This window comes from Rhinoderma darwinii (genome assembly GCF_050947455.1).
Source record: "Rhinoderma darwinii isolate aRhiDar2 chromosome 1 unlocalized genomic scaffold, aRhiDar2.hap1 SUPER_1_unloc_14, whole genome shotgun sequence".
Taxonomy (NCBI): domain Eukaryota; kingdom Metazoa; phylum Chordata; class Amphibia; order Anura; family Rhinodermatidae; genus Rhinoderma; species Rhinoderma darwinii.
The window spans coordinates 11,913-133,808 of NW_027461650.1; the positions used below are offsets into that span (position 1 = coordinate 11,913).

General features: G+C 41.8%; 1 protein-coding gene across 3 annotated transcripts; it reads right to left on the reverse strand.

Moving 5' to 3' along the window:
• Positions 1-44,782: 44,782 nt before the first annotated feature.
• Positions 44,783-117,259, reverse strand: LOC142669043 (oocyte zinc finger protein XlCOF7.1-like). Of its 3 annotated transcripts, none has more exons than XM_075847101.1 (7): positions 117,075-117,254; positions 116,436-116,609; positions 116,228-116,351; positions 114,389-114,486; positions 110,061-110,172; positions 109,173-109,265; positions 44,783-45,797 (listed from the first exon to the last, which is right to left on the reverse strand). In XM_075847101.1, the coding sequence occupies exons 1-7, from the start codon at positions 117,150-117,152 to the stop codon at positions 45,301-45,303; spliced, it is 1,176 nt and encodes a 391-aa protein (XP_075703216.1). In that variant the 5' UTR covers positions 117,153-117,254; the 3' UTR covers positions 44,783-45,300. The 3 variants fall into 3 exon arrangements, with proteins under 3 accessions (XP_075703216.1, XP_075703217.1, XP_075703218.1); XM_075847103.1 differs by lacking the exons at positions 44,783-45,797; positions 109,173-109,265 and adding exons at positions 95,019-95,228; positions 95,321-95,408 and having other exon boundaries at positions 117,075-117,259; XM_075847102.1 differs by lacking the exon at positions 109,173-109,265 and having other exon boundaries at positions 117,075-117,252.
• Positions 117,260-121,896: the final 4,637 nt, after the last annotated feature.

Below are 121,896 nucleotides of genomic sequence, written 5' to 3' on the forward strand. Positions count from 1 at the left end.
TATTTCCGTATCTGGGAGAAATTGCTTTATAAAAATTGGTTGTTTATTTCTCCTTTATCCCTTTTGAAAATGAGAAAATGCAACCTTTTAGTGGAAAAAAATTGTGATATTAATTCTCTCCGCCTAATTCTAATAAATTCTGCAAAAGACCCGTGGAGTCTAAATGCTCACTATACCCCTATAAAAATTCCTTGAGGGGTGTAGTTTCCAAAATGGGGTAACTTGAGGGGCTTCCACTGTTTTGGTCCCTCCAGGGTGTTGCAAAGGCGGCATGGCACCGAAAAACAATGCAGCAAAATCCGTGCTCCAAAATCCAAATGGCGCTACTTCCCTTCTGAGCGCTGCCATGGGTCCAATCAGCAGTTTATTACCACATATGGGGTATTGCCGTAATCAGGAGAAAATGCTTTACATATGTTGTGGTTCTTTATTCCTTGTAAAAATTAAAAATTTCTATGCTTTTTCAGAAAAAAAGTTGATTTTCATTTTCACTGCCTAATTCCACTAAATTCTGCAAAAAACCTGTGTGGTCAAAATGCTAACTATACCCCTAGATAAATTCCTTGAGAGGTGTAGTTTCCAAAATGGGGTCACTTTTGGAGGGTTTCCCCTTTTTTGGTCCCTCCAGGGTGTTGCAAACGCGACATGGAACCGAAAACCAATTCAGCAAAATCCATGCTCCAAAATCCAAATGGCGCTCCTTTTCTTCTGAGCCTTGCTGTGGGTCCAATCAGCAGTTTATTACCACATATGGGATATTGCCGTAATCGGGAGACAATGCTTTACAAATGTTGGGGTGCATTTTCTTTATTATCTCTTGTAAATATTAAAAATTTCTATGTTTTTTCAGAAAAAAGTCGATTTTCATTTTTACAGACTAATTCTGATAAATTTAGCGGAAAAACCTGTGCGGTCAAAATGCTAACTATACACCTAGATAAATTCCTTGAGGGGTGAAGTTTCCCAAATGGGGTAACTTTTGGGGTGTTTCCACTGTTTTGGCACCACAAGACCTCTTCAAACCTGACAAGGTGCCTAAAATATATTCTAAAAAAAAAAGGAGGCCCAAAATCCACTAGGTGCTCCTTTGCTTCTGAGGCCTGTGCTTCAGTCCTTTATCACACTAGGGCCACATGTGGGATATTTCTAAAAACTTCAGAATCTGGGCAATAAATATTGAGTTGCATTTCTCTGGTAAAACCTTCTGTGTTACAATTTTTTTTTTATTAGAAATGAATTTCGGCAAAAAAAATTAAATTTGTAAATTTCACCTCTACTTTGCTTTAATTCCTGTGAAACGCCTAAAGGGTTAAAACACTTTGTTGATGCTGATTCGAATACCTTGAGGGGTGCAGTTTTCAAAATGGGGTGACTTCTGGGGATTTTCTAATATATAAGGCCCTCAAAGCCACCTCAGAACTGAACTGGTTCCTGAAAAAATAGCCTTTTGAAATTTTCTTTAACCCCTTAATGACCGCCGATAAGCCTTTTCACGGCGGTCATTAATGGGCTTTATTCTACAGCGCCGCCATTCTATGTAGAATAAAGTAAACAGAGCAGGGAGCCGTCAAATCTCCCTGCTCTCAGCTGCCAGAGGCTTTGCCGGGTGAGATCGATATTCGTATCCATCTCACCCGTTTAACCCTTCAGATGCGGTGCACAATAGCGTGCACCGCATCTGAATGGTTTTGGAGAGAGGGAGGGAGCTCCCTCTCTCTCCCACCGACACCCGGCGATAAAATCGCCGAGTGTCAGTGTCTTCTATGGCAGCCGGGGGTCTAATAAAGGCCCCCAGGTCTGCCTGGAGCGAATGCCTGCTAGATAATGCCGCAGGCATGACCTAGCAGATGCCTGTCCGTTTTAAACGGACAGGCAGTAATACACTGCTTACAAAAGTATTGCAGTGTATTACAATAGCGATCGGAGGATAGTGAAGTCCCCTAGTGGGACTAGTATAAAAGTAAAAAAAGTTTAATAAAGTTAATTTTAAAAAAAAGTGAAAAAAAAAATGAAAAACCCACTTTTTCCCCTTACAAAATGCTTTACTATTAAAAAAAAATACAATAAAGCAAAAAAGTTAGACATATTTGGTATCGCCGCGTCCGTAACGACCCCGACTATAAAGCTGTTACATTATTTAACCCGCACTGTGAACGCCGTAAAAAATAAAATAAAAAACAATGGAAAAATTGCTGTTTTCTGTTAATCCTGACTAAAAAGTGATCAAAAGTCGCATCTACTCTCAAATGGTACCAATAAAAACTGCAAGTCGTCCCGCAAAAAACAAGACCTTATACAGCTATGCCGACGCAAAAATAAAAAAGTTACAGCTCTTCGAATGTGACAATGGAAAAATGTAAAAAATGGCTTGGACATTAGGGCCCAGAATGCAAGCAGGGGGAAGGGGTTAAAATATGAGAAATTGCTGCTAAAGTTCTAAGCCTTGTAACGGCCTAGAAAAATAAAAGGACGTTCAAAAAATGATGCCAATCTAAAGTAGACATATGGGGGGATGGTAATTAGTAACTATTTTGTGTGGTATTACTATCTGTTTTACAAGCAGATACGTTTAAATTTAGAAAAATGCTAATTTTTGGAAATTTTTTCTAAATTGTGGTGTTTTTCAGAAATAAATACCAAAATTATCGACAACATTTTTTCACTAACATAAAGTACAACATGTCACGAGAAAACAATCTCAGAATCGCTTGGATAGGTAAAAGCATTCCAATGTTATTACCACATAAAGTAACACATGTCAGATTTTAAAAAATTGGCTGGGTCCTGAAGGCCAAAACAGGCTGGGTCCTGAAGGGGTTAAGCGGTTTTTCATTGACTTTATAGAAAAACCGCTCCAAAAACTATTGTAAAAAACAGCGCCAAAAACGTGAGTTTGATTAAAAAATGGCTGAAAATCAGGAGTTGTTTTCCCTCTGTTTCGTAAGCGTGTGAACGTACCCTTAGCCTTTTGGTGTGTCCTATAGCTTCTGCCATTTGGACAATCACACCCAAAATGGCAGCCGGACACTGCTTAGCAATTTGAAGACACCTTTTCCTGGCTTGTATGAGAGGGGGTGAGATTCCCTCCCACATTTACGGCAGCTGTGAGTCAGGTTGCTTTGCCTTATTCACCTTGCTGTAATTCTGGGAAGTGCTCCCTCTGGTGGCCAACATAGGAAAACATGTCAAATTATTATTTAATTTTTAATACTTTCCACCATGTGGAAGAAAAAAAAAATACAGCAAAAAACGTAAAAAATATAATAGAAATAAGTAACTTACTTTAAAAAAAAAGGTTTAATTCGCGACACATTTCCATTAAGGGTTAACCTCTTCCCGACATCCGCCGTGTATATACAGTGCACATTGCATGGTGGAGTATGGAGCTCCATTGAACGAGCGTGTCGGCTGTATCTATCTCGAGCGCGATGTCGCTTGTTTAACGCCTTAAACGCCACGGTCATAGCGACCGCGGCATTTCAGAGGTTAGAAATAGGGGCGGCCCCCTGTAATGTGCATAATAATTAGGAACATCGTGTATGTAACCCGCAAGGTGAACGTTGAAAAAATGTAAGCGCCAGAATCGCTGTTTTTTTGGTCACTTCATCTCCCACAAAAAATGTAATAAAAAGTGATCAAAAAGTCTCATGTACCCCAAGGTGGTACTAATACAAAATAAGCCCAAAAGTTATGGATTTCCGAATATGGCGACAGATTTCATATTATATTTGTAACAATCAGTTTTTTCCTTGTAAAAGTAGTAAAACAAAAAAAACCGATATAAATACCATAAAACTATATAAATTTGGTGTCGCCGTAATCGTATTTACTGGTAGAATAAAGTAAACATTCCGCTTTTACCGCACGGTGTATGCCGTAAAAATGAAACCCCCCAAAAGATTGAGGAATTGCTGTTATTTTCCTATTCCACCCCGCAAATGCCAGTGAAATGGTGGTGTGAAAATCAAGCACTTGTCCTGCAATATACAAGCCATTGTACGGATATATTGATGGGAAAATAAAAAGGTTATGGGTTATGAAAGGTGGGGAGGAAAAAACCAAATCTGAAAAATGGCTGCAGCGGGAAGGGGTTAAATACCATATTATCAACCATTCCTTAATATATATATTCGAGGTCCTTTCGTTAACCCCTTCCCGCCGCAGCCCTTTTTCAGATTTTCATTTTGTTTTTTTCCTCTCCACATTCCAGATGCCATAACGCCTTTATTTATCCATCGATATAGTACTATAAGGGCTTGATTTTTGCGGGACGAGTTGTCGTTTTTTGTAGCACCATTTATTTTGCCATATAATGTACTAGGAAACGGGAAAAAAATGATTTGTGGGGTAGAAAATGAAAAAAACAGCGATTCCTTCATGGTTTATTGCCCGCCGTTTTTACGGAATTCACTGTGCAATTAAAGCAACATGATAACTTTATTCTGTGGGTCAATACGACTACAGCGATACCAAATATATATAGTTTTTTCTATATTTTACTACTTTTACAAGTAAAAACCTAAGTGTAAAAAAGAGAATTTATTTTGCGTCGCCAAATTCCGAGAGCCACAACTTTTTTATTTTAACGTCGATTAAGTGGTATGAGGGCTTATTTTTTGCGGGATAAGCTGTCATTTTTAATAATACCATTCAGTGTGTAAATGATCACTTTTTATTTCATTTTTTGTGGGAGATTAGGGGACCAAAAAATAGAGATTCTGGCGTTTTACAATTATTTATTTTTACGGCGTTCACCATGCGGGTTAAATAGAGATATATTGTAATATTTCAGACCTTTACGGACGCGGCGATAACAATTATGTTTATTTATTTCTTTACTATGCTCTAGGGGAAAAATGGGAAAAGGTTTTTTTTTTTACTTTTAATATACATATATTTTTTTTACATAAAAAAAAACCGGAGGCAGGTCTTAATAGGTGTACAAAGATGGCCGACCTGGGGGCCTTCATTAGGCCCCCAGGCAGCCGTAGCAACCATCGTCCTCCCATGATTGTGTTGCGGGGGCGCGATAAGCTGTTAGAGGGGGTCGCCCCCCTCTTTCTAACTATTTAAATGCTGCGGTCTCTGTTGAGCCCGCTCCATACTTCGCCTACCCGACTTTGGCGTATGGATACGTAAAATGTCGCAAAGGGGTTAATGCTCATCAGTGTTTGTAGTGCTAGAGCAGGTGTTTTCAGCAGAAAACTCCATTACATTCCGTTGTTGGTACGATTAAAGCCTAGTTTGGGCCTTTAGGCTCAGAGCCCATTTTTCAAATCTGACAAATTACAATTTATGTGGTAATAACGTCGGAATGCTTAAACCTATCCAATCGATTCTGAGACTGTTTTCTCGTGACACATTGGGCTTCATGTTAGTGGTAAAATTTGGTCGATATATTCAGTGTTTATTTGTGAAAAATTGCAAAATTTAGAGAAAATTTAGAAAAAAAAATTTTTTTCTGAATTTAAATGCATCTGCTTGTAAAACAGATGGTTATACCACCCAAAATAGTTACTTTTTTTTAAGGTACTTGCTCAGTTCCGAAGTGGCTTTGAGGGGCTTATGTATTAGAAACCCCCATAAAACACCCCATTTTACAAACTAGACCCCTCATTGTATTCAAAACAGCATTTAGAAGTTTTTTTTACCCTTTATGCATTTCACAGTAATTAAATCATAGTGGATGTGAAATTTGCAAATTTCATTTTTCTTGCTGAATTTCAATTTTATTAAAAAAAATTCTGTAACACAGAAGGTTTTACCAGAGAAACACTAATAAATATGTATTGTCCAGATTCTGCAGTTTTTAGAAATGTCCCACATGTGGCTCTAGTGCGCTCGTGGACTAAAACACAAGCCCCAGAAGCAAAGAAGCACCTAGTGCATTTTGGGGCCTCCTTTTTTATTAGAATATATTTTAGGCAGCATGCCAGGTTTGAAGAGGTGTTGAGGTGCCAAAACAGTAGGAATTTCCCAAAAGTGACCCCATTTTGGAAACTACACTCCTCAAGGAATTAATTTATGGTTGTTGTTCCGATTTTGATCCCACAGTTTTTACACAGCACGAATTGGGCTGTGAAATTTAAAAAATTAAATTTTTTCCAATAAAATGTCATTTTTCTTCAACATTTCTTATTTTCACAGGGAAGAAAATACCCCATTTTGTTGCCCAATTTCTCCTGAGTGCAGCAATACCCCATTTGTGGCTATAAACTTCCGTTTAGGCCCGTGGGAGGCCTCAGAAGGGAAGGAGTGCTGTGTGTTCTTTGGAGTGCAGATTTTGCTGGATTGGTTTTCGGTGCCATGTCGCATTTGCAGAGCCCCAGAGGTATCAAAGCAATGGAAACCCACCAGAAGTGACCCCATTTTGGAAACTACACCCCTCAAGGAATTCATTTATGAGTGTTGTGACAATTTAGACCACACCATTTTTTCACAGAATTTATTTGAATTGGGCTGTGAATTAACAAAAATGTAATTTTTTCCAATGATATGTCGTTTCGGCTAAAAATGTAAAATTTTCACAAGGAATAAAATACCCCATTTTGTTGCCCAATTTGTTCTGAGTGCGGCAATATCCCAGATGTGGTGATAAACTGCCGTTTGGCCCATCGGGGGCTCAGAAGGAAAGGACCACCATTTGGCCTACTGGGGATTTTCTGGTGCTAAGTCATGTATGCAGAAGCCCCTGAGGTACCAGTACAGTTGAAACCCCCAAGAAGTGACCCCGTTTTAAAAACTACACCCCTTAAGGCATTCATCTAGAGGTTTAGTGAGCATTTTGACCGGAAGCCTACACCCCATAAACTGTAATGTGGGTTCTCCTGGGTATGGCAATACCCTCAATGTGGCTGTTATCAGCTGCCTGGACACACAGCAGGGCCCAGAGGGGAAAGACGAGGGGGGATAAGATGTGCGGAGTTCATCAGGGTAAGTAAAACTGGGGTAGATTAAAAATCAAGGGATGTATGATACATTTTAAAACACTTTCATACAGAGCCCTGGTTTTTCGGGGCACTCGTCACATTGATATATTGTGTCCTTCCTTATCCCCCTCTTATATCAGACTTTGTACCTCTTGACTTTTTCCTTTCTTGCCAGTTTGGGGAACTTCTCCTGGAAAGTGTTGCCCTGGTACGATGCGTGTGGCCTCGCTTCCAGAAGTACTGGGTATCCCCCTTCTTGGTCCCTAAAGATTAGTTTCTTGATAACCACCTCTTGAAATTCCAGGAAATTTCCCGTCTGGCCTGCACATCGACGTAGCACGTACGCATTGTACAATGCCATCTGTATGATGTGCACGGCCAGCTTCTTATACCACACCGTATGGCGCTGTAGGGCTTCAGGACATGATCTGATAAGTCCACCCCTCCCAAGTACCTATTATAGTCCAGGATGTAGTCTGGTTTGGGGGTCTCTGTACTGGTACCTCGTACAGGTACATGGGTACTGGTGTGACATCTCTCTTGTCCTTGTACGTGACACAATATGTTGCTGCTAGATTGTGCCCTGCTCTCACCCCTTCTGAGTGTTTGCCCTGCAGAGTCTTAGGGAGGCCTCTTAGATTTCTTCTAGCAGTGCCGCATGCCGCAGTACTTCTGGAAGCGAGGCACTTGAAGAGTGGGACGCTGGTATAAAAATTATCCAGGTAGAGGTGGTAACCCTGGTCTAGCAGTGGGTACACCAAATCCCACACAATTTTTGTATTAACTCCCAGTAAGGGGGGGGGGGGCATTCTGGGGGCTGAATACTGGTGTCCTTCCCTTCATATATCCTAAATCTGTAGGTATACCCTGATGCACTCGCGCACAGCTTATACATCTTCACGCCATACCTTGCCCTCTTACCCGGCAGGTACTGGCGGAATTGAACCCTCCCTTTAAAATGTACCAAGGACTCCTCAATAGAAATACACTTCTTGGGGTGTATGCTTGGGAAAACCGGGCACTGAAATGGTCTAATAGGGGTCTCAGTTTATACAAACATTTAAAACTGGGGTCATCTCGGGGTGGGCACGGCTCATTATCAGTATAATGTAAGAAGCGAAGAATTGCCTAATTTATTTATTTTTTGGGGTTCCAGTTCAGTTCTGAAGTTGCTTTGAGGGGCCCATATATTAGAAACCCCTATCAAGCACCCCATTTTAGAAACTAGACCCCTCAAAGTATTCACAACAGCATTTAGAAAGTTTATGAACCCTTTAGGTGTTTCACAGGAATTTAGAGCAAAGTAGAGGTGAAATTTACATATTTATTTATTTTTGTCAGAAAATCCTTTTTATACGATTTTTTTCTAGAACACAAAAGGATTTACCAGAGAAACGCAACTCAATACTTATTGCCCAGATTCTGCCGTTTTGAGAAATATCCAATATGTGGCCCTCGGGCGGTAATGGACTGAAGCACCGGCCTCCGAAGCATAGGACCACCTAGTGGATTTTGAGGCCTCTTTTTTATTAGGCACCATGTCCGGTTTGAAGAGGTCTTGTGGTGCCAAAACAGTGGAAACCCCCAAAAAGTGACCCCATTTTTGAAACTAGACCCCTTGAGGAATCCATTGTAGTTTTCTTGGGGGGCATGCGACTTTTTGATCAGTTTTTGTTCTATTTTTAAGTGGCGTGGTGACTAAAAAACTGCAATTCTACTATTGTTTTTGTATTCTATTTTTTTTACAGCGTTCACCGTGCGCTATAAATGACATTCACTTTATTCTGCGGGGCGATACGATTACGGTGACACCAGATGTTTATAGGTTTTTTATGTCTTATGGCGTTTGCACAATAAAATACTTTTTATAAAAAATCATTCACTTTTTGTGTTACCTTATTCTAAGAGCCAGAACGTTTTTATTTTTCCATCAAGAAAGCCGTGCGAGGACTTATTTTTTGCGTAACGAACTGTAGTTTCGATCAGCACCATTTTTAGGTACATGCGACTTTTTGAACTAATTTTATTCCATTTTTTGGGAGGTGAAGTGACCAAACAATTATGATTCTGGTACGGTTTATTATTATTTTCTTTTATGGCGTTCACCGTGCGGGATAAATAACGAAATAATTTTGTAGTTCAGGCCGTTACGGATGCGGCGATACCAATTATGTATAGTTTATTTGTTTATTTATTTTAATAATAAAGGACTGATAAGAGAAAAGGGGGGATTTTTACTTTTATTACTCTTAAAACTTTTATTTTCTTATTTTTACACAACTTTTTTTTTACTTTTTTTTACTTTGTCCCACTAGGGGACTTGGGGGCAGGAGGCCCTGATCGCTATTCTAATACACTGCATTACATGCGTAGTGCAGTGTATTAGAGCTGTCAGCTACTCACTATGTCAGGACCTACTAGGCTTCCGTCGATGGCGTAGCCGGAGTCCATTGTTAGGACTCTGGTTGCCATAGCCACCATCGCTGGCCGCTATCATGTAGCGGGCCGTCGATGGCGGTTTAACCTCTAAGAAGCCGCGATCGCTATTGAACGCGGCTTCTGAGGGGTCAATCTGCGGGGACCACCGCGATTGGTCCCTGCACACTGAGCTGTGATAGCCTGCTGTCGGAAACAGCAGCTATCACAGCTCATAAACGCGCCCCGCGCGAACGGCACCATGTTTCATCCATGACATACTATTATGTCATGGAGCGGGAATGATGCACTTACCATGACATAATAGTACGTCCTGGAGCGTTAAGGGGTTAAGGTGAATTTGATGACCTTGCTGCTGCACGCCTCTTTTATTTGAGATGACCCCTATTATAAAACAAAGCATTCCATTAGGCGGTGTGTCGGACCCTTATTCAGATGACTGATGTCTCTGATTTGATTCTCAGTTAAACGGCTACAATATTTTTATTTGTTGGTCTTTGACGTTTTCTATTATTAATGCTTTTGCTTTTTCAGCATTTTTAGGCTTATATCTTGAAGAGAAAACTAGACTTTTTATTTGTGATCGTCATTATCTACCGTAAATGTAATTGTGTCAATGGCAATGATTGGGGTGGGGGGGGGGGGCTGATATGTGTGATTATCTATTTTTTTACCTTTTTATTTTAATGGCCTTTCCCTCAAAGGTAAGAAAAGACATTTGGGGAATTTTTATTACATTTTATTTTTATTACACTATACTTTTCCTCTGTAACTGGTTGTGCACAGAAGGGGAGATCAGCCGTGTTACACTGACTATGGTCACTGATAGGGCTGTGCTGGGTCTAGCTAGACCCTGCAGCAGGCTCCTACTACCCGCATCTCGGCAATCATGTGACCAGTCACATGACCACCGGGACCAATAGCGGAAGCAGCCTCTACTCTATAAATGTGTACATGAGTACAGAGAAGACAGAAGTGGTGAAAACCACCGGGATCTTCTCTCCGGGGTCCCTGGCAGTCTTTGACGGACGGGCACCCAAAATTCAGCTGCCCAATTGCTTGTGTAGGAAGCTTAAACCTGCACCGTGTGTGTATATATAATATATGTGTGTGTGTGTGTGTGTGTATATATATATATATATATATATAATCCCCCCCAAAAAGAAGAGGCAGCACTCCAAGAAAATTGGTGAGAAAAGGTGGTGTGTTTATTCACCCCAGGCAGGCAATGTTTCGATCCGTCGCTATGGGATCTTTGTCAAGCAATGACCAACAATCTTAACGGTATATATAAACCAGTGTGGTAATACAATCAGTGATTCAACCTGAGTTAACAAGTAGGAACAGGTGATACATTAGTGGTTACCGTGGTTACAACATAACAACCTCAGGGTATGTTCACCACACGCAGTGTTTTCAGATGTAATTCGGGCGTTTTACGCCTCGCATTACGCCTGAAAAAACGCCTACAATCATCTGCCCATTGCTTTCAATGGGTTTTACGGTGCTCTGTTCCCACGCGGTGTAATGTTACGCGTGGCTGTCAAAATACGGCGCTTAAAAAGACGCCCACGAAAAATAAATGCATGTCACTTCTTGGGATGCGAGTTGCTACAAAAACGTCTGAAAATCAGGAGCTGTTTTCGCCTGAAAACAGCTCAGTATTTTCAGACGTTTTTGGTCACTGCGTGTCAACATACCCTCAGTGAGCATGAGGCATCTGCGCAGAGAGCCCTCTGTTATAACAGTGTGTATAGCAGTACAGTGTATACAGTGTTTAACCCTTTCAAGACCGAGCTCATTTTGGCCTTCAGGACCAGCCCCATTTTTTCAAATCTGACGTGTCACTTTATGCGGTAATAACTCTGGAATGCTTTTGCCTATCCAAGCGATTCTGAGATTGTTTTCTCGTGACATATTGTACTTTATATTAGTGGAAAAATTAGGTCAATAAATTCATTGTTTATTTTTGAAAAACACAAATTTAGAGAAAATTTGCAAAAATTATGATTTTTCTCATTTTAAATGTATCTGCTTGTAAAACAGATAGTAATACCACACAAAATAGTTACTATTTCCCATATTCCATATGTCTACTTTATATTTGCATAGTTTTTTAAACATTATTTTATTTTTCTAGGACGTTACAAGGCTTAGAACTTTACCAGCAATTTCTCACATTTTCAAGAAAATTTCAAAAGGCTATTTTTCAAGGACCAGTTCAGTTCTGAAGTGGCTTTGAGGGCCTTTTGTATTAGATAGACCCAATAAATCACCCCATATTAAAAACTGCACCCCTCAAAGTATTCAAAACAGCATTCAGAAAGTTTCTTAACCCTTTAGGCGTTTCGCAGGAATTAAAGCAATGTAGAGGGGAAATTGACAAATTTTATTTTTTTTGCTGCAATTCATTTGTAATACATTTTTTTTCTGTAACACAGAAGGTTTTGCCAGAGAAACGCAACACAATATTTATTGCCCAGATTCTGCAGTTTTTAGAAATATCCCACATGTGGCCCAAGTGTGATAATGCACTGAAATACCGCCCTCAGAAGCAAAGGAGCACCTAGTGGATTTTGTGGCCTCCTTTTTTTAGAATATATTTTAGGCACCATGTCGGGTTTGAAGAGGTCTTGTAGTGCCAAAACAGTGGAAATCCCCCAAAAGTGACACGGTATTGGAAATTGCACACCTCAAGGAATTTATCTAGGGGTATAGTTAGCATCTTGACCCCACAGGTCTTCTGCTATATTTATTGGAGTTTGAATGTGAAAGTGAAAATTACTTTCTGAAAAAATATATAAAAAAAAAATATTTGCAAGGCATAAAGAATAAAAAGCACCCCAAAACTTGTAAAGCTACTTCTCCCAATTTTAGCAATACCCCATATGTGGTACTAAACTGCTGTTTGGACCCACGGCAGAGCTCAGAAGGGAAGGAGCGCCATTCGGATTGTGAAGCGCAGATTGTGCTGGATTGGTTTTCAGTGCCATGTCGCGTTTGCAACGCCCTGGAGGGAGCAGAACGGTGGAAACCCCCCAAAAGTGACCCCATTTTGTAGACTACACCCCTCAAGGAATTTTTCTAGGGGTATAGTTAGCATTTTGACCCCACAGTTTTTTTTGCTGAATTTAGTGGAATTAGGCCGTGAAATTGAAAATCTACTTTTTTCTAAAAAACATAGAAATTTTTAATTTTTACAATGAATAAAGGAGAAAAATCACCCTAAAATTTTTAAAGCAATTTGTCCTGATTACAGCAATACGCCAGATGTGGTAATAAACTGCTGTTTGGACCCACGGCAGGACTCAGAAGGGAAGGAACAATATTTGGCTTTTGGAGCTCAAATGTAGCTGGAATGGTTTTCGGGTGTCATGTCGCATTTGCAAAGCCCCTGAGGTACCAAAACAGTGGAAACCTCCCAAAAGTCCCTTTAGGGGACTGGAACGAGCGATCATTAGGTCGCTGGTACAATACACTGCAGTACTAATGTATTGCAGTATATCATCATTTATACAGACTCCTGTAACAGCGCGATCGCTGTTCCTGTCCATTAGTCCCGGGTGTCAGCTGTAATACACAGTGGACACCTGCAGAATATGGAGCGAGCGCAGCGCATGAGCCCGCTCCATATATAACCCCCCGCACCACAACATGCTATTAAGTCGTGGTGCGCGAAGGCGTTAATGCGCAGCGGATGGTGCAAAGTGAAAATTTAAATTTTCCACTGATATGCCATTTTAATGCACAATATCTTGTGCCCAGTTTGTGCCACTGAAGACAAATACCTCATACAATGTTGAGCGGGTTCTCCCGGATATAAAATATCATATATGTGGACGTAAACTGGTGTTTGGGCACGCTGTGGGGCTCAGAAGGGAGGGAGCGCCATTTGGCTTTCGGAGCGCAGAGTTTTCTTGGTAACTGTTCTGTTTTGGGTTTTGCTGGTATTTCAGTTTATGATGTGGGGGTATGTGCAAATTGGGCAGAGTACATCAAATAAATAAATAATAATCCGCAGATATGTGGCCAATGTCGCACTGATAAATGGCGCCCGATCTTATCTGCTTTTGGACACTGCACAATTTCTGTCGCTATATTCTGAGAGACAGAACTTTTTTTCTTCACCGGAGCCGTGCGAGGGCTTTTTTTATCACTTTTTATTAGATTTTTTTTGGCAATCAAAGTGACAAAAAAACAAATTCTGACAATGTTTTTTGTCTTTTTTTTTTTACACTTTTCACCGCGCGCTATAAATGACATTTTACTTTATTCTGCGGATTGATACGATTACGCCGATACCAGATGTATATAGTTTTTTTATGTTTTGTGGCATTTGCGCAATAAAATCACTTTTCGATAAAATTATTTTTTGTGTCGCCATATTCTGAGAGCCATAACTTTTTTATTTTTCAGTCAAAAAGCTGTGTAAGGGCTTGTTTTTTGCGGGACAGGTTGTCGTTTTTATTGGTACTATTTTAGGGTACATGCAAATTTTTGATCACTTTTTATTCTATATTTTTGGAGGGTTGATGACCAAAAAAATTGTGATTCTGACATTGTTTTTTAATTATTTTTTTGCGCTGTTCACTGTGCGGGAAAAATAACATTATAGTTTTATAGTTGGGGTCGTTGTGAACGCGGTGATACCAAATATGTGTACTTTTTTTTAACATTTTCATTTTTTTCCTATAATAAAAGTCTTCTTATAGGAAAAAAAAGCATTTTTTGTTTTGTAACTTTTATAACTTGTTTTTACACTTTTATAAAACATTTTTATTACTTTATTTTTTACTTCAAGCCTGGCAGCACTGATCGCTGCTATAATACATTACACTACCTAGGTAGTATAACGTATTATAAACTGTCAGTGTGACGCTGAGAGTCACACTGACAGGAAGCTTATGAGGACCGGCCTCCGGCTGGTTCTCATAAGCTGCTGTGCATGGCAGACCCGGGGGCTGTTGTATGGCCCCCGGTTTTGCCTTTTAACCGATTGCAGCACCTCCAATCGGTCCCCGGGAAAGTTTGTTGTAGCAACAAACTTTCCAGTTCGTTGCTACAACAAACTTTCCCTACGATCACATGACCAGGATCTGAACCAATTAGGTCCCGGTCATGTCTCCGGGACCAGAGGCAGGGGTTAACAGCGCGATCCAGGTGTCAGCGCTAGTCTGAGACACCCGGATCGTGCTTTTAACACCCACCGTGAATTATGAACCCCTTGAGGAAAAAGCTTATTTTGGCCTTCAGGACCAGACCCATTTTTTCAAATCTGATATGTGTCACTTTATGTGGTAATGACTTGGGAATGCTTTTACCTATCAAAGTGATTCTGAGATTGTTTTCTCGTGACTTATTGTACTTTATGATAGTGGAAAAATTTGGTCGATAAATTCGATATTTATTAATGAAAAACACCAAAATTTCGTGAAAAATGCCAAAAATTAGCATTTTTCTAAATTTAAATGTATCTGCTTGTAAGACAGGCCGTTATACCACACAAAATTGTTGCTAACTAACATCCCCCATATGTCTACTTTAGATTGGCATCGTTTTTTGAACATCCTTTTATTTTTCTATGACATCACAAGGCTTAGAACTTTAGCAGCAATTTCTCACATTTTCAAGAAAATTTCAAAAGGCTATTTTTACAGGGGCCAGTTCAGTTGTCAAGCGGCTTTTAGGGCTTTCTATATTAGAAACCCCCATAAATCACCCTATTTTAAAAACTTCACCCCTCAAAGTATTCAAAACAGCATTTAGAAAGTTTCTTAACCCTTTAAACGTTTCACAGGAATAAAAGAAACATAGAGGGGAAATGTTCAAATTTTTTTTTTGCAGAAATTCATTTTTAATCTATTTTTACTAGGTTTTACCAGACAAACGCAACTCAATATTTATTGCCCAGATTCTGCAGTTTTTAGAAATATCCCACATGTGGCCCTAGTGTGGTAATGGACTGAAGCACTGGCCTCAGAAGCAAAGGAGCACCTAGAGGATTTTGGGGCCTCCTTTTTATTAGAATATATTTTAGGCACAATGTCGGGTTTGAAGGGCTCTTGTGGTGCCAAAACAGTGGAAATCCACCAAAAGTGACCCCATTTGGGAAACTACACCCCTTGAGGAAATTATCTAGGGGTATAGTGAGCATTTTGACCCCGCAGGTTTTTTGCAGAAATTATTGAAAGTGGGCCATGAAAATCTACATTCTTTCAAAGAAAATGTAGGTTTAGCTAATTTTTTCTAATTTCCACAAGGACTAAATAAGAAAAAGCACAGCTACATTTGTAAAGCAGTTTCTCCCGAGTAAAACAATACCCCACATGTGGTAATAAACGGCTGTTTGGAGACACAACAGGGCTTAGAAGATAAAGAGCGCCATTTGGCTTTTGGAGCTCAAATTTAGCAGGAATGGTTTGCGGAGGCCAGGTCAGGGACCAAAACAGTGAAAACACCAAAAAAGTGACTCCATTGAGAAAACTACACACCTTGAGGAATCCATCTAGGGGTGTAGTGAGCATTTTGACCCCACAGGTGTTTCATAGATTTTATTAGAATTGGGCAGTGAAAATAAAAAAAATCCTTTTTCTTCAATAAGACGTAGTAGCTTTAGTTCCAAATTGTTCATTTTCTCAACAAATAAAAAAAAAAGAAAAGTACCCCAACATTTGTAAAGCAGCTTCTCTCGGCAATACCCCACACGTGGTCATAAACTGCTGTTTGGGCACATTTGCAATGTCCCTGTGGGACCAAAACAGTGGAAACCTCCCAGAAGTGACCCCATTGTGGAAACAACACCCTCAAGGTATTCACCTAGGGGTGTAGTAAGCATGTTAACCCCACAGGTGTTTTGCAGAAATTCGTGTGCACTCGATGTGGGATAGTGAAAATGGGAATTTTTCCTTAGATACGCCAATATGTGGTGCCCAGCTTGTGCCACCATAACAAGACAGCTCTATAATTATGCTGTGTTTCCCGGTTTTAGAAACGCCCTACATGTGGCCCTAATCTTTTGCCTGGACATTCGACAGGGCTCAGGAGTGAAAGCGTACCATGTAAAATTGAGGCCTAATTTGGCAACATATAAAGTATTGGTTCAAAATTGCAGAGGCTTTGATGTGAAATAATAAAAGAAACCCCTGACTAGTGACCCCATTTTGGAAACTGCACCCCTCAAGGCATTTATTAAGGGGCGTAGTGAGCATTTTCACCCCACGTGTCTTTTCCATAAATGATTGCGCTGCGGAAGGTGCAAATTACATTTTTTCCCTAGATATGCCAATTCCATGGCAAATATGTCGTGCCCAGCTTGTGCCACTGGGGACACACACCCAAAAATTGTTAAAAGGGTTCTCCCGGTTACGGCGATGCCATATATGTGGAAGTAAACAGCTGTTTGGGCACACTGTAGGGCTCAGATGGGTGGGAGCGCCATTTGGCTTTTGGAGCGTGGATTTTGCTTGGTAATAGTTTGTTTGGAGTTTTACTGGTGTTTCCGTTTATAATCTGGGGCATATGTGAGCTGGGCAGAGTATATCAGGGGCATAGTCAGGTAGTATAATAATAAGGTAAAAAAAAAAATTTTGCCGGGAAAGTGTTGTCCTGGTATAATACGTGCGCCCTCGCTTCCAGCGGATATGTTTGGGCCCTCCCCTTCCTGGTTCCCTAATTTTAGTGCCTTGATACATCGCCTTTTGAAACAGAAGAAATTTTCCCCTCGGGCTGCACAACTGGATATTTTTCTTTCCTGACTTATTGGAGCCTTAAATTATTTTATTTTTTCATAGACGTAGTGGTATGAGGGCTTTTTTTTTTTTGCGGAACGAGCTGTAGTTGTTATTGGTACCATATTGGGGTACATGAAACTTATTGGTCACTTGTTATCCTTTTTTTGGGAGGCAACGTGACAAAAAAAACAGCAATTCTGGCATCGTTTTTTAGGGTTTTTTTTATACAGTGTTCAACATGCGTTATAAACGACATGTTACCTTTATTCTGCGGGTCAGTATGATTCCGGCGATACCTAATTTATAGAACTTTTTTATAACTTTTTGCACAATAAAATTACTTTTGGAAAGAGTGTATTTTTTTCTGTCGCCATGTTGTGAGAGACATAACTTTAATTTTTTTGTATTTTTTTCTGCCATTATTTTTTAGTTGTTTTTTTTACGGCATTCACTGCGCTGGATAAATAACATAATATATTTATAGTTTAGGTCATTACGGTCGCAGCGATACCAAATATGTATTGTTTATTTATTTTTTTCAATAATAAATGACTTGATAAGGGAAAAAGGGGGAGATTGTGTTTTATTTTATTACTTGAAACTTTTATTGTATTTTTTACAACTTTTATTGAAACTTTTTTTTGTTACACTTTTCTTTAGTCCCACTAGAGGACTTGAAGGTCCAACTGTTTGTTTGATGTTCTAATACATTGCACTACCTATGTAGTGCAATGTATTGGAACTGTCAGTTGTTCACTGACAGCAAGCCAATCAGGCTCCGCCTCTGGGCGGGGCCTAATCAGCTTCCGTAATGGTAGACAGGAGGCCATTGTTACGGCTCCTGTTGCCATAGTAGCAGTCGCCAGCCTAGCGATCGCTTGGCAAGGCTGCCGATTTGTTACAAATCCCTAGGATGCAACGATCACAATGGATTGCTGCATCGAAGGGGTTAATGCCAGGAATCGGAGCTATCTCTAAGGGTCTAAGAGTATTCAGCCTGAATATCCATTCGAGTTCCCTTTTTTTTTTTAAAAAGCCACTTTGTCACCACCTCAACCTAGGGGTGGGATGTGGTCAATTATCCTGAATTTTAACTGTTTCTCCGTATGGTTCATTTCAGCGAAGTGCTTGGAGACAGGTAAGTCTAACTGTCACGAAGGGTCTGTGAACCCACTCGGCCGTACCGCCTTGGCAGTAAGGCAGCTGGCCAACAGAGAGCAGGTGAGAGTCTATAGGTCTATAGGTACCTGTGGCAGCTCAGACAGCAGCAGGGCAGGCTTGGCTGGGACTTAGGTAGCAGGCAGACGTCAGGAAAGGTGGAGCAGGTCAGACGTGGATGTAGCGCAGCATGACTTTGGCACGGCTCGGTGCTAAACCTGGAATGTATGGATTGCTAGGTACAGGAACTGGAAACAAGTATAGATACAGGGACAGGGACTGTTTAAGAGCGGGCACGAGCGTGCGCGCGCACCCTACGGGGTTCGGCAGATGTGAGTGGATCCGAGCACTGGCGTCTCCTGAGGAGGCTGGGGCCAGCACTTGCCGACTCGTGGCTGCGGCTGTCAAGGGGAGGTTGGAGCTGACAGCCCGCAGCCACGGACATAACAGTATCCCCCCTCTTATTGGGACCAGAGCGAGAGAGAAACTTCAGAAGAGTAGGGGCATTGAGGTTCTCCTCTGGCTCCCAGGACCTCTCTTCAGGACTAAACCCCCTCCAATCCACCAAATAAAAAGGGGAGTCTTGGAATAGCGGTTCAGGATCACAGGTTTCAGGAGGGAGACATGGAAGGAGTTGGGAATCCTGAGGGTAGGAGGCAGCCGGAGCTTGTAGGCGACAGGATTGATCTGCTGCAGAACCTCGAATGGTCCGAGGAACCTGGGGAAAATTTACATGACGGCACCCTCAGTCGGATATTCCTGGATGACAGCCAGACCTTAGTGCCAGGAAGAAACCGAGGAGGCTCTCTTCGCCTTGTGTCAGCCTTCTGTTTCATGCGGTTCCACTGCCATTAGGATGGAGGATCGAGTCTGCTGCCAGATCTTCAAAAAGTCTCTAAACGTGGAATCAGCTGCAGGTACCTTGGAAGTATCAGGCACCGGGAGAGGAATTCGTGGGTGTTGGTCGTAGACAATGCAGAACGGTGTATTCCTAGTAGACTCGCTGGTGTGGTTATTGTAGGAGAACTCCGCCCACGGGAGCAGCTTCACCGAGTCATCATGCTACTTGGAGATGAAGTGGTGTATGTAGTTCTCCAAAATCTGGTTGATCCTCTCGACCTGACAATTAGACTGAGGATGGTAGGCAGAAGAAAAGTCCAACTTCACGCCAAGAAGTCCGCAGAGGGCTCTCCAGAACCTCGAGGTGAACTGAACCCCCCGATCAGACACAATATGCTGCGGCAAGCCGTGCAGGCGGAAGATGTGTTGGATAAATAACTTGGCCAACTGAGGAGCAGAAGGAAGACCGGTAAGAGGAACAAAGTGGGCCATCTTCGAAAATCGGTCCACCACCAGCAGAGAGAGGCAGGTCCGTGATAAAGTCCATCGCTATATGCTGCCAGGGAGCATTGGGCACAGGCAATGGCTGGAGCAGGCCAGCAGCTCTGGAGTGGGTGGCCTTGTTGGCTGCACATACAGCACAGGAAGAAACGAAGTCCACAATATCTTTGGGCAGAGTGGACCACCAGAAATGACGAGCAATCAAATCCCGGGTCTTGCGTAACCCTGCATGACCTGCCAGTCTAGAGTGACCCCAGAGGAGGATTCTTCCACGATCAGCCAGGTGCACAAAAGTCCTCCCAGGAGGAATGTCCCCAATTTGCAGGGGGTTGACCGAGACAATGCAAGATGGATCGATAATGTTCTGTGGACTCTCAATGGTGTCTTCTGTCTCGAAAGACCTGGACAAGGCATCGGCCATCACATTATTGTCGGCCGGGCGATAATGAAGCTCAAACTGGAACCTTGCAAAGAACAGTGACCACCTGGCCTGACGAGGGTTCAACCGTTGGGCCGTCTGGAGGTAGGTCAGATTCTTGTGGTCCGTAAAAATCAAGATTGGATGAGCTGTGCACTCTAGTAGATGTCTCCACTCCTCCAGGGCCAATTTGATGCGAGTAGTTGCGTTCTGCGGAAGAGAAGAGCTTGGAAAAGTAACCACATACCATTTACTTGCCCTTGGGACCTCTCTGGAACAGGAGTGCACCAGCGCCTCTGCAATATGAGCAGTGTCTGAAACCATTCCCCCTGTCTCTTTTTAATCTTTGGGATAAAAGTCTTCGCTGCTTGTTTGCGAATTAAGGCCGTCATCATTTTATTCCCCTTGTCACCATGAGCATATTGCTTATATTTTGAAATTTGGATGAGGTGGGCGGATTTAACATTAAGAATGTCTTTCACCTTATCTCTAAGACTAGTCAATTCCGCTAATGAAGAGATGGCTACTGTCTTCTTGTGTACTCCCTCCAAAAGGGCAATCTGAGAAAATAAAGAATTTAGTACAGCATTGGTCTTTTTCTTTACATGCGTTCCCAGGGAAATAAGCTCACCTCTGATCACCGATTTATGAGCCTCCCACACAATCGGATTCGAAATAGAATCTGAAACATTATGAGTGAAATATTGAGATAAATGGTTTTCAATAATCTGGGCATTAGTCTTATCCGCTATAAGAGTGTCATTAAGTCTCCAACACCAATCTCCCTTAGGAATACCTACTAAACTTATAGACACTAAAATCGGGGCAAGGTCTCATAATAAAATATGGCCTATATCCGCAGAACGGACTAGTGAAGTATACTGCTGCGAAAGAAAAATATAATCTAATCTGTGATATGTATTGTGGGTGGGTGAGAAATAAGAATAATCCTTATCTAACGGATGCAGCAGTCTCCAGACATCTGTCAAGTGCAGGGAATTCAAAGCCTTGTTCAAGTGTGCTAGCGTCTTATACAAGGCATGCTGTGATCCCGTGGTGTCTAAAATCAGATTAAGGGGTAAATTCAGGTCTCCCCCACCACCAAAATCCCTTCAGAAAAATCACGTAACATGTTCAGAGTCCGAATAAGCCAACATTAGGAGAATATAGATTAGCGAAGGTATACATCACTGTATTTTAACGATATATATTGTGCTCCCACAAATATGAACATTTGAAAATTCACTGAAGTGATAAATGAGTAAAATGTATAATTGCGGACTTGGCGGATCAGATAACACAATGGCCTTCAGTCACGTTCCGTAGAGGTAAAAACATCAGGGATAGGGTGATGCAGAGTTGTTTTGATCCAATAATCCAAAAGGGTACTTGGTTAGACAGGCAGATACCGGGTACACACAGATGTGGTAGTTGTAGAGCCTGTGATTTCATTCAAAGTGGAAAAAAATTCAAAAGTGTTACCACCAAGGTTGAGTATGATATCCGAGATTTTGTGAACTGCAAAACGGCTGGAGTTGTCTATTTAATCACATGTCCGTGCCCACTGAATTACGTGGGCAAGACGATACGGCAGTTTCGGCGCCGGATTAGGGAACATGTTGGAGATGTTACAAATGAAAGAGATACTTCCATATCAAAACATGTGCATGCAAAACATCAAGGCAGGGCAGAATGTTTAAAATTTCAGGCAATTGAATTGGTACGTCCTCCCAAACGGGGAGGGGATTGGGATAACCTCATTCTGCGTAAAGAGGCCCAATGGATCTACAGACTGGCTTGCGTACATCCTGAAGGTTTAAACGAGCAAACAAATTATACCTGTTTTATTTAATACACAATCCATATCAAGTCATAGGGCTTTTTTGGTCCTCTGGGTGGGGGTATGGTAATGCATTCCTAGTCCCAGTGTAGTCACTTGAAATATATCAATCAATAAGTAGCAGGTATGGCAATTGAGTCCGGGAGTGTGTCAAATGTTTTAAGTGAGGTTTACAATTACGTCGTTCTTCTATCCATATATTATGTATTTTCAGGGTAGGTGCTCCTATCGTGGTAGTCCAATTGCGGCCCTGAGCTGATCCGCAACATATATCCAACCTTATAGTGTTATACTCCATCCTTGAATAGCATGAGGCTTTGTGTAGTAAATAGATACTTCTACAGCCTCCCATTGAGTCTGCATGCTCTGTGTTGTTTACATTGTTACTTCCGGGTATGTCAGCTGACAGCCGGGAGTCACATGGTTGAGCATCATGGATGTGCTGGGCCAGTGTGATTGGCTGTTTGATGTATGCTGCCGGAGCCAGGGGGCGGAGTATTCAGTTCATAGTGACTCAGAGTCCCAGAGTGAAGCATGCCGCTGACATCTATGCGTGCATGCTTCCGTGTTGTGCAGTAGAATATCTGCTGCTGAAGATATATCGCTGGCATCCTGGCCAGACTGACAGACCCCTGATGATAAGTATAGAAACGCGTAGGGTCGCGTGAAGTGAGGGAATTTTGCGTAGGGGGCAGTGGCATTGTTGTGCATCTGTACATTGGAAGAATCTGGTGCGGTTAACGCAGGCTCCTGTGTGAACGAGGGTCCAAACCACTGCTTTACCAATGTTATACGCTGATTCCATATTTTGATATCTCTGTTTACATACCCAGTCATTAAGGGTTCGCAAACGAACTAGGACTGGGAGTATTCTGTTTAATACGTTTTTAAATACACGGTTGGGCTTTTCACAGTGGTGATTGTACCCCTGTTTTTAGATAGCTATGAAATAAAAATTATACATTTTACTCATTTATCACTTCAGTGAATTTTCAAATGTTCATATTTGTGGGAGCACAATATATATCGTTAAAATACAGTGAATTATTACAAATTAGTACAGTTCATTATACAATTTAATATATCTGGGTATGGCAGCCTTTGCACTCTCTGACCTAAATACAGAAGGATGGATCAGTGAGGCAAAAAGCGTCTTCTCTGAGTGTGAACTGACGTATACAACGCAGGGTGTGTCCCTTAAATCCACTTTTAAAAACCTCACTAGATTACACAAGGATTATACAAGAAGTTGGTGGGAAATCCAGAGTCTAGAGAACTATCTTAAGAACAAAATAGTGCCTAGAGGCCTCAGAGTCCCTATTACCCCAGCCCCCAGATTAAAGACACCTAACATTAAAGAGAGGTGGGAGCAGGAGATTACAGGGAGTTCACTGAGATTTATGCAAATTTTGGTTGAGGAAGAGATTATTCAGTTTGATCACATCAGTGTGGAACTGAAAAAAGAGATTGAGACAGTCAAGACTCTGGTTGATACCCCAGGTTTTGATAAAAAGGATAAAACCTTGCAACAATCCTTAGAGAGGTTTACTTGTCATCTAAAAGAGCGTAAGCACTTCCAGTTCCAGAGTGATCTGCAGGAATTTAGGGAGAAAAAAGCTTATGATTTTGTTAATCAGCAGCAACAACAACATCAGCAGCAGGGAAATAGGGGTCAAAGAGAATCTGACCCCTCTACATCTGAGAGTGAAACAACAGACTCTGAAAGAGTAGGCCCATTCTCTGGGACTGGTGGTGGTAGACAAAAAGGTAGACAAAAATTTAGGGGAGGTGCCAGAGGTAGGAATAGAGGCCGAGCCAGAGCTTCTTCCAACAGTGGCAGTAATAATTTTTTATCCAACAATCCCCCCATTTCCCGCTACATGCTGAGGGGACAAAAGGATTTATAAAGGGAATAGGAACGGATAAGTTACAAATAATTAATTTATCGGAACATATTCTGAGTCCATCTGAGATCATGCTTTTAGAGAAGGGACTTTCATTTGTCCCCACAGTAAAATTTGGTTCATTTACCTGGATCAAGGATTTGAATTTGTTTGCTCGTAAATTAAAATGGATTAAGTTTTTCAAACATTACAACAGGAAAAAATGTCTGGAAATGGGTCTAGAGGAATCTGATTTAGAAGGACTAGAAGCACTGGAAGGGTTACTTGAAGAATCAAGTAGAACCCCAGGACTGGGTCCTTTTACTAATCTAAGAACTAGAAGTAGGAAGTTGCCGCCATTGGGAGATTTTACCAACGTAGATCTGTTCGTAGATTTGGTGGGTGAAGAGATCAAAGCTTTGAGTCAGGATATGAGGGGCATTGATAACAATCTGTCTTGGTCTGAACGTGTAGCTCTTACCACTTTGGAAAAAAGACGTAATATCATTCTAAAAGCATCCGATAAGGGTGGGAACATTGTGGTCATGAGTCGAGAAGACTATAAGAAAATGTGTGAGGACATTTTGCTCAATCCTGACTGTTACACCATTCTAAAAGATAACCCCACAGCAGTGTTCAAGAAGGAGCTTTTAGGTATCCTGCGGGATGCAAAGAGCAGGTCTTTGATCAGTGCTAGCGAATTCAACTTTCTATTTCCTCAATTTCCTATTATGGCATGCTTTTATAGCCTGCCAAAAATCCACAAGGGCTATCCTCCCCTACGTGGTAGACCCATTGTATCAGGTATTAATAATCTTACCCAGAATGTGAGTACATATATAGACCAGGTGCTGCGTCCGTTTGTGCTAGGTCTCACATCATATGTACGGGATACCATGGATGTTTTAAAACAAATTGAGGGTATCACTTTGGAACAAAATAAATTTCTGGCGAGTTTGGATGTGGAGGCTTTGTATTCCTCCATTCCACATAGACTTGGCTGTGAAGCAGTGGAATACTTTCTAAAATCTAGGGGCACTCAATATGTGGCTCATAACCAGCTTATTTTGCAATTATTACACTTTGTGTTAGAAAGGAATGTTTTTATCTTTGAAGACCGTATTTTTCATCAGCAACGTGGTACAGCAATGGGGAGTCCCACTGCTCCAACTTATGCAAACTTGTCTCTTGGTTGGTGGGAAGAGACAGTTGTCTTTGGGGATACATTTGTCAAATGGACTTCATCAATAGGTATCTGGATTAGATATATTGATGACGTGTTGTTGCTCTGGAATTCCACAGTGGAGGAATTCAATAATTTTCTGGCAGCCCTTAATACAAACGATCTAGGGCTCAGGTTCACATGTGAAATCAGTGATCAGGAATTATCTTTTTTAGATCTTAAGATAATTAAAACTAAGGAAGGCACAATACGTACTAAAGTACACCGAAAGGAGACCGCAACCAATAGTTTCCTACAATGGAACAGTTGTCACCCTTATCCCCTCAAACGTGGGATTCCCAGAGGCCAATTCATGAGAGTACGCCGAAATTGTAGTTCAATGGACGATTTTGAGTCACAGGCACATGACCTCACAAACAGATTGAAGGAGAGGGGATTCCCTAAGGGGGTAATTAGAAAGGCCTATGAGGGAGCGAGGGATGCAGATAGGCAGAGCCTTTTAGTCCCTAGACAACGTCAAGAGGAAAGGGTCACTAGGCTCATAGGTACTTTTGACTCCAAACAATCTGAGATCATGGAAATTCTCAAGAGGTATTGGCGTATCCTAGGAGCCGATGCAGACTTGGCGGATCAGATAACACAATGGCCTTCAGTCACGTTCCGTAGAGGTAAAAACATCAGGGATAGGGTGATGCAGAGTTGTTTTGATCCAATAATCCAAAAGGGTACTTGGTTAGACAGGCAGATACCGGGTACACACAGATGTGGTAGTTGTAGAGCCTGTGATTTCATTCAAAGTGGAAAAAAATTCAAAAGTGTTACCACCAAGGTTGAGTATGATATCCGAGATTTTGTGAACTGCAAAACGGCTGGAGTTGTCTATTTAATCACATGTCCGTGCCCACTGAATTACGTGGGCAAGACGATACGGCAGTTTCGGCGCCGGATTAGGGAACATGTTGGAGATGTTACAAATGAAAGAGATACTTCCATATCAAAACATGTGCATGCAAAACATCAAGGCAGGGAAGAATGTTTAAAATTTCAGGCAATTGAATTGGTACGTCCTCCCAAACGGGGAGGGGATTGGGATAACCTAATTCTGCGTAAAGAGGCCCAATGGATCTACAGACTGGCTTGCGTACATCCTGAAGGTTTAAACGAGCAAACAAATTATACCTGTTTTATTTAATACACAATCCATATCAAGTCATAGGGCTTTTTTGGTCCTCTGGGTGGGGGTATGGTAATGCATTCCTAGTCCCAGTGTAGTCACTTGAAATATATCAATCAATCAATAAGTAGCAGGTATGGCAATTGAGTCCAGGAGTGTGTCAAATGGTTTAAGTGAGGTTTACAATTACGTCGTTCTTCTATCCATATATTATGTATTTTCAGGGTAGGTGCTCCTATCGTGGTAGTCCAATTGCGGCCCTGAGCTGATCCGCAACATATATCCAACCTTATAGTGTTATACTCCATCCTTGAATAGCATGAGGCTTTGTGTAGTAAATAGATACTTCTACAGCCTCCCATTGAGTCTGCATGCTCTGTGTTGTTTACATTGTTACTTCCGGGTATGTCAGCTGACAGCCGGGAGTCACATGGTTGAGCATCATGGATGTGCTGGGCCAGTGTGATTGGCTGTTTGATGTATGCTGCCGGAGCCAGGGGGCGGAGTATTCAGTTCATAGTGACTCAGAGTCCCAGAGTGAAGCATGCCGCTGACATCTATGCGTGCATGCTTCCGTGTTGTGCAGTAGAATATCTGCTGCTGAAGATATATCGCTGGCATCCTGGCCAGACTGACAGACCCCTGATGATAAGTATAGAAACGCGTAGGGTCGGGTGAAGTGAGGGAATTTTGCGTAGGGGGCAGTGGCATTGTTGTGCATCTGTACATTGGAAGAATCTGGTGCGGTTAACGCAGGCTCCTGTGTGAACGAGGGTCCAAACCACTGCTTTACCAATGTTATACGCTGATTCCATATTTTGATATCTCTGTTTACATACCCAGTCATTAAGGGTTCGCAAACGAACTAGGACTGGGAGTATTCTGTTTAATACGTTTTTAAATACACGGTTGGGCTTTTCACAGTGGTGATTTTACCCCTGTTTTTAGATAGCTATGAAATAAAAATTATACGAAGGTATACATCATTACATATTTTCCCTTTTATAAATAAGTATCTAACATCCGAGTCTTCCAATTGCGTTAACAACGAAAATGGAATGCATTTATGTATAGCTATGCTAACACCTCGAGCTGCAGACTGATAAGGGCAATGGAACCATAAATTAAAATCTCTGGTAGGAAGAGTAGGGAGTTTTGTACGATTGAAATGGGTTTCTTGTAAGGGGACCACGTTTGCAGTCTGCTTTTTCAACATTCTAATAACTTGACTATGCTTCTGTGTATAACGGTTCTCACCTGTTTGTTCGTGGATCCTCTGTGTCGTCTGGGAGATGGTGCTTGGAACCCAGGCAACGCTTGGCACAGCGGGTAGAGGTGGTCGGATGGATAGGCAGAAGTCAGGACAGGCAGCAGACGTCATAACGGGTATGGCAGCAATAGGTCAAGGCAGGCGTCGTAACCGGTATGGATAGCAATAGGTCAAGGCAGGCGGCAGACAAGGATGGTGAAGTTCAGGCAGAGGTCAGTAACGGGAAATCCAGACAAAAAGGCAGAAGGGACGGAAACAGGGAACCAGGGCACAGGGAAAATCATGGGGAACTTCGTTCAACAAGCATGGATTCAGGGAAGGAGGAACCTTAAATAGGAAGTCTTAGGAATTAAGGCGCGCGCTGGCCCTTTAAGACAGGACAAGTCAGCGCGCGCGCCCTCTAGTGACTGCAGCCGCTCATTGAGGATGACGGCCGCGGAGGGAGGTAAGGGCTGCACTTACCTGACGCCATCCAGAGCCAGCAGAGCGTTTGGATCGGGTAAGTGGAGCTCGGGATGAGCATGTGGTAATGGAGGACGCCGGAGCAGAGGCCGTGGGGAAGGTGGGGAACGGTGCGGCAGCCATTACAGTACCCCCCATTTACGCCCCCTCTTTTTAGGCTTGCTTGGAAACCTTCGCTCAAAGACCTTGATAAGAGCTTGGGCGTTGATATTCTCCACGGGCTCCCATGACCTCTCCTCAGGACCATAATCTTTCCAGTCCACTAGGTACCATAATCTCCCCCGTGAACTTTTGACATCCAGGATCTCTTGAATTTCAAATTTGGCATTATCCTGCCAGCGGAGGATGGACAGGAATTTTCTTTGAAAAACGGTTGAGTATAGTGGGTTTCAGCAGAGAAATATGGAAGGAATTAGAGATTTTCAGAGACTGAGGAAGGCGAAGTCTGAAAGTTACTGGATTGATTTGTTTTGTTATTTCATAGGGGCCCAGAAACCGAGGAGCTAGATTGTAACAAGGGGTCTTCAGACGTATGTACCGGGTGGACAGCCAGACTTTATCCCTAGGAAGGAGCTGCGGCGGGAAACCTGCCTCTTTTATCCGTGTCTCTCTAAAACCTGGCTACGGCTTTCTGGATGGAGTCCTTGGCCTTTTGCCATATCCATACAAAGTCGCGGTGGACCGTGTTAGCAGCTGGAACCTCAGAAGGTGCAGAGACTGGTAGGGGAATTCCTGGATGCTGGCCAAACACCAAGAAGAAGGGAGAAGAGCGGATAGATTCCCCCGTATGGTTGTTGTAGGCAAATTCGGCCCATGGAAGCAGACTTGCCCAGTCGTCTTGTTGCGGAAACACGAAATTCCTGAGGAAACGTTCAAGTATTTGGTTTATCCGCTCTACTTGACCATTGGATTGAGGATGGTACGCGGAAGAGAAGTCTAGTTTGACCTCCAGCAGTTTTCACAAGGCTATCCAGAACTTTGATGTGAACTGAACTCCTCTGGCAGAAACAATATGCTTAGGAAGACCATGCAGGCGAAAGATGTGCTTGATAAACAGCGTTGCCAGTCGGGAAGATGACGGAAGGCCTGAGAGAGGTACGAAGTGCGCCATCTTAGAAAAGCGATCCACTACAAACCAGATCACTGTACACCCAGCAGAACTAGGCAGATTAGTGATGAAGTCCATGGCAATGTGCGACCAGGGAGAGTCAGGCACGGGCAGAGGGTGCAAAAGGCCAGCAGGTCTTGAATGGGAGACTTTATTTTGAGAGCAGGTGGAGCAGGCTGAAACAAAGTCTTTAGTGTCTTGGGACATGGAAGGCCACCAGTACTGACGGCCAATCAAATTGAGGCATGACCCCAATGAAGAACACAATCCCTTTGTTTAGGGGGTACGTAGGTCTTTAATCGAGGAATGTGTACCACTTCAGCTGGAGCAGCATTCACAATACGTTTAGGATCTATAATAAACTGTGGGCTGGGCTATTGGTCTGTGGGGTCAAAACATCGAGATAAAGCGTCAGCCTTGGTATTCTTTCCAGCGGGTCTGTAGTGAAGCTGAAAATCGAATCTGGAGAAGAATAATGCCAACCGAGCTTGACGAGAGTTTAGGCGTTGAGCAGTCTGTAAGTATAGGAGGTTCTTATGATCTGTGTAAATGATGATGGGATGCCGTGCACCCTCAAGCAAATGTCTCCATTCCTCCAGGGCCAATTTAATAGCTAAAAGTTCTTTATCTCCAATTCCATAATTTTTTTCAGCGGATGTGAACGATTTGGAGAAAAACGCAGGCCACCAGTCTCCCTCCACAAGTCTTTTGTGAAAGGATAGCTCCGACTCCCACAGATGAAGCATCGACCTTTAGAACAAAGGGTTTGGTGGAATCCGGTCTATGTAGGACTGAAGCAGAAGAGAAGGCAACTTTAAGAGCTTGGAATGCAGTTTCAGCCTCCGTGGTCCAGTCTTTAGCATTAACCCCTTTTTTGGTCAGAGCAGAAATAGGAGCTATCATAGAGGAGAAATGAGGAATAATCTGGTGGGGTAATAATTTGCAAATCCCAGCAGGCGTTGGACCGCTTTGAGTCCTTGTGGACGAGGCCAGTTGAGAATAGAAGATAGCTTGGCTGGATCCATTTGAAGTCCCTGGTCGGAAATGACATACCCCAAGAAAGGCAGGCTGGTTCTCTCGAAGAGGCATTTCTCTAGCTTGGCAAACAGAGTGTTCTCACGCAGCCGCTGTAACACTTGGCGCACATGCACACGATAAGTTTGAATATTGGGAGAAAAGATTAAAATGTCATCTAGGTATACCACCACACAGCTGTACAACAGATCTCGAAATATGTCATTAACAAAAGCCTGGAAAACTACAGGAGCATTACAAAGTCCAAAGGGCATGACAAGGTATTCAAAATGCCCATCACAAGTGTTGAAGGCGGTTTTCCATTCGTCACCCTCGCGGATGCGGATGAGGTTATAAGCTCCACAAAGGTCTAGTTTGGTGAAGATTTTCGCCCTCTGTAGGCGGTCAAAGAGTGCCGAGATCAATGGTAACGGGTACTTGTTCTTCAACGTGATATTATTCAATCCTCGGTAATCAATACAAGGACGCAAGGAGCCGTCTTTTTTTCCCTCAAAGAAAAACCCTGCGCCAGCAGGAGAGGAGGACTTACGGATGAATCCTCTCTCCAGATTTTCTTGGATATACAGAGACATGGTCTCCGTCTCGGGCAAAGACAGAGGGTAGACTCTGCCTCTGGGAGGCGTCGAGTTGGGGACCAGGTATATGGCCTGTGAGGAGGCAGCGATTTAGCTTGTTGTTTACAGAAAACATCCGAGAAGCTTTTGTATGGAGTAGGAAGTCCTGCTGAGTTAGGTTCTGTAGACTGAGGCATGGGTGGGCGAATAGATTGTAGACAATGTTGGTGATAGAAGTCACTCCAGCTGGTAATTTGACCTCCAGTCCAGTCAATAACAGGAGAGTGCTTCTGCAACCACGGTAGACCTAGTAGCAAAGAGTTTAGAGTTCTTTAAAACATAGAAGGAGATACGTTCCTGGTGCAGTGCCCCAGTTAACAGGAGAATGGGTTCGGTGACGAGATAGTTTCCTGTAGAAGCCTCCCATCTACAGAAGCAATGGACAACGGTTTTGTTAGTTTTTGCACTGGGATTTGGTAGCGATTTACCAAGGACTGGCACAGAAAATTCCCAGCGGATCCGGAATCTAGGAAGGCTTGAATGCAGAAAGTGGTTTCTGCAAAGGACCGCTTCGCTGGTATGGTCATCTTCTGAGAGGAAGGTTTTCCACCTAGTGTAGCCTCTCCTACTTGCCCTAGGCATTGGAGTTTTCCGGCCTCACTGGACAGTCTCTAAGGAAGTGCGTTTTACCACCACAATACAAACATAAATTCAACTTGCGTCTTTTCTGACGCTCCTCATGCTTGAGTCTTGTTCTCTCCACCTGCATGGGTTTGTCCGACCGATATGAAGATGAGGCCAGAAAAGGTCTTTGGAAGGTTGGTGCCAACCGTGATGTCCGATTGCTTCGAGCAGATTCTTGTTGTCTCTCACGGAAACGTATATCTATACGATTGGCAAGAGTAATCAAGTCATCCAAGGACAGTGGAAGGTCTCGGCCAGCAAGTTCATCCTCGATTCGGCCCGCCAGACCCTCCCAGAAGGTAGATACCAAAGCCTCATTATTCCACTGGAGTTCAGTAGCCAGGGTGCGAAACTGAATGGTGTATTGGTCTACAGTGGAGGTTCCTTGCCGGAGCTTGAGTAGAGAGGAAGCTGCAGAAGAGGCTCGACCTGGTTCTTCAAACACCCTTTTAAACGTGGAGAGAAAGTTCTGAATGTTGTACATGATGGGGTCGTTTCTCTCCCACAAGGGAAATGCCCAAGCCAGCGCTTCACCAGACAGCAGGGACAGGATGTAGGCCACCTTAGCCTGGTCTGAGGAAAAATGATGCGCCATGACTTCAAAGTGGATGGTGCACTGGTTAAAAAATCCCCTGCAGGTCTTGGGGTCTCCCTCATAGTGGGCAGGCGTAGGTAAATGTAGTCCCGGACTGTAGACAGTAGCTTGCGGTGGTGGTATCGGAGGCGCTAGTTCGTTCAAACGAGTGGACACATTCTGCAGTAGCTGAAACAGCTGATCTTGGCGGACTCGTTGTCTGGAAAGCTCCTGAGCCATATCAGCCGTGTCAATCAGGGCTGTGTCAAGGGGATCCATGGCTTGTTCAACCAATAGCGGTTCTCACCGGGTTGTTCGTGGCTCCTCGGTGTCGCCTGGGAGATGGTGTTTGGAACCCAGGCAACACTTGACACAGTGGGTAGAGGCGGTCGGATGGATAGGCAGAAGTTAGGACAGGCAGCAGACGTCGTAACGGGTATGGCAGCAATAGGTCAAGGCAGGCAGCAGACGTCGTAACGGGTATGGAAGCAATAGGTCAAGGCAGGCGGCAGACAAGGATGGTCAAGTTCAGGCAGAGGTCAGTAACGGGAAATCCAGACAAAAGGCAGAAGGGACGGAAACAGGGAACCAGGGCACAGGGAAACTCACGGGGAACTTGGTTGAACAAGCATGGATGCAGGGAAGGAGGAACCTTAAATAGGAAGTCTTATTAATTAAGGCGCGCGCTGACCCTTTATGACAGGACGAGTCAGCGCGCGCGCCCTCTAGTGACTGCAGCCGCACATCGAGGATGACGGCCGCGGAGGGAGGTAAGGGATGCACTTACCTGACGCTGTCCAGAGCCAGCAGAGCGTCCGGATCGGGTAAGTGGAGCTCGGGATGAGCATGTGGTAATCGAGGACGCCGGAACCGGAGCAGAGGCCGTGGGGAAGGCGGGGAACGTTACAATGTGGCACATTCAGACCCCTCACATTATGCGATACAATCTTAAGTTCCGCCATAGCCCCCAAAAATCCACCTCAATATCTTTTCAGACCACATGACATTACAAAAATAACAAAAAAGTAATAGAATAGTAAATAACCGTATTCCATAAAGGAATAAAACAAAAGCTATGGAAAAGGGTGTAATTCCAGCATCTAGAGGAACAAGCAGCATCACCCTAAAGAAAGGAGAAATACACATACAAGTTGGGGGGTCACTATAGAATACATGAGATTAACCTCAAGGCATAACAACCCAAACCCCACCCAAGCAGCTTTTTATATTTCAAGTGTAATACCAATAAGACACTTCAAGTACACTTATAATACATTATACAATCAAATGTGAGGACCATAAAACAATCAGTAGTCAACTTATAACAATGCAGTTATGACTATAAATCTCCCCAAAGCCCATACAGGAGTAAGGAAACTGAACGGGAAGTCATCAATTAGTGCAAGGAGTTATGTAGATATATATTTACTACGGAGCGACCAAGAGTCCTCAGGTCGAATCCACTCTTTGGGTCATGGGAGTGCTTTTCTTTCCTCACGGCGAGCGATGTCCAGACACCCTTGTCCAGGGATCAGTCTCACGTAGAGCAGGTATCCTCAGAGGTTGAGCTAAAGGAAGCCATGATGGAATGTCTATAGGTTGTAATCCAAGTAAATGCCAAGCAGCACGAAGATCCTCTGGTTTCCTAATCACAATTTGCTTATCCTGCTTAATGTTTGCCACTCCAAAAGAATACAGCCAATGAAACGGGATGTTGTTAGCCCGCAACATATCTAACAGCGGCTTCAATATGCTACGTTTGGCAAGAGTTGAGGACAGCAAATCTTGGAAAAGAAGAATAGGGGTTCCCTCATAACAAACTCCTTCTGAAGCCCTTGCTTGCTTCAGAAGTGCAGCTGTATCCACATAGCTAAGTAGACCACAGATTACATCTCGAGGTGGATCTTGCAAACGTGGTTTAGCTCTCAAGGCCCGATGTATATGTTCAATGTGAATTGATGCAGCTCTATCCTCTCCCAATATAGAAACAAAAATCTCCCGAGCAACTTTAGGCAAAACCTCATGTGAAATGGATTCCGGAAGGCCGCGAATCCTAATATTCTTGCGGCAACTTGTTTTCCCGATCTTCAGCTTGCAATAAAGCAATAAAGCCATGTTAATGTGGTCATGTTGTATATGTATAAGTCTTTTGTACAGCCTCTCCAAATTTGACCTCCTCCGTATGTGTGGACTCAAGCATGTGCACCCTGTCCCCTATATGTCGCAAGACTGCTTTTATATCTGCCAAATCTAAGGCTAAGGGGCCCAGGGCTTTAAAAATAACTCTTTTAATGAATCCTCTTGACACAGGGACATAAGTAGACTCACCCCCAGCCTCCGATTGATCTCCTGTGCTTCCGGCGCCATCTTGGATGTACGCGTCGGAGAGCGCTCTAGAGTTTTCTTCAAAAACTTGTCCAAATTGGCTTGGTTTTTCCCCGGTTTGGGGGTGATTGAGGGGTCTTTGCCCTTATCTTTGATGGTCCTCACCATACTGCCGTGTCCTATCTCGCTATGAGTTCGGGTAAGTCGGGTTGCAGCAGTAGCTCCGGATCAAGCCACCTTCTCTGCTCGCTGTCAAGCTCTGCCCCCTTCTCTTTAAATAAGTGTAACCACCCTACCATCAGCACGTTTTTTAACCCTACAATTGTTTTTGTGTCTTGTACTAAACAATATTTTTTTATTAGGTATCTGATGTACCATCTCTCTTCAGTCTGAGTGCCTGTATATAGGAAATATGAGCTTTGGACCCAGATGACCCCCTATAATACGGACTGAGAAAATGCCAATAAATTTCGTGTACAGTGACGTAGCTCAATATTGATACCCTGCTATGTCTTCCTCTTTTTTTTAGTTTCCTTTTGAGAAGTGTTTTATGTCACATGTTGTTGTTTTTTATGAAATGACCCTAACTGTGGTCTCTTTTGCATATTTCTTTGCCGTGGGATATATGTGTGATGTGTAATCACATCCACATCTATATTCCCCTAAATTTTACACAGTGACCTCACTAATTAGTGTAACCAAACTTGTCTCACGAGGTCTAATATAATTAATGTTGTATTATGTTCACTATATTTTCCCACTAGTCATCGAGTTGTATATAAGCATTCTCTGGGAGATTATTTCTCTCCCCCTCTTCTGAATGTCAACATTCACGCATCTATCACAATCCTTGGCAATACACGCAATACTCATTGGCTATCATTTGGTCCTTGGGGATATATTGAATGGGTGGGGTTTGCTACGTCATTAGTTTAGCAACATGTTACTTGCGATTCTCCTTGTCCCAGTTGTCCTATGAGGTGCGCACTCCAAGTGCACGTGACCGGGTGTGTTGCTTGCTCCGTTTCCACCTCCCATAGCGCAATGTGCATGTCTGGTATTCCTGGTACACGTCAGGAACCCGGATGTGCGCTACGGAGCTGGAGGCCGGAAGTGGGGCATGCCTCACTTCCGGTTGCGTCGGTGGACATGCGCCGCTATTCTATGGACGCTGAATAAACAGAAAACACCTGGGCATTGCACTATTTAAAACCAAGACTGCAACAAGACACTATACATCCCCTGAGGAAGCAGACATCGCGAAACGCGTGTTGGGTTTAATACTTGCTATCCAGCCTTCCAGGAATACTGACATGGGTAAGGTTCTCCATACCTATTTATGATATTCAAGCTCTCCCTTCTGAAAAACTGCCCCTAGGACTATTATGTATATTACTTTATGGGTGTTCACATGAGGGATTAGCTGTTTATAGGACAACACACCTCCCATCTCATATCTCCTCAGTGTAAGGAATACAGTGCAATATTTATTGCTATATACACGTGGATAGCCTGTTTACTTGTATTATACAATATTATAGAGTCTCTCCATTTCATTATGTACCTTTTTAAATGTTTGTTTTATATGTGTAAATAATACAATTTGTTATATTTTATATATACCTGGCTTCGTACTCTGATTTTTCTATATATAAATATCTATTATGGAGTTGCCTTTGCATTAAATGTGGGAGGGTGTCCGATAGTGACATTACCTAGCCCATTGCTATCATGCATTAGGAGTTTATAGAATTACAATCTTATAACGCGCTTGAAATTTTGAGAAACTATTGGGGCATCCTCGGCTTAGACCCAGATGTCAGTGAAAAAGTTATGAAATATCCTTCTGTCACATATCGTCGGGGGATGGATTTTAAGGGACAGGCTAGTTAAAAGTCATCTTTCAACACCTGCCGCATCAAACACATGGCTGGGTAAAACTAACATTCTTTTAAATGTGGAGGATGTAAAGCCTGCGAGTATCTCCACCCTAGCAAAAACTTCAATGGTGCAACCACAGTAACCTCATATGCGAATAGACTTTATTAATTGTATTGTATTAATATGGTAGTCTCTGAGACACATACTATATACACACAGAGACACACATTGTATATACACACATAGATACTCACCATCTCTCCTTGCTGACAGGATCACAGGCTTCGGACAGGATCACAGGCTTCGGACAGGATGGGCTCTGGGCGGAGCTTCCTCTGCTTCTTGGCTCTTATTTACGTGTATGTAACTAAGAGCAGAGCACAGAGTAGAGGCAGAGCCCAGTGGCACCCCCTACATGCTGGGAGGGTGCAGCGCCCTGTGCGCTCGCACATCCCTAAGGCCGGCCCTGCCTGCTGCCTATAGTATACATTTGTATGTGCGTCCTGAGGACGCACATACAAGTGAATGTGTCTGTCACTAGCACCGGTGCCCCCTCCAGTGCTCGCAATGTCACTGCATCAGCCCACCACCCGTGAGGCGGGCTTTAAAGTTTAGTGAGCGTGCAGATCGTGGAATGTGGGCAGCCGCGCACCTTATAGGGAACACTGGACCTGAGTCATCTGACCTCGTGTCACTGTGAGGTCAGGTGACTGGAGCGGTCCACTCCCGGGCCATCACAGACCACAGAACGGTGCCGCAGGAACTCCTGGCTCTTCCTAATGCTGATCGCTGCTGCAGGTGTGAGACATACAGGGCACATATCAAAGCAATTTCTCCAGAGTACGGAAATACCCCATATGTGGTCATAAACTGCTGTTTGGACACAGGGCGGGGCTCAGAAAGGCAGGAGCGCTATTTGGCATGCAGATTTTTGCTGGATTGGTTTTTGGGTGCCATGCTGCATTTGCAAAACCCTAAGGTACCAGAGTACAGTGGAAGCCCCCAAGAAGTGACCCCATTTTGGAAACTACACCCCTCAAGGCATTAAACATTTGCCTGGACATATGACAGAGCTCAGAAGTGAAGAGCAACATGCGCATTTGAGGTCCATTGTGGTGATTTTCACAGCATTGGCCCACAATTGCAGGGCTCTGAGGTCAAATAGTAAAACAAACGCCCAAGTAGTGACCCATATTTTGGAAACTGCACCCTTTAAGGCATTTTAAGGGGTGTAGTGAGCATTTTGCCCCCACAGGTGTTTTTCCATTAGTAATTAATGCGCAGCGGATGGTGAAAAGTGAAAATTGCAATTTTCCGCTGATATGCCATTTTAGTGAACAATATGTTGTGCCCAGTTTGTGCCACAGAAGACACACATCTCATAAACTGCTAAGCTGGTTACCCCAGGTATGGCGATGCCATATATGGCATGGGGCCTAAGTGGAACGTGCTTATGCGGCCGCAATGCCCCCTAAAATCCACGGGAGTCTTGCGGCACCATTAATTTCTATGGGCCCGTGCACATGACCGTGTTTTCCACGGTCCGTGCATGGCCCAGGAGACTGGACCGCAGAACACGGCTGTAATAAGATATGTCCGTTCTTTCTGCGGTCCAGGCTCCATGTCTTATTACAGCCGTGTTCTGCGGTCGAGGTTCATAGAAAATAATGGACGCGACCATGTACATGGCCACGATTTCCGGGCGGCTCGCGGGTGACAATATGCGGCCCAACGACCCGAAAATCATGGCCGTGCAAATGGCTACGGGCGTGTGCATAAGGGCCTTAGTCGAGGATGATAAAAATAAGCAGATGAGCAGGCCCGAGGGGAACTTTCCTTCTAATATTTGGGAACCAGGAAGAGAAGGGCCCAAACATATCTGCTGGAAGTGAGGTCGCCCGTATTATACCAGGACAACACTTTCCCAGCAAAATTCCCCAAACTACAGAGGTGCAAAGTGTCGACCAAAAGGGTGATCAGAAAGGACATTATTTATTAGTGTAAAACTGGCCTTTTCAGAAAGGATTGTTTTACAGCATAACACACATGTATGGATATGTATTATTTACCCCATTATTATACCCTCTTATTATACTACCCTGATGTACTCCGCACAGATTACATGTACCCTAATATACTCCGCACAGATTACATATACCCTAATGTTCTCCGCACAGCTTACATATACCCTGATGTAATCCTCACAGATTATATATATATCCTGATGTACTCCTCACAGATTACATATATCCTGATGTTTCCTCACACATTACATATACCCTAATGTACTCCTCACAGATTACCTATACCCTGATGTACTCCTCACAGATTACCTATACCCTGATGTACTCCTCACAGATTACATATATCCTGATGTACTCCTCAGATTACATATACCCTGATGTACTCCTCAGATTACATATACCCTGATGTACTCCTCACATATTACATATACCCTGATGTACTCCTCACAGATTACATATATTCTGATGTACTCCTCACAGATTACATATACCCTGATGTACTCCTCACATATTACATATACCCTGATGTACTCCTCACATATTACATATACCCTGATGTACTCCTCACAGATTACATATACCCTGATGTACTCTGCACATTTTACATATACCCTGATGTACTCCTCACATATTACATATACCCTGATGTACTCCTCACATATTACATATATCCTGATGTACTCCTCACAGATTACATATACCCTGATGTTCTCCTCACATATTACATATACCCTGATGTACTCTGCACATTTTACATATACCCTGATGTACTCCTCACATATTACATATACCCTGATGTACTCCTCAGATTACATATACCCTGATGTACTCCTCACATATTACACATACCCTGATGTACTACTCACATATTACATATACCCTGATGTACGCCTCAGAGATTACATATATCCTGATGTACTCCTCACAGATTACATATACCCTGATGTACTCCTCACATATTACATATACCCTGATGTACTCCTCACATATTACATATACCCTGATGTACTCCTCACAGAATACATATATCCTGATGTACTCCTCACAGATTACATATATCCTGATGTACTCCTCACAGATTACATATACCCTGATGTACTCCTCACATATTACATATACCCTGATGTACTCCTCACATATTACATATACCCTGATGTACTCCTCACAGATTACATATATCCTGATGTACTCCTCACAGATTACATATACCCTGATGTACTCCTCACAGATTACATATACCCTGATGTACTCCTCACATATTACATATACCCTGATGTACTCCGCACATTTTACATATACCCTGATGTACTCCTCACATTTTACATATACCCTGATGTACTCCTCACAGATTACATATATCCTGATGTACTCCTCACATATTACATATATCCTGATGTACTCCTCACATATTACATATACCCTGATGTACTCCTCACAGATTACATATACCCTGATGTACTCCTCAGATTACATATACCCTGATATACTCCTCACAGATTACATATATCCTGATGTACTCCTCACATTTTACATATACCCTGATGTACTCCTCACATATTACATATACCCTTATGTACTCCTCACATATTACATATACCCTGATGTACTCTTCACAGATTACATATATCCTGATGTACTCCTCACATATTACATATACCCTGATATACTCCTCACATATTACATATACCCTGATGTACTCCTCAGATTACATATATCCTGATGTACTCCTCACATATTACATATACCCTGATGTACTCCTCACAGATTACATATACCCTGATGTACTCCTCAGATTACATATACCCTGATATACTCCTCACAGATTACATATATCCTGATGTACTCCTCACATTTTACATATACCCTGATGTACTCTTCACATATTACATATACCCTGATGTACTCCTCACAGATTACATATACCCTGATGTACTCCTCACAGATTACATATACCCTGATGTACTCTTCACAGATTACATATATCCTGATGTACTCCTCACATATTACATATACCCTGATGTACTCCTCACAGATTACATATACCCTGATGTACTCCTCATCTTACATATACCCTGATATACTCCTCACAGATTACATATATCCTGATGTACTCCTCACAGATTACATATATCCTGATATACTCCTACATATTACATATACCCTGATGTACTCTTCACTGTGTAATAAAAATGGTTGCAATTCCTAAACGTTTCACAGGATATTTTTGTTCAACCCCTTGAATTAAACATGAAAGTCTACAGTTCAATTGCATCTCAGTTGTTTCATTTCAAATCCAATGTGGTGGCATGTAGAGCCCAAATTATGAGGATTGTGTCACTGGCCAAATAATTCTGGACCTAACTGTATGTCATCTGGGCCAAGGTAAAATCAGTTCTTCTCATTTGTCCATCTAAAAGGATCAGAAAACATGGTTGCAGACTTCCTCAGATGGAAACATCCAGATTTGAGTATCTGAGGATCTAGTATATGCCCATGCACAGCCACTTCTCCAATAATTCTCCGCCATGATGCAGCAGTCGACTCATCAGGCAGGTCAGGGGACCCCTATTTTCCACATAGGTGCGGGTACCACCTCCATCTACCAGCAATTTATGGCACATCCTGCGTTGGAAATACTCCTTTATTCTGCTCTATTCGCACATTGCAGCTTCCTGCTTCCCTATGATTATGAGGCGTGATGGCACCATGTCTTGTCTCCAAGGCAGCCAATCTTCACCATGTGATGTGACATCATTGCTTTGTAAACAGAGACAGACAGACAACCCTTTCTAGGTACATTGATGAAACCTAATTCAACAAACACGGAGAATAAAACAAGCACTTTATTAAAAAAAATAAAATTCTAACAACACGTTACACATAAGGTTTAGTGTCAGATGGGAGATCATTGCGGCTGTGTCAGAATAGGAACGGTAGTTCATGTAAAAACCTGCTCTGTGGATGGTAACACAACTACAAAGTTTTTTCAAGTGTAAGGTAAAACGCTAATGTCGTTTTGGGCTTACTCACAATCATCATACCCTTCACAAGTACACGTGTACGGAGCCTGCAGTGTCTCCGACTTCAGTCACGTAAGGACACCCCATGTAATCTTTTTTTCTTTACATATTTTGACATGTGCATCAATATTTAATGTTCATTCATACAGTATAAAAAGATTTAAAAAAATACCTCACAGATATGCCACTTCCTTCTATGGCTCAATTACCTGGTTCTGCCCCTTTATAAGGCCTCATTCACACTGTATTTTGGCTACCATTTGGCATCAGTATTTGTAAGCCAAAACTGGGGACGGAACTTAAGCAGAGAAAAGTATAATGGAAAGATTTGCATGTCTTCCATGCTTTGGACCTAGTACTAGTTATGCCTTACAAATACTGATGCAAAATACTGACCAAAATATGCAAATGTAAATGAGGCTTTACGGTTTAGTAGTCTCTTATATGGGAGATTTTGTTTCCTACTCTTTCATGGGGAGCATGCAAAACTAGTTTTCACCCCCCCCCCCCCCAGCATCTTGCTAACATTTAGAACTAGGCATTCACTTGGCCATTCAAGAATCCTCCATTTCTTTTTTTTTTGGCCAGTCCTTGGTGGGTTTACTTGTATTGCCATGATCCAAAGCCTACTTTAAAGGGTAACTAAATGTTCAACAAACTTCTGACATGTCATAAGTTTTGATTGGGGGGTCCGAGCACTTAGACCCCCACCAATCGCTAAAATGAAGTGGCAGAAGCGCTCGTGTGAGCGCTCAGCCGCTGCATTTCTGTTCCTCTTTTTCCGGAAAACAATGTATCTGAGTACGGGCTCAATAGAAAGTCTATGAGCTCGTACTCCGATACATCAGCTTTCCGGAAAAAGCCAAACAGAAACGAAGCAGCTGAGCGATCACACGAGCACTTCTGCCGCTTCGTTTTAAAGATTGGTAGGGGTCTCCATGCTCGGACCCCCACCAATAAAAACTTATGACATGTCATTATGACATGTTATAGAATAAGTATCTGCATTTGACCGGATACGTGGTTCAACAGTGTTCACTAAGCTCGATCTGCGAGGCGCTTACAATCTCATCCGCATCAAGCCTGGCGATGAATGGAAGATGGCCTTTAACACCAGGAATGGCCATTACGAGTACTTAGTCATGCCCTTCGGCCTGAGTAATGCACCCGCAGTGTTCCAGAGTTTAATAAATAAGATTTTCTGTGACATGCTGTACCACTTCATTGTCCTTTATCTGGACGACATCTTGATCTTTTCCCGTTCACTTTCGGATCACCGCAACCACGTTTGCCATGTCCTAACCCAACTGAGAGACAATCCGCTTTATTGTAAACTGGAGAAGTGTCTCTTCGAGCAATCCTCTGTTCCATTTCTGGGATACATTTAGTCGGGCACCAGACTCAAGATGGATCCAGTCAAGGTAGAGGCTATTCAAGACTGGCCGCAACCCAGTAGGCTAAAGGCCGTTCAGAGGTTGGCCAACTATTACCGGCGATTTATTCAGGGATTCTCCTCCTTGATAGCCCCGATTGCAGCCCTCACCCGTAAGTCGGCCGATCCCAAACTGTGGACTCCAGAGGCCAATCAAGGATTAAATCAGTTGACAGCAGAGTTCCTCTCTGCTCCAATCCTCAACCAGCCTGATTCGTCTCTTCCCTTCTTCCTGGAAGTGGATGCCTCCTCCTTCGCTGTGGGAGGTGTTCTGTCCCAACGGCAGGTCTCGGAAAGAATGCACTCCTGTGGGTTCTTTTCCAGAAGTTTCTCTCCCACGGAGAAGAATTATGGGATCGGGAACAAAGAACTCCTAGCCATCAAGCTTGTTTTAGAGGAATGGAGGCACCTACTGGAAGGAGCCTCACATCCTGTTACGAATTATACCGATCATAAGCATCTCCTGTACCTACACTCTAATCGACATCTGAACCCTCGTCAAGCCAGATGGTCGTGGTTATTCTCACAGTTCAATCTACCCATCACTTATTGCGCAGGTTCCAAGAACGTCAATGGATGTACATTATGAGCCAGAGTTTATAGTTGACCCCAAAAGGATTGTCCTGGCAGCTACATCAGTGATGCTGCCAAATCCTCCTCCTGGTAAAGCCATGGTGCCTTCTAAGCCCAGACTTTTCTCTTGGGCCCGCAGTTCCCAATTCATGACGCCTAACTATAGGACAGCCCATATATGCCTCTCTCTGAGCACCAACAGGTGCCAGAGTATCAGGTCATTTCTACCTAGCTCCAGCATTGTACTATACCTGATCTAACTTCCTGTGTTACGACTCTGCTTGTATCTCTGACCTCTGCATCTGTGCATGTGATCCTGACCACGCTATTATATCCTGATCATGAGCTGCATCTGTGGTAACATCTGCACGATTCAAGGCTACTTCTTTTAAGGCACCCAATTTGCAGATTCCCCGCAGAGAAGTCCAAACAGCCTTGCGTCGGTCCCTGATGAAAACCGGGGGGTCTGTTAGTATCGACGCCTCGGTGCTTTTAAGCGCCACTAAAAGCTGACAAAATGGAATCCCATCCTCCCAGCCAGGTTCGTGGCACTCTGCCAATGTAGAATTCATAGTGGATTCTAGGATGAGGAGCTGCCCAGGTCCTGATACGGTTTAGCAGTCCCAAACCATAACAAGTTGTATGTTATTTCGTTATTTTTCTGGTGAAATGCAGTCTATAATTTATGCCAAACATGTCTTCTGATACAGGGGACAAATACATTTTTGATTCTTCTTTCCATAGCAGACAGTTGCATGCTTTTTTCCAAGGGGTTCATGAGCAAACTTCACTCTTTCCCTGATGTTTTTTTCTGGATAGCTAAGGTTTTCTTTTGGCACACCCACATGTAGTTTTCTTTAAAGAAATTATGGGGTTCTCAGTAACTTATTTCAGCATCTTGTGTTCTGCTCTCAGGCTGATCTTACGGAGACAGACTGGCCTGGACCAATTGGCAGTTGTCTGAAATCTCCACATGTAGATGGTTTTCTGGACAGTGGAATGATTGACATCTAATATTTTGGCCATCTTCCCGTTCCTGAATTATAGACATCCATAACCTTTCTGAAGGCCTCAGAGCATTCTGGCATGGTGATACCACACATTTCAATAACAAAGGGCAAACCAAATGTCAAAGGTTTAAATGAGACACATTCCTCCTAGATCCTCTCTAAGGCTGTAATCACACTTGCAGCTTTTTTAGCCAAATCCAAGAGTGTATTAAAAAGACATGTAAAATATAAATGAAGGAATGAGTCAAACTCCAGGTCACAAATAGTAGTGTTTCAGAAATGTCTGCTGCTGTCCCATTTATTTGAATGGGGCTTTCTAGTATCCATGTGCATGCTGCAGAAACAACCCTGTATGGAATGGTTTTCAGTTTCACAAATTTCTGCTACAAATCTTTCCCAGAAGTGAATCTTACCTGAGGGTAAGAACAAATGAAATCGCCAGCCGCAACAATACTTACATAAGTGACGAATGTGTACACGATGTAGCAGGTAAATACTGTGGTATTACCAGAAAAATCATGTATCCATTCGCCACCGCATATGTGCGTGATTTCGTGCTCCACACCTGATTCTAATTGTAGGTGTTTAAGGTAGTGATAATACACTTCTGATATTTACAAAAAAAATAAAAAATCTTTTGCATTTTTTTTTTCTAACTGCAAAGTTAATTTGTTAGTGTTTTTTTGTTCAATTCCATCACCTATATCTTGTTATACTGTTTTAATGAAAGTCAAATATAAAAATGTCCATTTATTTTAAAAACAAAAACTCACATTGTCCTTACTGTCACTCTGGATTCTCCTGAACATCAAAACGACTTTTCCACTGTGTGACTTCTCTGATGAGCCCCAAGTTTGCCTATACTATTAAAACATTTCCCACATTCTGAACATGAACATGGCTTTTCCCCATGTGACTTCTCTCATGTTTAACAAGACGTGATTCATCTATAAAACATTTCCTGCATTCTGAACATGAATACGGTTTCTCTCCTGTGTGAATTCTCTCATGAATAACAAGACTTGATTTATCTGTATAACATTTCCCACATTCTGAACATGAATAAGGCTTCTCTCCTGTGTGAGTTCTCTGATGATCCCTAAGTTTGTCTTTAGTAGCAAAACATTTTCCACATTCTGAACATGAATGTGGCTTCTCTCCTGTGTGAATTCTTCCATGTCTAACAAGACTTGAACTATCTTTAAAACATTTCCCACATTCTGAACATGAATATGGCTTCTCTCCTGTGTGAATTCTCACATGTTTAGCAAGACTTGATTTTTGTGTAAAACATTTCCCACATTCTGAACATGAGTATGGCTTCTCCCCTGTGTGAATTCTCTCATGTCTAACAAGATCTGATATTTGTGAAAAACATTTCTCACATAGTGGACATGTAAAACAAGATGTGATTTATCTGTAAAAATTTTCCCACATTCTGAGCATGAATACAGCTTACCTCCCGCGTTAATTCTTCTGTTTGTAAAATGACGAGAACATTTTGTGAACGGTTTACAACATTGAAACCTTTTACCCACTCTTTGACCTGTACTTGTTGCAACTATCTGTGGTTGGTCAGGAGAAGATTCCTCATGATTAGTGGAATTATGTAACAGATCTGTACTTTGAAGTCCTGGCTGTACATTAAGGGTAATGAGGTTTTCTCCTGAAGACTGCTGCATGATCTCTTCATCTTCTACTTTATAATTAATCGATAACATGAAGTTTCCCTCAGAATTCGTACTGGGAATTTCTGTAAGGATTAAAAATGTATTGTGTGATTTTGTTACAAAACACAAAAGTTGACACAAAGTTGACACATGTATGACGTTCATATTAGGCTGGAAACACACATGCATTCTTTTGAGCCAAAGCCAGAAGTGGATCAAGCAGGAGGGAGAAGTTTAAGCAAAGACCTTTGAATCAATACCTGGCTTCAGTTAAAAAAACCTGCCTCAAAAGCTATATGTGTTGTGATGATGCATTTTGTGTGGTTTATTGTGAGCCCTCAGGGATGCATTTTGTAATCAGGTACCACAGGTCGCGCAGCCATAAGACATAAAGTGTCCTCATTGTCCAGTCCCCACAGGGGATCATCAGGAGGCACCACCATCACTCAGCTAGTGTGCAGAGCAGCAAACCAAGCAGATCCAATTACCTCCCCCACCTGTGTTCTCATCCTTGCTGTGGCAGACAATAGTTGGACAATACACATAATACGGTAGTACAAAAGACCACAACTCACATACAGACAGTAGAAATACAAACTAAAGTCATTATAACAAATGATGGTGACTAGAAACTGCCAAGATGTTCCTCCCCCTGAGGGGTATATAAGGGCTTGACGTGGGGAAGAGAGGGATCTCCTGGATGTAGACTTTAATGAGAGCTGAAGCTGATGCCAGCGCTCTGAGGAGTTTCCTGTATTTACCTGATTTTGTGGACTGTGTGCTGTCCCTGCGTGAAGGGCGACCTGGTCTGTCAGCATTGGATACAATAAATCCTGTTGGAGTTGCCCTGTCTTCACTGGCTCTGTTGATCGTATATTAACCTAACGAACCCCATGACAACTGGTGTCAGAAGCGGGATCAACAGAGCGCAGCCCCATGGAGAACCACCCAGCGAATGAGTTCCGTAACTGGACCGTCCTTAGTCTCCAAGAACGAGCCCGAGAACTTGGACTGAACTACCAGTGACTATCTAAAAAGCCATTAATTGATCTACTGGTGAGTGCTAGCCAGATCACCTCCTCCCAGGTGGCTAATGGACATGCTCCAGAGACAGGGGCTCTTACCACTAAGAGCCAATGGTTGGTGTGGTAAGAGGAGGAAATGGCAGATCTGGGACCAGTCGTTACTCCGGAGTAATAGTTGGAAGCTGCTCGCATGGCAAAAAACAGAGACAAGCTGCAATGGAGGCTGAAAGAGGCTAGAATATTACCTGGGGTGAGAACCAGAGAATCCAGGAACCTTTACGGGTCACCCAGAAGTACTTCAAGACATTTTATGAGGTAACTGGGGATGTGGAAGGGTTTTTCTAGGACTTTGAACATCAGAGCGCCCTGCTGGATGTACCCACCTCTGATTGGATGCGTTTTTTAGTGGGGCTCCTTGAAGGTGGAGCCGCAGAAGCATACCGGACCCTAGACGCACAGTGGAACCGGGACTAAAACATTGTGAAACAAACTATTTTGTATTACTATGTAGTCATGCCAGACTCACATCGGGCCCAATTCTGAGACCTTCCCTGTACTACTGGAGGATCTTTTAGGATGTATGCCCATAAAATGTCCCAGGCGTGTCGGAGATGGCTGGAAGTGGATTCACTGTGGAAGATATTCTGCATGGGTTCCAGTTTTAAGCCAAGTGCCCCCAGGAAATACGGAAATGGTTCCGGGAATGGGAGCCATCAACATTGAATAGAGCTGCAGCCCTGGCTGATGAGGCACTAACCATCAAACCTCAGTGGAGGAGTCTGCTGGACAATAAACCTCAGCCGAACCCAGCCCCCCGGGCACCTCCTGTCATATATGCCCCTCAACCCATCCGCAGGCCGATGACAACCAGGCCAAACAATCCGGGGACCCCACAATTCTGACCACGATATGGAAGGTTCTCAGAAAGTAAATGTTATAGGTGGGGTCAGCCGGGCCCTTTACAGTCCAGGTGCCCCTCAAGAAATCGAAGGGAGCTCCGATCTTTTCCCCCTCGCCCTCGGCATCTTGTGCACTCCATCCTGCCTGAGGAAGAGTTACCACCACCCCCACCAGAGTGGACTGCTGAACCCTGCACCATGGAGACACCCTCTGGCATGTATAGCATTCAACCCCTTACGCAAAGTTACCCAGAGCAAAGGCAGCGCCATCTGCAGGATGACACTGGGGCATTCCTGACCATTGCTGACCCCCGTGTTGTTCGGCCAGAGGCAATCGATCAAGGCCCAGGAATACCCATCGAACTTGTAGGGTGTACTCGCAAATATATCCAGAAGGCTGCTGTACATTTGAATTATGGTTACAGGGAAAGACTCTGGATTGGTGTTATGGGGGGACTCCTTGTGGATGTTCTCCTTGGGAATGACATTGGGGAATTACAGTGCCATTTTGTGGGAGCCGTCACCCGACACCAAGCTGCCCAAGCACAGAGAGTTTCGGAATTGACTGTGGAGCAGCCTCCAGGACCCCCAACCGAACTGGTAAGAGCTGCATCAACTGATTCTACATTGGGGGACTTTTGGGACCGAGAAGAGTTTAGGCAAGAAATAGAAGATGATCCGACCTTGGCAGCTATTAAACTAAGGGCAGAAACTGGGCAGGAGGGAAAGAATGGGGATAGGATCACCAGAGATAAGGGATTGTATTATCGTTTAGTAGAGGCCCGGGGTGGGATCATCCCTGAAGTGACTACCAAGCAACTCATTGTCCCTCAAAAGTATAGGCTGCAACTACTCCAACTGGCTCATGACATCCCCTTATTGAGACATAAAGGTAGGAAACGGACAGAGAAAAGACTCACCCACAACTTTTACTGGCCTGGCATTTCGCAATCGATAGTTCAATACTGCCGTACCTGTGATTTGTGCCAATGGATGCGACATCCAGGCGCCCGTCACAAGGTACCCATGCAACCCCTGCCAATCATTGAGGAGCCATTTCAGCTTTTAGCTGTAGATATAATAGGAACTCTAGTGCACCCCAGCAGAACAGGGAAACAGTATATCCTGACGGTGATGGATTATGCCACCGGTATCCTGAGGCCGTGGCTCTGTCCAGCATTACAGCCATAAAGGTAGCAGAGGCTCTTGTTACCGTCTTCACCCGAGTAGGATTTCCCAGTGAAATACTATCAGATCAAGGGATCCAGTTCACGTCAGACTTGGTCCAGTTCCTGCGGCGTCCGAGCCATTCGCACCACCCCATACCACCCCGAACCAATGGACTGTGTGACCATTTTAATGGAACCCTAAAAATTTGCTACGTGCCTTTGCAGACACTGAACGGGACTGGGAGCAATACCTGCCACATCTCCTGTTTGCCTACCCAAGAGTCAACTGGATTTTCCCCTTTCGAACTGCTCTATGGTCGAAGGGTCCGTGGGGTCCTCACCCTTCTAAAGGAATACTGGGAGGGAGATATCACCGACACTGGAGTACCTGTCATTCCTTATGTTCTGGAATTTTGAGAACGCCTTACCCGACTAGTGACCTTGGCTAAAGAACGCCTGCAAGGGGCCCAGTATAGCCAGAAGACCTGGTATGATCGGAAAGCAAGGACCCGTGAATTTATTGAAGGGCAACAAGTGCTCATGATTATCGCTGCCCCTGCCAACAAGCTTCAAGCAACATGGGATGGCCCTTACCGAGTTATCCGAAAATGTAATGACACTAATTACGTCATTGCCATGAACCCTAGTGGCCGGCGACAAGAGACTGTCCACATCAACATGCTGAAAGATTACCACGACCGGTCCCTACCTGTTTTGGCCATTTGCTATCCCCCTAGTGATAAGGAAGGAGATAACTCCCTCCCGGACTTTCTATATCTGGCTCGAGCTGGGGGTACTCTGGACCAAGTGCCCCTGGGACCCCATCTGTTGAATATCCAAAAGGGTGATATTCTCGGCTTGCTGGGACCGAGGGCTTCCGTGTTTTCCTCAGCGCCGGACGGACAACACTCACTAACCACCACGTGGAAACTCCAGGACAACGCCCGATCCAGCAGGCCCGCTACCGAGTTCCTGAGGCCGTTCGGGACATGATCAAGAATGAACTGGCGGACATGAAACAACTTGGGATTATTAGGCCATCTCAGAGCCCCTGGGCCTCCCCTCTGATACTGGTTCCCAAAAAGGATGGCACAACGCGATTCTGCGTAGATTACCGGAGCCTAAATGATGCCACCAAATGTGACGAGTACCCTATGCCCCAGATTGATGATCTGTTGGATCGGCTGGCCAGTGTTTAATTTGTAACTACATAAGACTTGAGCAAGGGGTACTGGCAGATACCCCTAAAAGAGGACACCCGGAAGCGATCTGCATTTATTACCCCCTTTGGACTCTTGAGTTCCTGGGAATGCCCTTTGGGATGAAAAATGCCCCAGCAACCTTCCAAAGATCGGTAGACCGGCTGTTAGAACAATGTCAGGACTTTGCCTGTGCATACTTGGATGATATTGCCATTTTCAGCACATCATGGGAGGAACATCTTAAACACTTAGGCATAGTGTTAGACCATGTTCTTGCAGCAGGACTGACAATTCGCCCTGATAAATGCCAGTTGGGTATGGCTGAGGTGCAATATCTGGGGCACAGAGTAGGAGGGGGAACCTAAGACCTGAGCCTGCCAAGGTGGAAGCCATTAGCAACTGGCCTACCTCTAAAAATAAGAAACAAGTACTGGCCTTTTTGAGGACCGCCAGTTACTACCGAAAATGAGTTTCCGATTTCAGTTCCCTGGCAATGCCCCTAAATGACCTGACCCGCAAAAACATGCCTAGTATGGTGAAGTGGACACCTGCCTGTGAGGAAGCCTTTATAGCATTAAAGACGGCTCTCACCACTGCCCCTGTCTTGGCCGCACCAGACTACAAGCACAGGTTCCTTGTGCAGACAGATGCATCCACCTACGGTATTGGAGCAGTTCTTAGCCAGATAAACGCGGCTGGGCTTGAACATCCAGTTGCTTTCATCAGTCGTAAACTACTAGATCGGGAAGTTGCCTGTGCCACTATTGAAAGACAGTGCCCTGCCATCGTATGGGCTCTCAAAATTACAGCCATACCTTTATGACAGAGACTTTACAATTGTAACGGATCACAATCCCCTCACATGGCTGAACCGAGGGTCAGGGGACAATGGACGATTACTGCGGTGGAGCCTGTCCTTACAACCTTACAGCTTCTCCATCCAATACAAACGGGGAAGCCAACACCAAAATGCTGATGGACTGTCCCTACAAGAAGAGCCATAGACCCCCCCCCCCCCCGTGCTGATCGAGGAACCCGGCAACTGTTGGGAATTATTTTGCGGTCGTACAATGAACTATCAAAAGTAGATCAGTGTGCACTACGAAAAAAACACCCCGATCACCTAATTATATATATACATACGTATATATATATATATATATATATATATATATATACATATATATATACAAACGAGGAAATAGACGCAGCACTCCAAAAGTAGTTGCAAAGATAGTGGTTTATTCACCCATGTACAGAAATAGCTACGTTTCAGTCCTCTCAGCAGGACCTTTGTCAAGCTTGACAAAGGTCCTGCTGAGAGGACTGAAACGTAGCTATTTCTGTACATGGGTGAATAAACCACTATATTTGCAACTACTTTTGGAGTGCTGCGTCTATTTCCTCGTTTGTGTATCCAATTCAGGACCGTGTGGATGACGGTCAAGAAGTGCAACTTTTTTCTACCTAATATATATATATATATATATATATATATATATATATATATATATATATATATATATATATATAATAGATTAAGGTTAGGATTTAGGGCTGTAATAGCAGTACTAGCTGTAAGGCTAGATCAGGGCTTTATTAGGGTTAGGGCTTTATTTTATTTTTACGTCTGTTATAAAAAACAAAAACGAAACAAGCAAAACAAAAAAAAAGAAAAAAAAAAGTTTTAAGCTGGGTACCCACAGGGGCGGATACGCTACGTAAAAATCACGCAGCGTGTCCAACCTAGAACCCGCAGTATATTTAGTCCCAAAATCGCACTACATTGTGGTGCAGTTTTTCTAACGGAATATTCGCTGCGGAAAAAAGCCGTTCATACTTACACCCTCCCTCCTCTGATGTCCGCTCCAGCCTCCCTGGATGACATTGCAAGAACTGTGATGCTGCAGCCTGTGATTGGCTGCAGGGGTCATATGGGACGCAACGTCATCCCAGGAGGAAGGAGGGCATTTTGGGTAAGTATGTTTTTTTTTTCCGGAAGTGCGATCTTTACGATTACGCCGCAAAACTTGGCTTTCTGTTGCGGGTTTTGAATCCTCATTGAATTGAATGGGAATACTCGCAATGGAAAATCAACAATAACTCAGAATAATTTGACATGCTGCGGAATTAAATTCTGCACCGCAGGTAAATTTATTGACGTTTACACTGCAGGTTTTTTTCCGCAGCGTGGGCATGAGATTTGGTAAATCTCACCTACTTTGCTGCTACTGAAAATGCTGCGGAATTTCCGCTACGTGTAGGAACTCGGCCTTAGTGTTATTCTTAGGCTTACTTTAGGTTATATTAGGACGTATAGAGCTTGTGTATGTACCCACACATAATGTCTCAGAGAATGTACCGTGCGGAGCAAGCCTCACTATGCTTCGACAGTTCTGAGAGACCGACACCGCTTCAGAAGCGGAACCTTTTTCCGACAGTGGCGATTCCAATTCTACCACTGGACCCCATAGCCCTATGGTGGTAGATACAGCCGTCGCTGTCGAGGTGTCAAGTGCAGGGCTGAGTGTTGCAGTCCCTCCTGCAATGTGGGATCCCGCACTATAGTTTTCTCCCCAAGTACCCCAAATGGAAGCGACTCCAGGAATTAATGTCGATGTTGCAAATATTACAGCCTATGATTTTTTTTATTTATACGTATGTGATACAGTCCTACAATTAATTGTCCAGCAGACTAATCTTTATGCTATTTAATTTGTTCTGCAAAAGTCTGCATCTATTTACTTAAGAATGTGGAATGGCACAAGTGTCCCAGAAATTAAAATATTTTTAGGCATTACTCTCAATTTGGGTTTGGTTAAAAAAACAAAAACATCTGTCCGGTCCTACTGGACTTCTAGTGCTGTCCACGCTATCCCTGTATTTGTAGCAGTGATGTCCAGAAACCGCTATGAAGCCCTAATGCGGTTCATGTATTTTACCAATAATTCCCAAGTCCCCCCAAGAAGTGACCCAGGCTGTGATTGGCTTAATAAATTAATGCCATTAATCGCCCTTCTAAGGGATTTATCTGTAGATGAATCACTTATGAGCTTTAAAGGCCGTATTTCTTTTTGTCAATTCATCCCCTCCAAACGAGCCAGATATGGGGTAAAAATGAAACAAATTTATTGGGGGTGTAGATCTTTCAGACCAGGTGCTTCAACCTTACCCGGTGAAGAAAAAATATGCCTAGTACAAAAAGGTGCCAATCTCCTTAATTCAGATTACTACGTATAACAGTTTTGTTCTTTTTAAAAAGGCCTAAGTAACGCTCACTTTTTTTCAGTACCAGGAGCAGGAGTTTTGATTCCACTATACCTGCGAGTCTGAATATGTGCGCAGACTTTCAGAGCGCCACTTTTTACACCCCGTCCCTTTCACCGAGACCCAAAAATATCTCCAAAAAAGGTGCCGGGTATGTAGTAAGCAGGGAAGGAGTAGGGATACCCGCTTTTACTCCCCATGTGTCTATCAAAACCAGGCCTTTGAAACTACCCCTCTTTCAAAACCAGATCACACAGATTACAATTACTAATATTAACACAAAAAAAAAAAAGGGGGTGTGGGTCTTTTTAGGGAGTCGATTTATTTATATTTTCTTTTTAGTTTGTGGGATTTCCAAGTAGGGAGGATTTCTTTTGGGAAAGGTCATAGAGCATATTTTTTCAGACCTTGAAACAAATTTTACTCTTTATGATTTTATTTATTTGTGGGTGATCAAGTCCTGGAATTACATTTTCCAGTACAAAATCCCACTGCTATCAATGGACCCCCAATGTCCCTGAACTAAATTTTTTGGGGGGAATTACATTATTAACCCCTTAAGGACGCATTTTTGAAATCTGACATATTTCACTTTATGTGGTAATAACGTCGGAATGCTTAAACCTATCCAAGCGATTCTGAGATTGTTTTCTCGTGACACATTGGGCTTTATGTTAGTGGCAAAATTTGGACGATATATTCAGTGTTTATTGGTGAAAAATTGCAAAATTTAGAGAAAATTTATAAAAAATAGCATTTTTCAAAATATAAATGCATCTGCTTGTAAAACAGACAGTTATACCACCCAAAATAGTTACTAGCTCACATTTCCCATATGTCTACTTTAGATTGGCATAGTTTTTTGAACATTCTTTTATTTTTCTTGGACGTTACAAGGCTTAGAACATAAACAGCAATTTCTCATATTTTTAAGAAAATTTCAAAAGCCCTTTTTTAAGGTACCTGTTCAGTTCCGAAGTGGCTTTGAGAGGCCTATGTATTAGAAACCCCCATAAAACACCCCATTTTGAAAACTAGACTCATCAAAGTATTCAAAACAGCATTTAGAAAGTTTATTTAACCCTTCAGGCATTTCACAGAAATTCAAGAAAAGTAGAGGTGAAATTTGCAAATTAAATTTTTCTTGCTGAATTTCAATTGTATAAAAAAAAATTCTGTAACACAGAAGGTTTTACCAGAAAAACAATACTAAATATGTTTTTGCCAGATTCTGCAGTTTTTAGAAATGTCCCACATGTGTCTCTAGTGCGCTCGTGGACTGAAACACAAGCCCCAGAAGCAAAGAAGCGCCTAGTGCATTTTGAGGCCTCTTTTTTATTAGAATATATTTTAGGCAGCATGCCAGGTTTGAAGAGGTGTTGAGGTGCCAAAACAGTAGGAATCCCAAAAAAGTGACCCCATTTCGGAAACTAAACCCCTCAAGGAATTCATTTATGGTTGTTGTTACCATTTTGACCCCACAGTTTTTACACAGCACGTATTTGAATTGGGCTATGAAATTAAAAAAATGTAATTTTTTCCAATAAGATGTCATTTTTTATCAAAATTTCTTATTTTCACAGGGAACAAAATACCCCATTTTGTTGCCCAATTTGTCCTGAGTGCAGCAATACCCCATTTGTGGTGATAAACTGCCGTTTGGGCCCATGGGTGGCCTTAGAAGGGAAGGAGCGCTGTGTGTTCTTTGGAGTGCAGATTTTGTTGGATTGGTTTTCGGGTGCCATGTCGCTTTTGCAGAGCCCCAGAGGTATCAAAGCAATGAAAACCCACCAGAAGTGACCCCATTTTGGAAACTACACCCCTCAAGGAATTAATTGATGGGTATTGTGACCATTAAGACCCCATAGTTTCTTCACAGAACTTATTTGAATTGGGCTGGGAATTTAAAAAAAATATATATTTTCCAATAATATGTAGTTTTAGCTAAAAATTTCTTATTTTCACAAGAAATAAAACACTCCATTTTGTTGCCCAATTTGTCCTGAGTGCAGCAATACCCCATTTGTGGTGCTAAACTGCCCTTTGGGCCCATAGGGGGGCTTAGAAGGAAAGGAGCACTATTTGTTCTTTGGAGTCCAGATTTTGCTGGATTGGTTTTCGGGTGCCATGTCGCATTTGCAGAGCCCCAGAGATATCAAAGCAATGAAAACCCACCAGAAGTGACCCCATTTCGGAAACTACACCCCTCAAGGAATTAATTTATGGTTGTTGTTACCATTTTGACCCCACAGTTTTTACACAGCACGTATTTGAATTGGGCTGTGAAATGAAAAAAAAATACATTTTTTCCAATAAGATGTCATTTTTCATCAACATTTCTTATTTTCACAAGGAACAAAATACCCCATTTTGTTGCCCAATTTGTCCTGAGTGCAGCAATAACCCATTTGTGGTGATAAACTGCCGTTTGGGCCCATGGGTGGCCTCAGAAGGGAAGGAGCGCTGTGTGTTCTTTGGAGTGCAGATTTTGCTGGATTGGTTTTCGGGTGCAATGTCGCATTTGCAGAGCCCCAGAGGTATCAAAGCAATGGAAACCCACCAGAAGTGACCCCATTTTGGAAACTACACCCCTCAAGGAATTAATTGATGGGTAATGTGACCATTTAGACCCCATAGTTTCTTCACAGAACTTATTTGAATTGGGCTGGGAATTTAAAAAAAATATATATTTTCCAATAATATGTAGTTTTAGCTAAAAATTTCTTATTTTCACAAGAAATAAAACACTCCATTTTGTTGCCCAATTTGTCCTGAGTGCAGCAATACCCCATTTGTGGTGCTAAACTGCCGTTTGGGCCCATAGGGGGGCTTAGAAGGAAAGGAGCACTATTTGTTCTTTGGAGTCCAGATTTTGCTGGATTGGTTTTCGGGTGCCATGTCGCATTTGCAGAGCCCCAGAGGTATCAAAGCAATGGAAACCCACCAGAAGTGACCCCATTTTGGAAACTACCCCCTCAAGGAATTCATTTATTGGGGTTGTGACCATTTTGACCCCATAGTTTTTTCACATAACTTATTTGAATTGGGCTGGGAATTCAAACAAAATTTATTTTTTCCAATAATATGTAGTTTTGGCTGAAAATTTCTTATTTTCACAAGAAATAAAATACCCCATTTTGTTGCCCAATTTGTCCTGAGTGCGGCAATGCCCAATTTGTGGTGATAAACTGACGTTTGGGACCATGGGAGGGCTCAGAAGGAAAGGACCACCATTTGGCCTACTGGGGATTTTCTGGTGCGAAGTCATGTATGCAGAAGCCCCTGAGGTAACAGTACAGTTGAAACCTCCAAGAAGTGACCCCATTTTAAAAACTACACCCCTTAAGGCATTCATTTAGAGGTGTAGTGAGCATTTTGACCGGAGACATACACCCTATAAACTGTAATGTGTGTTCCCACGGGTATGGCAATACCCTACATGTGGCTGTTATCAGCTGCCTGGGCATGCAGCAGGGCTCAGAGGGGAAAGGGGGGATAAGCTGTGCGGAGTGCATCAGGGTAAGTAAAACTGGGGTAGATTAAAAATCAAGGGATGTGTAATGACAAGGTAGGGAGACAGACAGGTGAGCCCTAATCTACCCGCCACTCAGTCCCTGCCTACTTGCAACGACCCGTCCTAAGCGACAGGGTACAACTGGGCGACGGTCCCTACGCTCAGTAAGTGCAAGACAGACAAAACAGACAGGGGTACACAGAAGATAGGGAAACGGGGCAGCTGCCCACGGAGACACCGTGAGCAACAAGAGTGGTGAACGAGCCGAGTCAAACAAGGAGTGAGCAAGGTACAAAACGCTGAGCAGGAGAGTTGTCAGAAAGCCAAGGTCAATAACAAGCAGAGGATCAGTAGTACAAGCAGCAGCAGCAGCAAGCCAGGAAACAAGCATAGAAGAATCACAGGCAAAGGAGGAACAGGAAAGGCAGCTATAAATAGACAGTGGGCGGGAACTAGCTCCGTCTGGCCAGGCTGTGATAGGCTCTCCCACTCCTAAGCCTGACATCCTGAGTGGTGGAAGATGGAGTCAGTCTCACAGACATAGGAGCAGGTGCAGACTGATTGCCCACGGGCGTCGACACAGAACCTGTGTCTGGCAAATCCTTTACAGGATGTATGATAAATTTTGAAGCACTCTTTCATATGGAGCCTTAGTTTTTCGGGACACGTGTCACATTGATATATTGTGTCCTTCCTTATCCCCCTCTTATAGCAGACTTTGTACCTATTTTCACTTTTTCCTTTCTTGCCAGTTTGGGGAACTTCTCCTGGAAAGTGTTGCCCTGGTATGATGCGTGTGGCCATGCTTCCAGAAGTACTGGGTGCCCCCCCCCTTCTTGGTCCCTAAAAATTAGTTTCTTGATAACCACCTCTTGAAATTTTAGGAAAGTTCCCCTCTGGCCTGTACATCGACGTAACACGTACACATTGTACAATGCCATCTGTATGATGTGCACGGCCAGCTTCTTATACCACACCGCATGGCGCTGTAGGGCTTCAGGGCTTGATCTAACAAGTCCACCCCTCCCATGTACCTACTGTAGTCCAGGATGCAGTCTGGTTTAGGGGTCTTTGTACTGGTACCTCGTACAGGTACATGGGTACTGGTGTGACATCTCTCTTGTCCTTGTACTTGACACACAATATGTTGCTGCTAGATTGTGCCCTGCTCTCACCCCCTCTGAGTGTTTGCCCAAGCAGAGTCTTAGGGAGGCCTCTCAGATTTCTTCTAGCGGTGCCGCATGACTTCTGGAAGCGAGGCAGTTGAAGAGAGGGACGCTGGTATAAAAATTATCCAGGTAGAGGTGGTAACCCTGGTCTAGCAGTGGGTGCACCAAATCCCACACAATTTTTGCATTAACTCCCAGTAAGGGGGGGGAGGGCATTCTGGGGGCTGAATACTGGTGTCCTTCCCTTCATATATCCTAAATTTGTAGGTATACCCTGATGCACTCTCGCACCGCTTATACATCTTCACGCCATACCTTGCCCTCTTACTCGGCAGGTACTCGCGGAATTGAAGCCTCCCTTTAAAATGTACCAAGGACTCCTCAATAGAAATACACTTCTCGGGGGTGTATGCTTGGGAAAACCGGACACTGACACGGTCTAATAGGGGTCTCCGTTTATACAAACGGGCAAAACTGGGTTCGTCTTGGAGTAGGCCATGCTCATCAGGAGAAGCAAATTATTGCCTTATTTTTTTTTTTTTTTTAGGTTCCACTTCATTTCTGAAGTTGCTTTGAGGGGCCCATATATTAGACACCCCTATGAAACACCCCATTTTAGAAACTAGACCCCTCAAAGTATTCACAACAGCATTTAGAAAGTTTATGAACCCTTTAGGTGTTTCACAGGAATTTAGAGCAAAGTAGAGGTGAAATTTACATATTTATTTTTGTCAGAAAATCCTTTTTATGCAATTTTTTTTCTATAACACAAAAGGTTTTACCAGAGAAACGCAACTCAAAATGTATTGCCCAGATTCTGCAGTTTTGAGAAATATCCCACATGTGGCTCTAGTGCGGTAATGGACTGAAGCACCGGCCTCAGAAGCAAAGGAAGACCTAGTGGATTTTGAGGCCTCCTTTTTATTAGGCACCATGTCCGGTTTGAAGAGGTCTTGTGGTGCCAAAACAGTGGAAACCCCCCAAAAGTGACCCCATTTTGGAAACTAGACCCCTTGAGGAATTCATTGCAGTTTTCATGGGGTGCATGCGGCTGTTTGATCAGTTTTTATTCTAATTTTTTTACAGCGTTCACCGTGCGCTATAAATGACACATTGACTTTATTCTGCGGGGCGATACGATTACGGTGACACCAGATGTTTATAGGTTTTTTATGTATTATGGCGTTTGCACAATAAAATACGTTTTGGAAAAAATCATTCCCTTTTTGTGTTACCTTATTCTAAGAGCCAGAACTTTTTTATTTTTCCATCAAGAAAGCCGTGCGAGGACTTATTTTTTGCGTAACGAACTGTAGTTTCGATCAGGAGCATTTTTAGGTACATGCGACTTTTTGATCTCTTTTTATTCCATTTTTTGGGATGTGAAGTGACCAAACAATTGTGATTGTGGTACGGTCTATTATTATTTTCATTTACGGCGTTCACCGCGCGCAATAAATAACTAAATAATTTTGTAGTTCAGGCCGTTACGGACGCGGCGATACCAATTATGTATAGTTTATTTGTTTGTTTATATATTTTTATTAATAATAAAGGACTGATAAGGGAAAAAGGGGGGATTTTTACTTTTAATACTTTTAAAACTTTTATTTTCTTATTTTTACACATCTTTTTTTTACTTTATTACTTTGTCCCACTAGGGGACTTGAGGGCAGGAGGCCCTGATCGCTATTCTAATACACTGCACTACATGCGTAGTGCAGTGTATTAGAACTGTCAGCTACTCACTGACAGCAAGCATAGTGGGTCCTGACTTCGTCAGGACCCACTAGGCTTCCGTCGATGGCATAGCCGGACGCCATTATAAGTGCCCTATCTCCTATATAAGTAAAGAGGCTCTGTCACCACATTATAAGTGTCCTATCTCCTATATAAGTAAAGAGGCTCTGTCACCACATTATAAGTGTCCTATCTCCTATATAAGTAAAGAGACTCTGTCACCACATTATAAGTGTCCTATCTCCTATATAAGTAAAGAGGCTCTGTCTCCACATTATAAGTGTCCTATCTCCTATATAAGTAAAGAGACTCTGTCACCACATTATAAGTGCCCTATCTCCCATATAAGTAAAGAGGCTCTGTCACCACATTATAAGTGTCCTATCTCCTATATAAGTAAAGAGGCTCTGTCACCACATTATAAGTGCCCTATCTCCTATATAAGTAAAGAGGCTCTGTCACCACATTATAAGTGTCCTATCTCCTATATAAGTAAAGAGACTCTGTCACCACATTATAAGTGTCCTATCTCCTATATAAGTAAAGAGACTCTGTCACCACATTATAAGTGTCCTATCTCCTATATAAGTAAAGAGGCTCTGTCACCACATTATAAGTGTCCTATCTCTTATATAAGTAAAGAGGCTCTGTCACCACATTATAAGTGTCCTATCTCCTATATAAGTAAAGAGGCTCTGTCACCACATTATAAGTGCCCTATCTCCTATATAAGTAAAGAGGCTCTGTCACCACATTATAAGTGTCCTATCTCCTATATAAGTAAAGAGGCTCTGTCACCACATTATAAGTGTCCTATCTCCTATATAAGTAAAGAGACTCTGTCACCACATTATAAGTGCCCTATCTCCCATATAAGTAAAGAGACTGTCACCACATTATAAGTGCCCTATCTCCTATATAGGTAAAGAGACTCTGTCACCACATTATAAGTGCCCTATCTCCTATATAAGTAAAGAGGCTCTGTCACCACATTATAAGTGTCCTATCTCCTATATAAGTAAAGAGGCTGTCACCACATTATAAGTGTCCTATCTCCTATATAAGTAAAGAGGCTCTGTCACCACATTATAAGTGCCCTATCTCCTATATAAGTAAAGAGGCTCTGTCACCACATTATAAGTGTCCTATCTCCTATATAAGTAAAGAGACTCTGTCACCACATTATAAGTGTCCTATCTCCTATATAAGTAAAGAGGCTCTGTCACCACATTATAAGTGCCCTATCTCCTATATAAGTAAAGAGGCTCTGTCACCACATTATAAGTGTCCTATCTCCTATATAAGTAAAGAGGCTCTGTCACCACATTATAAGTGCCCTATCTCCTATATAAGTAAAGAGACTCTGTCACCACATTATAAGTGTCCTATCTCCTATATAAGTAAAGAGGCTCTGTCACCACATTATAAGTGCGCTATCTCCTATATAAGTAAAGAGACTCTGTCACCACATTATAAGTGTCCTATCTCCTATATAAGTAAAGAGGCTCTGTCACCACATTATAAGTGCCCTATCTCCTATATAAGTAAAGAGGCTCTGTCACCACATTATAAGTGTCCTATCTCCTATATAAGTAAAGAGACTCTGTCACCACATTATAAGTGTCCTATCTCCTATATAAGTAAAGAGACTCTGTCACCACATTATAAGTGTCCTATCTCCTATATAAGTAAAGAGGCTCTGTCACCACATTATAAGTGTCCTATCTCCTATATAAGTAAAGAGGCTCTGTCACCACATTATAAGTGTCCTATCTCCTATATAAGTAAAGAGACTCTGTCACCACATTATAAGTGTCCTATCTCCCATATAAGTAAAGAGGCTCTGTCACCACATTATAAGTGCCCTATCTCCTATATAAGTAAAGAGGCTCTGTCACCACATTATAAGTGCTCTATCTCCTATATAAGTAAAGAGACTGTCACCACATTATAAGTGCCCTATCTCCTATATAAGTAAAGAGGCTCTGTCACCACATTATAAGTGTCCTATCTCCTATATAAGTAAAGAGACTGTCACCACATTATAAGTGCCCTATCTCCTATATAAGTAAAGAGGCTCTGTCACCACATTATAAGTGTCCTATCTCCTATATAAGTAAAGAGACTCTGTCACCACATTATAAGTGCCCTATCTCCTATATAAGTAAAGAGGCTGTCACCACATTATAAGTGTCCTATCTCCTATATAAGTAAAGAGGCTCTGTCACCACATTATAAGTGTCCTATCTCCTATATAAGTAAAGAGGCTCTGTCACCACATTATAAGTGCCCTATCTCCCATATAAGTAAAGAGGCTCTGTCACCACGTTATAAGTGTCCTATCTCCTATATAAGTAAAGAGGCTGTCACCACATTATAAGTGTCCTATCTCCTATATAAGTAAAGAGGCTCTGTCACCACATTATAAGTGCCCTATCTCCTATATAAGTAAAGAGGCTCTGTCTCCACATTATAAGTGTCCTATCTCCTATATAAGTAAAGAGGCTCTGTCTCCACATTATAAGTGTCCTATCTCCTATATAAGTAAAGAGGCTGTCACCACATTATAAGTGTCCCATCTCCTATATAAGTAAAGAGGCTCTGTCACCACATTATAAGTGTCCTATCTCCTATATAAGTAAAGAGGCTCTGTCACCACATTATAAGTGCCCTATCTCCTATATAAGTAAAGAGGCTCTGTCACCTCATTATAAGTGCCCTATCTCCTATATAAGTAAAGAGGCTCTGTCACCACATTATAAGTGTCCTATCTCCTATATAAGTAAAGAGGCTCTGTCTCCACATTATAAGTGTCCTATCTCCTATATAAGTAAAGAGGCTCTGTCACCACATTATAAGTGTCCTATCTCCTATATAAGTAAAGAGGCTCTGTCACCACATTATAAGTGTCCTATCTCCTATATAAGTAAAGAGGCTGTCACCACATTATAAGTGCCCTATCTCCTATATAAGTAAAGAGGCTCTGTCACCACATTATAAGTGCCCTATCTCCTATATAAGTAAAGAGGCTCTGTCACCACATTATAAGTGTCCTATCTCCTATATAAGTAAAGAGGCTCTGTCACCACATTATAAGTGCCCTATCTCCTATATAAGTAAAGAGGCTCTGTCACCACATTATACGCGTCCTATCTCCTATATAAGTAAAGAGACTCTGTCACCACATTATAAGTGTCCTATCTCCTATATAAGTAAAGAGACTCTGTCACCTCATTATAAGTGTCCTATCTCCTATATAAGTAAAGAGGCTCTGTCACCTCATTATAAGTGCCCTATCTCCTATATAAGTAAAGAGACTCTGTCACCACATTATAAGTGTCCTATCTCCTATATAAGTAAAGAAGCTCTGTCACCACATTATAAGTGCCCTATCTCCTATATAAGTAAAGAGGCTCTGTCTCCACATTATAAGTGCCCTATCTCCTATATAAGTAATGAGACTCTGTCACCACATTATAAGTGTCCTATCTCCTATATAAGTAAAGAGGCTCTGTCACCACATTATAAGTGTCCTATCTCCTATATAAGTAATGAGACTCTGTCACCACATTAGAAGTGTCCTATCTCCTATATCAGTAAAGAGGCTCTGTCACCACATTATAAGTGCCCTATCTCCTATATAAGTAAAGAGGCTCTGTCACCACATTATAAGTGTCCTATCTCCTATATAAGTAAAGAGGCTCTGTCACCACATTATAAGTGCCCTATCTCCTATATAAGTAAAGAGGCTCTGTCACCACATTATAAGTGCCCTATCTCCTATATAAGTAAAGAGGCTCTGTCACCACATTAGAAGTGTCCTATCTCCTATATAAGTAAAGAGGCTCTGTCACCACATTATAAGTGTCCTATCTCCTATATAAGTAAAGAGGCTCTGTCACCACATTATAAGTGTCCTATCTCCTATATAAGTAAAGAGGCTCTGTCACCACATTATAAGTGTCCTATCTCCTATATAAGTAAAGAGGCTGTCACCACATTATAAGTGTCCTATCTCCTATATAAGTAAAGAGGCTCTGTCACCACATTATAAGTGTCCTATCTCCTATATAAGTAATGAGAGTCTGTCACCACATTATAAGTGTCCTATCTCCTATATAAGTAATGAGACTCTGTCACCACATTATAAGTGTCCTAGCTCCTATATAAGTAAAGATGCTCTGTCACCACATTATAAGTGTCCTATCTCCTATATAAGTAATGAGAGTCTGTCACCACATTATAAGTGTCCTATCTCCTATATAAGTAATGAGACTCTGTCACCACATTATAAGTGCCCTATCTCCTATATAAGTAAAGAGACTCTGTCACCACATTATAAGTGCCCTATCTCCTATATAAGTAAAGAGGCTCTGTCACCACATTATAAGTGCCCTATCTTCTATATAAGTAAAGAGGCTCTGTCACCACATTATAAGTGTCCTATCTCCTATATAAGTAAAGAGACTCTGTCACCACATTATAAGTGTCCTATCTCCTATATAAGTAAAGAGGCTGTCACCACATTATAAGTGTCCTATCTCCTATATAAGTAAAGAGACTCTGTCACCACATTATAAGTGCCCTATCTCCTATATAAGTAAAGAGGCTCTGTCACCACATTATAAGTGCCCTATCTCCTATATAAGTAAAGAGGCTGTCACCACATTATAAGTGTCCTATCTCCTATATAAGTAAAGAGGCTCTGTCACCACATTATAAGTGTCCTATCTCCTATATAAGTAAAGAGACTCTGTCACCACATTATAAGTGTCCTATCTCCTATATAAGTAAAGAGGCTCTGTCACCACATTATAAGTGCCCTATCTCCTATATAAGTAAAGAGGCTCTGTCACCACATTATAAGTGCCCTATCTCCTATATAAGTAAAGAGGCTGTCACCACATTATAAGTGTCCTATCTCCTATATAAGTAAAGAGGCTCTGTCACCACATTATAAGTGTCCTATCTCCTATATAAGTAAAGAGGCTCTGTCACCACATTATAAGTGTCCTATCTCCTATATAAGTAAAGAGGCTCTGTCACCACATTATAAGTGTCCTATCTCCTATATAAGTAAAGAGGCTCTGTCACCACATTATAAGTGTCCTATCTCCCATATAAGTAAAGAGGCTCTGTCACCACATTATAACTGCCCTATCTCCTATATAAGTAAAGAGGCTCTGTCTCCACATTATAAGTGCCCTATCTCCTATATAAGTAAAGAGGCTCTGTCACCTCATTATAAGTGTCCTATCTCCTATATAAGTAAAGAGGCTCTGTCACCACATTATAAGTGCCCTATCTCCTATATAAGTAAAGAGGCTCTGTCACTACATTATAAGTGCCCTATCTCCTATATAAGTAAAGAGGCTCTGTCTCCACATTATAAGTGCCCTATCTCCTATATAAGTAAAGAGGCTCTGTCACTACATTATAAGTGCCCTATCTCCTATATAAGTAAAGAGGCTCTGTCTCCACATTATAAGTGCCCTATCTCCTATATAAGTAAAGAGGCTGTCACCACATTATAAATGTCCTATCTCCTATATAAGTAAAGAGACTCTGTCACCACATTATAAGTGTCCTATCTCCTATATAAGTAAAGAGGCTCTGTCACCACATTATAAGTGTCCTATCTCCTATATAAGTAAAGAGGCTCTGTCTCCACATTATAAGTGTCCTATCTCCTATATAAGTAAAGAGGCTCTGTCTCCACATTATAAGTGTCCTATCTCCTATATAAGTAAAGAGGCTCTGTCACTACATTATAAGTGCCCTATCTCCTATATAAGTAAAGAGGCTCTGTCTCCACATTATAAGTGCCCTATCTCCTATATAAGTAAAGAGCCTCTGTCACCACATTATAAGTGTCCTATCTCCTATATAAGTAAAGAGGCTCTGTCACCACATTATAAGTGTCCTATCTCCTATATAAGTAAAGAGGCTCTGTCACCACATTATAAGTGTCCTATCTCCTATATAAGTAAAGAGGCTCTGTCACCACATTATAAGTGTCCTATCTCCTATATAAGTAAAGAGGCTCTGTCACCACATTATAAGTGCCCTATCTCCTATATAAGTAAAGAGGCTCTGTCACCACATTATAAGTGTCCTATCTCCTATATAAGTAAAGAGGCTCTGTCACCACATTATAAGTGTCCTATCTCCTATATAAGTAAAGAGGCTCTGTCACCACATTATAAGTGTCCTATCTCCTATATAAGTAAAGAGACTCTGTCACCACATTATAAGTGCCCTATCTCCTATATAAGTAAAGAGGCTCTGTCACCACATTATAAGTGTCCTATCTCCTATATAAGTAAAGAGGCTCTGTCACCACATTATAAGTGCCCTATCTCCTATATAAGTAAAGAGGCTCTGTCACCACATTATAAGTGTCCTATCTCCTATATAAGTAAAGAGGCTCTGTCACCACATTATAAGTGTCCTATCTCCTATATAAGTAAAGAGGCTCTGTCACCACATTATAAGTGTCCTATCTCCTATATAAGTAAAGAGACTCTGTCACCACATTATAAGTGCCCTATCTCCTATATAAGTAAAGAGGCTCTGTCACCACATTATAAGTGTCCTATCTCCTATATAAGTAAAGAGGCTCTGTCACCACATTATAAGTGCCCTATCTCCTATATAAGTAAAGAGGCTCTGTCACCACGTTATAAGTGCCCTATCTCCTATATAAGTAAAGAGGCTGTCACCACACTATAAGTGCCCTATCTCCTATATAAGTAATGAGACTCTGTCACCACATTATAAGTGTCCTATCTCCTATATAAGTAAAGAGGCTGTCACCACATTATAAGTGCCCTATCTCCTATATAAGTAAAGAGGCTCTGTCACCACATTATAAGTGTCCTATCTCCTATATAAGTAAAGAGGCTCTGTCACCACATTATAAGTGTCCTGTTTCCTATATAAGTAAAGAGACTCTGTCACCACATTATAAGTGCCCTATCTCCTATATAAGTAAAGAGGCTCTGTCACCACGTTATAAGTGCCCTATCTCCTATATAAGTAAAGAGGCTGTCACCACATTATAAGTGTCCTATCTCCTATATAAGTAAAGAGACTCTGTCACCACATTATAAGTGCCCTATCTCCTATATAAGTAAAGAGGCTCTGTCACCACATTATAAGTGTCCTATCTCCTATATAAGTAAAGAGGCTCTGTCACCACATTATAAGTGCCCTATCTCCTATATAAGTAAAGAGGCTCTGTCACCACATTATAAGTGTCCTATCTCCTATATAAGTAAAGAGGCTCTGTCACCACACTATAAGTGTCCTATCTCCTATATAAGTAAAGAGACTTTGTCACCACATTATAAGTGCCCTATCTCCTATATAAGTAAAGAGGCTGTCACCACATTATAAGTGCCCTATCTCCTATATAAGTAAAGAGGCTCTGTCACCACATTATAAGTGTCCTATCTCCTATATAAGTAAAGAGACTCTGTCACCACATTATAAGTGCCCTATCTCCTATATAAGTAAAGAGACTCTGTCACCACATTATAAGTGTCCTATCTCCTATATAAGTAAAGAGGCTGTCACCACATTATAAGTGCCCTATCTCCTATATAAGTAAAGAGGCTCTGTCACCACATTATAAGTGCCCTATCTCCTATATAAGTAATGAGACTCTGTCACCACATTATAAGTGTCCTATCTCCTATATAAGTAAAGAGGCTCTGTCACCACATTATAAGTGTCCTATCTCCTATATAAGTAAAGAGACTCTGTCACCACATTATAAGTGCCCTATCTCCTATATAAGTAAAGAGACTCTGTCACCACATTATAAGTGTCCTATCTCCTATATAAGTAAAGAGGCTCTGTCACCACATTATAAGTGCCCTATCTCCTATATAAGTAAAGAGGCTCTGTCACCACATTATAAGTGTCCTATCTCCTATATAAGTAAAGAGGCTCTGTCACCACATTATAAGTGTCCTATCTCCTATATAAGTAAAGAGACTCTGTCACCACATTATAAGTGTCCTATCTCCCATATAAGTAAAGAGACTCTGTCACCACATTATAAGTGTCCTATCTCCTATATAAGTAAAGAGACTCTGTCACCACATTATAAGTGCCCTATCTCCTATATAAGTAAAGAGGCTCTGTCACCACATTATAAGTGCCCTATCTCCTATATAAGTAAAGAGACTCTGTCACCACATTATAAGTGTCCTATCTCCTATATAAGTAAAGAGGCTCTGTCACCACATTATAAGTGTCCTGTTTCCTATATAAGTAAAGAGACTCTGTCACCACCTTATAAGTGCCCTATCTCCTATATAAGTAAAGAGGCTCTGTCACCACATTATAAGTGTCCTATCTCCTATATAAGTAATTAGACTCTGTCACCACATTATAAGTGTCCTATCTCCTATATAAGTAAAGAGGCTCTGTCACCACATTATAAGTGCCCTGTCTCCTATATAAGTAAAGAGGCTCTGTCACCACATTATAAGTGTCCTATCTCCTATATAAGTAAAGAGGCTCTGTCACCACATTATAAGTGTCCTATCTCCTATATAAGTAAAGAGGCTGTCACCACATTATAAGTGTCCTATCTCCTATATAAGTAAAGAGGCTCTGTCACCACACTATAAGTGCCCTATCTCCTATATAAGTAAAGAGGCTCTGTCACCACATTATAAGTGTCCTATCTCCTATATAAGTAAAGAGGCTGTCACCACATTATAAGTGCCCTATCTCCTATATAAGTAATGAGGCTCTGTCACCACATTATAAGTGCCCTATCTCCTATATAAGTAAAGGGGCTCTGTCACCACACTATAAGTGCCCTATCTCCTATATAAGTAAAGAGGCTCTGTCACCACATTATAAGTGTCCTATCTCCTATATAAGTAAAGAGGCTGTCACCACATTATAAGTGCCCTATCTTCTATATAAGTAAAGAGGCTCTGTCACCACATTATAAGTGTCCTATCTCCTATATAAGTAATGAGGCTCTGTCACTACATTATAAGTGCCCTATCTCCTATATAAGTAAAGAGGCTCTGTCACCACATTATAAGTGCCCTATCTCCTATATAAGTAAAGAGACTCTGTCACCACATTATAAGTGTCCTATCTCCTATATAAGTAAAGAGGCTCTGTCACCACATTATAAGTGTCCTATCTCCTATATAAGTAAAGAGGCTGTCACCACATTATAAGTGTCCTATCTCTTATATAAGTAAAGAGACTCTGTCACCACATTATAAGTGCCCTATCTCCTATATAAGTAAAGAGACTGTCACCACATTATAAGTGCCCTATCTCCTATATAAGTAAAGAGGCTCTGTCACCACATTATAAGTGTCCTATCTCCTATATAAGTAAAGAGGCTCTGTCACCACATTATAAGTGTCCTATCTCCTATATAAGTAAAGAGACTCTGTCACCACATTATAAGTGCCCTATCTCCTATATAAGTAAAGAGGCTCTGTCACCACATTATAAGTGCCCTATCTCCTATATAAGTAAAGAGGCTCTGTCACCACATTATAAGTGTCCTATCTCCTATATAAGTAAAGAGGCTGTCACCACATTATAACTGCCCTATCTCCTATATAAGTAAAGAGGCTCTGTCACCACATTATAAGTGCCCTATCTCCTATATAAGTAAAGAGGCTCTGTCACCACATTATAAGTGTCCTATCTCCTATATAAGTAAAGAGGCTGTCACCACATTATAAGTGCCCTATCTCCTATATAAGTAATGAGACTCTGTCACCACATTATAAGTGTCCTATCTCCTATATAAGTAAAGAGGCTGTCACCACATTATAAGTGTCCTATCTCCTATATAAGTAAAGAGGCTCTGTCACCACATTATAAGTGTCCTATCTCCTATATAAGTAAAGAGGCTCTGTCACCACATTATAAGTGCCCTATCTCCTATATAAGTAAAGAGGCTCTGTCACCACATTATAAGTGTCCTATCTCCTATATAAGTAAAGAGGCTCTGTCACCACATTATAAGTGTCCTGTTTCCTATATAAGTAAAGAGACTCTGTCACCACATTATAAGTGCCCTATCTCCTATATAAGTAAAGAGGCTCTGTCACCACGTTATAAGTGCCCTATCTCCTATATAAGTAAAGAGGCTGTCACCACATTATAAGTGTCCTATCTCCTATATAAGTAAAGAGACTCTGTCACCACATTATAAGTGCCCTATCTCCTATATAAGTAAAGAGGCTCTGTCACCACATTATAAGTGTCCTATCTCCTATATAAGTAAAGAGGCTCTGTCACCACATTATAAGTGCCCTATCTCCTATATAAGTAAAGAGGCTCTGTCACCACATTATAAGTGTCCTATCTCCTATATAAGTAAAGAGGCTCTGTCACCACACTATAAGTGTCCTATCTCCTATATAAGTAAAGAGACTTTGTCACCACATTATAAGTGCCCTATCTCCTATATAAGTAAAGAGGCTGTCACCACATTATAAGTGCCCTATCTCCTATATAAGTAAAGAGGCTCTGTCACCACATTATAAGTGTCCTATCTCCTATATAAGTAAAGAGACTCTGTCACCACATTATAAGTGCCCTATCTCCTATATAAGTAAAGAGACTCTGTCACCACATTATAAGTGTCCTATCTCCTATATAAGTAAAGAGGCTGTCACCACATTATAAGTGCCCTATCTCCTATATAAGTAAAGAGGCTCTGTCACCACATTATAAGTGTCCTATCTCCTATATAAGTAAAGAGACTCTGTCACCACATTATAAGTGCCCTATCTCCTATATAAGTAAAGAGACTCTGTCACCACATTATAAGTGTCCTATCTCCTATATAAGTAAAGAGGCTCTGTCACCGCATTATAAGTGTCCTATCTCCTATATAAATAAAGAGGCTGTCACCACATTATAAGTGTCCTATCTCCTATATAAGTAAAGAGGCTCTGTCACCACATTATAAGTGCCCTATCTCCTATATAAGTAAAGAGGCTCTGTCACCACATTATAAGTGTCCTATCTCCTATATAAGTAAAGAGGCTCTGTCACCACATTATAAGTGTCCTATCTCCTATATAAGTAAAGAGACTCTGTCACCACATTATAAGTGTCCTATCTCCCATATAAGTAAAGAGACTCTGTCACCACATTATAAGTGTCCTATCTCCTATATAAGTAAAGAGACTCTGTCACCACATTATAAGTGCCCTATCTCCTATATAAGTAAAGAGGCTCTGTCACCACATTATAAGTGCCCTATCTCCTATATAAGTAAAGAGACTCTGTCACCACATTATAAGTGTCCTATCTCCTATATAAGTAAAGAGGCTCTGTCACCACATTATAAGTGTCCTGTTTCCTATATAAGTAAAGAGACTCTGTCACCACATTATAAGTGCCCTATCTCCTATATAAGTAAAGAGGCTCTGTCACCACATTATAAGTGTCCTATCTCCTATATAAGTAATTAGACTCTGTCACCACATTATAAGTGTCCTATCTCCTATATAAGTAAAGAGGCTCTGTCACCACATTATAAGTGCCCTGTCTCCTATATAAGTAAAGAGGCTCTGTCACCACATTATAAGTGTCCTATCTCCTATATAAGTAAAGAGGCTCTGTCACCACATTATAAGTGTCCTATCTCCTATATAAGTAAAGAGGCTGTCACCACATTATAAGTGTCCTATCTCCTATATAAGTAAAGAGGCTCTGTCACCACACTATAAGTGCCCTATCTCCTATATAAGTAAAGAGGCTCTGTCACCACATTATAAGTGTCCTATCTCCTATATAAGTAAAGAGGCTGTCTCCACATTATAAGTGCCCTATCTCCTATATAAGTAATGAGGCTCTGTCACCACATTATAAGTGCCCTATCTCCTATATAAGTAAAGGGGCTCTGTCACCACATTATAAGTGTCCTATCTCCTATATAAGTAAAGAGGCTCTGTCACCACACTATAAGTGCCCTATCTCCTATATAAGTAAAGAGGCTCTGTCACCACATTATAAGTGTCCTATCTCCTATATAAGTAAAGAGGCTGTCACCACATTATAAGTGCCCTATCTTCTATATAAGTAAAGAGGCTCTGTCACCACATTATAAGTGTCCTATCTCCTATATAAGTAATGAGGCTCTGTCACTACATTATAAGTGCCCTATCTCCTATATAAGTAAAGAGACTCTGTCACCACATTATAAGTGTCCTATCTCCTATATAAGTAAAGAGACTCTGTCACCACATTATAAGTGCCCTATCTCCTATATAAGTAATGAGACTCTGTCACCACATTATAAGTGTCCTATCTCCTATATAAGTAAAGAGGCTCTGTCACCACATTATAAGTGTCCTATCTCCTATATAAGTAAAGAGGCTCTGTCACCACATTATAAGTGTCCTATCTCCTATATAAGTAATGAGACTCTGTCACCACATTATAAGTGTCCTATCTCCTATATAAGTAAAGAGGCTCTGTCACCACATTATAAGTGTCCTATCTCCTATATAAGTAAAGAGGCTCTGTCACCACATTATAAGTGTCCTATCTCCTATATAAGTAATGAGACTCTGTCACCACATTATAAGTGCCCTATCTCCTATATAAGTAAAGAGACACTGTCACCACATTATAAGTGCCCTATCTCCTATATAAGTAAAGAGGCTCTGTCACCACATTATAAGTGTCCTATCTCCTATATAAGTAAAGAGACTCTGTCACCACATTATAAGTGCCCTATCTCCTATATAAGTAATGAGACTCTGTCACCACATTATAAGTGTCCTATCTCCTATATAAGTAAAGAGGCTCTGTCACCACATTATAAGTGTCCTATCTCCTATATAAGTAAAGAGGCTCTGTCACCACATTATAAGTGTCCTATCTCCTATATAAGTAATGAGACTCTGTCACCACATTATAAGTGCCCTATCTCCTATATAAGTAAAGAGACACTGTCACCACATTATAAGTGCCCTATCTCCTATATAAGTAAAGAGGCTCTGTCACCACGTTATAAGTGCCCTATCTCCTATATAAGTAAAGAGGCTGTCACCACACTATAAGTGCCCTATCTCCTATATAAGTAATGAGACTCTGTCACCACATTATAAGTGTCCTATCTCCTATATAAGTAAAGAGGCTGTCACCACATTATAAGTGCCCTATCTCCTATATAAGTAAAGAGGCTCTGTCACCACATTATAAGTGTCCTATCTCCTATATAAGTAAAGAGGCTCTGTCACCACATTATAAGTGTCCTGTTTCCTATATAAGTAAAGAGACTCTGTCACCACATTATACGTGCCCTATCTCCTATATAAGTAAAGAGGCTCTGTCACCACGTTATAAGTGCCCTATCTCCTATATAAGTAAAGAGGCTGTCACCACATTATAAGTGTCCTATCTCCTATATAAGTAAAGAGACTCTGTCACCACATTATAAGTGCCCTATCTCCTATATAAGTAAAGAGGCTCTGTCACCACATTATAAGTGTCCTATCTCCTATATAAGTAAAGAGGCTCTGTCACCACATTATAAGTGCCCTATCTCCTATATAAGTAAAGAGGCTCTGTCACCACATTATAAGTGTCCTATCTCCTATATAAGTAAAGAGGCTCTGTCACCACACTATAAGTGTCCTATCTCCTATATAAGTAAAGAGACTTTGTCACCACATTATAAGTGCCCTATCTCCTATATAAGTAAAGAGGCTGTCACCACATTATAAGTGCCCTATCTCCTATATAAGTAAAGAGGCTCTGTCACCACATTATAAGTGTCCTATCTCCTATATAAGTAAAGAGACTCTGTCACCACATTATAAGTGCCCTATCTCCTATATAAGTAAAGAGACTCTGTCACCACATTATAAGTGTCCTATCTCCTATATAAGTAAAGAGGCTGTCACCACATTATAAGTGCCCTATCTCCTATATAAGTAAAGAGGCTCTGTCACCACATTATAAGTGCCCTATCTCCTATATAAGTAAAGAGGCTCTGTCACCACATTATAAGTGTCCTATCTCCTATATAAGTAAAGAGACTCTGTCACCACATTATAAGTGCCCTATCTCCTATATAAGTAAAGAGACTCTGTCACCACATTATAAGTGTCCTATCTCCTATATAAGTAAAGAGGCTCTGTCACCGCATTATAAGTGTCCTATCTCCTATATAAATAAAGAGGCTGTCACCACATTATAAGTGTCCTATCTCCTATATAAGTAAAGAGGCTCTGTCACCACATTATAAGTGCCCTATCTCCTATATAAGTAAAGAGGCTCTGTCACCACATTATAAGTGTCCTATCTCCTATATAAGTAAAGAGGCTCTGTCACCACATTATAAGTGTCCTATCTCCTATATAAGTAAAGAGACTCTGTCACCACATTATAAGTGTCCTATCTCCCATATAAGTAAAGAGACTCTGTCACCACATTATAAGTGTCCTATCTCCTATATAAGTAAAGAGACTCTGTCACCACATTATAAGTGCCCTATCTCCTATATAAGTAAAGAGGCTCTGTCACCACATTATAAGTGCCCTATCTCCTATATAAGTAAAGAGACTCTGTCACCACATTATAAGTGTCCTATCTCCTATATAAGTAAAGAGGCTCTGTCACCACATTATAAGTGTCCTGTTTCCTATATAAGTAAAGAGACTCTGTCACCACATTATAAGTGCCCTATCTCCTATATAAGTAAAGAGGCTCTGTCACCACATTATAAGTGTCCTATCTCCTATATAAGTAATTAGACTCTGTCACCACATTATAAGTGTCCTATCTCCTATATAAGTAAAGAGGCTCTGTCACCACATTATAAGTGCCCTGTCTCCTATATAAGTAAAGAGGCTCTGTCACCACATTATAAGTGTCCTATCTCCTATATAAGTAAAGAGGCTCTGTCACCACATTATAAGTGTCCTATCTCCTATATAAGTAAAGAGGCTGTCACCACATTATAAGTGTCCTATCTCCTATATAAGTAAAGAGGCTCTGTCACCACACTATAAGTGCCCTATCTCCTATATAAGTAAAGAGGCTCTGTCACCACATTATAAGTGTCCTATCTCCTATATAAGTAAAGAGGCTGTCACCACATTATAAGTGCCCTATCTCCTATATAAGTAATGAGGCTCTGTCACCACATTATAAGTGCCCTATCTCCTATATAAGTAAAGGGGCTCTGTCACCACATTATAAGTGTCCTATCTCCTATATAAGTAAAGAGGCTCTGTCACCACACTATAAGTGCCCTATCTCCTATATAAGTAAAGAGGCTCTGTCACCACATTATAAGTGTCCTATCTCCTATATAAGTAAAGAGGCTGTCACCACATTATAAGTGCCCTATCTTCTATATAAGTAAAGAGGCTCTGTCACCACATTATAAGTGTCCTATCTCCTATATAAGTAATGAGGCTCTGTCACTACATTATAAGTGCCCTATCTCCTATATAAGTAAAGAGGCTCTGTCACCACATTATAAGTGCCCTATCTCCTATATAAGTAAAGAGACTCTGTCACCACATTATAAGTGTCCTATCTCCTATATAAGTAAAGAGGCTCTGTCACCACATTATAAGTGTCCTATCTCCTATATAAGTAAAGAGGCTGTCACCACATTATAAGTGTCCTATCTCTTATATAAGTAAAGAGACTCTGTCACCACATTATAAGTGCCCTATCTCCTATATAAGTAAAGAGACTGTCACCACATTATAAGTGCCCTATCTCCTATATAAGTAAAGAGGCTCTGTCACCACATTATAAGTGTCCTATCTCCTATATAAGTAAAGAGACTCTGTCACCACATTATAAGTGCCCTATCTCCTATATAAGTAAAGAGGCTCTGTCACCACATTATAAGTGTCCTATCTCCTATATAAGTAAAGAGGCTGTCACCACATTATAAGTGCCCTATCTCCTATATAAGTAAAGCGGCTGTCACCACATTATAAGTGTCCTATCTCCTATATAAGTAAAGAGGCTCTGTCACCACATTATAAGTGTCCTATCTCCTATATAAGTAATGAGACTCTGTCACCACATTATAAGTGCCCTATCTCCTATATAAGTAAAGAGACACTGTCACCACATTATAAGTGCCCTATCTCCTATATAAGTAAAGAGGCTCTGTCACCACATTATAAGTGTCCTATCTCCTATATAAGTAAAGAGACTCTGTCACCACATTATAAGTGCCCTATCTCCTATATAAGTAATGAGACTCTGTCACCACATTATAAGTGTCCTATCTCCTATATAAGTAAAGAGGCTCTGTCACCACATTATAAGTGTCCTATCTCCTATATAAGTAAAGAGGCTCTGTCACCACATTATAAGTGTCCTATCTCCTATATAAGTAATGAGACTCTGTCACCACATTATAAGTGCCCTATCTCCTATATAAGTAAAGAGACTCTGTCACCACATTATAACTGCCCTATCTCCTATATAAGTAAAGAGGCTCTGTCACCACATTATAAGTGCCCTATCTCCTATATAAGTAAAGAGGCTCTGTCACCACATTATAAGTGCCCTATCTCCTACATGATGTGATCGGCGCTGTAATGTCGGTGACAGTAATGCTTTTTATTTAGAAAACGTTCTATATTTACCACGTTAGGAGCGATTTTAGCTTTATGCTAATAAGTTTCTTAATGCCCAACTGGGCGTGTTTTTCCATTAGACCAAGTGGGCGTTGTAAAGAGGAGTGTATGACGCTGACCAATCAGCATCATGCACTTCTCTCCATTCATTTAGTCACCGCATAGTAAGGGTATGTTCACACAGCTTATTTACGGACGTAATTCGGGCGTTTTCCGCCTCGATTTACATCCGAAAATGCGGCTCGATAGCATCGGCAAACATCTGCCCATTGAAAGCAATGGGTTTTACGTTGGTCTATTCCCACGAGGCGTAAATTTACGCGTCGCTGTCAAAAGATGGCGCGTAAATAGACGCCCGCGTCAAAGAAGTGCCTGTCACTTCTTCAGACGTAAATGAAGCCGTTTTCCATTGACTCCATGGAAAAACAGCTTCATTTACGTCCGTAATTGACGCCGCGAAAAAGCGCCTCAACATGCCATGTCGGCTGAAATTACGGAGCTGTTTTCTCCTGAAAACAGCCCCGTAATTTCAGCCGTTACGGACACTGCCGTGTGAACATACCCTAACACTGCGTTGTTCACTATGTGCTGTCTTAGGCTATGTTCACACGGGGTATTTTGCAGAGTTTTTTTACGCAGAAACCGCGTCGCAAAACTCGGCAAAAACGGCCCGAGAACGCCTCCCATTGATTTCAATGGGAGGCGTCGACGTCTTTTTCCCGCGAGCAGTAAAACTGCCTCGCGGGAAAAAGAAGCGACATGCCCTATCTTCGGGCGCTTCCGCCTCTGACCTCCCATTGACTTCAATGGGAGGCAGGAGAAAGCGTATTTCTCGCTGTTTTATGCCCGCGGCGCTCAATGGCCGCGGGCGAAAAACGGCGCGATAATCGCCGCGAAAATCGGCGTGCAGGGAGAGGAATATCTGCCTCAAAGTTCCAAACGGAATTTTGAGGCAGATATTCCTCCCCCAAAATACTCCGTGTGATCATAGCCTGTTTAGACAGCCCAGCCAGGAAGGGATGTCTATTCACAATCCCGACACTTCGTTAACGTATCTGTGGTACTTACAGCAGAGCAAGCGTAATCTCCCTGTAACCTGTGATTTATAGCGAGATCTCGCTATTTAAGTAATAGTACGTCCTGGTAAAAACTGCCATTCCGCCCCCATCCCATCTGTGAGCAATGACAACTGCTGTCACAAACAGCAGTTGTCACATCTCCTTCCCCAGGGTCCCCGCCGATTAACTCCTTAGAAGCCGCGTTCAATAGCGTTTGCGGCTTCTAAGTGGTTAGAACACAATCGACGGCCCCGCAAAGTGATTACATATGCCCTGATGTACTCCGCATAGTTTACATATATCCTGATGTACTCCTCACAGATTACATATACCCTGATGTACCCCGCTCAGATTACATATACCCTGATGTACTCCTCACAGATTACATATACCCTGATGTACTCCTCACAGTTTACATATATCCTGATGTACTCCTCACATATTACATATACCCTGATGTACTCCTCACAGATTACATATACCCTGATGTACTCCTCACATATTCCATATACCCTGATGTACTCCTCACATATTACTTATACCCTGATGTACTCCTCACAGATTACATATACCCTGATGTACTCCTCACAGATTACATATACCCTGATGTACTCCTCACATATTACATATACCCTGATGTACTCCTCACATATTACATATATCCTGATGTACTCCTCACAGATTACATATACACTGATGTACTCCTCACAGATTACATATACCCTGATGTACTCCTCACAGATTACATATACCCTGATGTACTCCACACAGATTACATATATCCTGATGTACTCCTCATTGATTACATATACTCTGATGTACTCCTCACATATTACATATACCCTGATGTACTCCTCAGATTACATATACCCTGATGTACTCCTCACATATTACATACACCCTGATGTACTCCTCACAGATTACATATACCCTGATGTACTCCTCACATATTACATATACCCTGATGTACTCCTCACATATTACATATACCCTGATGTACTCCTCACATCTTACATATACCCTGATGTACTCCACACAAATTACATATACCCTGATGTACTCCTCACAGATTACATATACCCTGATGTACTCCTCACACCTTACATATACCCTGATGTACTCCTCACAGCTTACATATACCCTGATGTACTCCTCACAGCTTACATATACCCTGATGTACTCCTCACAGCTTACATATACCCTGATGTACTCAACCCAGTTTACATATACCCTGATGTACTCCTCACAGATTACATATATCCTGATGTACTCCTCACAGATTACATATATCCTGATGTACTCCTCACAGTTTACATATACCCTGATGTACTCCTCACAGATTACATATACCCTGATGTACTCTTCACAGATTACATATACCCTGATGTACTACTCAAAGATTACATATACCCTGATGTACTCCTCACAATTTACATATACCCTGATGTACTCATCACAGCTTACATATACCCTGATGTACTCCTCACATATTACATATACCCTGATGTACTCCTCACATATTACATATACCCTGATGTACTCCTCACAGATTACATATACCCTGATGTACTCCTCACATATTACATATACCCTGATGTACTCCTCACAGATTACATATACACTGATGTACTCCTCACATATTACATATACCCTGATGTACTCCTCACATATTACATATATCCTGATGTACTCCTCACAGATTACATATACCTTGATGTACTCCTCACATATTACATATACCCTGATGTACTCCTCACATATTACATATACCTTGATGTACTCCTCACATATTACATATACCCTGATGTACTCCTCACATATTACATATACCCTGATGTACTCCTCACATATTACATATATCCTGATGTACTCCTCACAGATTACATATATCCTGATGTACTCCTCACAGTTTACATATACCCTGATGTACTCCTCACAGATTACATATACCCTGATGTACTCCTCACAGATTACATATACCCTGATGTACTACTCACAGATTACATATACCCTGATGTACTCCTCACAATTTACATATACCCTGATGTACTCCTCCCAGCTTACATATACCCTGATGTACTCCTCACAGATTACATATATCCTGATGTACTACTCACAGATTGCATATATCCTGATGTACTCCTTACATATACCCTGATGTACTCCTCACATATTACATATACCCTGATGTACTCCTCACAGATTACATATACACTGATGTACTCCTCACAGATTACATATACCCTGATGTACTCCTCACAGATTACATATACCCTGATGTACTCCACACAGATTACATATATCCTGATGTACTCCTCATTGATTACATATACTCTGATGTACTCCTCACATATTACATATACCCTGATGTACTCCTCAGATTACATATACCCTGATGTACTCCTCACATATTACATATACCCTGATGTACTCCTCACAGATTACATATACCCTGATGTACTCCTCACATATTACATATACCCTGATGTACTCCTCACATCTTACATATACCCTGATGTACTCCACACAAATTACATATACCCTGATGTACTCCTCACAGATTACATATACCCTGATGTACTCCTCACAGATTACATATACCCTGATGTTCTCCTCACATCTTACATATATCCTGATGTACTCCTCACAATTTACATATACCCTGATGTACTCCTCACAGATTACATATACCCTGATGTACTCCGCACAGATTACATATATCCTGATGTACTCCTCACAGATTGCATATATCCTGATGTACTCCTTACATATACCCTGATTTACTCCTCACATATTACATATACCCTGATGTACTCCTCACAGATTACATATACACTGATGTACTCCTCACAGATTACATATACCCTGATGTACTCCTCACAGATTACATATACCCAGATGTACTCCACACAGATTACATATATCCTGATGTACTCCTCACAGATTACATATACCCTGATGTACTACTCACAGATTACATATACCCTGATGTACTCCTCACAATTTACATATACCCTAATGTACTCCTCACAGTTTACATATACCCTGATGTACTCCTCACAGATTACATATATCCTGAAGTACTCCTCACAGATTGCATATATCCTGATGTACTCCTTACATATACCCTGATGTACTCCTCACATATTACATAAACCCTGATGTACTCCTCACAGATTACATATACACTGATGTACTCCTCACAGATTACATATACCCTGATGTACTCCTCACAGATTACATATACCCTGATGTACTCCACACAGATTACATATATCTTGATGTACTCCTCATTGATTACATATACTCTGATGTACTCCTCACATATTACATATACCCTGATGTACTCCTCAGATTACATATACCCTGATGTACTCCTCACATATTACATATACCCTGATGTACTCCTCACAGATTACATATACCCTGATGTACTCCTCACATATTACATATACCCTGATGTACTCCTCACATCTTACATATACCCTGATGTACTCCACACAAATTACATATACACTGATGTACTACTCACATATTACATATACCCTGATGTTCTCCTCACATTTTACATATATCCTGATGTACTACTCACAGATTACATATACCCTGATGTACTACTCACAGATTACATATATCCTGATGTACTCCTCACATATTACATATATCCTGATGTACTCCTCACATATTACATATACCCTGATGTACCCCTCACATATTACATATACCCTGATGTACTCCTCACAGATTACATATACCCTGATGTACTCCTCACATATTACATATACCCTGATGTACTCCTCACAGATTACATATACCCTGATGTACACCTCACATATTACATATACCCTGATGTACTCCTCACATTTTACATATAACCTGATATACTCCTCACAGATTACATATACCCAGATGTACTCCTCACATATTACATATACCCTGATGTACTCCTCACATCTTACATATACCCTGATGTACTACTAACAGATTACATATACCCTGATGTACTCCTCACAGATTACACATACCCTGATGTACTCCTCACAGATTACATATACCCTGATGTACTCCTCAGATTACATATATCCTGATGTACTCCTCACATATTACATATACCCTGATGTACTCCTCACACCTTACATATACCCTGATGTACTCCTCACAGCTTACATATACCCTGATGTACTCCTCACAGCTTATATATACCCTGATGTACTCAACCCAGTTTACATATACCCTGATGTACTCCTCACATATTACATATATCCTGATGTACTCCTCACAGATTACATATATCCTGATGTACTCCTCACAGTTTACATATACCCTGATGTACTCCTCACAGATTACATATACCCTGATGTACTCCTCACAGATTACATATACCCTGATGTACTACTCACAGATTACATATACCCTGATGTACTCCTCACAATTTACAAATACCCTGATGTAATCCTCATAGATAACATATATCCTGATGTACTCCTCACAGTTTACATATACCCTGATGTACTTGTCACAGATTACATTTACCCTGATGTACTCCTCACATACTACATATACCCTGATATACTCCGCACAGCTTACATATACCCTGATGTACTCCTCACAGTTTACATATACCCTGATGTACTCCTCACAGATTACATATATCCTGATGTACTCCGCCCATCTTACATATACCCTGATGTACTCCGCACAGCTTACATATACCCTGATGTACTCTGTCCAGCTTACATATACCCTGATGTACTCCGCTCAGATTACATATACTCTAATGTACTACGCAGATTACATATCCTGATGTACTCCGCCCAGTTTACATATACCCTGATGTACTCAGCACAGATTACATATATCCTGATGTACTCCTCACAGTTTACATATACTCTGATGTACTCCGTCCTGCTTACATATACCCTGATGTACTCCGCTCAGATTACATATACCCTGATGTACTCCTCACGGCTTACATATACCCTGATGTACTCAACCCAGCTTACATATACCCTGATGTACTCCTCACGTATTACATATATCCTGATGTACTCCTCACAGATTACATATATCCTGATGTACTCCTCACAGATTACATATATCCTGATGTACTCCTCACAATTTACAAATACCCTGATGTACTTTTCACAGATTACATATACCCGGATGTAATCCTCATAGATAACATATCTCCTGATGTACTCCTCACAGTTTACATATACCCTGATGTACTCGTCACAGATTACATATACCCTGATGTACTCCTCATAGATAACATATATCCTGATGTACTCCTCACATATTACATATACCCTGATATACTCCGCACAGCTTACATATACCCTGATGTACTCCACACAGTTTACATATACCCTGATGTACTCCTCACAGATTACATATATCCTGATGTACTCCGCCCATTTTACATATACCCTGATGTACTCCGCACAGTTTACATATACCCTGCTGTACTCCGCTCAGATTACATATACCCTAATGTACTACGCAGATTACATATCCTGATGTACTCCGCCCAGTTTACATATACCCTGATGTACTCAGCACAGATTACATATAGCCTGATGGGCTCCTCACATATTACATATACCCTGATGTACTCCTCACATATTACATATACCCTGATGTACTCCTCACAGATTACATATATCCTGATGTACTCCTCACAGATTACATATACCCTAATGTACTCCTCACATATTACATATACCCTGATATACTCCTCACATCTTACATATAGCCTGATGTACTCCTCACATATTACATATACCCTGATGTACTCCTCACAGATTACATATTCCCTGATATACTCCTCACATATTACATATACCCTGATGTGCTCCTCACATATTACATATACCCTGATGTACTCCTCCCATATTACATATACCCTGATGTACTCCTCACATATTACATATACCCTGATGTACTCCTCACATATTACATATACCCTGATGTACTCCTCACAGATTACATATACCCTGATGTACTCCTCACAGATTACATATACCCTGATGTACTCCTCACATATTACATATACCCTGATGTACTCCTCACATATTACATATACCCTGATGTATTCCTCACAGATTACATATACCCTGATGTACTCCTCACATATTACATATATCCTGATGTACTCCTCACATATTACATATAACCTGATGTACTCCTCACAGATTACATATACCCTGATGTGCTCCTCACATATTACATATATCCTGATGTACTCCTCACATATTACATATATCCTGATGTACTCCTCACATCTTACATATACCCTGATGTACTCCTTACATATTACATATACCCTGATGTGCTCCTCACATCGTACTCCTCACATATTACATATATCCTGATGTACTCCTCACAGATTACATATACCCTGATGTACTCCTCACATATTACATATACCCTGATGTACTCCTCACAGATTACATATACCCTGATGTACTCCTCACATATTACATATACCCTGATGTACTCCTCACATATTACATATACCCTGATGTACTCCTCATATATTACATATACACTGATGTACTCCTCACAGATTACATATACCCTAAAGTACTCCTCACAGATAACATATACCCTAATGTACTCCTCCCATTTTACATATATCCTGATGTACTCCTCACATATTACATATACCCTGATGTACTCCTCACAGATTACATATATCCTGATGTACTCCTCACATATTACATATACCCTGATGTATTCCTCACATATTACATATATCCTGATGTACTCCTCACATATTACATATACCCTGATGTATTCCTCACATATTACATATATCCTGATGTACTCCTCACAGATTACATATTCCCTGATATACTCCTCACATATTACATATACCCTGATGTGCTCCTCACATATTACATATACCCTGATGTACTCCTCACAGATTACATATACCCTGATGTACTCCTCACATATTACATATACCCTGATGTACTCCTCACAGATTACATATACACTGATGTACTCCTCACATATTACATATACCCTGATGTACTCCTCACATATTACATATATCCTGATGTACTCCTCACAGATTACATATACCTTGATGTACTCCTCACATATTACATATACCCTGATGTACTCCTCACATATTACATATACCTTGATGTACTCCTCACATATTACATATACCCTGATGTACTCCTCACATATTACATATACCCTGATGTACTCCTCACATATTACATATATCCTGATGTACTCCTCACAGATTACATATATCCTGATGTACTCCTCACAGTTTACATATACCCTGATGTACTCCTCACAGATTACATATACCCTGATGTACTCCTCACAGATTACATATACCCTGATGTACTACTCACAGATTACATATACCCTGATGTACTCCTCACAATTTACATATACCCTGATGTACTCCTCCCAGCTTACATATACCCTGATGTACTCCTCACAGATTACATATATCCTGATGTACTACTCACAGATTGCATATATCCTGATGTACTCCTTACATATACCCTGATGTACTCCTCACATATTACATATACCCTGATGTACTCCTCACAGATTACATATACACTGATGTACTCCTCACAGATTACATATACCCTGATGTACTCCTCACAGATTACATATACCCTGATGTACTCCACACAGATTACATATATCCTGATGTACTCCTCATTGATTACATATACTCTGATGTACTCCTCACATATTACATATACCCTGATGTACTCCTCAGATTACATATACCCTGATGTACTCCTCACATATTACATATACCCTGATGTACTCCTCACAGATTACATATACCCTGATGTACTCCTCACATATTACATATACCCTGATGTACTCCTCACATCTTACATATACCCTGATGTACTCCACACAAATTACATATACCCTGATGTACTCCTCACAGATTACATATACCCTGATGTACTCCTCACAGATTACATATACCCTGATGTTCTCCTCACATCTTACATATATCCTGATGTACTCCTCACAATTTACATATACCCTGATGTACTCCTCACAGATTACATATACCCTGATGTACTCCGCACAGATTACATATATCCTGATGTACTCCTCACAGATTGCATATATCCTGATGTACTCCTTACATATACCCTGATTTACTCCTCACATATTACATATACCCTGATGTACTCCTCACAGATTACATATACACTGATGTACTCCTCACAGATTACATATACCCTGATGTACTCCTCACAGATTACATATACCCTGATGTACTCCACACAGATTACATATATCCTGATGTACTCCTCACAGATTACATATACCCTGATGTACTACTCACAGATTACATATACCCTGATGTACTCCTCACAATTTACATATACCCTAATGTACTCCTCACAGTTTACATATACCCTGATGTACTCCTCACAGATTACATATATCCTGAAGTACTCCTCACAGATTGCATATATCCTGATGTACTCCTTACATATACCCTGATGTACTCCTCACATATTACATAAACCCTGATGTACTCCTCACAGATTACATATACACTGATGTACTCCTCACAGATTACATATACCCTGATGTACTCCTCACAGATTACATATACCCTGATGTACTCCACACAGATTACATATATCTTGATGTACTCCTCATTGATTACATATACTCTGATGTACTCCTCACATATTACATATACCCTGATGTACTCCTCAGATTACATATACCCTGATGTACTCCTCACATATTACATATACCCTGATGTACTCCTCACAGATTACATATACCCTGATGTACTCCTCACATATTACATATACCCTGATGTACTCCTCACATCTTACATATACCCTGATGTACTCCACACAAATTACATATACACTGATGTACTACTCACATATTACATATACCCTGATGTTCTCCTCACATTTTACATATATCCTGATGTACTACTCACAGATTACATATACCCTGATGTACTACTCACAGATTACATATATCCTGATGTACTCCTCACATATTACATATATCCTGATGTACTCCTCACATATTACATATACCCTGATGTACCCCTCACATATTACATATACCCTGATGTACCCCTCACATATTACATATACCCTGATGTACTCCTCACAGATTACATATACCCTGATGTACTCCTCACATATTACATATACCCTGATGTACTCCTCACATATTACATATACCCTGATGTACTCCTCACAGATTACATATACCCTGATGTACACCTCACATATTACATATACCCTGATGTACTCCTCACATTTTACATATAACCTGATATACTCCTCACAGATTACATATACCCAGATGTACTCCTCACATATTACATATACCCTGATGTACTCCTCACATCTTACATATACCCTGATGTACTACTAACAGATTACATATACCCTGATGTACTCCTCACAGATTACACATACCCTGATGTACTCCTCACAGATTACATATACCCTGATGTACTCCTCAGATTACATATATCCTGATGTACTCCTCACATATTACATATACCCTGATGTACTCCTCACACCTTACATATACCCTGATGTACTCCTCACAGCTTACATATACCCTGATGTACTCCTCACAGCTTATATATACCCTGATGTACTCAACCCAGTTTACATATACCCTGATGTACTCCTCACATATTACATATATCCTGATGTACTCCTCACAGATTACATATATCCTGATGTACTCCTCACAGTTTACATATACCCTGATGTACTCCTCACAGATTACATATACCCTGATGTACTCCTCACAGATTACATATACCCTGATGTACTACTCACAGATTACATATACCCTGATGTACTCCTCACAATTTACAAATACCCTGATGTAATCCTCATAGATAACATATATCCTGATGTACTCCTCACAGTTTACATATACCCTGATGTACTTGTCACAGATTACATTTACCCTGATGTACTCCTCACATACTACATATACCCTGATATACTCCGCACAGCTTACATATACCCTGATGTACTCCTCACAGTTTACATATACCCTGATGTACTCCTCACAGATTACATATATCCTGATGTACTCCGCCCATCTTACATATACCCTGATGTACTCCGCACAGCTTACATATACCCTGATGTACTCTGTCCAGCTTACATATACCCTGATGTACTCCGCTCAGATTACATATACTCTAATGTACTACGCAGATTACATATCCTGATGTACTCCGCCCAGTTTACATATACCCTGATGTACTCAGCACAGATTACATATATCCTGATGTACTCCTCACAGTTTACATATACTCTGATGTACTCCGTCCTGCTTACATATACCCTGATGTACTCCGCTCAGATTACATATACCCTGATGTACTCCTCACGGCTTACATATACCCTGATGTACTCAACCCAGCTTACATATACCCTGATGTACTCCTCACGTATTACATATATCCTGATGTACTCCTCACAGATTACATATATCCTGATGTACTCCTCACAGATTACATATATCCTGATGTACTCCTCACAATTTACAAATACCCTGATGTACTTTTCACAGATTACATATACCCGGATGTAATCCTCATAGATAACATATCTCCTGATGTACTCCTCACAGTTTACATATACCCTGATGTACTCGTCACAGATTACATATACCCTGATGTACTCCTCATAGATAACATATATCCTGATGTACTCCTCACATATTACATATACCCTGATATACTCCGCACAGCTTACATATACCCTGATGTACTCCACACAGTTTACATATACCCTGATGTACTCCTCACAGATTACATATATCCTGATGTACTCCGCCCATTTTACATATACCCTGATGTACTCCGCACAGTTTACATATACCCTGATGTACTCCGCTCAGATTACATATACCCTAATGTACTACGCAGATTACATATCCTGATGTACTCCGCCCAGTTTACATATACCCTGATGTACTCAGCACAGATTACATATAGCCTGATGGGCTCCTCACATATTACATATACCCTGATGTACTCCTCACATATTACATATACCCTGATGTACTCCTCACAGATTACATATATCCTGATGTACTCCTCACAGATTACATATACCCTAATGTACTCCTCACATATTACATATACCCTGATATACTCCTCACATCTTACATATAGCCTGATGTACTCCTCACATATTACATATACCCTGATGTACTCCTCACAGATTACATATTCCCTGATATACTCCTCACATATTACATATACCCTGATGTGCTCCTCACATATTACATATACCCTGATGTACTCCTCCCATATTACATATACCCTGATGTACTCCTCACATATTACATATACCCTGATGTACTCCTCACATATTACATATACCCTGATGTACTCCTCACAGATTACATATACCCTGATGTACTCCTCACAGATTACATATACCCTGATGTACTCCTCACATATTACATATACCCTGATGTACTCCTCACATATTACATATACCCTGATGTATTCCTCACAGATTACATATACCCTGATGTACTCCTCACATATTACATATATCCTGATGTACTCCTCACATATTACATATAACCTGATGTACTCCTCACAGATTACATATACCCTGATGTGCTCCTCACATATTACATATATCCTGATGTACTCCTCACATATTACATATATCCTGATGTACTCCTCACATCTTACATATACCCTGATGTACTCCTTACATATTACATATACCCTGATGTGCTCCTCACATCGTACTCCTCACATATTACATATATCCTGATGTACTCCTCACAGATTACATATACCCTGATGTACTCCTCACATATTACATATACCCTGATGTACTCCTCACAGATTACATATACCCTGATGTACTCCTCACATATTACATATACCCTGATGTACTCCTCACATATTACATATACCCTGATGTACTCCTCATATATTACATATACACTGATGTACTCCTCACAGATTACATATACCCTAAAGTACTCCTCACAGATAACATATACCCTAATGTACTCCTCCCATTTTACATATATCCTGATGTACTCCTCACATATTACATATACCCTGATGTACTCCTCACAGATTACATATATCCTGATGTACTCCTCACATATTACATATACCCTGATGTATTCCTCACATATTACATATATCCTGATGTACTCCTCACATATTACATATACCCTGATGTATTCCTCACATATTACATATATCCTGATGTACTCCTCACAGATTACATATTCCCTGATATACTCCTCACATATTACATATACCCTGATGTGCTCCTCACATATTACATATACCCTGATGTACTCCTCACAGCTTACATATACCCTGATGTACTCCTCACATATTACATATACCCTGATGTACTCCTCACATATTACATATACCCTGATGTACTCCTCACATCTTACATATACCCTGATGTACTCCGCACAGCTTACATATACCCTGATGTACTCCTCACATATTACATATACCCTGATGTACTCCTCACATATTACATATACCCTGATGTACTCCTCCCATATTACATATACCCTGATGTACTCCTCACATATTACATATACCCTGATGTACTCCTCACAGATTACATATACCCTGATGTACTCCTCACAGATTACATATACCCTGATGTACTCCTCACAGATTACATATACCCTGATGTACTCCTCACAGATTACATATACCCTGATGTACTCCTCACAGATTACATATATCCTGATGTACTCCTCACATATTACATATACCCTGATGTACTCCTCACATATTACATATACCCTGATGTACTCCTCACAGATTACATATACCCTGATGTATTCCTCACATATTACATATACCCTGATGTACTCCTCACAGATTACATATACCCTGATGTACTCCTCACAGATTACATATACCCTGATGTACTCCTCACAGATTACATATACCCTGATGTACTCCTTGTTATCGTTTCTTTCTTTTTAAATATAAATAAATTTTGAGCTAAAACGACTTTATTTCCACTGCTCAATTCTAATACAATCGATGTAACACCTGTGGTGTCAAAATGCTCACTGCAGCCCTAAATGCTCGCCCTGAGGGGTGTAGAATCCAAAATGGGGTCATTTGGGGAGGGTCTCCATACCTCCGAACACTCCCAGATTCCAGGTGGTGTCCCGATCGGCCGCTGGCATGTCCCGGTGTCAACTGCATCTACGTTCTCAGGACACAGACCAGGGCCAGCGTCCACACATGGTCGAATCGGGCAAATGCCGGGGCCCCCTGCTCTTATAGGGGGGTCCACTCAGCTGACGGCTGCTTTATGCTGCCCAGCTCAATTTCACTTTGCACAAACTGGGGGTCTTTCATATTTGTTCTCCCGTTTCTGCCGCCGCGTGAGTTGCTCCGCAAAGAGTCCAATAAGTCACATGGCACACTAGGGCCACATATGTCATATCACTAAACACTGCAGAATCGGGGTAATAAATATTGAGCTGTGATTCTCTGTTATCATCTGCTGTGTTAGTGAAATAAAGGAATAAAATGATATCTGCAGAATAAGAGAAACATTCGGACATTTCACCCCCACTTTTTATGGGGGGGGGGGTAATATATTGTCCTTTGTTGGCATTACTTTATCTGTCCTTCTGTTTTATGTCGTTAGAAAATGTATAAATTTACCAGCAATTGTTTATATTTTCAAGAAAAATTCCAAAAAGCCTCCAGACAGATACAGAGTGATATATTCTGCAGATTATTACACCACTGACCTCTCTACAGATCTGCAGAACATTGCTCTGTCCTCTCCACCTCCTGACAGATACAGAGTGATATATTCTGCAGATTATTACACCACTGACCTCTCTAGAGACCTGCAGAACATTGCTCTGTCCTCTCCACCTCCTGACAGATACAGAGTGATATATTCTGCAGATTATTACACCACTGACCTCTCTACAGATCTGCAGAACATTGCTCTGTCCTCTACTGATAGATACAGAGTGATATATTCTGCAGATTATTACACCACTGACCTCTCTACAGATCTGCAGAACATTGCTCTGTCCTCTACTGACAGATACATAGTGATATATTCTGCAGATTATTACACCACTGACCTCTCTACAGATCTGCAGAACATTGCTCTGTCCTCTACTGACAGATACATAGTGATATATTCTGCAGATTATTACACCACTGACCTCTCTAGAGATCTGCAGAACATTGCTCTGTCCTCTACTGACAGATACATAGTGATATATTCTGCAGAGTATTACACCACTGACCTCTCTACAGATCTGCAGAACATTGCTCTGTCCTCTACTGACAGATACAGAGTGATATATTCTGCAGATTATTACACCACTGACCTCTCTACAGATCTGCAGAACATTGCTCTGTCCTCTCCACCTCCTGACAGATACAGAGTGATATATTCTGCAGATTATTACACCACTGACCTGTCTACAGATCTGCAGAACATTGCTCTGTCCTCTACTGACAGATACAGAGTGATATATTCTGCAGATTATTACACCACTGACCTCTCTACAGATCTGCAGAACATTGCTCTGTCCTCTACTGACAGATACAGAGTGATATATTCTGCAGATTATTACACCACTGACCTCTCTACAGATCTGCAGAACATTGCTCTGTCCTCTACTGACAGATACAGAGTGATATATTCTGCAGATTATTACACCACTGACCTCTCTGCAGATCTGCAGAACATTGCTCTGTCCTCTACTGACAGATACATAGTGATATATTCTGCAGATTATTACACCACTGACCTCTCTAGAGATCTGCAGAACATTGCTCTGTCCTCTACTGACAGATACATAGTGATATATTCTGCAGAGTATTACACCACTGACCTCTCTACAGATCTGCAGAACATTGCTCTGTCCTCTACTGACAGATACAGAGTGATATATTCTGCAGATTATTACACCACTGACCTCTCTACAGATCTGCAGAACATTGCTCTGTCCTCTCCACCTCCTGACAGATACAGAGTGATATATTCTGCAGATTATTACACCACTGACCTGTCTACAGATCTGCAGAACATTGCTCTGTCCTCTACTGACAGATACAGAGTGATATATTCTGCAGATTATTACACCACTGACCTCTCTACAGATCTGCAGAACATTGCTCTGTCCTCTACTGACAGATACAGAGTGATATATTCTGCAGATTATTACACCACTGACCTCTCTACAGATCTGCAGAACATTGCTCTGTCCTCTACTGACAGATACAGAGTGATATATTCTGCAGATTATTACACCACTGACCTCTCTACAGATCTGCAGAACATTGCTCTGTCCTCTACTGACAGATACATAGTGATATATTCTGCAGATTATTACACCACTGACCTCTCTAGAGATCTGCAGAACATTGCTCTGTCCTCTACTGACAGATACATAGTGATATATTCTGCAGAGTATTACACCACTGACCTCTCTAGAGATCTGCAGAACATTGCTCTGTCCTCTACTGACAGATACATAGTGATATATTCTGCAGAGTATTACACCACTGACCTCTCTACAGATCTGCAGAACATTGCTCTGTCCTCTACTGACAGATACAGAGTGATATATTCTGCAGATTATTACACCACTGACCTCTCTACAGATCTGCAGAACATTGCTCTGTCCTCTCCACCTCCTGACAGATACAGAGTGATATATTCTGCAGATTATTACACCACTGACCTGTCTACAGATCTGCAGAACATTGCTCTGTCCTCTACTGACAGATACAGAGTGATATATTCTGCAGATTATTACACCACTGACCTCTCTACAGATCTGCAGAACATTGCTCTGTCCTCTACTGACAGATACAGAGTGATATATTCTGCAGATTATTACACCACTGACCTCTCTACAGATCTGCAGAACATTGCTCTGTCCTCTCCACCTCCTGACAGATACAGAGTGATATATTCTGCAGATTATTACACCACTGACCTGTCTACAGATCTGCAGAACATTGCTCTGTCCTCTACTGACAGATACAGAGTGATATATTCTGCAGATTATTACACCACTGACCTCTCTACAGATCTGCAGAACATTGCTCTGTCCTCTACTGACAGATACAGAGTGATATATTCTGCAGATTATTACACCACTGACCTCTCTACAGATCTGCAGAACATTGCTCTGTCCTCTCCACCTCCTGACAGATACAGAGTGATATATTCTGCAGATTATTACACCACTGACCTCTCTAGAGATCTGCAGAACATTGCTCTGTCCTCTACTGACAGATAGAGTGATATATTCTGCAGATTATTACACCACTGACCTCTCTAGAGATCTGCAGAACATTGCTCTGTCCTCTACTGACAGATACAGAGTGATATATTCTGCAGATTATTACACCACTGACCTCTCTAGAGATCTGCAGAACATTGCTCTGTCCTCTACTGACAGATAGAGTGATATATTCTGCAGATTATTACACCACTGACCTCTCTACAGATCTGCAGAACATTGCTCTGTCCTCTACTGACAGATACAGAGTGATATATTCTGCAGATTATTACACCACTGACCTGTCTACAGATCTGCAGAACATTGCTCTGTCCTCTACTGACAGATACATAGTGATATATTCTGCAGATTATTACACCACTGACCTGTCTAGATATCTGCAGAACATTGCTCTGTCCTCTACTGACAGATACAGTGATATATTCTGCAGATTATTACACCACTGACCTCTCTACAGATCTGCAGAACATTGCTCTGTCCTCTCCACCTCCTGACAGATACATAGTGATATATTCTGCAGATTATTACACCACTGACCTGTCTACAGATCTGCAGAACATTGCTCTGTCCTCTACTGACAGATACAGAGTGATATATTCTGCAGATTATTACACCACTGACCTCTCTACAGATCTGCAGAACATCGCTCCTCTACCTCCTGACAGATACAGAGTGATATATTCTGCAGATTATTACACCACTGACCTCTCTACAGATCTGCAGAACATTGCTCTGTCCTCTCCACCTCCTGACAGATACAGAGTGATATATTCTGCAGATTATTACACCACTGACCTCTCTACAGATCTGCAGAACATTGCTCTGTCCTCTACTGACAGATACAGAGTGATATATTCTGCAGATTATTACACCACTGACCTCTCTACAGATCTGCAGAACATTGCTCTGTCCTCTCCACCTCCTGACAGATACATAGTGATATATTCTGCAGAGTATTACACCACTGACCTCTCTAGAGATCTGCAGAACATTGCTCTGTCCTCTCCACCTCCTGACAGATACAGAGTGATATATTCTGCAGATTATTACATCACTGACCTGTCTAGAGATCTGCAGAACATTGCTCTGTCCTCTACTGACAGATACAGTGTGATATATTCTGCAGATTATTACACCACTGACCTCTCTACAGATCTGCAGAACATTGCTCTGTCCTCTCCACCTCCTGACAGATACATAGTGATATATTCTGCAGAGTATTACACCTATAACCTTCGGATCCCCATAGAACACAGGTTCCCTGGATAAATTCCCCAATCTAGAAATGAAAACACTAAAAATGGTAAAAATAAATCTGTTTATTATAGAATCTGGTAGAATTTCTGTGCGGTTTTCTGTGGCTCCGGCCCTTTAACATGCGATGATCGGTGAGATGAAGAGGGGGAGGGTCCTTCTTCACCCGTGGATATGGCCGCCAGTCCACCCTTACACAGCTCGATCCTGGATCAGAAGAAACCGGAAACGTTTTTCATATTTTTCAAAGTCGGATCCTAGAAAAGGAAAAAATACAAATAAGCAAAAAAATTCACAAAACCTTCACCACAAGGAGAAGATGAAGACGAGCGGAAGACGTCAGACTTACCGGATCTCACGTCTGCTCATCACTGGAGGAGTCTTCATGGGAATTTCTGATGGTTTAGGTGGTAAAGACCACAATATTGGGGTGACAACTGCAAAACAAACCAGAAATTCAGTGTCCAGGCGGCTGTAGAAGAGTCGTGAGGTGAGAAGATCATCAGTGGACGGCACTTACCTCACCTAAAGATGGTAAATGGGCCCCGAGCGGCAGATGGAAATAAGATGGCCGCTATCTCTCCCGGGGGTTGGGGGCCCTGATGGTAAATGGGCCCCAAGTGGCAGATGTTACTAAAATGGCCACTTTCTCTTTCGGGGGTTGGAGGCCCTGATGTTAACCGTAGCCCCCGAAAGGTCGTCCATCTCCACATCAGGAGCTGGAAATTGGCGTCCGCCAACCTCCATCTTCCCATCCTCCATCTCCACGTCCTCTGGAAACTGGCGTCCGCCAGCCTCCATCTTCTCATCCTCCTCCTCCATCTCCACGTCCTCTGGAAACTGGCGTCCGCCAGCCTCCATCTTCTCATCCTCCTCCTCCATCTCCACGTCCTCCGGAAATTGGCGTCCGCCAACCTCCATCTTCTCTACAACACTCATCATTGGAAACATCACCATCCTCCTCTTCTTCATATGAGACACGTCCATGATGAGAGCCAGCAAGAGAAACTGACACCGCGGTCAATGTGTGACCCCAATTTATAAACTTGATGATGTCACAACCTGAGGGCCATTATGTGCAAACGGAACACATGCAGATCACAGGCCCCGCCCTTCACATGACATCACGCTCAGATTCTCTAGAGGACGTCACGCTCAGAGAAATAGAATCTGCCCACATTCTAGATGACATCACAAGAAGCGTATCCCAGTGAACCGTTACAACAGAGCGGCCATTTATAACGTAATATGGTAGAAGAATACAGACAGTCGGGGGTTTTAAATAAAACATTTTTACACCGTTCACTGTGTGAGTCAAATAATGCCATGTTGTAATAGTTCCGGACTTTTACAGATGCAGCGATACCAATTTTATTATTATTTTTTTATTTTTACATTGTGCTTGGGGAAAATGGGAAATGTTTTTTTTTAACTTTAGATTATTTTTTTTTACACACATTTTATTAGTTCCCCTAGGGGACTTGAACCAGTGATCATTAGATCGCTGGTACAATACACTGCAATACATGGATGAGTTACGGAAACAGCGTAACTCGCTGAGCTACGCTGTTTCCGGAACTCCCATAGTAGTGAATGTCAGTTATAGAAGCAGCGTAGCGTGCTACTCTGTAGCCGTAACTACTATTCAGTTCTATGGGAGTTGCGGAAACTGCGTAGCTCAGAGAGTTACGCTGTTTGCGTACCTCGAACATGTAACCAGGAAGTGAAGTGGCCGGAAGACCGCGGAGCCGGGTAAGATGGAATGGGGCTTAGGGGGCCCCGTTCTAGAGATATTACACCTGTGGATATGTCATAAATGTCCTTCGTAGGAAAACCAATATAAATGCTGCGGTCGCTATTGACCACAGTATTTAACTAGTTAAACAGCGCCATCTCTGTTCCTAGCCGGTAGTGCAGCGTGTCAGAAGCTGACACCTGCAGTGTATGGGGCAGGCTCAGCGCGTGAGCCCGCTCCATACATCATCCCCTCCCCCGCCTGATGATGTGCTGGCACATCACGGGTCGGGAAGGGGTTAAGTAAGGAGCGGTCAGGGGGCCCGGCACTGCCGACTATAACACGCAGGGACTTGTTAGCAAGATTTATTCTTGCTAAAAACTGCGCCTTATAGTCCGAAAAATACTTTATATATATATTGATTGTAGATTTTGTCAATTGTATTTTCGGTACATAATTAACCCTTTCATGACCAGGGGTCATTGATGCCCCTGCGTCCAGGTCACATTTTCCGTTTCTGATTTGCACTTCTTTAGACGATAATAACTTTGCAACCGCTTTGAATATCACAACTATTTTAACTTTGATTTTTACAAGACTTATGAGGCTTTCATTTTCTAGATTAGTTTAATTAATTCCATATTTTACAATTTTATTATGAGCAGAAAAATCACAAAAAAAATTGAAAAATAAACAATTTTGTAATTTTTTAAAATAGATTTACCCGTTATTTATGTGTGTGTGTGTGCGTATGTTATATATATATATAAATATATACACATATATATATACACACATACATATATACACATACATACACACATACATATATACACATACATACACACATACATATATACACATACATACACACATACATGCACACATACATATATACACATACATACATACACATACATACACATACATACATACACATATATACACATACATACACACATACATATATACACACACACACACACATACATACATACACATACATATATACACACACATACATACATATATACACATACATACACACACATACATATATCCACATACATACACACACATACACATACATACATATATACACATACATATATACACACTGTTGCAGTTCTTTAACCCCTTAACGCTCCATGACCTACTATTAGGTCATGCTAACTGTAGCGTTCGTGCTCAGTGACCTAATAGTAGGTCATGGAGTAAACACGGCGCCGTTCACGCGGGGCGCGTTCATGAGCTGTGATAGCTGCTGTTTCCGACAGCAGACTATCACTGCTCAATGTGCCGGGACCGATCGCGAAGCTTCCCCGCCGATTAACCCCTCAGAAGCCGCGTTCAATAACGATCGCGGCTTCTTAGGGGTTAATCCGCCATCGCCGGCCTGCTACACGATAGCGGCCGGCGATGGTGACTATGGCAACCGGACACCAAACAATGGCGTCCGGCTATGCCATAGACGGAAGCCTAGTGGTTCCTGACAACGTCAGGACCCACTATGCTTGCTGTCAGTGAGTAGCTGACAGTTCTAATACACTGCACTACGCATGTAGTGCAGTGTATTAGAATTGCGATCAGGGCCTCCTGCCCTCAAGTCCCCTAGTGGGACAAAGTAATAAAGTTAAAAAATAGTTAAAAAAAGATGTGTAAAAATAAGAAAATAAAAGTTTTAAAAAGTATTAAAAGTAAAAATCCCCCTTTTTCCCTTATCAGTCATTTATTATTAATAAAAATATATAAACAAACAAACTATACATAATTGGTATCGCCGCGTCCGTAACGGCCTGAACTACAAAATGATTTCGTTATTTATCCCGCACGGTGAACGCCGTAAAATAAAATAATAATAGACCGTACCACAATCACAATTGTTTGGTCACTTCACCTCGCAAAAAATTGAAGAAAAAGAGATCAAAAAGTCGCATGTACCGAAAAATGGTCCTGATCGAAACTACAGTTCGTTACGCAAAAAATAAGTCCTCGCACGGCTTTATTGATGGAAAAATAAAGAAGTTCTGGCTCTTAGAATAAGGTAACACAAAAAGTGAGTGATTTATTACAAAACGTATTTTATTGTGCAAACGCCATAAGACATAAAAAAAACTATAAACATCCGGTATCGCCGTAATCGTATCGCCCCGCAGAATAAAGTGAATGTCATTTATAGCGCACGGTGAACGCTGTAAAAAAAAAAGAATGAAAAAACAATAGTAGAATTGCTGTTTTTAGTCACCACGCCACCTAAAAATAGAATAAAAACTGATCAAAAAGCCGCATGCACCCCAAGAAAACTACAATGGATTCCTCAAGGGGTCTAGTTTCAAAATTGGGGTCACTTTTGGGGGGTTTCCACTGTTTTGGCACCACAAGACCTCTTCAAACCGGACATGGTGCCTAATAAAAAAGAGGCCTCAAAATCCACTAGGTCTTCCTTTGCTTCGGAGGCCGGTGCTTCAGTACATTACCGCACTAGGGCCACATGTGGGATATTTCTCAAAACTGCAGAATCTGGGCAATACATTTTGAGTTGCGTTTCTCTGGTAAATCCTTTTGTGTTATAGAAAAAAAATTGCATAAAAAGGATTTTCTGTCAAAAATAAATATGTAAATTTCACCTCTACTTTGCTCTAAATTCCTGTGAAACACCTAAAGGGTTCATAAACTTTCTAAATGCTGTTGTGAATACTTTGAGGGGTCTAGTTTCTAAAATGGGGTGTTTGATGGGGGTTTCTAATATATGGGCCCCTCAAAGCAACTTCAGAACTGAACTGGAACCTAAAAAAATAAATAAATGAGGCAATACTTTGCTTCTTACATTATACTGATAATGAGCCGTGCCCACCCCGAGATGACCCCAGTTTTGACCGTTTGTATAAACGGAGACCCCTATTAGACCGTGCCAGTGCCCGGTTTTCCCAGCATTCACCCCCGAGAATTGTATTTCTATTGATGAGTCCCTGGTACATTTTAAAGGGAGGGTTCAATTCCGCGAGTACCTGCCGGATAAGAGGGCAAGGTATGGCGTGAAGATGTATGAGCTGCGAGAGTGAATCAGGGTATACCTACAGATTTAGGATACATGAAGGAAAGGCCACCCCCAAACCAGACTGCATCCTGGACTACAGTAGGTACTTGGGAGGGATGGACTTGTCAAATCAAGTCCTGAAGCCCTACAGCGCCATGCGGTGTGGTATAAGAAGCTGGCCGGGCACATCATACAGATGGCATTGTACAATGCGTTACGTGCTACGTCGATGTACAGGCCAGACGGGAACTTTCCTGGAATTTCAAGAGGTGGTTATCAAGAAACTAATCTTTAGGGACCAGGAAGGGGGGGCACCCAGTACTTCTGGAAGCGGGGCCACACGCATCGTACCAGGGCAACACTTTCCAGGAGAAGTTCCAAAACCGGTGGAAAGGGAAAGAGTCAAAAGGGGTGCAGAGTCTGCTATAAGAGGGGGATAAGGAGGGACACAATATACCAATGTGACACGTGTCCTGAAAAACCAGAGCTCTGTATAAAAGATTGTTTTAAAATTGATCATACATCCCTTGATTTTTAATCTACCCCAGTTTTACTTACCCTGATGCACTCCGCACAGCTTATCCCCCCTCGTCTTTCCCTTCTGAGCCCTGCTGTGTGCCCAGGCAGCTGATAACAGCCACATGTAGGGTATTGCCGTACCCAGGAGAACCCACATTACATCTTATGGGGTGTATATCTCCGGTGGCGCATGCTGGGCACACTATATCGGACACTGACATGCCATATATATATATATAAAATTGCAAATCTCACTCTGCACCATCTGCTGCGCATTATCTTTTACACAGTACCTGTGGGGTCAAAATGCTCACTACACCTCTAGTCTTAAGGGGTGTCGTTTTTAAAATGGGGTCACTTCTCGGGGGTTTCAACTGTACTGGTGCCTCAGGGGCTTCTGCATACATGACTTAGCACCAGAAAAGCTTCAGTAGGCCAAATGGTGGTCCTTTCCTTCTGATGCCTCACATGGGCCCAAACGTCAGTTTATCACCACAAATTGGGCATTGCCGCACTCAGGACAAATTGGGCAACAAAATGGGGTATTTTATTTCTTGTGAAAATAAGACATTTTCACCCAAAACTACATATTATTGGAAAAAATTAATTTTGTTTGAATTCCCAGTCCAATTCAAATAAGTTCTGTGAAAAAACTATGGGGTCAAAATGGTCACAACACCCATAAATGAATTCCTTGAGGGGTGTAGTTTCCAAAATGGGGTCACTTCTGGTGGGTTTCCATTGCTTTGATACCTCTGGGGCTCTGCAAATGCGACATGGCACCCGAAAACCAATCCAGCAAAATCTGCACTCCAAAGAACACACAGCACTCCTTCCCTTCTGAGGCCTCCCATGGGCCCAAACGGCAGTTTATCACCACAAATGGGGTATTGCTGCATTCAGGACAAATTGGGCAACAAAATGGGGTATTTTGTTCCCTGTGAAAATAAGAAATTTTTATCAAAAATGACATCTTATTGGAAAAAATTTCATTTTTTTAATTTCACAGCCCAATTCAAATATGTGCTGTGTAAAAACTGTGCGGTCAAAATGGTAACAACAACCATAAATTAATTCCTTGAGGGGTGTAGTTTCCGAAATGGGGTCACTTTTTGGGGATTCCTACTGTTTTGGCACCTCAACACCTCTCCAAACCTGGCATGCTGCCTAAAATATATTCTAATAAAAAAGAGGCCTCAAAATGCACTAGGTGCTTCTTTGCTTCTGGGGCTTGTGTTTTAGTCCACGAGCGCACTAGAGACACATGTGGGACATTTCTAAAAACTGCAGAATCTGGACAATACATATTTAGTAGTGTTTCTCTGGTAAAACCTTCTTTGTTACAGAAAAAAATTGAATAAAATTGAAATTCAGCTGAAAAAATTAAATTTGCAAATTTCATTTCCACTTTGCTTTAATTCCTGTGAAATGCCTGAAGGGTTAAAAAACTTCTAAATGCTGATTTGAATACTTTGAAGGGTCTAGTTTTTAAAATGGGGTGTTTTATGGGGGTTTCTAATACATAGGCCCCTCAAATCCACTTCAGCACTGAACTGGTACCTTCAAAAAAAGGCTTTTGAAATTTTCTTAAGAATATGAGAAATTGCTGTTTATGTTCTAAGCCTTGTAACGTCCAAGAAAAATAAAAGAATGTTCAAAAAACGATGCCAATCTAAAGTAGACATATGGGAAATGTGAACTAGTAACTATTTTGGGTGGTATAACCGTCTGTTTTACAAGCAGATGCATTTAAATTCTGACAAATGCTATTTCTTGTAAATTTTCTCAAAATTTTGCAATTTTTCACAAATGAAGACTGAATATATCGTCCAAATTTTACCACGAACATAAAGCCCAATGTGTCACAAGAAAACAATCTCAGAATCGCTTGGGTAGGTTTAAGCATTCCGACGTTATTACCACATAAAATGAAATATGTCAGATTTGAAAAATCTAGGCTGCGTCCTTAAGGTGTCACGGAAAATTTTATTTTTTATATAATATTGCTTTTAGTAGGTCATTAAAATAAATTGTATTTATTTGTGTTGTACTTTTTATTTTTTTCTTTCTTTTTCTTCTCTATGGGGGCTACCATTTTTTTTTTCATCTCTGTATGTGTTGATTAACGACACATACAGAGATGGAATACGGCAGCTACAATGCATAGGAGTCAATGAACGGCTCCCGTCCATTGTATCTGCTCTCTGGCTCTGTACTGCGCAGACGCAGGTCAGAGTCACACAGCAGAGCAGCTGTTTGCAGGGAGAGAGCAGGCGCCATCATGAAGACCAGCTGCACTGCATGTAAGATGTGTGTGTCTGTCCCACTCTCTATCTCACAGACCCCCGCTCTCGTGACCCCCCCCACACCCGACGGCCCCCCTGTAGTCGTGCAGGAGACTCTGTATAAAGGACACATGATGTAACTGTCCTGGGAATGCTGGGTGATAATATGCCCGGTGTTAGTGTGGTCACCCAGCTTTCCCAGACCCCTGTCACATTCCCAAACAGTCTCAGCACAACTAGAGAGATTTACCGTTCAGGGGTCTGGGAAAGCTGGGTGACGACAATTACCCCTCCTACTGGAGTATGTTTGGGGATGTGACTAATGAACCTCTCACACTCCAGTAGGAGGGGTAATGGTGGTCACCCAGCTTTCCCAGAAGCAGATATAACCAGGAAAGGGCTGGATTGATGGGCTGAGGGTTCACAGGGTTTTTGGTGATCCCCCTCTGTCATGTGATCGGACCTAGGTTACCGGTTCATCAGACGGGGTTCACGTGACTATAAATCTGTCCATAACAAGAGACAGTGCCCTGCCCTCATGCCGTAGTTGTGGTTCTGTCTGCAGTGATGGCGGTGGGTGGCTCTGACACCCTCCTCCCCCGTCGGGTCATCTCAGGACAGAAGGGATGTCCGGATTGGAGACACAGCGCCGCACCTGTCCTCAGGTTGTGTCTGGTATTGCAGTTCACCTCCATTGAAGTGAATAGGACAGAGCTGTAATACCACACCCGACCTGAGGACAGGTGCGGCGCCATGTTTTACTGGACGATCCCTTTAACACTTTTCTCGTGCCTGCAGAGCTGTGTGTGGGGCAGAGCGGAGTGTTAACGCGCGCCGCTGATACTTCATAGCCGCTTATCAGCTCTTTTGAAGAATCAGCGGCAAGCACCCCCCCCCCCCCCACACACACACACACACAAACACGCAAAATCAAGTGTAATCAAGAGGTTTTTGATGTGGTTTTTATAGCAAAAAAGGGAAAGGGAGACCCCGCTGGCTGGCAGGCACAACACTGTAACAAAGTGAAACTAATCTGCGGTTAGGCAAAATAGAGAAGGGTTGCCCTTGTTTCCAGCCAGATACAGGAGTATTCAATAAGATAAAATATAACTTTTATTGGGTATGATTAAATAAGTAAATGATCAAAGACAAAACGACACTCGTTTAAAAACGAGCCAATGCTCACTGGCAGTAGAAGATCTGCGTGCTGAGATGCAAACAGTCAGTCCAGTGTAATGGGTCAGTGTTTAGACAGCGTCTGCAGTACGCTGAAATTGCAAAACAAGATCATAGCAGCGGCTGACAGTCAGTGAGACATTGCGTATAAAACATAGCGAGAAGCCCCCCCGACATGTTTCGCTACGAACGTAGCGTCCTCAGGGGTTCATATGGGGCTACTGACGGCGTATTGTGGATCCACACCCTTTTAAAGCCTCGGTCCGCCATGACAGTGGGCGTCGGTCCGCAGGGACCCAATGAAAAGAGGCTAAACAGACCGGCCGTCAATAGTGAGACGAGCGGGTCGTAAGGCCAATCAGAATGGCCAATGGACTGCACCAATCAGAAATCCAGGAGGGCGCGCCTGCGCACAAAAAGTCGGCGCACATCCTTAAAGGGTGGGAAGACCTTCTAACCGATAATTCTCTACGCATGCTTCACTACCCCTTGGACTTTGAAAAAAGTGCCTTTGATCAAATTAACCTCCAGTTGCAAAAGGAAATTGAGGATATTAAAATCTTCAGTACCACATCCGAATAAAACAACTGTGAAATCAAACTACAAAGAAATATGGAAAGCCTGCAAAGAGAAATGAAGGAACGCAACACCGTAAATATATACGAGACCGCAAAGACTTTGAAACGGGACAAGCGTATTCATTCCGTAAACACACACACCCTGTTATCCATCGTGAAATTAGATCTACTGACTACTCTGAATCTGATATCTCCGGTACAGATGACCCTAGGCCATCCCTTGAGGATAAGAGACTGGGGACAAAGCGAAAAACCAATAACAGGAGATATAATCCTCCAAAAAGAACCTTTTTACCTCTTAAAGTAAATAAACAAATATGCCCTATACAACCTGGCCAAGAAAATCCATCCAGAGTACCCATGTCGGCTCCCTCTTCTTCCTCCTCCTATGCTTTACCCACTATGTTCACGACCAATACGGTTACCACCCCCTTCACAGCGGGGAAGAACACTGGACCATTGGGAGCAAGCATTACAGTGTCAAGTGGCACTGGGAAGAGTCCATCTACTCTAAATACTCTGTTTCCTTTTTTAGGACCACCCAATTTGGGTTGGAATCAGGTGAGTTGAGGGACTTGAAGTCAGGGGACCTGATGACTAAAAATGACAGAATGCAGATATATAATTTATCTTCTTTCCAACTGAACCCATATCAGATGGCGCTTCTACAGAAAGGCCTTTCATACCCTCCCACCCCTGGCTATGACGAATTCACTTGGACCAAAGATCTACATTTATTTGCACGGAAGTTAGCTCTACTTAAACATTTTAAAGTTAACCCTTCTCCGAACACTCCAAATACTCCCAATGAATTGAGGACTCTTACTGACCTCGAAGCACTTCTTAATGAAAATGAATTTGGAGCTACTATGGCCACGGGTCCTTTCTCGTCTTTGCGACCAAAGTCACACATGAAACCACCGTTCTCCCAATATGGCCACATCGACATATTTGTCAGGATTGTCAGTGCAGATCTACGAGGGTTAAAATACGCTAAATCCAAAGTCTTTGGTAACCTCAGTCATATGGAGCAGGTTGCATTGGATGAACTCTCTAAGAATGAATCCATCATTGTTAAGGCAGGTAAAGGCAAAGGGCTGAGTCCAGCGATAAGAAGATAAAATGGAAACTAATTCCGAGTTTACTAGAGTTTCAATTTAAAAGGTCCATGTCAAAAGGATATGTCAAAAACAGCCATGATTAAGGACGTGCTCAACGTCTGAAACGCGTAGGCCCCAAGACTGGACCGTCATATCCTTCTATTTGCACACCAGGACTCCAAACTATTGGACCTTTTAAATTGAAACTCTAGTAAACTCGGAATTAGTTTCCATTTTATCTTCTTATCGCTGGACTCAGCCCTTTGCCTTTACCTGCCTATACCCAACGTGTGCCGACACGAGAGCCCGTGCGATGACTACGACACACACATCAAGTGTCAGGTGAGCTGGAGGACCTCTTCCACATACTTTCTTTCATCATTGTTAAGCCATCTGACAAGGGGGGTAACACTGTCGTTATGGATAGGGATGATTACACATCTATGGTCCACAGACTTTTAGATCATGTGTCCACTTATACCATTCTTGCAAAAAATCCTACCGAACAGTTCACTAGTGAATTACATTCCTTACTTTCGGAGGCAAAATCACAGTTTCTCATCACACAGGATGAGTTTAAAAGAATGTTTAATCCTAATCCAACCCTTTCAACATTCTACGCCTTGCCTAAGGTTCATAAAACATCTCGTCCAATACCAGGCAGACCTATCGTTTCGGGGAACGATAACCTCACGCAAGGGATTAGTTATAAGTAGATAAGATGCTCTCATCCTTTGTCACAGCCTTGCCCCCTATCTTAGAGATACTAAGGACACTGTCACCAGGATCCAGGGGATTTCTGTTACAGCCACCACCTTAATAGCCAGCATTGATGTTGAATCTCTATACACTAACATTAGACACGATCTTGGTTTAACTGCTGTTCAATATTTTTTGAGCACGAAGGGCACTCAGTTCCAAGCACACAATGGATTCATTATTTGACTACTTAAAATTATTTTATCCCACAATAATTTTATGTTCGATGGCGAATTTTACCATCAAATAAAAGGCAGTGCCACGGGCACAGTTTGTGCACCCACATATGCTAATCTTTTTTTACGGTGGTGGGAAGATAGTTTTGTTTTCACGGATGATTTATGTTTTTTTACCTGTCACATTTTATTCTGGGGTCGATACATTGATGATATTCTTATTTTTTGGGATGGGGACAAATCACTTTTCTTGGACTTTATGGAGATTCTCAACATCAATGACATAGGCATGAAATTCACTTACGAAATACACGAGAAAGAAATTAATTTCCTGGATCTCAAAATCTCGCTGGACCCTGGTGGCAGTGTGCACACCGACATCTATCAGAAGACTACTGCTACCAACAATTTCCTACATTGGGAAAGTTTCCACCCTCCGGCCCTGAAAAAGGGTATTCCCATAGGACAGTATCTCAGAGCGAAAAGAAACTGCTCCGATGAGAAGTCCTTCCAATCTGAATGTGACAAACTTTGACAAATTTTGCGCACGTGGGTACCCTAAAAAGTCCCTACATAGAGCTTATGCCAGAGCTAGAGCCATCACTAGAGGTGAGTTACTTTATGGAAGAGGGAAGATAAATGCTCCATTATCACCCCAAATTAGATGCATAGGCAATTTTGATATATGCTCTCCTCAGATTTTCTAAATACTGCAAAAACATTGGCCTATTCTTCAAGCTGAGACAACCTAAACAAAACCTCACACCAAAAAATGGTGTATGCTGGGGTCCCTTATTGCAAGTAGACAACCTAGAAGCGAACCATGAAGGGACATAGCCCTTAAAGAAATAGTATACTGAATGATATACAAAAGTACAAAAAATCTTTATTAAATATAATCACCAATAACATATAATGGAATAAAAGATGGGATACATCATACACGGAGATATATACAGCAGGGTCAGATGGCATAGACCATAGACAAACAGAGTCAACCATACAAGGATGACCAAACCACGCTCAGATAGTTCATATGACAGAATTATAAACCCATGGGTATAAGGTAATAAGGCCCACACGTAGTATAGAGCTACCAGCTGATTATGACAATATGCAGAGATAGACAATAAGGTCTATCATTGCCTACAAAATATATAGCAATACATGAAAAGTGAAGCTAGAAGCATCCAAAGACAACATATAGGCTCAAATGGCCAGAAAGATATAACTCTGACGAAGCCGGTCTACAGGGCGAAACGCGCGTCGAGGCGTTCATTCATCCATCCACTTTTTTGATCTCCTGCACTCCTTATCATGTCCCAGGGTATGTGCTAGCTTTTTCAGCCTCTACATGATTGTACTATTGCGTCCAGCTATTGTCAGTTATATCTTTCTGGCCGTTTTAGCCTATATGTTGTCTAACACAGGGCTGTGTTGGGTGAATAAATTCACATTTTTTGCTGAGTGCTGCTTCTAGTCTCTTTTCTTGGATATATGTATGAGGAGTACGTCACTCCTTAATTTTTGAAGCTAGCACCAACCGTTTCTTGGCTATCTACACAGTGCCGCTCCTATACCCTGTTCTATAGTATATATATATATATATATATATATATATATATATATATATATATATAGGTGTAACCTGTCAGTGTAACCCTGCCTGTAATGATAATGAGATGGTACATTATGAATGGTGGATCCTGTGTTATCTATATATACACGTTACCTGTCAGTGTAATCCTGCCTGTGATGATAATGAGAGGTGTGATGAGAAGTGATCTATACAGAACAGGAAGGGTCAGTCCATTATGAATTGTGGATTCTGTATTATCTATATATAGATGTTACCTGTCAGTGTAATCCTGCCTGTGATGATAATGAGATGAGTGCTGAGAAATGATCTCTACAGAACAGGAAGGGTCAGTCTATTATGAATGGTGGATTCTTTGTTATCTACATATATAGATGTTACCTGTCAGTGTAATCCTGCCTGTGATGATAATGAGAGGTGTGATGAGAAGTGATCTATACAGAACAGGAAGGGTCAGTCCATTATGAATGGTGGATTCTGTATTATCTATATATAGATGTTACCTGTCAGTGTAATCCTGTCTGTGACGATAATGAGATGAGTGCTGAGAAATGTTCTCTACAGAACAGGGAGGATCAGTCTATTATGAATGGTGGATTCTGTATTATCTATATATAGATGTTACTTGTCAGTGTAATCCTGCCTGTGATGATAATGAGATGACTGCTGAGAAATGATCTATACAGAACAGGAAGGATCAGTCCATTATGAATGGTGGATTCTGTATTATCTATATATAGATGTTACCTGTCAGTGTAATCCTGCCTGTGATGATAATGAGATGAGTGCTGAGAAATGATCTCTACAGAACAGGAAGGGTCAGTCTATTATGAATGGTGGATTCTTTGTTATCTACATATATAGATGTTACCTGTCAGTGTAATCCTGCCTGTGATGATAATGAGAGGTGTGATGAGAAGTGATCTATACAGAACAGGAAGGGTCAGTCCATTATGAATGGTGGATTCTGTATTATCTATATATAGATGTTACCTGTCAGTGTAATCCTGCCTGTGATGATAATGAGATGACTGCTGAGAAATGATCTCTACAGAACAGGAAGGGTCAGTCCATTATGAATGGTGGATTCTGTATTATCTATATATAGATGTTACCTGTCAGTGTAATCCTGCCTGTGATGATAAGGAGATGAGTGCTGAGAAATGATCTCTACAGAACAGGAAGGGTCAGTCTATTATGAATGGTGGATTCTTTGTTATCTACATATATAGATGTTACCTGTCAGTGTAATCCTGCCTGTGATGATAATGAGATGACTGCTGAGAACTGTAAGGAGCAGTCTACTATGAGACTCATTGGCCAGAGGGCAAACTGCAAGATTAGATAAAGACAAAAAAATAATATAAAAAAAACGCACCAAAAAATCATAAAAAATATGTTTAAACGAAAATTGATTTAAACAATAGATCATTTTCTGATGACACATTCTCTGTAAGTGGTTGAACTGAGCTTTCCTAGATCTCGGCCTAGAGTGCAGCTGTTAATCGCAGCCGCTGCCCCCCAAAATCTGATGCTAAGCCTAGTGCATGACCGGATTCATAGAACACCTTGTAGAGAACTTCTATGTGCAGTCACAGCTCCCTCAGGTCCTGCACTATGTAGAACACATTGCCTGACGTGTTACTGTAATGTAGAACTAAGGAGGAACCCCACCTTAAAGAGAACAGAAAGGAGAAGACCTTTTCTCTCCTCAGTAGATGTTGACTCGCTCATTGCTGTGACGCTATCTAATCATAGTGGACAGCCTCACAGCGATGCAAAAGACCTGCAGGAAATTTCACAAAATCAGCAGGTTTTCTGCATCGCTGTGAAGCGGTCCGCTCTGATTGGACAGCGTCACAACAAAAAGTGAGGCAACGCCTACTGAGGAGAGATGGTGTCTCCTCTTTGTACCTTTAATTACAACACGCATATGTTAGGTGCAAAACGGAGTAAGGGCTGTAGTGGAACAACATGGAGGGGGGCAAAAAAGAAAATGACAGCGTTGGAATCTGGAGGACGCCAAGTATAAGGGGAGGAATGTGGTTAAAAAAACAACAACAAATAACACAGCAGGTCCTGCTTAATAAACCACGGAGTTCACTTTCTAAATTCATTATTACTGACCTCTGGTAACACCTCCTGGAATTTCCTCCTCCGGTTCACTCTTACACGGTTGATCGACCCTCACTCGCTCTTCTTCTTCATCCTCTGTTTTAATAATAGTCAGATCTTCCCCCTGATTTCACATATGTAACAATTCAGTACAATACAGCAGAGAGTGCGAAGAATCTAACAGATCAACATAAGAAACCACCAAAATCTATGACCACATCTATGACCGTTAGGGATGCACGATGCCTCGAAACTTCCATACTGTTTAGATACCGTTATGTCATGTATTTCGATACTTAGCTCTGCGGCCGCACAGCTCAGTATAGTAACACATGAATGTATGAGAGCGGGGCTGCGGCTGTGTGATAGTCATTGCCCCGCTCCTGAGTCATGACGAGTGCGCGGGGTCAGGATGATGCGTTGCGGCCAGCGCTGCACTAATGATTGCCGGCACTGAAGACAGAACATGGCGGGCGCGCTGCAAAACACCCCCATGTTCTGTCTTCAGTGCCTGCACCGCCGCTTATTATAGTGCAGCGCCGGCCGCATCACCTCATGCTGACCGCGCTCTCACTTATGTCAGGAGCGGGGCAATGGTTGTATTACGCATCCGCAGCCCCGCTCTATAACGGCGGAGATCAGAGAAACCTCTCATCTCCGCCGCTATTCCCCTGAATGCTGCGATCACAGCGGACTGCAGCATTCAGGAGAAAGGGAGATGCCCCTTGGATCGCATCGCAGGAATCCCTGTGACGCGATTGAGGGACATACCATATATGGGCAGACAGCCCAGGGTCCATTGAAGGACCCCAGGGCTGTCCTACCATATTTCCTGTTGTTAGGGCATATTGAGGTATGTCCTAACAGCTGCCTGTGTACTATCAGTGCACAGGCTAATATACTGGTATGTATATATATGCCTGTGTACTATCAGTATATAGATATCTGCCTGTGTACTATCAGTATATAGATATATGCCTGTGTACTATCAGTATATAGATATATGCCTGTGTACTATCAGTTTATAGATATATGCCTGTGTACTATCAGTATATAGATATATGCCTGTGTACTATCAGTATATAGATATATGCCTGTGTACTATCAGTATATAGATATATGCCTGTGTACTATCAGTATATAGATATATGCCTGTGTACTATCAGTATATACATGTATGCCTGTGTACTATCAGTATATACATGTATGCCTGTGTACTATCAGTATATAGATATATGCCTGTGTACTATCAGTATATAGATATAAGCCTGTGTACTATCAGTATATAGATATAAGCCTGTGTATTATCAGTGTATAGATATATGCCTGTGTGCTATCAGTATATAGATATATGCCTGTGTACTATCAGTATATAGATATAAGCCTGTGTATTATCAGTGTATAGATATATGCCTGTGTACTATCAGTATATAGATATATGCCTGTGTACTATCAGTATATAGATATATGCCTGTGTGCTATCAGTATATAGATATAGGCCTGTGTACTATCAGTGTATAGATATATGCCTGTGTACTATCAGTATATAGATATATGCCTCTGTACTATCAGTATATAGATATATGCCTGTGTACTATCAGTATATAGATATATGCCTGTGTACTATCAGTATATAGATATATGCCTGTGTACTATCAGTATATAGATATATGCCTGTGTACTATCAGTATATAGATATATGCCTGTGTACTATCAGTATATAGATATATGGCTGTGTGCTATCAGTGTATAGATATATGCCTGTGTGCTATCAGTGTATAGATATATGCCTGTGTACTATCAGTATATAGATATATGCCTGTGTACTATCAGTATATAGATATATGGCTGTGTGCTATCAGTGTATAGATATATGCCTGTGTGCTATCAGTGTATAGATATATGCCTGTGTACTATCAGTATATAGATATATGCCTGTGTACTATCAGTATATAGATATATGCCTGTGTACTATCAGTATATAGATATATGCCTGTGTACTATCAGTATATAGATATATGCCTGTGTACTATCAGTATATAGATATATGCCTGTGTACTATCAGTATATAGATATATGCCTGTGTATTATCAGTATATAGATATATGCCTGTGTACTATCAGTATATAGATATATGGCTGTGTACTATCAGTATATAGATATATGCCTGTGTACTATCAGTATATAGATATATGCCTGTGTACTATCAGTATATAGATATATGCCTGTGTACTATCAGTATATAGATATATGCCTGTGTACTATCAGTATATAGATATATGCCTGTGTACTATCAGTATATAGATATATGCCTGTGTGCTATCAGTGTATAGATATATGCCTGTGTGCTATCAGTGTATAGATATATGCCTGTGTACTATCAGTATATAGATATATGCCTGTGTACTATCAGTATATAGATATATGCCTGTGTACTATCAGTATATAGATATATGCCTGTGTACTATCAGTATATAGATATATGCCTGTGTACTATCAGTATATAGATATATGCCTGTGTACTATCTGTATATAGATATATGCCTGTGTACTATCAGTATATAGATATATGCCTGTGTACTATCAGTATATAGATATATGCCTGTGTATTATCAGTATATAGATATATGCCTGTGTGCTATCAGTATGTAGATATATGCCTGTGTACTATCAGTGTATAGATATATGCCTGTGTATTATCAGTATATAGATATATGCCTGTGTACTATCAGTATATAGATATATGCCTGTGTATTATCAGTATATAGATATATGCCTGTGTACTATCAGTATATAGATATATGCCTGTGTACTATCAGTATATAGATATATGCCTGTGTACTATCAGTATATAGATATATGCCTGTGTACTATCAGTGTATAGATATATGCCTGTGTACTATCAGTATATAGATATATGCCTGTGTTCTATCAGTATATAGATATATGCCTGTGTACTATCAGTATATAGATATATGCCTGTGTGCTATCAGTATATAGATATAGGCCTGTGTACTATCAGTGTATAGATATATGCCTGTGTACTATCAGTATATAGATATATGCCTGTGTACTATCAGTATATAGATATATGCCTGTGTACTATCAGTATATAGATATATGCCTGTGTACTATCAGTATATAGATATATGCCTGTGTGCTATCAGTATATAGATATATGCCAGTGTACTATCAGTATATAGATATATGCCTGTGTGCTATCAGTATATAGATATATGCCTGTGTACTATCAGTATATAGATATATGCCTGTGTACTATCAGTATATAGATATATGCCTGTGTGCTATCAGTATATAGATATATGCCTGTGTACTATCAGTATATAGATATATGCCTGTGTGCTATCAGTATATAGATATATGCCTGTGTACTATCAGTATATAGATATATGCCTGTGTGCTATCAGTATATAGATATATGCCTGTGTACTATCAGTATATAGATATATGCCTGTGTGCTATCAGTGTATAGATATATGCCTGTGTACTATCAGTATATAGATATATGCCTGTGTACTATCAGTATATAGATATATGCCTGTGTACTATCAGTATATAGATATATGCCTGTGTACTATTAGTATATAGATATATGCCTCTGTACTATCAGTATATAGATATATGCCTGTGTACTATCAGTATATAGATATAGGCCTGTGTACTATCAGTGTATAGATATATGCCTGTGTACTATCAGTATATAGATATACGCCTGTGTACTATCAGTATATAGATATATGCCTGTGTACTATCAGTATATAGATATATGCCTGTGTACTATCAGTATATAGATATATGCCTGTGTGCTATCAGTATATAGATATATGCCTGTGTACTATCAGTATATAGATATATGCCTGTGTACTATCAGTATATAGATATATGCCTGTGTACTATCAGTGTATAGATATATGCCTGTGTACTATCAGTATATATTTCTATCACTTATTGTGAGGCACGAGGCGTGATGATGAATTTAACCTCCATGTACCTCAGTAATAGTAATTAACCCCATCATGTACCTCACACATTAACCCATTATGACTGAGAAACATGATGGGGTTAATTACTATTAATGAGGTACATGGAGGTTACATTCATCATCACGCCTCGCGTCTCACATCAGAAAACGGAAGAACTTTTTTATTATTTTTTTATTACTGCTGGTAAAGTATCGTTTTGATATCGAAATCGCAATACTACACGAAGTATCGGTATCGGAGTCCAAATTCTGGTATCGTGACATCCCTAATGACCGCAGGACCGAAAAGCTCCGCACCCCCCTATATAGATCTGGTATACGGCTCAGCTTCATCTACCTGATGATTCTCTGGGACATTGGGATTTTCCTCTGGACAGTCCTGGGAATACAGAGGACTGGGACATCTCTCTGGTGGATTTCTCCTACTGGATCCATCTGTAGGAAACACACAGGGACTGAATACATGACTACTGTATATCTGTCTATAGATCAGACACTTCTCTCTACACTTCTATGTTTACTGATCAGAGCCGGAATTACAATGTTGAGGTCCTCACTACCGGTGTCGATGTTCCTGCACCTTGTAAGCCGCCGGCCTAAAGGAGACTGTGCCCTACCAGAGCGAACGGCGGGGCGTAACTGGCTCCCTGCTCCACCATAGTATTTACCTGTATCTGCCCTCTGTGGACGCGGATACACATGAAAGTGGCGGGACACAGGACGCCTCTATTTAGTTACCTGCAACCAAAAATGGTCTGGGTGTCACTTGCTTATTAGCCTCTTAAAGGCTGTGTACACCTCTGTAGGCAATATTTTCTATACATATTAATTAACCCCTTCACGACATGGCTATATACTTTCCAACTCCTGATGCCCTGGGCAGGTGTCACATAAATAAATATTGGCAGAATGGAACAGGGTTGTACTTTCCTGTCCGCCGGCTCTCTCCACAAGTGCCGGCACATCTCCCCCTTAGTTTAATCAAACTTATGCCAAACCCCTGCAGATAGCACCTCATCCCCTGTAGATAGCGCCACTGAAGCTCCCTCTAGGAGCGGAATCATTTGCCAGAGCGTTGCCGTCAACTTGGCTGGAAATTGTGCTTCTAGAGGGAGCCCCTGACGTCTCTGTCCATATATGGACAGTGATGTCAGGGACTCCTCTGGGAGTGGAATCCATGGCCTATTTTTGACCTGTTTAAGAGAACCATTTCTCAAATCTGACGTGTTACTTTAAGGGTATGTGCACACGGGGCTGATAAGATGCAGATTTTCTGCAAAGTATTTAATTGCGAGAAAATCTGCAGCGTATTACAGTAGTAGCAATGAGGATGAGATTTTAACAAATCTCATCTACACGTCGCGCCAAAAATGAGTTTTGGACGTTCCGCCGTGTTTACGCCATGTGGAGACGTATCATAAGTGGGAATAAGATTTTACTTATCCAAGACATTGTGAGATTGTTTTTTCAGAACACGTTGTACTTTATATTCGTGGTAAATTTAGCTTCATACATTCTGTGTTACAGTTACTAAGGATGAAAAAAGACACAAGTCCATCAAGACCAACCTATAATCCGACCGTGTTGATCCAGAGGAAGATAAACCCCCATGAGGTGGATGACAATTGTCTCATTAGGGGAAAACTCCTCCCCGACTCCAAATCTGGAAATCAGAATAAATCCCTGGATCACCGTCCCATCTCCAGAATCTAGTGCCCATAACTTGTAATATTAAAGAGAACCTCCGATTATACTGACATTATATAGGAAACTATTATACTGCCGGAGTGTGCCGATAATCGTCTTTCTACATGACTTGTATTACCAGGTTTACTTCTGACTACAGCACGACTGCCCATAGTCCACCCTGCCGGCTGCCCATAACTCTGCATTAGGAGACAGCGCGTCCTGCTCGTCTTCATGGCTCCTGTATCCAGAACGGCCGCCAGCGCTGTACAATGTAATGTGACCTGTAATGCAGAGTTATGAGCAGCCGGCAGCACGAAACACAGGGATCTAATGTGATGTAAAAGGAGCCGAAATTGTGGAGCTCCTACATTACATGTCATTGTACACACGTGTATATGTACTGCACATGACGCTATTAAGGCCTCAACATGACCGCCAGTCCAGCCTGTGCCCACAGTAATGCCAATATATATCTGTCTCTTCTCACCTTGTGATGTGCGGGGCCGGTAGTCCTCCATCATGACCTCCTCGTACAGATCCTTGTGTCCTTCTAGATACTCCCACTCCTCCATGGAGAGATAGACAGTGACATCCTGACTCCTTATAGGAACCTGACACACACAATGATACAGTCATTACCCAGACACCTCCAGTGCTGTTACTGGAGAATTTCCCAGCATTCCCAGCAGTGTCACCTCTCCAGTCAGCAGCTCCGTCATCTTGTAGATCAGTTCTAAGATCTTCTTCTCATGTATCCGGGAGTGAGGGGGAGGCTCTGTGATGGGGCTCTGACTACTGCTCCATCCTCCTGACTCATGGATGATGGGAGTCGTACAGTCACCCGATGTCTTCTTCACTATTGTGTACTCCTGTGTATGGAGAGAGACACTTAGAGAACTGAACACAGTATTCCCCCCTCAGTAGAAAGAGGGAGATTGTGACCCCGCTGTATAGAGCTCTAGTGACCCCACATCTGTAATACTGGAGACCTCACCTACAAAAAGACATTGAGAAAATAGAACGAGGCCAAAACTAAAAAGGAAATAATATTGGGGGACTAGATGGACCATGTGCTCTCCTCCTGCCGTCATCTCCTATGTTTCTATATAGATGTCATCCTGATCCTCCTGGTTCCTGGTCATTCTCATTGCTCTACAACATTACTATTGCTGCATTGGTGACATGACACATAACTGACCATATTGGTGGCTGATCTTCAGCTTCTTGACGTCACTTGGAAGATCTGGACGCTGTTATACAGGACACTGGATTATTCCTATTATGTATTGTCCCTTCCCTATGTGGGACTTGTTCTATAATGTAGAAAAGTTTACCTCTCCGCTCAACAGGTAGATGATCTCCAAGGTGAAGTCTAATATTCTTCTGCTCATCTCATTCCTGTGCTTGTCCATCCTTGGTGGGTCATTCAGGAGAAGGAACGTTGTGGAGGAGAAGATGAGAAAACTGGAGGAACTGGAGGATCTAGTACTGCAGACGTCTTTAGGAAGAAAGGAGAAGATGAGAAAACTGGAGGATCTGGAGGATCTAGTACTGCAGACGTCTTTATGAAGAAAGGAGAAGATGGAGATCATACAGGGGACATCATGTGTGACATACAGAACCTCACTTATTGATCATTGAGAGAAACATCTTCTCAGAGCCGTCACCACATGGAATAAAGGGGTATTCCCAACACGGACAACTCTCCCCAGGATATGCCAGAAATGTCTGATAGATGCGGCTCCACCTCTGGGTGGCCTTGTTAGGCGGTTTCCGTAGCTCCTATAGAAGTGAATGGAGAGACACAATCTGCTCAGGTCCTCCTGCTATATAATTTGCTGCCAACAGATCAGACTGGTGGTCAATGTGACAGATGCCCTTTATGAATGAATACACCCCTAATATAAGTTTTTACAGATATTAGAAGTTACCTCAGAGATCCTGGATCTTCAGAGACATCTAAAATTCTTAATTATTATAGTATTCCCCTTTTCCTTGTAGATTATTTTACCGGATAGTAACTTTATTCACATCTGAAAGACAGATACTAACCATGGTTAATGGGAACCAGCGGTCACGTGTGAATGTGCAGAAGGTCCCGCCAGTCCTGCGAGCATGTGCGGAAGGTCCCGCCAGTCCTGCGAGCATGTGCGGAAGGTCCAGCCAGACCAGTGGGCAGGAGCGGAAGGTCCCGCCAGACCAGTGGGCAGGCGCGGAAGGTCCCGCCAGACCAGTGGGCAGGCGCGGAAGGTCCCGCCAGACCAGTGCGCAGGCGCGGATGGTCCCGCCAGACCAGTGCGCAGGCGCGGAAGGTCCCGCCAGACCAGTGTGCATGCGCAGAACATCCCACCAATACAGTGTGTATGTCCTGGTAGTTTAGTGTGAGGTAGCAGCATGTATTGTGCTGGGTGTGCAGGATCTCTGCATTATCTTATCACTTAGCAGTCACATCTTACACACAGACTTCTGTAAAGCGTGACCTGTCCTCCATCGTCCACATTACTTGGTGCTTTTCCTTTTAAACCTGTTCCCCCACTTCTTCATTATTCTGTGCTCCTTCTAGACCTGTCCTCTGCTTCTACATTACTCTGTGCTCCTCCTTCTAGACCTGTCCTCTGTTTCTACATTACTCTGTGCTCCTCCTTCTAGACCTGTCCTCTGCTTCTACATTACTCTGTGCTCCTCCTTCTAGACCTGTCCTCTGCTTCTACATTACTCTGTGCTCCTCCTTCTAGACCTGTCCTCTGCTTCTACATTACTCTGTGCTCCTCCTTCTAGACCTGTCCTCTGCTTCTACATTACTCTGTGCTCCTCCTTCTAGACCTGTCCTCTGCTTCTACATTACTCTGTGCCTCTCCTTCTAGACCTGTCCTCTGCTTCTACATTACTCTGTGCTCCTCCTTCTTCTAGACCTGTCCTCTGCTTCTACATTGCTCTGTGCTCCTCCTTCTAGACCTGTCCTCTGCTTCTACATTACTCTGTGCTTCTCCTTCTAGACCTGTCCTCTGCTTCTACATTGCTCTGTGCTCCTCCTTCTAGACCTGTCCTCTGCTTCTACATTACTCTGTGCTCCTCCTTCTTCTAGACCTGTCCTCTGCTTCTACATTACTCTGTGCTCCTCCTTCTAGACCTGTCCTCTGCTTCTACATTACTCTGTGCTCCTCCTTCTAGACCTGTCCACCACCTTCGGCACAGTCGATCACACCCTCCTGATACAAATTCTCTAGTCCCTTGACATCACAGACTTGGCCCTCTCCTGGATCTCCTCATACCTTACCAACTAAAGATTTACTATCGCTCCCTCATGGGTCTCAGTGTTCTGGATCCCTTACTTTTCTCCATCTAAATCTTTGGTCAAATTTACCTCTGGTCAGGGGCGTAGCTAGACGCTCATGGGCCCCGATGCAAAAATTCTTACTGGGCCCCCCCCCCCCCGCGAACTTCTCATGGCCGACGGTCCGCTTTCAGCTGCATCGCTGGGTCTCCTAAGTGACCCAACAATGCAGCACTAGCAGCCGGGGCGTCACTAAGGCTGGGTTCACACACACTATTTACGGACGTAATTCGGGCGTTTTAGCATTGAATTACGTCCGAAAATGCGGCTCAAAAGCGTCGGCAAACATCTGCCCACTCATTTGAATGGGTCTTACGATGTTCTGTGCCGACGGTCATTTTTTTTTACGCGCCGCTGTCAAAAGGCGGCGCGTAAAAAAGTGCCTGTCACTTCTTCAGACGTAAATGGAGCCGTTTTCCATGGACTCCATGGAAAACCAGCTTCAATTACTTCCGTAATGGACGCAGCAAAAGACGCCTGCACATGCCATTACGGCTGAAATTACGGTGCTGTTTTCTCCTGAAAACAGCACAGTAATTTCAGCCGTAACGGACGCTGCCGTGTGAACATACCCTCAGGGCTTAAAATGTCCGGGAAATAGCCCCAATACATATGTGTCCGCCCCCAAAAAAAGTGTGTATATGAGACAGCATAGCATATCTATAGCACTACGACCCTATAAACTATGGATAGGATTAGATACAGTGGCTGAGCAGACAGTATCACACATGATAGGATTAGATACAGTGGCTCAGAAGGCAGTATCACACATGATAGGATTAGATACACAGCTCAGCAGACAGTATCACACATGATAGGATTAGATACAGTGGCCCAGCAGACAGTATCACACATGATAGGATTAGATACAGTGGCTCAGCAGACAGTACCACACATGATAGGATTAGATACAGTGGCTCAGCAGACAGTATCACACATGATAGGATTAGATACAGTGGCTCAGCAGACAGTACCACACATGATAGGATTAGATACAGTGGCTCAGCAGACAGTATCACACATGATAGGATTAGATACAGTGGCTCAGCAGACAGTATCACACATGATCGGATTAGATATAGGGCCCAGCAGACAGTATCATACATGATTGGATTAGATACACAGCTCAGCAGACTGTATCACACATGATAGGATTAGATACAGGGCCCAGCTCGCTGACATTGCGGCTCCAGCGCTGGACCCAGGATAGGTAAGAATAATAATTTTGTTTCTTTATGTGTTACTGATTATTTTTGTGTGTTTGTGTTTTTTTTTACAGGTTCGGTTGTTGGACTTCGGATACGAGGACTTCAATGACGGCGTTTCTTTTATTCTCAATAAAATGGTTAATGAGGGTTGTGTTTTTTTATTTCAATAAAATATTTTTTCTATGTGCTTGTATCTTTTTAAACTTTATTATCACCGCCTTAGTAATGGCCGCTGGCTGATTGACAATCTCCATTACTAAGGCGAGGCTTAATGTTAGCCGGTGCAGAGGCTACACTAACCTCCATTATTACCCCGGTACCCACCGCCACCAGGGGTACTGGGAAGAGCCGGGTACAAACCAGTACCCGACCATCTGTAGTGACGGGCAGGCACCGGGGTGGCCGCAGGCTGGTAGTATTAGGCTGGGGAAGGCCAAAAACAGTGGCCCTTCCCACCCTTGTAATGCTGCCTGCTGCTGCTGTGTTGTATCTGGCTGGTTATGAAAATTGGGGGGGACCCGACATCGTTCTTTCCAATAATTTTTTTTAATTTATTTTTTTAAATGACGTGGGGTCCCCCCCATTTTCATAACCAGCCAGATACAATAAAGCAGCAGCAGGCAGCATTACCAGGATGGGAAGGGCCACTGTTTTTGGCCTTTCCCCTCCTGATAATACCAGCCTGCGGCCACCCCAGTGGCCGACCATCACTACAGATGGTCAGGTACTGGATCGTACCCGGCTCTTCCCAGCACCCCTGGTGGCGGTGGGTACCGGGGTAATAAAGGGGGTTAGTGTTAGCCTCTGCAGCAGCTAACACTAAGTCCCGCCTTAGCAATGGATGCTGTCAATCAGCCGGCGGCCATTACTAAGGCGGTAGTAATATAGTTTAAAAAAAAAACACAGACATAGAAAAAATATTTTATTGAAATAAAAAAAAAAACACACACAACCCTCATTAACCATTTTATTAATAAAAAAAAAGCTGTCATCGAAGTAGTCCTGGAATCCGCCGTAGTCCAACGACCGAACCTGTAAGAAAACACACAAAAAATGATTAGTAACACATGTGTTAGGGTATGTGCACACACACTAATTACGTCCGTAATTGACGGACGTATTTCGGCCGCAAGTACCGGACCGAACACAGTGCAGGGAGCCGGGCTCCTAGCGTCGTACTTATGTACGACGCTAGGAGTCCCTGCCTCGCTGCCGGACAACTGTCCCGTACTGAAAACATGTTTACAGTATGGGACAGTTGTCCTGCAGCGAGCCAGGGACTCCTAGCGTCGTACATAACTATAATGCTAGGAGCCCGGCTCACTGCACTGTGTTCGGTACTTGCGGCCGAAATACGTCCGTCAATTACGGACGTAATTAGTGTCTGTGCACATACCCTAAGGCTTAGATACAGGGCCCATGTGTGATACTGTCTGTGGGACCCTGTATCTAAGCCTACCACAAGGTAGGCTTAGTTACAGGGTCCAGCAGACAGTAATCTTATACAGTATAAGATTACTGTGTGCTGGGGCCCTGTATCTAAACCTACAGTGTGGTAGGCTTAGATACAGGGCCCAGCAGACAGGATCACGCATGGGCCATGTATCTAAGCCT

Coding starts and splice junctions, on each gene's coding strand:
- LOC142669043 (XM_075847101.1), bottom strand. CDS start 117,152: ATGGACAAGCACAGGAATGAGATGAGCAGAAGAATATTAGACTTCACC. Junction 116,352..116,435: donor CGGAGCTGCTGACTGGAGAG/GTGACACTGCTG, acceptor TGTGTGTGTCAG/GTTCCTATAAGGAGTCAGGA. Junction 45,798..109,172: donor AGGCAGGATTACACTGACAG/GTAACATCTATA, acceptor TAATCCTTACAG/AAATTCCCAGTACGAATTCT.